At 56.0% G+C, this 140,514-nt stretch overlaps 1 protein-coding gene across 1 annotated transcript; it reads left to right on the top strand.

The window, feature by feature from the left end:
- The first annotated feature begins 10,890 nt into the window (after positions 1-10,890).
- On the top strand, positions 10,891-97,426 carry ZFAT (zinc finger and AT-hook domain containing). Its single transcript, XM_090283332.1, has 15 exons — positions 10,891-11,110; positions 19,259-19,510; positions 22,610-22,798; positions 24,401-24,551; positions 28,817-30,234; positions 30,997-31,229; positions 41,614-41,701; positions 43,004-43,153; positions 44,831-45,004; positions 55,243-55,331; positions 67,551-67,689; positions 76,750-76,868; positions 79,716-79,842; positions 82,548-82,678; positions 96,563-97,426. The coding sequence occupies exons 1-15, from the start codon at positions 10,951-10,953 to the stop codon at positions 96,785-96,787; spliced, it is 3,645 nt and encodes a 1,214-aa protein (XP_090139458.1). The 5' UTR covers positions 10,891-10,950; the 3' UTR covers positions 96,788-97,426.
- The last annotated feature ends 43,088 nt before the right edge of the window (positions 97,427-140,514 follow it).

Genomic DNA, 140,514 nt, shown 5'->3' on the forward strand with positions numbered 1-140,514 from the left:
AGTTCTTTCTCCTAGAATTAATTTTTAAAAAGATTTTATTTTTCCTTTGGAGATGTGAAAGGCAGCGAGAAAGAGAGGTAGGGAAACAATGATCGGTTGCTTCTTGCATGCGCCATGACTGGGGACCGAACCCGCAACCCAGGCATGTGCCCTGACTGGGAATTGAACCAGTGACCCCTTGCTTTGTGGGATGACGCCCAACCAACTGAGCCACATCAGCCAGGGCTCTCCTAGAATTAATTGTCAAGTTCAGAACACATAACTGAGACTGGTCTCAGCCTTTTATAATACATAAAGTAGACATTTAAAATTTGAAGATGAGTTTGCATGTTTCTGACATCTGCCTTCAGTTCCACCCAGGCTGCTATTTTATGCCCTTCGAGTGTGACCGCAGGAGCCCGGAACAAGCAGCCGGCTTCCAAGCCAGCAGCAGTGGTGAATGAAAAGTGTCTCTCCTCTCCTCTGCACTGGCAGTGTGGACAGGGGCTCTGGCTGGCAGGTTCTGCGTCTCCTAATTCTTCACCTTCAGGAGTAAGAAAGATGCATCAGCCACACAAAGGAACCAAAAGAAACCAAAACAACAGAACTGGAAACTCGGAGCCTGGTGCCAGGGGTTGCTGTGGGCATTACTGTCCCCTCAAATCCACGGTAAAATGAGAGAGGACTCCGCACATTTTTTTTTATAATCCTCACCAGAGGACATGTTTATTGATTTTAGAGGGATGGGGAGGGAAAGAGAGATGTCGATGTGAGAGAGAAACATTGATCGGTTGCCTCCCAAATGCGCCCTGACCAGGGATCAAAACTGCTGCATGTGCCCTGACCGGGAAGCGAACCCGCGACCTTTCGGGTGTATGGACGACGCTCCAGCCCACTGGGCCGCTGGCCAGGGCTGCGCATTTTGTTTGCATCCTGGACGTGATCCCAGACACGGGGCCATGGTAGAGGTGCAGCGCAGGTTCTGGGTGATTGCACAGGACAGCCGTGGTGTCAGAGGGCTCCCCGGGGCTGGTGGGGGGCTCCCTACATCCTCAGAGCTCCCCGTGCTTCTGCCTGGGGGCCCACTGGCCCTCAGAGAACTTACATAGGGTGGTTTGGGGTGCTTTCCCAGGGCAAGGCCCGACCTTCAGCGGTGACAGTATTAAAAGTGAGCCTGCCCCATTGCCCGGGGCTCTCACTTTGAGAGCGCTTACAAATAACTTTAAAAATAACTACGCCGAGTTTCAACATGGAGGAAATGTGGATGCCTAACATTAAAATGCCACTGTGGGCCCAGCCTTAATCATAGCTGAGGCCCGGCATTTCTCGTGTTATTTTGTTAATCCAGTTTCAGCCAAGGAACCCTCGGGGGATTTCTCCCTTGCGTTTAGTGAAAATGTTAACTTTGTGAGCTGTAGAAGTTGGTGTGTTCATCAGCACTTTATGAGATGTGTGATAATAAAACCTCAAATTAGGGTGAGCATTTATTGGAATTGCTGCCCCTGAACCTCAGAGCTGGGAGATTATTTGTGGGTGGGGATCAGGCGGGAGGACAGGTACATAAGGGGCCCTTCCAGGCTGTAGGGGAGGCGGGTGCTGGGTGGGGCTGTCCCCATGTCCTAGTGTTGGTCCAGGTGGTTCTGTCCGTCTGTGTACACATCAGCCGCTGGATGAGACCTGAGGACCAGGTTCCGCTTTAAAACACTTGAAGGCCATTCCTGATGAGGGCCCCTCATCCGTCAGAGGAGGAAGCTGGGGCCTAAGGAGGCTCAGAGACTCACACAGTGTACGCCCCACTGGAGGTGAGCCGGTCAGGGGTGGGAGACCCAGGCCCTGGCTCAGGAGGGTGCCTGGCCTACTGCTTCTGCCTTGGATGTGTGGGCCCCGGAGCTGGCACCGTGCAGTCATGGTGCCCTGCGACCCCCCCACAGCCCCGCGCAGACGAGCAAATGGAAGCTCGGAAGGCCAGGGACACGTGCCGGGGGCGTACAGCTATGGGGCGAGGTGGGCTCAGGTCTGGGCTTCGGTGCTGCCCTTCCCTCTCACCCCACTATGTCGGCGTAAATTAGAGATTCACTTGTGAATCAGAATCTACTGGTCCCCCCAATTTCTTCTTTAGAATTTGTCGCTTAAAAGTTAAAAAAATTGACACATAACTTACATGTATAAAAATGCATATAAAATAGAGGAACAGCCCCATGCATGTTCCCAAACTGAATTCACCATGCCACCAACCAGAGCCCCACTACCCCGCAGTCCCCGGCCCCAGTCCCCCACCCAAAGGTAACCCTGTCAAGACTCAAACAGGTCAGAGAACGCGTGCCACTTTTTCCTTACTGTGACGGGAAGCACGCCCTGGCCTCTGAGTCGGGCCTCTTCGCTCAGCGCTGTTTCTGTCGCACGGAAGGTGGGTGCCCGTGGGGAAGCGCCGGGGATCTGAAAATCCCTTCTGTGTGGGTGGAGCCTTGGCCAAGCAATTGGTGTCTGATGGTGCAGGGGACAGAGCCTCCGTCGCTGGAGGTGAGCCACTTGCGGTGTGGCCAGCCCAGGACCGGCATTTCCAGGGCGACCCCTGCTGTAGGACCACGCCCGGCCCGGGCTGCGTCCCTCTGTGGCCGCCCCGCCGTGTGACTGCAGGCCCCTCCCCGGGCCCCGATGACGCATCCTCCCACGGGGAGAGCAGCCCCCTCACTGGGCTGGTGCGGCGGTTACTTGGGTGCCTGCAGATCAGGGCTCCTGGCAGACGGGTGCGCGGCCGTGGGCCGTGGTGCCGGGCGCCCCGCTGTGCCCCGGCCGGCCACCAGAGGGAGCCGCTGGCACGCGCGTGAGCCCGCCCAGGACGCCCTGAAGGCCCGTGCGCCTCTGTTGGTGACAACCGCTGTCTGTGCTTTTTGGCTGGAGCCGCAGCTGTCTGCTCTGGGCGCGGTGGTCCTCTGTCCCCTGGTCCCGGACGCGTTGCCGGGCTGCTCAGAGGGCGCGCTCGGTGCGTGTGTGGCCTGGGCAAGCGGCCAGCACCCATGGGTTCCGGCCTCCTGCTGCCTGGCAGCGCGCGGCTGCGGTGAATGACAACAGGCGCGCGGAGCAGAGCGGCCCTTCTGGTGCGGCGACTGCTTCGTCGTGACTCATTGTTTGAAATGTCTCTGGGCCTGTGGTGCCGCTCTGGGCTGGGGACCGCGGCTGGCGTTCCTCACAGGGACCCGCTGCCCTGTCACAGGCAGCAGCGCTTTATCTCCTGGCGCAGTGCTGGCCGCCGGGGTCGGGGCTGGGCAGAGACGGGCCAGCTCGGAGGGTCAGCTGGGTCACGTGCGGACTTCTCACTGACCCGGCCGGGCGCCTCGGCAGCTCACTCACGTTCTGTGCCCAGCTCTCTGCTCCATCCGATGGGGGTGACGATGGTGGTGGGGGTGGGGTGGCCCTCCCCATGCAGGCACAGGGGCGGCGGGCTGCAGCTGGGGTGGGCGGGGAGGTTGGGGGGTGCCGCTTCGCGCCTTGAGCACCTGACGCTTTTCCTTCCTGTGGCCGACACGTGGGAACATCCAGCTCTGGGAGCTCCGTGCCTTTCCCCGCCCGGCCTCCCCTGGTCACAGCCCTCTGGGGCCTGGGCGCATGGCACGCCCACCAGGCAGCTCATTGCATTGTGTGTCTCCTGTGTCCAGAATGCCTTTTCCCCGCTGATCCTAAATCTGCCTGGCTCTGTCTTTCTTTCCTTCTCTTAATCTTTCTCTCTTTCTCTCTCTCTCTTCCTCCCTCCCGACCCCTCCCCTCCCCACTCTCTGTTCCTCTCCTGTTTTTAATCTGAATATTATGTGCTGTTATTGATCAGCGTAACAGATCAGTACGAGAAGAGGACAAGTGGCGCATAATCATACATACTGTCCCTTCCCACCCTCACCAGCCCAGTCAGGTGTCCAATCAGCCTCAGAGAGAAACACCAAGAACACCACAGACACATCAGCCATGAGGAAGGCTCTTTAGTTGCCAGTGTTTGCGAGTCAGGAGACTGCAGACCCAGATGCAGCTTTTCCTCCCCGCTGCCTGGACCTGGGAGGCCGCTGCTCTTCCTCCAGGGCAGGTTTCCTGGGTGCCTTGCCCTGACCTCTCACAGACGGGCCTCCTGCTGGGGAGGCGGGGTGTCCCTTGCCACCCCGCGTTGGCTCTCCGAGGACCCGGAGCTGCTGTGACTCTCCTTGGCTGCTGCGTGCTCCGGAGGCACCTGGCGGGCCTGCTGTACCTCGAATTTGTCCTCCCCATCTCTACACGCAAGGCCCACCTCCGTCCTGCCCCAGTGGCTGGCCCGCGTGTGCTCCCTGCCTGCAGTTCCCTTCTCTTTACCGCTTTGCCTCCAGCTGCCTGGCCAGCTCCTGGACCATTTCAACTTTCCCATCCCCTGAAGCCTACCCAGGCGCCTCAGCCCCGGGGGTGGCTGCGTCCTCCACGTGCTCTCCCGTGGCAGGTGTGTGGTTGGGGTGCTCTTGTACAGGCATCTGCACACCCGCGCATGCGCGTGCACCCTGCTTTCCTGCCTAGTGTTCAAGCTGCTTGGGGGCTGACTGCTTTGGGACCATCCAGGCCGAGGCTGATCTCATTAGGCAAGTTCTAGCTTCCTCATCGGTCATGTGGGGTGACACCTTCCTGGCTGACCTACTGGCGGGGCCACGGTACAGCCGCGCAGGTTGCACGTGATGCGAGGGCGCCGCGTGGGTGGGGACTCGTTTCACAGGATGGGTTTGTACGTTCGTCGTGACAGTTTCCAGCAAACGGCAGTCAGGCGTCCTGTTCCTGCATAGTCAGTACGTGTGGCCGCGCTGTGACGGGGGGCCGGCGTCCTAAGGAAGGGAACGTTTCTCCAGGAGGAAGGTGATCGGAAGTGGAAGAGTGCCCAGCGCTCAGACAATGCTTGCCTCCTCGCCGATTCCTCTCTGGAAATCAGGGTGTGACGTACTGGCATGGGGGTGAACCCCACCCCCTACCCCCCGAGGTGGGACTCCCAGCGGGAGTGTGTGTGGGGAAATGGGGCCTGAAGGGGAAGGGTCCGGCATTGGGAGTAGGGATTTCCCAGCTCGCGGCCAGCCTCCTGGCACTTAGACCGGGCGGCACCTCACTTGGAATCTGGGAAGCTTCCTGAATTTCATTGAGCCGAAGACTCCCATTTTATCATCTCTAAAATCAAGAGGGGTCTTTCGATCGGTGTGGTAAGAAACCAGTGCCCCTTAGCTTACTGGGTGGCGTTTTCTTACTAAGTGGTCCGTCTGTCAGTGTATGTGGTATGTGTATCCGCGCCTCTTACGATAGCCGTCTTAGATTTGAGGAACTACAATAATAAAACCTATTTCTTGGAACCGTTGGGAAGATTAAAGACCCTGAGCGTGAGCCTTGCTCCGTGTGCCGCTCGCGGGGGCCTTACGTCTTCCTCTCTGAACCCCGTCATTTGGTTGCAGCAAGTCCTCAGTAAGCGTGGTGATGGCAGCGGTGATGATGTTGTTTATGGTCTGTAAAAGCAACTATGTCTAAACGGAAGGAAAACGTCTCGTCCTAACCCAAGCCTCTTGCCCTGAAGATAAAGGAAAACGGTATTTTAAGTGGCACTAAGCTGTGCAGCGTGAGACTGTCCGTTACGAGGGACGTGGCTGCGGTCTGACTCTATGCTGTTAAAATACTTCCGTTCCTTTTGGGAAGCTGCCAGCGCTCACGAATTTAATAACTTTGGGGCAAGTGAAAAACACGAAAACACAAGTGCAATTTGGAGAGAATTCACCACCCCACTTCTCCTAAGCTAGATAATTTAATAGGAGCTGTTGAGCTGTCCTTAAAATCAATCAATCCCTGTAAAAAATTACACGGCGGAGAGGAGGATTTATACTGATCAAGGAGAAGGAGGGAGAGAACTTTTTAAAGCTATAGCTTTTAAGTAATGTAGGAGTCCAGGAATGTAGCATTTTATCTTCCTGTGGTTCCGGGTGGCTGGTTAGCATGGCTGTAATCATCAGTTGAGCTAACGCTTATTCCGTGCCTACTGTGTCCCTAGCAGCGTCATAGTTAAGGGGAAGATGGCTTTGGGCTGGGTGGGGCTCCGGCTGCAGGTAACACACGTGGCGATGTGGAAGGTGCCCCACAAAGGTGTGGGGTACACACACAAGTCTCTCAGAGCTCGCATCTCCCCTCCATCCTGAGATTTGGGGAGGCCAGCTCCAGCTGACATGTGTGCTGCTTCCGGTGCCCAAAGGAAGGCGGGGGACCTGCCAGTGACCAGTGACCCTGCCCAGCCAACCTCCTGGGACCTCCCAACCCATTCTGGTTCACGACCTTCTCCAGGGAGGAGTGGGGTCAGGGGCCCTCATTTATTCCTGGGTCCCCAGGCAGGGTGATGTGATGGTCAGCAGGTAGGACGTCAGAGGTCACAGACAGGACCGGGCTAATTGTGGGTCAGAGTTTGGAAATGAGGACTTGTTTTTGCAGTTACTTTAAGATTTCCCTTTTTAATAGTACATATAAAAACTGGCAAATAATTCACACAGAGAGTGCTCAGACCCTAAACTTCTGTGATTTTCCTTGTGCTGAACACGTCATTTTCTTTCTGACCCTTTTGTTGGGACGAGGACATAGTAATTGAGCCTGAAAATGCATCCACATTATAGCGTCTTCATCATGATTAGCTGATAACATAATTATGACATTTCAGGGTATAAGATACATGTTTTTCATATGAGTCTGTTGTAATAATGAAAATAGCTCCTTGGCTATTATTTTGGTGAATTAATGCCTGGGGAATGCAGCCCGATGCGACGCTTTCTTTGCTTGTGTGGCTTTCTGCTGCCTCTGCATGGCTGCGCGACTCACTCGTCCTGGCGGCGGTGGGAGGGGCAGTCACAGGTCCTGTGCAAGAGGGAACACTGTACCCTCTGCCCGGGCTCCCGAAATGGGCTGCTCCTGAATAAAGTTGCATCATTGGTAGCAAAACAGAGCTGGCCCTGGGAGGGTCACGTGGCACTGCAGAGGTGCAAAGCGGGGTTCCACCTTGACCCTGCGCCTGGCCGGCTGGCTGTGTGGCTGAGGGAGGTCAGCCTCTCTCAATGTCAGCCCTGCCTGCACCGGTAGAATGGGGGTAATAAGCCCAGGCTGGCTGGAAGGTGGGGACTGCCCGTGTTCATGCCTGGAGGGTGGCTCTGAACCCACGTCAGGGACACTCTTGAGCTGAAGTGTTCTTCCCTAGGTCGCGTGGCCAGCTCCTGGCTACTTTTCACCTGAATGGTCAGGCGCCTCCTGGAAGCCTTCCAAGCATGCCAGCCAAGGGTTTCCGCCTTCCCTCGGTCACACCGTGTGTTATTTGCATGTGGCTGTTGGCTCACACCGTGGTGGAACCGTCGGCATGGCCTGGAACACCGCTGTCCTTGCCTGAGCAGCTCTGAGCTCATCCTTTAGAACGATGCCCTAACCACTAGGTCAATCTCTTACCTTGCTCTTTAGACGGTCTTTCCAATTTTTATAACTTATATAGGCTCACTGTAGAAAACACCTAAGTGGTAAGGAGTTGAACAGTCGGGATTTGGTGTATTTTCTCTCAGCCCGGCTGGCCGTGCCTCGTCCATCCACCCCTAAGCAGCGTCTCCCCATCAGTGACACAGGTACATCCTTACGGGACGGCTGGGCGTCCCGCCCCTTCGCACTTACCGTTCATTAGGAGCACTTTCCCATGCCATTCGAGATTCTCTGAAAACACGGTGTTGAGCGGCTGTACCAAATGTCTTGGTGGGGACGTGTCAGGACTTGCCCTAGCAGCGCACAGAGGTGCTTTCTGGAGCCGGCTGCCCGCAGTCCCTCTGTGTGCTGTCTCTGTGCGCAGCCCTGTTTGCGTTTGGGTGATGATGAAGGCAAGGTCTTGGGAAGGAGAGCCACTGCAGCGGCTGTGAGCAAGCATCCTTGGGGCCCTCGGCCCCTCTGCTGGCGACGGCCAGGCCCCGGGCCCCTCTCTGCGTGCCCGCGTCGATGGCCTGACAGGCCCAGCGCTGCAGAGGCTCAGGAAGCCCTTGTCCGTCTCCCCGGTGGCCTTGATGCCCTCCCAGAGCCAATGCCGCCCTGCCGACGAGGCCCCTCATTGTGCTGTGATTTCCGTACAGAGGCTGGCCTGTCTCCCGGTCCGCCTCGCACGGCTCGGCCCTGAGTTGGGCGGCAGTCATCCTAGGTCATGTGTGCTTGTCCCCCCTTGCACCTGGGGAACTCCAGGTCCGCCCCGCACCTTACAGAGCTGGACACGCCGAGGCCTGCGGCCACCTGCGGCTGTTGAGCCCTCCCGCTTGCCGGGTAGGGGTTCACTTGCCACCGCCTCTGACACCTCGCCGGCCTCCGGGCAGTGCTTGTGGGAACTGGTCTCGGTAAGGACGCTAAGGTGCAGTTGTGTCTCTCCTCGGTGGCGGGGCCTCATGCCGGCGTCACCTCGTCATCTCTGTGTCCCCAGTGCCTGCGGTGGGGCCCACCCCACGGCTGCTGCTCAGCAGGTGCTGAAATGAACAGGGAAGATACCGACGAGTGATTTGGGGATTATGCGCGCCTCGGTGAAGATTTCCATTTCAGATATGATTGCGATAGCGGGGAGCACTTGAGCTTGAACTCGGAGAAACTCAGCCTGTGGTCTGTAGCCAGACAGCGCACGTGGAGAGCAGGTAGCAGAGAGTCCGGTCTCTGCCTCCTGCCAGCTGTGGCTCGGGGGCTGCTTATCTTCCCCAGCCTCAGTTTCCTCACCTGTGGGATGGGGGTTGCAGACCCCCTTTCCCTAAGTGACAGGCTCTGTGTAGGACCAGCAGGAAGCACATGGAAACAACATGGTCTCACGGGAAGAACGAGCTATTCCTGTAGTCTCTTCTGACTTAGGAAGCATTTTGGGTTCCTTAGGAATAAAGCATTTCTTGGAAAAAAATAAAATATCGATTGACAGCATTCACGAGAGATTTCCATTGATGAAGCAATGTTCTGCTTTGTTAAATTTCTATTTCATGTGTTGCTTGGTAGGGACGGCTCTCTTAGGCTGTTACTTTGCTTGCCTGTTCACGGAGAAGCCCTTTCTTTGCGTCTGGAGGGGACTCATTTCTGTGACCGGCAGGCTCTGTCCACACTGCGGCCATGTCGTGTTGGCCTCTGCCTTTCTCAGCGCTGTCTGAGCGGGAGACACACGAGGTGGAGACAGCGGGGGAGTGGAGAGCAGGAGCTTTGTGTTGTGTTGTGTTTTGTTTTAAGATGGGAGAAATCATGGCGTGCAGGGAGCCCAGGGAGGAAAGGATGGCCGATCTGGAGAAGGAAGCAGAAGCTTACCCAACTTCGTTGTTGATGGGCACACGTGGGCCACCGCGATCCATCCGGGGCGTGAGCCGCGGGAGCAGTGCCCCCGGGGCGGGCTCTGAGGGCGCATTGTCTCCAGAGAGGCCGAAAGCTTTACGTGCACTGCAGCGTTGCCTGCTCTCCATCCCCATGAGCCACCGGCTCTAAGCAGCGCCAGTGCTACAGACACTGCCTGCCCCGGGGTGCCCTCTCCCCGGTCCCCGACCCACCCCCACACACACCGCATGCCGGCGGGAGGGAGGCCGGGTGGACGGTGGAGGTGTGGGCTTGCAGGTGTGGTGGGCGCGGCTGCTGTGGGGGCGCGGGAGGCGTGGGGAGTGGCTGGCAGTGCGGCCGGCGTGAGGAGAGGAGGAGGGATGACGGATCGCTCACCAGCGGCGGAGAGCCCATGGCCTGGACACTTGGGGTGGCTGACTGCTAGGTGGCCTTCAGAGGCCAGTGACGGTGAGTGCCTGCGGGGCCGGCATGGGCCTCCACTGTGCCCGCAGCTGGGTGGGCGAGGACACGTGAGTGGAGGCAGAGGTGGGTTGGCTCAGGTTGTGGTTGACCGGGTGCCTGCCACGTTCCCATTGCAGAGTAGACGTGCTGCGTGTAGTTCCTGCGGAGTTCTGCAAGCGAGACGTTATCACTGCTTCTCCACGATCACCCAGCATCGCGGCATTTAGGGACCGGGGCTGGGCATTGAACCTGGGTGTTTGGCTTCAAGGCCATTGTCCTACCCATCTAGCTCTTAATTGTTATTGCATTCTAAATTTAATATATGTATTTTTTAATTTATTGACTTTTTTCACAGAGAGAGAGAGAGAGAGAGAGAGAGAGAGAGACATCAATTCATTGTTCCATTGATTCATGCATCATTGATTGCTTCTTGCATGTGCCCTGACTGGGGATCGAAACTCACAACCTTGGTCTATTGGAATGATGTTCTAACCAACTGAGCTGTCCAGCCAGGGTCCTAAATTTAATATCCTTATATGTGCCTACAATTATTTTATTAGACTCAGAAATCAGTTTTTTTCTCTCCTGTCTCCCTGCCTAGTGCAATGGAGGAACATAATGGCCTGTCAGTAAATATTTGTGAACAATGATAATGCTTTAAATAGGAATTAAGTGGCTTAGGAAAGTGACAGATTCCTCTTCTTGGTCTTAGTTTCTGTGCCAGCCGGTGAAAAGGTGTCTTGGCTCTTGAGAAATGTGATTTTGATCGTTTTTTCTTACAGCTAATTTGGGAGAGCAGAGCTAGAACGCTTGATTGCCGGCAGTGCAGTTACTCATTTGAAGGTTGGATGTAATTTTTTAAGTTCCATATCCATTTTCTGTGTTGCCTTGCCGTTACTGGGATCTAGGCTGTGGAGCAGGTTTGGGTAGCAGGGCGGTCCACAGTAGACTTGATCCAGAGGACTGAGGTTCGGAAAAACTGAAGAAAGACTCTCCTGGCAACAGGAGCCGCCGGAGGTTAGGAGTGAGCGTCCTGGCTGGGCAGGCGTCCACGGGAGAGACTTAATCAGTGGGAGGCTAGCCATTGCTCACACGGGCAACCTCCAGTATTCTTCCTAGGTGGTTGGAAGTGACCACTGTTTCTTTGAAAAAGAGAAAACATAATAACATTTTCTTTTTCTTGCAGAAAACCCAGCTATCTTCATGTGTAAATGCTGCAACCTTTTCTCACCGAGTCAGTCGGAACTGCTCTCCCACGTGTCTGAGAAGCACACAGAAGAAGGGGTTAACGTTGACGAGATCATCATCCCCCTGAGGCCCCTGAGCACGCCTGAACCCCCCAACCCCAGCAAAGCGGGAGATGGTAAGGGGCCGGGGTGCCGGGTGGGAGCTGCCGCCACGGACCAGCATCCCTGATTGCTGATGACGCTGGCTGGCTCTCAATACACTGATTCTAGGTTTCTGCCTAGTGTCTTGGGTGTTTGTGGGGTGGGCACAGGTATCTGGAAAGTCCAGAGAGCCACCCCAGAAGCCATGACAGCCGCCTAGCTGCAGGCCTGCTCAGATGAGGTGGTCGGCCTTGCCTGTCCCTGCCGGCGCTTCTCCGTGGCCTGGCTGGGGGCTGGCGAAGGCCTGAGGGGCTGAGCGGCTGAGTGAGTGCAGGGGGCCGGCTTCACCCAGCGGGTGCAGAAGCACGAGCTTGTTGTCAGAGCAGCGGGGCTTTAACCCAGCTCCGCACCCGCTGTGCAGTGCCTGAAGCCAGTGATGTTACTCCCCTAAGCCTCGCGTTGCTTAGCTAAGTAAAGACAGATATTCCTGTCGCCGGGCGGGCCGTGCGGATTAAGTCAAAGGAAATCGCTGCAGCGCCTGGCACCGAGAAGGCAGTAAAGGGAAGTTGTTCTTATAAAATACATGACCAGTAAGTGTGTGTGTATATATATATTCTTAAAAATAGCATTTCTGAACTGAGTACTTACACTTGGAGCAAGGATTCCTATTGCAAAAAGCTTCGACTTGCACAGTGTCCTTCACGGTCACAATCAGCGTGCGGAGTGAGGCACATCTGTGCGTGTGCAGTGCCCAGACGTCTCACCTGAAGGGCATCAGATGCAGCAGGTGAACGGACTGGAGGACGCGGCCAGGCAGTGTCACTGGGTCCCCACGGACGAAGAGCATATCCGGTACAGGAGGAGCAGCCGCCGATGCAGACGGGAGCTAGCAGGGAGACCCTGCGCACCGACTTGTACGCGGTGAGAGACAACAGCCGGTCTCCTGTGCGGAAGCCCTGTCTGTGGCAGAGGCTGCCCCCTTGCGGGGTTCATGAGCCACACCAATACTCCAGCTGCTCTTTCCTGGGAATATCCAGATGCATTTCTAATAAACAGGATGGCTTATTGCTCATCTGTCTGACACAGTGAACAAGGACAGACTCCCGACAGAAAACGTGTTGGTTAACGAGTCTCTGGCCATTCCCAGCATGCTCAGACAAATACGTCTGATGGAGCATGAAGATGGTCAGATGTTAGCAGTTGCTCGGCTTGCTCTTAGCCGCATAAGCTGAAAAATGAAGAGTCCACGCCTGCGGTTAGTCGCGGCAAACGAGGAGGACAGTAGTCTTTGTACCCTCTCACCATCGACTGATATCAGTGGGGGGCCTGTTCCCTCCTGAGCCCGCCCTGGGCCTGCGGGCAGATCTGTCCTCTCTGCACTGAGAAAGCAGGGGCGACCTGGGCAGTGGCTCATAATTACGTCTTATCTGAGAGCTCCCGTTTGATTCTTGCTGCTTTGGGGGCAGTGGGGAGCAAAGGTCTATGTCAGGCACCAAGAATCCACCAAATGACTCGATTAGAAAACAGGCAGAGACCTGAATAGACGTTTCCCAGAGATGATGTCCCAGTGGCCGACAGGTATGTGAACAGGTGCTCAGTAGGACTGCTGCTCGTTAGGGAGACGAAGATCAGTACTGCATGGGAGGGCCACTTTGCAGCTGTTCGAATGGCTGTCAGCGAAGCGACAGGACCTGCCGTGATGGAGAGGGTGTGGGGAAGAGGGGACCCTTGGCCACTGTTGAGGGAGTGTAAATTGGTGTAACCACTATGGAATTTAATTTCTTAATTCCTTAAATTAAAAACAGAGCTCTCATATGACCCAGCAATTCCTCTCCTGGGCATATATATCCAAAGGAAGTGAAATCAGTCTCTAAAAATACCTGCCCTCCCTTGTTCATTGCACTGTCATCCACCACAGACAAGATATGGAAACACCAGAGTGTCAATGGGCAGATGAATGGAGCTGGAAAACGTCACACACACACACGACAATTATTCAGCCACAGGAAACTGGGCCCCCCTGCCATCTGCAGCAGGGATGGATCTGGAGGATGTTACGTTACGTGAAGTAAGCCAGACACAGGAAGACAGACCCTGCGTGGTCTCCCTTACATATGGAATCTAAAATAGCAAATTTCACAGAACCAGAGGAAAGAACATTGGTTGCCAGGCAGTAGGGGAATGGGGAGGTGTTGGTCAAGGTGTACAGATGTTCACATTAGATCTGGGGGGTCAGATGGACAAGCACAGTGATTGTAGGGAATAGCACTGCGTCTTTTTGTGCCTGAGGTTTGCTGAGAGAGTAGATCTTGAGTGTTTTCAGCACACACCAAGGAAATGGTTACGATGTGAGGTGATGGACGTGCTGATGAACTTGATTGCGGGAAGTATTTCATAGTATGTACGTATATGAAATCATCTGGGACATCTTGAAAATCACATTATACGAGCTAAATATATACCATTTTTATTTGTCAATAAATAGATTTCTTAAAGAATCCCCTAGGGCCAGGGGCCTCGGAGCTCGCCAGCTTATTCTCTGGGGTAAGTTAGGCGCACCCTTCCTGACCTCATAGAGGAGCTTTGGTGGCCCTGCAGCCACTGCCTACTGATCCTCTGACGTCTTGGCTTTCCAGAGAGTGTAGCCAAGCCGATGGAGGCATCAAAGCTTTAGTCAAGAACGTCAGGTGTTTGTGTATCTGCCTCCGGAGTTGAATTTGTAAACTCGGGAAAGTGGATAATCTCTTCTGTAAAATTCATACGGCAAACAGAAGTCGGAAGGATTAACATGAAAGGAACTCTGGGAAAGCTTGTTACAGAGCTTTTAATTCTCTTTTTATTCAGCTCTGCTTATTAAGATTTTCTTTCTACTAAAATGAAATATGAATAAAAGATAAGATAATATGAATTTTTCACTGCGTTTATAAATAATAAATGGCAATAGGCAGATAGACTTCCACATGGAGTTGCGCGTGTTGGTGTTTTATAAGGTCCACCTGTCTGACTTCCACCGTCGCTCCTTACTGCTGTTCGTGACAGGGGGCACACAGGACTTTGATCTGAGCCTGGCCTTCCTCCTGGGACACGCCCTCTCTGTGGCTCTCCCAAGACCAGCCTCGCGTGCTCATCCCCGCCTCCCCCCCTGGCATCAGTCCACAGCCAGTGGCCGTCGCTCTGCCCAGGAAGCCCCTCGGAGGTGTCTTAGCCTGGCTCACCGTGCCTGTTCCGGACTCATTCGCTTGAGGTGGCCGCTAGGAGCTTGGCCCTCGGCCTGGGTGGGGCAGGAGCACCTGTCTGGGCTCCTGCAGTCCCGCCAACGCATCTCAGTCCCATCCTTCCTGGGGCCACTCTCATTGCCCCAGTGCCTCTCTGTCGCTTGTCAGGAACAGCCGAGGAAGGCGTTCGGGCTGCTGCGCTCTCTGGTCCCAGGTGCCACGTGGAGCCCGACCCAGGGTCTGTCCCTAGGCTGATTGAACCACCCCTGTGGTGTTGTTTGTTTTCTTTCCTGTGGCTTTGCTGCCCCTCTGCCTCCCAGAGGACGCATTCCGTGCGGCCTTTCACCCATCACTCAGGAAGCTTCAGTGGCTCCCCCTCACCCAGGCCAGAGCACCCCAAACTTTTGAGACCTGGGAACCCTTCTGAGGAGCAGAAACGCTCTTCCTGTCTCTGCAGTGCCTTTGGAGGTGTGGATTCACAGGGGACCCCGTTCCTTCTCCTGGTCTGGCACTGTGGGCCCCGTTAATAGCTGAATGGGACCTGGGGACCCCAGGGCTTGCCCTCAGGTGGACCCCCAGGTGTCTAGCTCCCTTCACTGCCCAGGGCACTTGGCACTTCTCCTGCACCAGGCTCCGCAAGTAAACACGTCAGAGCAGGCTCATCACTCCTTTGCACTTCCTTTTTTCCGACTGCAGAAGTGGTAGCACCTTGCTGGGAAGGGTGAAGCGCTGTAAAGCGAGGAAAGCCCGTCTCTGTCCCCCCACGTTCCTCTCTGGGTCGTCTTTACATCCTTGTCAAAAACCATTGCCCTTAGAGGTGTGGGTGTAAGTCTGGCTTCTTCGTTCTCGTCCACTAGTCTGTGTGTCTGTCCTCATGCCAGTAGTAAATTCTGAAATGGGGACCTGCGTCCTAACTCTGATCTTCTCTGTCCTCCGACTCTGATCTTTTTCAAGATTGTTTTCACTGTTCAGCATCTCTTCTCTTTTATATGATTTTTAGGATCTGTGTGTGTCTTCAGCTAGAACGGTTCGAATTTGATAAAGACTGTGTTGAACCTGTAGGTCAGTTTGGGGGCCATGCTGTCTTAGTTCTGAGCCTTCCAGTCCAGGAACATGGCATGTCTTTCTTCATGCAGCTCTTGAATTTCCTTTACAACATTTTGTACTTTTCTGTGTACAAGTCTTATACCTCCTCAGTTATTTTATTTCTAAGTATTTTATTTGCCTTGATGCTACTGTAAAAGGAAATAAGTTGGTTGTTTTTATTTTAGATTGTTCACTGCTAGTTAATACATACAACTGTTATTCATATATAGATCATGTATCCTGCAGCCTTGCCGAACTTGTTTCTTAGAACTAATGGTTTTTAGTAGATTCTTTAGGAATCTGTAAGATCTTGTCGTCTGCAACTAGAGGTAGTCTTACTTTTTCCTTCCCAACCTGGATGCCTTTTATTTGATTTTCTTGCCGAGTTGCCATGGCTAGAAACTCTAGTATGGTATTTAATAGAAGTGATATGAGCAGACGTCCTGGTTTGTTCCTGATCATGGGGAGAAAACATCCAGCCTTTCACTGTTAGGGGTGATGTTATCTGTGGCATCTGTTTTAAATACACTTTATCAGATTAAGAAAGTGCCCTTCTTAGTTTGCTGACTGTTTTTTATCATGAAAAGGGTGTTAGGTGTTGTCAAATGTCTTTTCTGTGTCTGGAGATGATCATGTGGGTTTTTTCCCTTCATTTGATTAATATGGTGTATTACATGGATGGAATTTCATATGTTGAATTACCCTTGCATTCCTGTGATCAGTCCTACGTGGTCATACTGTGCAATCCTTTTAATATGCTGCTGGATTTGGTTTGCTGGTGTTTTGGTGAAGACAGTTACATTCACAGACATTGGTCTGGGGTCTTCTCTCTGGAGTCTTTGTCCCATTTTAGAATCGGTTAGAGTTGGGCAGTGTTCCCTCCTCTTCCATTTTTGCAAGAATTTTGAAGTGGTGGTGTTAATTCTTCTTATATGTTTGATAGAATTTACCAGCGAAGCCATTTAGTCAGGCTTTTTATTTTTGGTGGGAAGGTTTTTGACTTCTAATTCAATCTATTTGCTTGTCATAAGGATATCCATATTTTCTCTATTTCTTCTTGAGTTAGGTTCAGTAGTTTGTGTTTTTCCAGGAAATCCTTTATTTCATCAAATTTACCTAATTCGTTGACATACAATTGTTCATCGTATTAACTTAGATTTTTTTTTTTTTTTTGGACTTTTGTAAGGTCAATAGTAATATCCTGTCTTTCATTCTTAATTTTAGCAATTGAATCTTAATCTCTTTTTCTTGCTGAGTTTAGCTAAAGGTTTGCCACCATTGTTGATTTTCTCGTTTGTTTTCTCTCTATTTCATCTTTTCCACTCTAATCTTTATTATCTTTGCCCTTCTGCTTGCTTTGTGTTTAGTTTACTTCTGTTTTTCCAGTTTATTAAGTCGGAAGGGTAGGCTGTTGGTTTGAGACCTTCTTTGTTTAACGGAGCCACTTGTGGCTATAAGTTGTCCTCCAAGCGCTGCTTTCGCTGCGCCCTGTGGGCTTTGGTGTGTTGCGCTTCTGTTTCGTTCATCGCAGTCACGTGTTCTGTCATTTCCCTTGCGACTTCTTCTTTGACCGTTTATTATTTAGGAGGGGACATTTATGAATTTTCATTCCGTTGTAGATTTTTCAGATTTCTTTCTGTAATTTTTAATTTTAGTCCACATACTTTGAATGCTCTCAGTCCTTCTAAATTTATTGCGATGTGATTTATGGCCTAATACATATATAGGCTCTCCGGAGGACTGTTCTGTGTCTACTTGGGAAGACTCTGTGTTCCGCTGCTGTTGGGTGGCACGTTCTCTGTCTGTTAGGTTTTGTTGGTTAATACTGTTGTTCGGGTCCTCTAATTCCACTCTGATGTCCAGATTTTATAATTGAGGAGTATGTGACTCAGAGACCAGAGGAGTTAAAGCAACACACAGGCACACCTGGAAGATATTGCTGGTTTGGTTCTAGATGATCACCGTTAAGTCACTTGCAAATAAAGCGAGCTTTTTGCTGGCGAAGAGTCTTGCCTTCAGACTATAAAACGCGCAGCGTCTGTGGGGCGCAGTGCAGCGTAGCACGATGAAATGAGGAGGGCCTGCGCCCGCGGTCACCTGGCTCGTGGGCGAGAGGGTGGGACTGGGGTCCCTTTGGCCTCTACTACCTGCGTGTCCTTTTGGACCTCTGGGTAAAATCAAGTTCTTACCATTGAGCTACTTTTATAACTTATTTTCCTTATTAGCTAATTTCCTTTTGACTTGCATTCTTGAATACATTTCCTTTTGTTGACTTGTATGTACAAAGATTAGTTGCCTATGTCATTCATTTAACTTAAAAAAAGCATTTCTTAAGTCTTTAATAAATCAGACTATTACCATGAGAAAATGTCTTCAAACATCTTTTATTAAGAATTCCAAGTTCTTTTTTTTTCTTCCTTTGTGCAAGTCCATAAAATTTGAGTCTTGAAAAGACTTAGTTTGTCTCTAATGATTCCTGTTCAGGTTTAACCTTCACAATTCATTTTAGGTTGAGAGATACTCGAAATGGTTTAATTAAACCTTTAACTGAATAGTAATTGATTTCTTATTTTGGTCTTCCTGTATAACACGAAGGTTCCTAAATCCTCTGGTTCATTTTATAGCCTTTAATCTGCTCTCCCTTCCCCCTCTCTAAAATTAAATAAATAAAATCTTAAAGAAGGAAGACGGAAGTACAGAGGCCAGAGCTGGCTTGGCGTTCGGAGACGGCGCAGCCCCCCTGAGTTCTTGGGGTCCCGTGCCCGGGGCTGCGCCCGCAGCCAGAGCCCAGACTGTCCTGCTGCTCCCGCCCTGCGGACTCCGCTCCAGAGCCGTCCTGGGGCCGCCCCGGCTGACTTGGGAGCAAGAGCGACCGCGTGGGGGTTTTCACAGAGGTACAGGGGGCGGTGTGGCTGACGCTGTGCTGTGCAGAGCCGCAGCCGTGGAGAGAGCAGGGGGGTCCTGGACGGCACCCGACTCCTGCAGGTGACCGTTCGTTCCCCCAAGGCGGTGCGAGACCTGCGGCCCTGCCCTCTGCCCTGACGCCCACGCACACGAGGACCGCTGCAGTGCCGCGCCCAGGCCGGTGCCCGCTCCCCGCTCAGCCTCGCTCCCGTCACCCAGCCTAGGACCCCGCCACTCTACCGCCCCACGCCAGCACGGGGCTCCCGGCCCCCGCTCCCCCCTCTTCATTCCCACCCTCATGCTGGAGACGGGCGCCTCAGGAACAAATGCTCAGGAAGAAGCAATAGAAGTGGTCAGATGACCTGAAACTTGCTCTGAAGCAGCCCTGATCAGGACATTGAAACCATTCGGTCGCCAAGAGAGTTGAAAACCATTGTTATTGTCTTTAGTCCTATAATTTGCGGTTTTAGATTAGAATGATTTTTTCTTTTTTTTTATCAGAACCACTTGGCTGTGATAATTATGATGCCTTGAGATCATTTGACTGGTTGTGTAATGCAGCCTCCGGGAACCCTCTGCAGAGAAGTCCTGAGTGGTGTCTGAGACCTGGGCACCCACTTTGCTGAAGCAGCATGTGCCTGGGTCCCGCCAAAGTGATTTAAGTCACAACGTTACAGAACCGATGATGCGGGGCTGCAGTTGTGCCTCCACAAAGCAGAGTTTATTCTTATGCTGTTATTTATTAATCATTATTTCCCATACGAACAACTGTAAACCTTGGTTGGCCCCACCCTGCATGTCAGCACAGATGCAAATACACCAGCATGAAAGGTATTGCTTGCGGCTGTTAACTTCTGGAGCGGCCTCTAACTCGTTCTAATAAAACGTGACGCCAAACCTACTCCCACGCGTGGGAGTGGCGTGCGTGCCGGTGCTGTCGCGCGTGTGACCCCATCGTGCGCTCTCTTTCCTTTGCAGAGCTCTCGGTCCTGAAGAGGAAGAGGGGCCGGCCCAAGGGGTCCACCAAGAAGCCGGGCGCCGAGGAGGAGCCGGCAGGAAGTGCCGTGGGGCCGAGCGAGGCCTGCCCGCCCGCCCCGGAGGAGGCCCGCAGCCCGGCCCCCAGCCGCCTGGAGTGCGCCAAGTGCGCCCGGAAGTTCTCCAACATGCGCCAGCTGCGGAAGCACATCTGCATCATCGTGCTGAACCTGGGCGAGGACGAGGGGGACGCAGGTACCCACTCCCCGGCGCGGCCGGGCCGCCGTCCTGTAAGCCGGCCTTGGAGCAGCTTGTCCTGGCTCCGGGGCTGCTTGGAAAGAGCACGTGTTCATACACAGCTCACCTCTCGGGGTAAAGCGCCTGTTTCAGAATGCTCGCTCGTGGCCTGTGGCCCGGTGTAGCCTTTGAATTGAACGTGTCATCTGGTGGTTGATGGCCACAGAGTCCAGGTCACAGGGGATCTTAGTAGGTGATGTGGGCCTGCAGAGGGGCTAGAGTCTCTGCCTTAATGAGCTAAAACGGATATACATTTGATCAATACATATGGGCAAAGGATTTATCTTCATACATGCCGTTAGGTAGATAAAATATTTCAAATCGTAGGGCCCACAGAGAAAATAATAACAGCCCGGTTCAAACCCTAAGAAACCCCTTAAAAAGTAAAACAGTGATGGGTTCTCGGGACGCTGCGAAGTCCATAGAGCGAGGCCTCGTGCCCACGGTCCCCCACTTCCCCAGTGGTTGCATCTCACAGAGCTAGAGCACAGGGCCAACCCCAGGGCGTCGCCGGAGAGGCCGTGTGGGTTCATGCAGCCACCACTGCCGTCAGGGCCAGGAGGGCCCCATCACCAGAGGTCTCCCTGGCGCTCCTGCTTCACAGCGCCCCCACCCCGCCCCTGCCCCCGTCCCTGGCAACCACCAGTCTTCTCTCAGTTCTGAAAGTTTGCCTTTTCAAAAATATTAACTGAATCCCACAATATGTGAGCCTTTAAGATGGGCATAGAAAACCCCCTTTGCAGACCCAGTTTCATAAGTTTAGAACTGAGGGAGTCAGGGTGCCCCGTGCTGATCATTTGCGGTAGGGTTGGGGCTCCGTCCCACAGCCCCCCAGTTTCTCCCTAGGGGCAGCGCCACTCCACCCTGTTGGCGTCATATAGCCAGGCGGGTTCCCGCATCGTGGATGTAGATTACGTGACTGCTGGGGCACCCCTCAGCTTCTTCTCTAACCTTGTAAGCCGCGGAAGGTGCCCTCTGTGCGGTCCCGATGTTTGTTCTCTACTCTGTGATTAGTAAGGCAGTGTCTTCAGCCATGGCAGCAGGCACAGTCCTTGCAATAAGATTATCAGCTTCCTCTAGTAACAAGCGGTAGAAAATGGCCTTGTGTTCCATTGATCTGAGTGACTAAATGGATTTGAACAAACACCAGACGGAAAGAGGGACGCTCTGGCCTCTCCCGTGTGTGGAAAGGGCCTTCTGCCCCGCAGCCTTGAGGTCGGCGTCCGTGCCATCGCTCCAGGTTTCTCGGGGTGCCCCGCACAGCATTGCGCTTCGGGAAATCCTTGCGTGATTGTTTTAATGCGGCTCCCCAAAGAGCAGCGTAGTGACATTTCAAACAATTAACCTTGACTCTTCAGCTTGTTAAAACAACTAGAGGAAAACAAAACAGACTTCTTCTCTGCACCGAACCATGGCGGGGTAAAATAACACTTCTGATATGTAGTCAGCGTTTATTTTATTCTGCATTCAAATAGGAAAAGAGACCAGGAAAGCAGCTTTGTTTATGCCATTCCGTGCCCCGGCTGGTGTTTTGCAGCCTACAGAAATCGGAGTGTCGGGGTTATAAAAGCGACTTCTGAACCTTTCCAAGCTCGTTATTTCTGGGGTCATTTATGCAGAGAAAGTTGCAAAAGGTGCTCTCACTCTTGTGAAATCCTTCTTGAAGAACACAAGGTGTTTACGTTAAGGTTTTATCTCGCGTGTCCTCTGCTGTCTCTGTGTCAGCAAGGCAGCTGACGAGATGATGGCTGCACCCATGGGAATGTCCCGAGGGAGTGGTGTTTGAAAACGCGCCGTCGGGACGGTAGTGCAGCACCTCGCTCGTCTCCGTGGGCCTGTTGTGATGCTCACAGCGCTTCCCTGTGCTGCCCGTCCGCCCTCCTGTTACCTCTGCGCCACGCAGGTGATCGGAACCCCGGGGCTTTCCGGGCAGTGGTCTAAGCCGACCCCGTCTTCCGCCCGCTAGCGGTGTGGGATCCATGGTTTCTGCCCATGTAGCTCGCTGGCTAGAACTGATCACGGGGCCCCGCCCGACTTCCTGGTTTTATTTCTGCCTCCTTGCTTCTCTGTGAAGGGAGCCGTATGGGGAGCTTGGCTGATGGTTTCTCCTTGTCCCTGCTGCCTTTCCTTTGAATGCAATGCCGCCATCTTTACCACAGCTTGTCTTTTGTCCTGTACACCTTTGGTATTGCCTGTTGCTACAAACACTTGTTATATATGTATATATTTCTTTTTATAAGTGAGCACTCTGTTCTTTTTGGTTTTAAGATTGTATTTATTTATTTTTAGAGGGAGGGGAAGGGAAGGAGAAAGAAAGGAAGAGAAACATCAGTGTGTGGTTGCCTCTTACACGCCCCAACTGGGGACCCGGCCCACAACCCAGGCCTGTGCCCTGACTGGGAATTAAACCAGCGACCCTTTGGTTCACAGGCCGACACTCAGTCCACTGAGCCACACCAACCAGGGCTTGTTTTTTATATTTAATGGAAGGGTTGCCTCCTTAGAAAGTCTTCTCTGACCTCTCTCCTAGACTGTACCATGCCTCCTGGAGTTGTCCCGAACCCTTTCTCACGTCGGTGTGCGGAGGCCCGTCCCTGCCTGTACCTGTTTGCCTGTCTGTCTCTCCCACCGGAGCACAGGGCTCCGGGGCTGGGTCTGAGACTGGGCCTTACAAGTCTGTGTCCGCCACGCCTGGCACACGGAAGGCTCCCGCTGACTGCAGGATGAGTAACGGGTCCCTTCTCAGGCTGTAGAGCTTGGCAATCGTGACTTTTCCCCAGTGTTCTTTGTCAGTGACTCTGAAGCCTGGTGGGGTTCGTGCAAACAAGATGAGGGGCATCCCCAGCCTAGACAGTGGCCTGCAGTGGGGGTGCAGTGAGTATTTATTGACTTGCTGGCAGGCTGAGGAACCAAGGGTGACATCTGAAGGGATGTCATGGCTTGCTCATACAGAGGACCAATGTGCACGTCACACACACACATCCCCTCACATCCCCTAGAAGGGTTCTGTCCCTGCTAGGAAAGGGTGTTTTATCCATCTTGGTGTTTCCTCTTCAGGTAACGAATCTGACCTTGAACTGGAAAAGAAGTTTAAGGAAGAAGATCGAGAAAAGGCCCCGAGGAGACCGCGGACGCAGAGAACAGAGAAAGTCCAGAAGCTCTCCTCGGGAAAGGAGGCCGGGCAGGTTTCTGGAGTGAAGAAGCCCATCGTCAGCGTGGTCTTAACTGCACACGAGGCCATCCCAGGTGAACAGCAAGTGGGAAGTGACTGAGCGGGTACCTCTGGGCAAGGCTGTACCGAGGGCAGCCAGACAGCTAGGACCCTGGGGCCCCAGGCAGCGCGCTCACTGACGGGCTTCCCATTTCACTCCCCGTTAATCTGTGAGGACAGCAGGCTGTGGGTACCGTGCGGGAAGTGGGAGGGGACTCCTGCGGCGGCCACCAACTGCGGCCACCAGCCGCCCTCCCCTCCAGCAGCTGCTCAGGAGCCTGCCCCCGCCTGGACGCCCTCCTCCCTGCCCTGTGCTCGGCCGGGACCCAGGCTGGTCATTCAGTCCCCTCCGCCTCTCTCCTGTCGTGCGTCCTGCGTGGGCTCGTCAGATACTTTATAATCCTGGAGATGTCTGACTCCCTTTCCACGCACATAAAATCGCAAGGGCGTGGGCACCACGGCTTGTTTTTGAAAGTCTCTCCCAGAAAGGGTTACTTTGGAGTAAGAGCAGTTCATGATCACAGGTTCCAAAGTAAAAGAATGGTTTTTTTTCTTATCCATGTGGGGTGATAGCTGTCAGATAAAATTTTAAAAATTAAGTTTAGGATTTTGAAAACACCTACTGCTTTTTTAAGTATTTTTTGTCAGTGCTAATAGTAACTCATTATTTAAAATGAAAATGCTGAATAAATGCCTCTTAATACTTCAGCACTGAGTAAGTTGATAAGTGGAGAAAAAGCCACATAAAATTTGGGACTAGAAGCACTTTCTGGGAAGTCACGTCACCTGCCCCGCTGTATTCAGAGCAGTATTATTCCGTTCTGGGGAATGAAGATCACAGCAGAGAGGCTCCTGTTCTCAGCCATCTCTAGGGGAACTTGCTACAATAACTTCTTAATGATTAATGGTAGTATTTTGATATTTCTGTTCGGTGGGAGTGAAAAGTAGAATTAATTTCCTTTGCTATTTCAGAAATGAGAGGTAGAGCAGAGCCTTTCCTTTAACGCACTTGCTACGTCCCTGAGTGTGTGTGCACACGCATGCGCGTTTGTATGAAGTGTCCACGGCTGTGAAAGGCTTTGGTCATTTCACATCACAGGGCTGCACAAGCGAGGGCCACCTTGGAGTGCTTTCACTCTCGGCCCTTCCTTTCGCGTGTGGAGGCAGAGGCCCCGAGACAGGACCGGAATGCCACGCGTGGGCTGGACCCCAGCAGCCCACCTGCCTGTTCACCCGGACCAGCTGCTCCCACTGCTTTTGGTCTGTGGGCCCGTGTCCAACCCACTGAGCCACGTTAGTCAGGGCCACCACTCCCTGCCGTGGATGCCAGTTTACACTCACGTAAAGTTCAACACGCGCGATGTCACGTAACGCCTTGCAGATAAATATGTGTGTTTTTAGTAAATAGATCAAATGAAAACAGACCTCAGGACACTTGGATAGGTTTTTAGAAAACGCACCCACTTCCGCCAGCACGTGCGCACACATTAAACGTGTGACCTGAAGGTAAACGGGTACCGCGCGCTGTGCCATCCAGTGGAGAAACGCCCTTCCCAGGCTCTGCTCACTGCCCTGGCTGCGGTCAGGGCCCCTTGCGGCGCCTCTTTCATACGCTGTGCACTGTGCCTCCGTCCCAGGGGCTACCAAGATCGTTCCTGTGGAGGCCGGGCCCCCCGAAGCAGGAGCCACAAACCCCGAGGCCACCTCGGCCGAGCTGGCGCCGCGGAGAGGCTACCAGGAGTATGCGATCCAGCAGACCCCGTACGAGCAGCCCATGAGGTCGAGCAGGTAAAGCGCGTGCCCTGCATGGCTGCGGCCAGAGGCTGGCCCAGTGCCCACCACTGAGGGTGACGGGACAGCCTGCCGGGTGGTCGGGACTCCGCTTTGTCAAGGACACGGGGGTCCTGAGTTAACCGGAGTATCAGCCCCCCTCCACGGCCAGTCTGCCGCCCCCGGCGAATGAGTGTGTCTCCCCCACGCACGCCCCCCAGGCCCCGTCCCAGCCTGAGCTGCGCTGCACACCCATCTGAGCCCTGCAGCCATTTTTCCAGCTGAGGGAAAAACCGAGAACGCTGGATGCCAGTGGGCTCCCGCTGCTTCTGGAAGAGGGGGGACGAGGTGTTCTCAAGGAGAGAATAAGCTTTAGTGCCACACTGACCTGGGTTGGCTCTAGACCCTTCTGCTGGAGATTAGCTCAGCAGGTTAAACCCCTACTGTGTGGGGGCTGGGCTCGGGACGGGGACAGGGCAGACACGGCTGCTGCCAGGGAGGAGCCTTCACGCTGATGTGGCCTGACACGGGCTGTCGCCTCCCTGCCCCTGTGACACCAGCTGCAGGCTTGTCCGGTGCGGTGGGGAGAAGCAGTGATAGACCAGGTGGGATGTGCCCGGCACCCCGCTGCTCCCATTACACTGGAACATGAGGTCACGCGGGGACGCTTCATTAGTTTGCAGCTTCAGTCCGCCCTTCTTGCAAATGTGAGCAGCTGCATTTATTGATGAAGCTGTAAAAATACTCATTTCTTTGGCAAACCTGTAATGGGATTAAATTTGAAGATCATTCGGGTCTCAGCTCAGGTTGATTTGTAGACCTTGGCTAATTATCTTCATCGTATTTCAAGGTCCGTTGGCAAGGGCTTCCACCGAGTGCCAGTCCAGTTATAGGCAGATATACTCAGTATTTAATTAACAGATCGAGGCTGTATTTCTAATGTTACACATTCTATTAATATTTTATAGTATTCATTATGAAAGGGACTTTTTTCTATGACGATTTGCTTCGTAAAATACAGATACAGACTTTTAGGTGATAACAATACGTCAGGTAGGTCATATCAGGTTCTCATGCAGATACGGTTCAGATTTATTATATAGATGCTTTCCGAAGGCCGGAAAAGTATTAGTAAAACCATTTGTAATTTCACGCCCCTAAGATAACCACTGTGAATACGTCTAGTGTATTCTCTGTCAGCCTTTTCACAGCCCACGTGTTGTATAAAATTGAGTTTATGTTTTAGGAGCGACTTTGTGCCTTGCTTTTAGCATTAGGCACATCGTACTTTCTTCCCTTAGTTGCTCAGATTCCTCACAAGCTCTGTTTTGGGGCAACGTGCTGTGACACAGTGGGGACACGCTATACCCTTCTCAGCTCTGGGCGTGGCCGCCAAGGGGGTCTGTAAAATGCCCACCTGACTGGGCCCTCTAAGGCCCCCCCTTGCTGTGGGGAGAGCTGGGCCTAGGGCCTTCCAGACCTGACCCTCTCCCGCCTGCCCGGGCCCCTCTGGTGCGCCCGCTGGTTCTCTGGCTCCAGCCGTCTGGGCCCCTTTTACTTCCTTCATCTCTCCTTGCAGGTGCCCCCTCCTCTCCCTGGATGCCCCTCCGACCCCCAGCCCCGCCCCATCACCCTTCAACTCCGCTCAGCTGTGCAGTCGTCTGGGCCAGCGGCCCTGCCCCTTAGGGAGCTCGGTCCACCTTGACCCGGACTCTTCCGGGTCCTGCCTTCTCCCATCACAGAAGGGAGCGCACGGTCTTCCCCTGCCCAGTTTTATGGCTGGAGGGCTGGCCCATGGCTCCTCTAGAAGGTTCGTTCCATGAGAGCATGGATTACGTTTGCTTTTTGTCCCCGTTGTATCCCCAGTGCCTGGAATACTTTTCTGAAATAATGAATGGATGAAAAGATGTGCAAAATTGTTTCTTGTGTTGGGAGCCTCACACAGTTTCCTGCTCTTAGCTCTTGTGAGAAACAGCTGGTGAGCACCTTCATTTGAATTTTGGAGCCCTTAGCTTGGCTCTAGAGGCCTGGCCTTTTGAACAGGGTGCCCGATTGCTTCCCCCGCAGCGGGTGGGCGGGGGCCGTCGGGCAGGAGGAGCCGGGCAGACCCGGCCGCCCTGGGCGTCCGTTCAGTCACAGGCGGTGGCTGACACTCGAGAGTCGGACGGAGGCTGCTCAGCGTCGTCATCAGACTCACTCACCTTCGCGGGAAGCAAGGCGCTGAGGACTTGACCAGGCATTTGCCCGATAACACACCAAAAATTACAGCAGAAGATTCTCCTAAGACCACTCAGATCTTGCATTAGAGAGGGAAGTGCCATGACGTGTTTGTTTAATTAATATTACAAATCCCAGTTCTCTTCCTTTGGGGTTCTTTGCACCAATAAAATGCGTCGCCTTCTGGATCTCTTTGTCACTGGAGAAGGTCCAAATGACTTTCCTTAAGTTAGCCTTGGGTTTAGCGTGCAGGCCTCCCGTAACTCCCACATTTGAATACTTTAATTACCCGCTGGAGTTTATGGACTGCGATCCATTTACATATTTTTGATTGAAGGACAAAGCAGCCTGTGCAGATCAGACATGGCTGTGTGGACGGACAGTCCCGTAACTACAGACTTGGCCGTTCCGGCGGGCGGTGCTCAGCGGTGTCTGGTTAGCCGCGCTGTGTGGCTGCAGTGTCTTGAGGGCTTCCCCGGGGAACCTGGACACATGTCCAGAGGGAGCAGTCATGGGAGAGGAGGCCTCACCTGCCCTTTGGCTCATGGCCAGTCCTGTCCCCGAGCATTTTGAAGTGCTTTGGTGACTGTCACTTGTTGGTTTTAGAAACGAGGCATGGCTGTCCCAATAGCAATAGACGCCCTACATGGGGCCTCTCCGTGTGCAGGGTCCCCCTGGGCAGGGGGCTGGTCTGCGCGCTGTTTTCAGACAGTTCCGCGGAGGAGGAGGGGTGTTCTGCGCAGGTTCAAAGCCTGGCCTCACCGCCCACTGACTGTGTGTGACCGTGGGCACCGACTCAGTCTTCATGTCTGTGAAGTGCGTATAATAACAGGGCTGGGGTTAGACACTTAGCGCAGGGGTGGCGTATGCTGAGCCCTCAGTAACCGTTCGCTCCCGTTATTCCCGTCTCATTCCGCACGCGCATGACCCTATTGAAAGAAAGGGCTCCTGAGGGACCCTGTACTTTTCTTCCGCCACGTACACGGGGTCTAACAGTGCCTGAAGCACGTTGGCATGTGTCCATAAGTGACAGTCCATTTATCGGTAAGTGACAAATGAGGTTAATAACTGACAGCTGAACTCAGAGAACCTTCCGAGTTCAAAACCAGCCCTGACCGAGGAGGAGGAAGATGGGGTTCTCCGTTCCTGGGAGGAAATGATGTGGCACAAGCCGGCACTGGGCCCTTGTGCCTGTGCTGCAGAGCGAGACAGCCTGAGCCCCGCCCCGCCCCCTGCGCTGGCCAGGCCCGCGGCTGCCCCCTCACTGAGAGCTCAGTGCCACGTGGTCCATGGGCAGACACACCTCAGCAGAAAGGGAGAGGGAGGAAGCTCTGTTCTCAAGGCTCGGGCCCGTTCCACACTCCTGATCAGACACCTCGGTCCACTTTTCCTGGAGAGAAGTGAGCACCTGGAGGAAGGCCAGGGGTCTTTTGCTAATGGGTGGCCCTCCCATGGAAACTGGCAGTGGAGAGGAAGGCTGTTACCCCGATGGCTGGTCTGCTTATGGGAGCTATTGAGCAAGCCCAAGCAGATGGTACGGAGTCTCACGGAGCAGACTGCGTGCGTTCCATTAAGGGTGCCCTGTTGAAATACCCAGGATCCACGCAGGTCGGCTTTGGCACACAGCTGGTTCTTGCGTACGTTGTGAACGACACAGTCCTCTCCCTCCTCCAGCCTCCCTCCTCCGTGCTCTGTGCCTGAACTCAGGCATCTCTGCTTCTGCACGTTTCCCAGCCACCTTCATCCAGGTCGGGGGCGGCTTTCTCTTTTTACCCTGTGCGCACTCCTGTCACCGCGTACACATGGCGGCGGCACAGCCGCGTGCCGACCTGTCCCCTCTCCCCGCAGCCCGGGAGCTCCTGAGGACCCAGGCCCCACGCTCCCGTCCTTGGGTGGGCCTTCCTCACCAGGTGCTCTCACTGGATGCATGCACGCACGCACCCCTCTGTCCTCGGCCCCCCCTTAGCTCACCCGTGAGCCTTTGCTGTTCGGGTCATGAGGCGGGGTTAGAGGTCATTGGGATGTGCAGGGTCTCCGCGGCTAACGGTGCTGTCGTCTGTTTCCAGGCTGGGGCCCACGCAGCTCAAGATCTTCACCTGCGAGTACTGCAACAAGGTCTTCAAGTTCAAGCACTCGCTGCAGGCGCACCTGCGCACGCACACCAACGAGAAGCCGTACCGCTGCGCGCACTGCAGCTACGCCAGCGCCATCAAGGCCAACCTCAACGTGCACATGCGCAAGCACACGGGCGAGCGCTTCTCCTGCGACGGCTGCCCCTTCACCTGCCTGAGCAAGGGCCACCTCAAGGTGCACGTGGAGCGGGTGCACCAGAAGATCAAGCAGCACTGCCGCTTCTGCCGGAAGAAGTACTCCGACGTCAAGAACCTCATCAAGCACGTCCGGCTCGCGCACGACCCGCAGGACCGTCAGGTCCAGGAGGCCCTGGACGGGCTCCGCCTGCTGACCCGGGAGGGCAAGCGGCAGCTGCTCTACGACTGCCACGTCTGCGAGCGCAAGTTCAAGAACGAGCTGGACCGCGACCGCCACATGCTGGTCCACGGCGACAAGTGGCCCTTCGCCTGCGAGCTCTGCGGCCACGGGGCCACCAAGTACCAGGCGCTGGAGCTGCACGTGCGGAAGCACCCCTTCGTGTACGTCTGCGCCGTGTGCCTGCGGAAGTTCGTCAGCTCCATCCGCCTGCGCGCCCACATCCGGGAGGCGCACGGGGCCCCCCAGGAGGCCGCGGTCTTCACCAGCTCCATCAACCAGAGCTTCTGCCTCCTGGAGCCCGGCGGCGACATCCAGCAGGAGGCCCTGGGCAGCCAGCTGCAGCTGGCCGAGCAGGACTTTGTCTTTCCGGGGGACGGTGTGTCCAAGGAGGCGGCCGGCCCCGGGGACCCGGAGCCCGAGGCGGGACGGGAGGCCCCGGAGTCCCTGCTGCAGGGGCCGGCCCCGGCCGTGCACTTAACCGACACCGCCGAGGCCGGGGGCTCTGCCCTGCCGCCCTGCGAGCTGGGGGCCCCCGCCGTGGTCCCCTCGGACCTGCACGCCCACGGGGTCGTCGCGGACGAGTTGTTGAGAAATGACACCTTCACTGCCTTGGCTCCCGCTGCCGCTCCTGAGAAGACCCAGGACACCCAGCCTGGAGGCTCCCCCCGGACTCAGGGCGAAGAAGTCCCACTGCTACTGCCCAAGATCGGAAGCCCCCCGGCCAACCAGGAGGCGCTGGCCTCTGAGAGCCCCCCGGGGGAAGGGCAGAAGGCTGCTGCCCTCCCGCCCGAGGGGCCGGACCCCAGCCTCAGGCCAAACGCAGCCGCGGCCGCGGCCCTGGGCCAGCCCGCCGTGGGCAGCCCCGCGCCCGAGCAGCGGGCTAACATGAACGCGTTCATGCGCGTCCTGGACAGCCTGCAGAAGAGGCGCATGGACCCCGGGCTGTGCGAGCGCCTCCGGAAGGTGTACGGAGACCTGGAGTGTGAATACTGTGGTAAGAGGCGCCGGGCGCCGCTGGGGGGCCTCTGTCCCGCCCACCGCACCTCGTGCTTGGTTTGAGCTCCTGCCTGCAGCGAGCGGCTTCCCCACGAGCTGTCCTCCGTGTGTAGGGAGCGGTGGGTGGCCGCCCCGTGGGGTCTCGGCAGAGGCAGCCGGGGTGACGGGCCAGCGAGCCGTGCGGCTCAGTCGGGTGGCACGCAGAGGGTTGGTGCCCGGCCTCTGCCGCAGCTTCCGTCAGGAAGGCCTTTCTTCTGGCCCGTGACCTGGGTGACGTCGACCTTGAAGGTGTGGCTGAGGCCTGGGTGAGCAGAGCGAGGTTAGGGAAGTGGCTGCAGCCCTGGGCGGGAGGCCCTGGCTAGAACCTTCCAGGCACAGCGCGGGCATGGCCTCTGCGAACCTGGAGAGCGGGCAGCGCAGAGCGCCGGAGGCCCAGCCCCGCACCCGGTGGCCCCGCTCTCACCAGAGCCCGCGCGTGTGCGCGATAGCATCGGGTCCCCCAGCTGGTCCTCAGGGAGCGGCATGGCCTGCTCCCCAGTCCTGCCGGCAGGCAGAAAGGGCAGCGCCCTGAAGGGTGGCGGCCGCCCCCCGTGGAGAGGTCCCTCGCAGGCAGGAGCGAGGCAGTGAGGGTGAGGGCGGCCCGCACGGGCAGCAGGCGTGGAGGACAGCAGTGGCAGTCGCAGGAACCCAAAAAAGAAAAAGAAAATCAAGTTCAGTCTAAAAGAAACTTCCTTGTTCTCACGTGAACATATTTTTTTAGGCAAACTTTTTTGGTACCAAGTGCACTTTGACATGCATGTGCGCACCCACACCCGGGAACACCTGTATTATTGCTCCCAGTGTCATTACTCTTCCATCACCAAAAACTGCCTTAAACGCCATGTCACTCAGAAACACAGCAACATCTTGCTGACGTGCCCCACTGCCGGCTGTGACTACTCGACTCCAGATAAATATAAGCTGCAGGCCCACCTTAAAGTGCACACAGAGCTGGTAAGTAGGAGCCCCGCGTCCCCTGCGTGCTCATGGCTTGCTCACCTTCATGCCTTTGGCGGTGTCCCCGCTGCGTGTCAGTCCGGCGTGCCAGCGTCCCCCCCGAAACCAGGGAGGGGCCTCCCACGACACGGGCTCCGCCCCTTCCCGGAGCTGTCACCCCAGGGTTCCTGGGACAGGGTCTCCCGCGGGACAGCAGGAAGATCAGGTGGAAGACGTTTGTTCTCTGCCGCGTTTCAGCGCGGGCGAGGGTCTGCAGGAGAAAGGTCTGCAGAACAGAGGGCGCGCGAGGGTCTCTCCAGGGAGAGGCTGAAGAGTCCGCAGTGATAGGGGTGGTGAGCGTGACGGTGTTGAGTGTGGCGTTTGGTTCATAGTGAGAGCAGGCTAAGGGCGTTACCTAGCCATCATGTTGTTTGTGGGGGGCCCAGAGGCTTCTGTGAAGCACTTTTGTTTGTTTTAAAAAAGGGGTGTGTTTATTCAGGGTGCTGCTAATGCTCATGACGGTACGTGTGTTTAATGCTTTGGTTGGGAGGTCACGGAACCCAGCGAGTGAATGTTTCCTTCGCAAATCTCATCTAACTGAAGAGGCTGACCCCTGAGAGTGCTCGGGGACAGGTTTCAGGGGCGCAGCGGGGCCAGCGCGGGGCCGTCCCCACGGCGCTCCCTTCTGTGCTGGAGGCGACGCAGACCGTGGCTTTGACCCCGGTGTCCGTGCCACTGTTTTCTGGCATCAGCGTCACTGACGCTGTAGCACTTGTCACTCAGGGGGAAGCCGGGGTCCTTCAGGCTGTCTGGGCAGGTAAGGACACGCCCGCTGGGGTCAGAGCCCTGGCTTCAAACCCTGTCCCCAGCACAGCACATGCACAGGCTGCGTGACATCAGGCAAGTGTTTCCTGAGACTTGGTAGCCTTCTGTATGAAATGTATATTAAAAAGTATCCATTATATGCACACATACACACACATATATACACGTACTCACAGACATACACACCAATGTACACACATGTATTTTTTTAAAACTCCTCACTCAAGGATACGTTTATTGATTTACAGAGAGAGAGGAAAGGGGAAAGAGACAGACAGACAGACAGACATAGACATCAATAGGTTGCCTCTCATATGTGCCCTGACCTGGGATCCAACCTGCAACCTAGGTGTGTGCCCTCACCAGGGATTGAACCTGCAGCCTTTTGGTACGTAGGATGATGCTCCCACCAACTGAACCACCCAGCCAGGGCCTCGTGTGTTTTTTTAATGACTTTTTTCAGTTATAGTTGACATTCAATATTAGCATCAAATATATAGCACAGTGGTTAGACATTTATATAGTTTATAGAGTGATCCCCCCAGTAAGTCTAATACACACATGTACATACATTATACACAACTATAAATACAGTACACGTATGCACACATGTGTAAGTGTTGGATACAGATCTGCCGGAGTTACTGGGAAGTTAAAATGGAACGCTCTAGATAAAGAACTAGGCCCGGTGCTGGTGTGGCTGGCTGACTGCAGCAGCTGTTGGATGTCACCTGGTCCTACTGAGTGCATGTTCCTGTTTCCTTACGGCACTGCTGCCAGGCTGCTGCTGCTTCTAGTCTCGTTAGGCAGGGACAGCCGAGGTGGCACAAATCATTGCTGTGACTTTGCCAGGAATTCATATGAAGTCGGGAGGGAGGGAGGCCAACACGCGAACAGGGTGGGTCCTCAGGGGCAGCCTCGGAGGGTAGCTGTTAAGTCCAGGAACCAGACTGCTCCCCCATTTAGCCTCAAGATAGAGCTGTTCTTGGAACAGTGTACTTGCTGCTCTGGATTTAGAGATTTTTAAAACGCAGACTGTGGACCGATGGGGCTGAGGAAGCTGGATAAGAGGTCTAGGCCTGCCTGCTTCTTCCACACCCACGTCCCCTGCCCAGCTGCGTTCTTGCCCCCGGACGTGGTGCTCAGCCTGCCGGCCCCACCCCTGGGGCTCCTCGTCAGCAGGGGCACATCAGGGACATGCCCCTACATCTTCAGCCCCAATTTCATGTGCTTCATTTTTCTCGGTCAGCTGGCGTTTAAAGAAGCTGGCGTGTGTGCTGGGGGAGCGGCCCTCATGGGACCTTACTTAGTTGTCATGCCACCTCCCGGAGGCGGAGATTATTTCCACCACTAGGGACCTCCTATTGTAGCGTCGTCATAGGGTAAGCTGCCCCTGGTCACACTGCTGGGAAGGAACAGAGGCAGAACTCAAGCCCACGTGTTTCCCCATAACCCACGCTCTTGTGAGTTCCCCCCACTGTGGTTGTGAATTTCTGCCATGCCGTCCTTGGCAGGTCTCTTGGTTTCTTGTACATTGTTGGAAGGAATGTGGTGGCAGTAGACTTTGTCCCCGGAGAGTGGGCCCGTGTGATATGCCTGTGCTGTGCTCTGTGCGGCAGTAATTAAGTGTCTGAGAGTTACTGCAGGAGAGGAGCAGGAATGGGGGGGAAGGGAGTGTGACCCCATTGACCTCATGGAACAGGAGGGTATCCCGTGTTCCCAGGGGTGGGAAAGCTTGATTTCAGTCTTTCCCCACGCTGGCACGGGCCGTCCTTCCGTCTGAGACACTCTGAAAGGCGAATGTGCTACAGGTGCCTCCAAAGCTCGCTGACACCGGCTGGAGGAGTCGTCCTCTGCCCGCCGAGCATCGGGATTGCACACGCGTGAGAGCCGGTCCTGCCGTCAGGGTGCTCTGGGTTGTGCAGGCGACGAGTAGGTGGGCAGTAGGGCCGCGAGGGAGGTAAGCAAGGCTGACACAAACCCGCCTGGAGAGGGCCAGGTCAGGGTAAAGGAGGGCTTCCTGGAGGAGGTGTTCTGAGCTTGATGGGGATGACTTGGCCTGTGGAGAGGCCAGGAGGAAACTCCCAGCAGAGTGGGCAGCACACACCGAGGAGAAGCCTTCCATATTTACACGAGGACATGGAATGACTAAGCATCTTCCTGGAAACGGGTGGCCTGTATTGCTTGTGTAGTAAGATGGCATCTTTTGTGAAAACGGGTTCCAGTGTTTTGAGTTTGGACAGCATTTGTCTTTTGAGCCTGTAAATTATGTTTGCAATGAAGCCAGAAGCACCAAGACAGGCAGACATGGTAGGAAGACCTCCTGTTGGTTACTGTTGCTCACGTTCCCCGCCCCGGGCCCTCGGCGGCCACCCATCGTCGTCTTCTCTGCGGAGTGGCCTGTCCCGGACACTTGCTGTGCAGTGGCGGAGCGAATGCTGTGCCCTCCTTTCTCGGGGCGGACGCGGGGCTCTCCCCCAGGTGGCGTGAGTGAGCTTCACGATGCAAAGGGGCTGTACAGATACCCGTGCCCAGCTGAGACTGCTCAGGCGACGGTCTGGCTGGGTCAGGAGAGCGGGCCTGTGTGGACCTGGGCTGAGCCCTGCGTCAGCGAGGGGCTTGGATCCCTTACCTGTGACCCAGGTGGGTGGACGCAGGTGTGTTGCAAGTCTGGTTGGGCCCTCCCCTTTGATCCAGGGCTTATCCGTTTTCATCGCAGATACCCATGCAGTGCAAAAGTAAGGAAATTTAAAAGAAGCCCCCTCCTCCCTCCCCCCAGATGGCCCTGTATCCAGGTCCATTCTCCTTGTGGTCAGACTCCAGGATGATTTGGCCAAGTGCCTGTGTGACTCTTGAAAACTGTCCCTCAGCCAAGGACCCAGCTAATGATTGGAAGGTGTGCGCACACTTAATACAGTCTCTTCCCAGCACCTCCTCCCTCCCATCAGAACCTGGGTGGTGAGACTTCCCGTCAAAGATGCATGGGAGTCAAGGAAATGTGGGGACCTCATCAAGGGCGTGCGTCCAGGCCATTTCCGGAGCCAACCCCCTTTTCACAGCACGGGCGAGCCTGGCGAAGGGGGTCCTGGGAGCACACGGTGTCTGGACAGCGAGGCGGGCTTTGGGCTCTGACCCACACCCACATCTGTGACCGAGGGGGAGTCACTCGGCCTCCCTGACCGTCACTTTTCTCAGCCAGTGGAGCTAAGGCACTGGGTCCTGCCCGCAGGGGTGTAAGGGTTAAATCAGAAGGCGTGAGGAACGCCCCCAGTGGGAGGGCTTTCAGTCCCTGTCAGGAGTCCTTCCAGGGTCCTTAACCAGACGTAGTGGGCCACAGCCCCTTTACCTTAAAAAGGAAATGGAACAGAATAGAATAGAAACCACCAGCGCTGTTCACCCATGCCCAAGGTAAGTATTCCTTTTTTGAGACCCTCGTTTCCGTGTTCCAGTTTGCGCGTGTGTCAGTATGTATACATGCATGTGCAGGGCGGTGCTGTGAAACGGGCGATCGCCTGTGAGTCCCGCCCGTGAAGTAAGTTTGTAAGTCACTGACACAGGGGACATAACCCATGATGTCCCGAATCAGAATCCCAAGGGGGCGAGTGTTACGAAGGACAGTCCTGGGCTCACACCTCTGTCGTGAGGCGAGGGGGGACCCGGGCGCTGGTTAATAAGGAAGTCTCTCCTGACACAGACTTTTGAACTATCAGGAAGCGGAGCGTGTGCTGGACGTGCCCAGTGTGTCAGTGCGCTCCCCTTACCTCCGGCTTGTGATCCTGCTCAGCAGGCCTCGCAGGTAACCGGCACGGGGGCGGGGGGCGGGAGTGGGCACATTTCTGGTGTTGCGTCCGACTCTGCCACTGGTGAGTGGTGTGGCTTCCCCAGCCAAGCTCCCTGGGCCCTGGTGTGTAGAGTGGGGGTAGGGGCCCCCCCTCCAGTGAGGTGACCTCTGTAAGGGACACAGCACAGTCCTTGCTCTCAGAGGCAGGGACAGGGGAGGGGAGGATAGTCACAGTGGTGATGGTGGAGGTGTCTCCACCCAGGGGTGATGCTCTCTCGAATGTTTAAAATTGCTGCTGGCCCTTGCCTGTGAGAAGTGCACAGTGTTTTTGGCTAAAAAGGTACACATGGTTTTTACAAAGTCTCACCTGTACTTGCTGGAAGCCAGAATCGTGTGTTGCCCACAAAGCACAGCGCTAGGACGAGGGGCTACCGCCAGAGTCCTTCTGGAAGCAAGCGGGTCAGCCTGCAGCTTTGTTTTGGGTGGAGGAAGCTGTTACTGACCTTAAATGACTGGATCTAGGCGTCTCCTCTGCCAGAGCTACGGAGCACGGTCTCTTCTGACTTGCGCACAGGCCCGTCTGTGCCTGGTCGCCCCGCTGGGCGCACATCCACAGAGCGGAGACTGCGGGCCACTGAGCGTCCCGTGCACAAAGCTGCCTCCTGTCCGCAGCCCGAGGTCCCGCCCCGCTGGGCTCGGCCTGGCAGAGCCACTGCTCTCCGCGGAAGGAGCGTCCTCGAGCTGAAATGCCCGCTGGACCCCTTTTCTGGCTGTTTTCTAGCTGCTCACATCAGTCACAAGCTAAGCGTCACCTTTCGTGCCCTCTCCATACCGCTGCACACCCCGCAGTGACAGTCGGGCTCTGTGTGCTGGCCTTTCTCTCCCTATCCTAGCTCGTGAGCCCCTCAAGGGCAGGCTAAGGGTCTCACCTCTTGTCCTCAGCGTGAACCCCGGCCCTTCACGGGGACCCTGGAAGGTCTGAGAAATGGAGAGGTGAGTCAGCAGGTGAGGACAGCAGGTGCCATAACTGACCTTTCAATCCTGAGAAATGGCTCAGAGTGGAATCTCCTTACTTTTAAGCTGCTATGAAATATTTTATAGGTGTACTTTTTTACGTGACAGTTAATGCACCTGGTGGCACGGAGGTGTAGCCCAGGCCAGGCTTGCCCAGAGCAGAGAGTGGCTGGCAGCCTCAGCTGCGGGGCTGCACCTGCTCTGGGCGGCCTCCTGCGGACCCCTCCCTTCTTTCAGTCCCCTGTTGCTTTGAAGGTCACTTCCCTGGGAACAAACAAACTCTCTGGGCTGGGCTCTCCTACCGTCCTCGCTGCATGGCCTTCCTTCTCCGCCTCTGCCAGGAACGCTGTTAACCACCGCCCTTGTTAAGTTTGCTTTGTCAGTCTGGGTTTTCATCTCCGGTACGGAACTGAGGTTTTGAAAAAGAAATAGGTGAGTCCTAAGAGTGCACCCTTCTCCCAGCACCTTTCCCACTGCCTGTGTCCTTCTGACAGTCTTCAAAGGCATCAAGAGATGAGGGGCCCTGATAAGCTCTAAGATAAATTGCTTTCAGACTCTCAGAGATTAAAAGAAAAAGAAAATCAAATGGCAAGGACTCAGGGAAGACCGCTGTGACCACCTTCAAAGCCTTTCTGAAAGTCTCCGTCCACTCCGAGGACGAGGGCACTGGGGACAGCGGGATGTGTGCCCGGCCACGGCATCTTTCAGAATGTCACGGTGAACCCAAGTCCCTGTGCGCCGGTCTGGGAGTGCCGAGGTCACCTGAAAGGGTCCAGGGGGGAGGAGGACAGTGACAGGAGTACACCGAGAAGCCCCGAGCTCATGATGGAGTCGGGGCAGCAGTCTGTGGCATTTACTGGACAGAAAGCTCAGGACAGCGTCCCAGAGCTGCCTGGACCGCGTGGACCTTGGACCTTGGCAGGCGTTGCCTGGAACCCAGATGTTTGCTGGGAAGTGTCTCCCCCCCACACTATTTGGTTGTTCAGAGGGACTTGGTTTTTGTTTTTAAGTATCAAGTATGCTTTCCTTGAGCATCCTCTGGGGAACATCAGCCTCAGGAGACGTTCCGCCACAGCAGCTAATCCGCAGAGGAATCTGGAGGTTCCCGGGGTGCAGGAGCCCGCAGAGCTCAGGTGTCTCGGCAGAGGTGCAGAATGCAGCCTGACCTTGGTTCTCGACCGAGTTGTTCACGGAAAAAGTGCCTCGGTGGTCGAATAAAACTTCGGTTCTCGACCTGACAAGCCTTTCATGCTGATAACTGTATTTCATGGGAAAAAATAACTTGCTTTTCGAACAAATTTATTCTCCATTCTCGAACGGCCTTCCAGGATGAAGTTCTATGGTAACTCTGAAAGCCACAGCAGCAAAGCCTTTCAGAGTTATTGAGTACCCGCTCTGTTCTGAGCACTTCGTGCGTGTCTTTTAGTAAACGCCAGTCTTTAGGGCAGTTGTGGGGTCACTGCACAGTTACGTAGAAAGAACAGAGATGTCCCCTCTGCCCCTCCCACACAGGCCTGCACACCTGGGATGCGCTGCCCTGGCTGTGGGTGCGTAGTTCTTCCTGTACAGTGTTGGGTTTGATGTGCTGATGTTTTGTTGAGGATTCCCGCATCTATGTTCCTGAGAGATATGGGCCTGTAATGTTCTTCTCTTGTCGTGTCTTTCTTTGCTTGTTTGGTATTAGGGACGATGCCGGCCTCCTAGCTGAGTTAGGAGGTAGTCCCTCTGCTTCTACTTTCTGCAAGAGATTGTAGAGAATTAGTATAATTTCTTAATTCATTGGTAAAATTCACTGGTGAACCCATCTGGGCACTGGTGCTGTTTGTTTTGGAAGGTTATTAACTATCAATTCTATTTCTTTAGTGGATAGAAGCCTGTTCACGTTGCCTCTTCCTTTTTGTGTGAGTTTTGGCAGGCTGTGTCTTTTAAGGAATCGGGCTACTTCCTGCAGGTCGTCAGATTTGTGGGTCCCGAGTTTTCATAGTGTTCCTTTGCTCTCCTTTTCGTGCCCACGGGCCCTAGAGTGCGGCCCCTGGCTCGACGTTGGTGTTATTATTTGTGTCATCTCTTTTTCTTGGTCTGGCTAAAGGCTTAGTCACTTACGGATCTTTGCAAAAAAGCAGCATTTGGTTCCATTGATTTGTTTTCATTATTAATTTTCTATTTTCAAGTTCATTGATTTTTGTTCTGATTTTTATTTCTTCTGCTTAGTTTGAATTTACTTTTTTTTACTTTCCTAGAGTGGAAGCTTAGATGATTGATTTTGGGTTTCCCTCTTTTCTAACATCTACATCAGTGCCATCAGTTTCCCCTCAGCAGAGCTTTCTCTTCTTTCTACAGAGTTCTGTACGTTGTTTTTATTTTTATTTAGTTCAAAATACTAAAAATTTTTCTTCAGACCTTTCCCCGGACTCGTGTTATTTAAAAGTGTGTTTTTACCTGTGTGTTTCTGGGGCTCTTACACCCTTCTTTCTGCGGGGGGCTTCTGGTGTACTCCCTGCGGTCTGTGCAGACGGGGCCCGCGCTGCTCGTCCCGTCCGGCTGCTGCTCTGCTGTCCCCCCGCGGGCGGGCCTCGCTCAGAGCCACGGAAGGTTCTGGTGTATTTCAGAGCAGGGCCTTTCCCCCTCTCCCTGTGGGACTCGTGAGGCCGCTCGTCTCCTCCGGGCACTGGGAGAACAGGCGGGCTCCCGGAGGTCCGGCTCCCAGGCGTGTGGGGCGCTCAGTTCCAGGGTCCCCAGGACGTCTCGCCGCTGTGCTGGTTCTCGGCACGGCTTCTGCATGGGGGTCTTCACTCCAGTGAGCCGTGGTTCTGCTTCCACCTGGCGGGGGGCGGTGACGTGCCCCCCGACCTCCTGTGGGCCTCGGGAGTGTTGTTGCCTTTTCAGGGTGCTCAGAGCCTCATCTGCCGTTAGTCTCTCCCGTGCTGGACCTGCAGCGGCACGCCCTCCCAGCAGCCCCGTGAAGGAGGCTGTCCTGACATTCCGATAAACTGAGGCACTGCCCTGTGAGGCCACTTACCCGAAGCTGCCCCGGCTCATTAGTGGTGAAAACAGGATGTGAACCCGGGGACCCTGCGGCCCCTCCGGAGTCCGGAGGCCGGGTTGGACTACCCGCTCTGCGGGGGCGTGGGCGTGGGCGGGTTCCTAAGCGCCTCCCAGGGGGGACCCCGCCCCGCCCTGTGCACGTGGTCAGTCCTTAAGACAACGCCGTGGTCGCTGTTGGGGGGGCTGTGAGGGTGGCTGTCACGTATGACTCACTCGCAGCCACGCCAGGCTCCCAGAAGGTGCTCCTCGCGTGGCGGGAGTTAGGGGTCCTGTGACCCGCGGAGCAGGGGCCGTGCTCACACGTGCTGCCGGCGCGCACGGCCCAGCACGCTTCCTGGCAGTCACGGCCCCTGCAGGCCTTGCGTGGGTCGTGTGCTCCCCTGGACTCGCGGAGTCTCCACCACCAGGACTTGGCACACTGCCACGTGTGGACGCGTGAAGCTTGTTTCTGCTGCTCACGCCTCGAGGCTCGCTGTGTGCGGGTCTGCCGCTGTCTCTGCCTGCCCAGCGTGCACGGAGGCCGCCTCCCCTGGGCGCGCGGGGGGTGAGAGCGGGAGTGGAACCTGACGCCGGGGGCTACCTGCCATCTGCAGCACCTGCCCCGTGGTCCCGGGCAGCATCAGCCGCTGCTCCGGTTCCTTGCTCGGCTCACCCACTGTCTTGGCCTCTCGGGCGACTGTAACACAGCTCCCCACGCCGAGTGGCTGAAGCCGCAGCGGTGTGTGGTCCCGCGGCCGGTCTGGGGCGAGGAGTCCGAGACCGAGGTGTCGGCCGGATGCTGCTGCCAGACTGTCCTTGCTGGCAGTCCTCTGGGTTCCTGGGCTGGGGGACCTGTGGCCCGCGCTGCCTGCATGTGCACAGGGCATGTCCCAGGGTGCATGTCTGTGTCCACCTGTCCCTCTTTCAGGACACCGGTTATATTGGATCACAGCCTGCCCTGATGACCTCATCTTCCATAATTACGTTTATAATGACCCTATTTCCAAACAAGGTCTGAGGCATTAAGGGTTAGGACTTCCTCATATGAATTGGAGCGGGGGGCGGGGCACAGTTTAACCCGTAACGCACGCCCTCTGGGGTGACTGTCCTGTGAAACAGCCCCTGAGTGAGCTCTGAGTGAAAAGGCAGAGGAGCAAAGGCCACGGCGTGGTCATTCCCAGAATGTGGCCCCTCGGTCAGCAGGGTCGGTGAGGCTGGCGGCTGTGCCGGATGAGCGCCTAACTGGCAGCCTCGGTGGGGCAGGGCCTCGGTGGCTGCGGGAGCCCCAGTGGGCATCCGTACTCCATGCACCGGGTTCCAGCACTGGTTCTTCCTCAAAGGCCTTGGCCTCAGTTTCGTAATCTGTCACCTGAGCATAATAAGGCCTGTCCATGGAGAGTGTCAATAAAAGACCCGTGAGCCCCCATGCATGCCACGCATTGAGCGCCGGAGGACATGACACGTGTTCGGTCATGGGGCAGTGCTGGTCTGTGTGTGGACTCGCGGCCGAGCCCTGCCTTCTCCTGGCCTGGTCGCCTCAGCAGGATTCCCACTCAGCCCCGTCCCCCCCCTACTACTGTGGAGGTCGCAAGGCTGTGCGGGGCCAGGTGCTGGCTGCAGGTCACGTTCTTGGAAAGGTGCACTGCGCGTCTGGCTGCGATGGTGGCGGCGGCGGTCACGGTGGCGGTGGTGGTGGCCTTCCCACAGAGCCCTAGATGAAACAGGACAGTCAATTGATTATGCTCTCTTTCTGTTAAGGACAAAAGGAGTTATTCTTGTCCTGTGTGTGAAAAGTCTTTCTCAGAAGATCGATTGATAAAGTCGCACATCAAGACGAACCATCCCGGTAAGACTGTGCAGCTCGGAGTAGAGATCAGTTTTAAGATGCTTATGTTGACTTCTGAACAGCTTTGCACACAGTGGGAGTAAAGGGGGTGAAGCTGGGTGCAACCTCAAGGGAAACCGTCATCTTTATTTAGAGCCGGGGAGTTACATGACCGTTTACCTCCATTATCTCTTTACCTGGTTTGCGGCCACGTCTTCCCACAGTGACATCAGTCCCTTCCCTCTCTTTACCGTGCACTTGGAAAGCCTTTCTGTGGGTCACTTCCAGTGCAGGTCTGACAGAGCCCACCCCCCGGGAGCCCGTGCCAGCCCCTCCATGAATAAGTTTGCGCTGCCCAACATCGGGGTTTGTGAGGGGTGTGGGCCTCCTCCCCGACCCAGGAGTCTCTGCGAGTTGGGGACCGTCACCTTTGGTCAGCTCCACACCACTAGGATGCGGGGAGGTGAGGCTCAGGTTGGCCGGACGTGCGTAGCTGGTCACTTCCGTTCTCACCGCCTGGGACACCTCCCCGACTCTGCCCGGTGAATTCCTGTTGATGTTGTATGTCCCCTCTCAGAGCCCCGACCTCGGGGAGGCTTTGGTGGCCCCAGTCCGGGGAGGGTCCCCCCTGCGCCCGTCAGTGCACAAACCACCTGTGGTCTGGTCATGTGTCCTGTCCCCGCGGCCCCAGGGGCGTCCTCGGGGCAGGGCCTCGAGCTTCCACAGCTGAGCTCCCTCCATGATCTGCATGTTGCCAAACTTGTTTCCTGTGCCCGCGCCCCAAACTTTTGTTTTCTGGAATGTTTGAAAGTATATCCCAGACATCATGTAATTCCCCTTAAGCAAAACCTCAGAGTGCGTCTTTAACAAGGATTTTGTCAGCATAACCGCTGGGTCCCCAGCCCCAGAAAGAACTCCCGGGAGTCCCTTCTCTCCACCTCGTGTCAGTCCGTTCCAAGTGGCCCCAGTTGACGCAGGGCTCATCTTCTCAGGTGGCCCGTTTGGATCCAGGCCCACGCGTCTTGCCGTCGGTGGGTACGCCACTTGGGCTTCTTGCACTTCTGCAGGACACCCCTGCCCCTGGTTTTCCCCCGCGATGTAGCCTTGTTGGGAAAACGGGGCCGTTTTCCTGTACGTGGTTTCACATCCTGCATCTCTCCCTTTCCAAGTGAATGCACATTTAGATTTGAGTCCTGGGTGAGCTTTGAGGCAGAACTCCTCGCTCACCCTCTGCGGCTGGGGCTGACCAGCGGGTTCCGGGACTGTCGCCTGAACCGAGGGTCCCTGGCTGCCTCTGTGACCCACCGCCCGCGTTTCTTCCAGAGGTCTCCATGAGCACCATCTCCGAGGTGCTGGGGAGGAGGGTCCAGCTGAAAGGGCTGATTGGAAAGAGGGCGATGAAGTGCCCATACTGCGATTTCTACTTCATGAAGAACGGCTCCGACCTGCAGCGGCACATCTGGGCTCACGAAGGTGAGTGTCCGCCTCTCCGAGGGGAGCCCCCTTGGAGCTCTGTGCTTGCACACCTCGTTTGAGTGAGTTAGGGGGAAGCCATGTCTTTGGGGCTCCTGCAGGTAGACCCTTTAGCACGCGGAGAAGCGTGTGCACCAGGCTGCTGTGGCCGGGGACTGGAATGCAGGTGCAGTGAGGAGAGGCGAGCCGTTCCTCACCGCTCCCACGCCCGCTGCCAGGTCAGTAAGTCACCGAGTCCCCTGCTAGGAAGCCAGGATCCCGGCCTCAGGTGCAGCAGTAGCTCCGGTGCCCACAAGGGGGCGCGGTGCCCCGCTGGTGCTCAGAGTGGACCAAGGCAAGGAGGGCCGCACAATGCAGGGGGGCGGGGGGATGCATGTGTGCAGGTGGGGTCGTGGTAGGACGGACGTAGTCTGTGCTGTCGGGGTGCTTGCCCAGGAAGGGAAGTTTGGGGAGCACTCTCTGGGACTGTGGAAAGTTGGAGGTCGGGGTGCGGTTAGAGGCAGCCGGCTGCCAACCTGGTTTTCTCCCCCTGGGTAAGGACACGGCTCCTCGGGGAGGCGGCTCGGAGCCGTGGGGTCGGGGAGAGCCCTTCGGGACGTCTGCCCGGGCCCCTTCCCGTGAGTGAGGGGCCTGGGACCCTGCAGGGGGAAAGCAGGCAACAGGAGGAAGGATGGTTCTTTCCACAAATGGGATAAAAATGACCTGTTTTAGGCCGCAGGGAGGGGGCTGTCGGAAGGGAGAGAGGAACCGTGGAGTAAGGAGGATGGGGATGGGGATGAGGTGGCAGGAAGCGGACGTGGCAGGAGGAGCTGAGGTCAGAGCCCGGCTGGGAGACACCCCCTTGCCGAGCCCCCCGTGAGCACCTCTGCTCTGGGCCCCTGGGCGCGTGCCACGGCTGCGTCAAGCCTGGTCCCTCCCCGCGAGTCGCAGGTGTGCAGGTGAGGGGCGAGGGTTTGTGACACCTCCGTGCTCAGGAGCGGGCAAGCCTCCGCTCCACGCGGCACCGGGCCCTGGCGGCCCTCTGCGGGCCTACGGTTCCCGCCGGACAGAGCCGCTGGCTGGGCCCTCAGCTTCAGACCAGGCCTCAGCACGTGCTGCAGGCAGCTTCTGTCGGTGCTCGGTGACTGGCAGAGGGGCAGTGAGTCCTGGGTGCCCCCACGGTGCCCGTCGTCCCCCAGCGACCACCAGCGTGGTGAAGCTCCGCTGATCTCGGGAAGGCACGTGCTTTCTCGTCTGACCCTGGGCGCCCGCTGGTCTGGCAGAGGCCCTTGGTCACTTTAATTTTGTTCAGTTTAACTCAGTTCAGCTGGATTTGACGTACGGGGTGAGTAAACCACTCTGGCTCAGGGCCCTCCTGGAGACCCCCGGCCGTGGGGAGAGGCAGGTGTGGGCAGCTCCCCGCAGGCAGGCGCTGTGAGCAGGTCAGCGAGCTGAGAGCTGCCGATCTGGGCACGCTGATAGGGAAGCAAGGACTCGATTCGAGAAGGTCCGAGAAGGTTGCGGCGTGGAGGCCTTGGCGGACCCGGGAGGAGAGGCACCCCGTCCAGGAGAGCGCTCAGGGTGCTTAGGGCCGGGCGTGTGCACCGCATGGGTACGGACACACACACACACAGATGCTGATGCCCGGCACATGCACACACCTTATTGCACGCGTGTGTGCTTTCCCCCCTCTGCTAGGCGTGAAGCCCTTCAAGTGCTCACTGTGTGAGTACGCCACGCGCAGCAAGAGTAACCTCAAGGCCCACATGAACCGCCACAGCACCGAGAAGACCCACCTCTGCGACATGTGCGGCAAGAAATTCAAGTCCAAGGGGACGCTGAAGAGCCACAAGCTCCTTCACACCGCCGACGGTGAGTGAGTGACCGAGGAGGGAGCTGTTCCCTCTGAAGTGAGGCTTGAAGCCAACCCTCTGGGCGCAGCAGGCACGGTGGGCGTCCTGGAGGCGGGTGCTGCGGGCGCCTCCTGGCGCTGCCGCCCCAGACCCACAGCAGCACGGAGACCCCTCCTTGGGCCTGGGCTCAGCCAGGGCTCAGTCACGCCCGACGGCCACCGGGGCTCACTACACACTGGGGGTGTGCGCGCGCCTGTGTGCGATGGCGTGGGCTGCGTGGCTCAGGGAGGGGGCATCCTCAGGAGGCCGCGACCTTTGCTTCTGGGGGCCGGCCTTCAGCGGGACCCAGGCTTCCGCTTCTCAGCACCCTCACGCACGGGCTTTGTGCTGGCCACCGGCCCCCTCCCCGCTCCCGCGCCTGCCCGGGTGGCCCACGTCCGTCCTCACAGAGCGGCCGGTGTCCCTGCTGAAAGGAATGTCGGAGGGCCAGCCCGCGTCCTGCTGAGACCTGGCCGACCCTCCCACCCCCTCTGCCCGTCCGACTCCTCTGCTCCCCTTCCCCCCGACTCCCCTCTCCAGACGGGTCGGTCTCCTCCCTGTTCCTGAGACCCGCCCGGTCCAGGCCCGAGTCCAGCCCCAGCCTCTGCCTGGCACCTTCTAGCCGCCCATCCTCAGCGGAGGCTTTGCTCCTGGCCTCCGGCTCTGTGCGGGGCGGCCCCTCTCTCAGGACGGCCTTCCCTGGCCACGGTCGGCCACCCTCACCCGCCATGTCAGCAAGGCTCACCGCTCCCTCCTGAACTATGGAGTCCCCGCTTCATCGTCCTCTGTCTCCAGCCCTGGACTCCCCACCCATCATTCCCGCTCTCTTCCTGCCGTTTCTCTGCAGACCTTTCTCTGATGAGCTGTCTACGCATAAGGTCCTTACGTGCGGTTTTCTGGCCCCCGCTGGCAGGGATTTTTGACTTTACCTGTATTTGTGTTGTATCCCAGCACCTAAAGGTGCCTGACTGGTGGAAGGTTTTTGCTGGTTGAATGAGGGGGAGAAACAACGTGTAAGGCCCTGCACAGAACGGTTGGGGGAGAGCAGCTCTCAGAAACGGCCCGTTATTTCCCCCACCTCGTGTCTCAGTCAAGTGCAGTCACATGCCTGTGAGTGAGATGATTTTAAATCTGGCGGAGGAACTCACTACTGAATGGATCTTCTTGGGCACCTTTTAATGAAGTAGAAAGGAATTCAGTAAGTAGCGTCCTTTACCTACTTGTGAATCCAATCGTTCACATTTAGCGGCACCTTTAAAGCAGCCTATCCCTGTTTATTCAGTCCTGTTCCCAAAGGAGCTCATTAATGTGCCTTATAAAGGGTAGGTCAGTCTGGGTGAAGGTCTTGTGTGAAGAGCTGTGCCAGTCAGTATGGACAAAGAGAGACTGATCTGTAAAGGGCCCGATTAAACCTGCCCTACATACGCCAACAGGATGTAAGAGTGTAATGCAGAAGCAATGCAGAAATGCATTTCCCCTTCTTGAGTTCAGAGAGGGCCTAGATGTGGCATGTGGGCTGGAGGCCGGCACGTGACTGCTCACCTGTCGCGGGTGGCCGAGGTTAAATGGTCTAGTGCCTTTATGTTACTCAATCAAGCAAGACGTCCCTAATTGTGAAATGAAAAGCTCTTTGCAGCTCAGTGCTCATTCCTTTGGATGCCCCCTCCCTGCCATCCAGCCGGCCCTCATACGCTTGAGGGAAGAAGTATTCCAGCAAAATTTACAGAGAGGAGTTACCCAAGCTTCCAGCAGTCCTGTGCCGGCGCTGGGTAGACAGGTGGGTGGCGAGCCCAGCGTGGCAGCTGCGTCTGCGTGCAGAAAGTGCCTTCGTTTCTTCAATTTGTAGTGCGAGAGCTCGTGACTACGCCTTCTGGGAAAGTAAGTGTGGGGTCTGTCCTCCCTCTTTCCTCTGAAAAGCAGAATCTCTGTAGGATCAAGTGGCCCCCGCGCCCACGGTCTCCGCTTCTAAAGGCACGCGCGCTAAAGCAGGGTGTCGATAGAAGATGCCCCGAGCTGCCAGCTGGCTGGTCTCCCCACGTTCAGCTGCCAGGCATTGGGGACTGGCATCCACAGCATCCTCGTCCCTCTCACCCCTCCGGTGAGGGCAGGGACGGGTCAGAGCAGCACGAACAGGGCGGGCTCTGCAGCGTATCTTTGTGGACTGGGGTCTGGGCGGTGGGCAGGGAGGGGCTGACTTCAGGGCCCAGGGGTGCCGCTTCATATGTGCACCCCGTGTGGCTCCACCTGACGCTCTTGCTCTCAGGTTTTTATGAACGATAAGGTTCGTTGGGAATAACTGAGCCCACACTATAAAACGAACCATGGAGCTTACGCGAATAGAGCCGGGTGCCCTGCACTGCCCCCGGGGCGGAGGGGTCTCGGTGGCCCGTGCGTGTCCGGCACGTGTCCATCCCTGCAGTCTGGTGTTGGCGCCTGCCGTGCTCTGCGGTCCTTTCCTCTGTTTCTTCCCAAGGCTCATCCTGACCCAGTGGCCCTGGTGTCAGAGCTGAGGCACCGATTACAGAGAACCAGCACTCGCAAAGTCTGCGGTAGCTTTAAGTGCAGCCTTCCAAGCGTGGAGACTTCTTAACACGTTAAGCGCCATGTCAGTCACTTAACTGTCCGTTCGGACCGTGTCAGTCACCGGTGACTAACGATATACACCAGCATATCGGTGAAATCGGGTATCACGGGCTAACCGAAAAGAAGACAAGTCAGGCTTGGCGCGTAATGTGCTAAGCTGCGTTTTTGCTGCTGGAGCTATTTCTGTTCTGATTGGCTGTTGCAGGAGTCGCCGCAGATGCTGGAGCTATGGGGCCATGTGCTCCACGGAACACCTGCCTGCTGCAGAACGCGGTGTGCTTCCCGCAGGGCGCTGTCCTCACGCCAGGGCAGAACTCTGCCCAGGGAGGCAGGAAGGCAGGAGGGCAGAGCCCTGGGCCTGCACGGCCTCCAGCGGGCGCTTTGCCATCCCGTTTGTAACAGGGGTGCGCTGGTCTTCTGCTATAGCAACCCCCCACAAATGTAGTGGCTTAAAACAACACAGATTTATTGTGTGGCAGCTCTGGGGATCAGAAGCCTTAAATCAGGGTGCCAGTGGGCTGCACTCCTGGGGGCTCTGGGGGAGAAGCTGTCTCTTCAACCTGCCCAGCTTCTAGGGGCTGCCCATGTCCTCGGGCTTGGGAGCCCCCTTCTTCCTCTTCAAAGCCAGCAGCATAGCAGCTTCCCGTCCCTTTCTGTCCCTTTGCTGTGGTGTCATACCTCCTGTCTGACTCTGACCCTCCTGCCTCTGTCTTACAGACCCTTCTGATTCAATGGGGTCCGTCTGAATGATCCAGGAGAATCTCCCATCTTAAGATCCTGAACTTGATCACATCTGCAAAGTCCCTTTTGCCATCTAAGGGAACACTGCCAGGTTCTAGGGTTGGGACCTGGATGTCTTTGGGGGAAGACGTGACCAGCCTACTGCGGTGGGGCTGTGGGAGCCGGTGTCCAGAGTGAGTGTGTCGGGTCGTTCTGAGTGTCGGGTCGGTGTCCCTGTTCTTCATGACCAGTGTTCTTCTCGTAGTCCCCCACACTCAGGGACACGGTGTGAGAATGGTGCCTGTCCTGATCTCCATTGTCTGTGTCATTCAGGAAAGATCAGGTTCCTCTCCCCTCACACAGGAAGGCACAGGCAGTAGTTCACACTTAAAGAATATCCGTGTTGAAAGGGTCAAGTCGCTTTTCTGAAAAGTTGACTTATGCAAAATGCCACCTTCTGCAGTCAGCCTGGATAAACAGTCGTCAGAAGGCATTTCCGCTTTCCTGCCTCTAGATATTATCGCTAGGAGCAGATTGGATTTATGGACATTCCTTTTCCTAGGTATTTCAGTGCTCCCTCAGGTCTGAGGGGCACATGAAGCTCCATGTGGCAGAAGTGATTTAATTTAACAGGTATTTCAAACAGGTTGCCTTAAGTTGGGAGGAATTTTCCATCTCTGTCTTTCTGTGTGCTCTGAGGGAACCCAAATGCCGGAAGACCAAGGGGATGGTTTTATTTTCACGTGATGGTTTAAGGTTCTTCTGCCATCCCGTTCCTCCTCGGTTTTGTATGGAACACGATTTGAAGGAACTAAGCAGCTGGACCCATCCCCGGGGAAACTCATCGAGCAGACGAGGGCGGAGTAAGAGTCACAGGACAGGGCAGGTGCTGAGCCGTTCACCAGGCGGGGCCTCCTGTGTCCCAGAGTGAGCCCCACAGCTGCCCATGACGAGGGGGGGGCAGTGGTCCTTCCCACCCCCCACCCCGGGGTTGCTTCTGGCCTGAGCACGGGGCCTGAGCAAGCCGGTGCTCTGTGGCTCCCCTCCAACCCCTGCCCCCCGCCCCCCAGCTCGTTCACCTTCCCTCCACAGCAGAAGTGAATTCAATGGGAAGGGCTGCCCTGACCCTCCCAGGTTTGGGGATGCCTCTCTCTGTCTAACCTGCAGCAGAACAACAAGGATTTTCCTCCTTCCTTCTTCCTTCCTCCTTTGGAATCTCGTTCCCTCTGTCCTACCCGGACAAGCAGAATCCCTTTCTGCCTGAGGAAGAGCCAGGTAAACGGGAGCTGACCCCACCCTGTGCTCTCCTTTCCTGTCTGGTGGTACCTGAGCTCGGCCAGCATCCTGTCACCAGGTCCAGCTGGTGCTCCCCCGGTCCCAGGTCAGCGTCGTTCCAGCAGCCAGTGAGCCCTGAGATGCTGGCGAAGAGCCCGCATCAGGCAGAGAAGCAGGCTCCTTCCCGGGACAGAGAGAGCTCCTGCACAGGCGCTGGGACCCCCCGAGGGCAGGCACGGGCAACAGTGCTGGAGGGGACTCTCCTGCCCCAGCCCAGCCCTCACCTCCGAAGGGCTGTTGTCACAGGTCCCACTTCTGAGGGCCTGGGAGCTGGCGCTGAAACGCTGCGTTTCCAGGGCAGGCCGCAGAGCCCGCCGCGGACCCTCCAGCAAGCCTGGCGCCCAGGTGCCCAGCCGCACACCGCAGGGCAGGCGGTACTGGTCCTGGCTTCTGCCTTCCCGCCTGCAGCCGCGGGCCTGACCTTGGAGCTGCCCGATGTCCTCTCCCCGCTGCCCTCATTGGGCACCAGCCCCAGGCCCTTTCTGGGTAGGCAGCCTTGCTCTTTTGTTCTTGTGTTGCTCTTTTTCTTTTTAAAAATTAAAGTATCGCACCTACCAAAACATTGCATAACTGTACGTGTCCTGCTCAGTGGTTATCACCCCGGAAGCAGCTCCGTGTGACCACGTCCTAGGACAAGACCCAGAGCGTTGCCCGCCCCGCGGGGGTTCTCCTCCCCACCGCCCTTCCCCACGGTTCCCCTTCTTTCCTCCTCGGGGTCCCTGCTGCCCAGTCTTCTCACTCAGTCTTGCCTGTCTTTGAGTTTCATGTAAATTGATTCACAGAATACGTGCTCTTTTGTGTCTGGCTTCTTCCTTAAACGTTGTATTTGTGGGGCTCATCTAGGTGCCTGTGATTCCGGCCTTTCACATCTGGGCCTCTGGGTCAAAGAAGAATTTTATAAGCAACTGAGATGCTAAATCTGTAACTTGGAACCAGGAAGTGCTGCTTCTGCGCTGAGCCCTTTTCATGTGGCCATGTTTTGGCGGCACCCTGGGGTGCTCTTCTCCAGAAGTGCTTCTCCAGAAAGTGGGGTGTGACTCAGCTTTCTGCTGTCCTCCTCATGGCCAAGACATGGCTCAGAATGGCTTTGGACTGTTGACCAAAGTTAAATCCCGCCTTGGAAGACAGGAAGTGACCCGCGCTAAGATCGTTTGTGAAATTCGGCCACGATCTGTCTGTGTAGAAGGTCAAAGGTGCCCGGTCAGAAAGAGCACCGTAAATCAGCAGGTACTTAAGGCTGGGTGATGTCTGAAAAGATGGTGAACTCATCTGAACTTCAAGTTCAGGAACCATTGACACCATTCTATGATTCTGTGTTGGAAGACCTGTCTTCTGGACTGGGGGCTATAGCGGATGGGGTAAAACATCCGAGTCTTTCAGAGGCGGCTGCTAGTTTATCTGAGGTGCTTCTCTGTTGCACAGGAGACATTAAGAGTCACAGAAAGCTAACCCCTTTCCTACAGGTGTGTGCACAGTTCTGCCACTTATCCAATAAGTTGTTCTTTTTAAAATTGTTTTCGATCTTGATTCATGTTCATAGGGAGTGATTAGTTAATGATTGAAGTATATTATTCTTATAGCCTTAAAATTAGTATTATAATTATATTTTGTTGCTCTAGAGGCCATGGATGGTACATGTAAGAGTTGTATAATGTCCCATTGAGGGGGAAATCCATGAGTCACATAACCATTCCCTTATTTTTGGACACTGTATCATTTTCTTTTCTTCCCTCCAATTATTATATGTTGCAGGAGTCCTTTCTTGCAGATAAGTGTTTCCTTTTGAATTGCTACCAGAGGGCACAGTTCTAGGAGCGGGGTGGTACTCCGCTTCCGTGGTTTTAAGGATGCATTGCACTGCCAACTTCTCAAAAAAAAAAAAAAAAATTATAGCAGAAGTGTGGAAGTGTTTCAGCTTAATTCTTTCCTTTTTAGCACTTCATGTTATTAAAAACGTCCAGTTTCTTAATTTAACGGTTATCAAATCCTGCCGCGTTGTGATAATTTTTAGCTATTTGATAACTCATTAGCATCAGATAGTACTGCAAGGAGAAGATGGATGAAACCGAGTTAATGTACATAAAGCGCTTGCAACACTGGCTGGTTCCTGGTGCCCCCAGTAAGTGGCTGCTGTCATTGGACTTCAGTTGATTCATTAACTCCGATTTAATCCGCTCCCGAGGGATTGTTTGTTCATGTCCTTTTTTTTTTTTTTTTTTTTCCAATCATTTGCTTTCTGGGGTCTTGGAATTTTATATTTGCACAGTCTGATTCATTCGACCACTCCGTTGGTTGGGACGCCTCTCCTTGCAGCCGACACTCATTTGAGGTCGGTAGAGTGGGAAGGGGCATGTATATATCCTAAAGCTCCCAGAGCATCTTGTAGAGACTCGGGTCTTTGTGTTTTCGGTGACTGCTTCCCAGGCAAGTTTCTCAGATTCTGGACCCCGGAGCCCCATCCCTGGGCAGGGGGAAGGCCGCCTGCCTCCCAGGCTTTGGGGTGCACTCTTGAGAGCAGGTGCGCCACGTTTGGCGTAGCTGCCGATGGCCAAGTCGCTCAGTAGGTCCAGCCATCAGGGGTGTTGTGTGAAGTTTATAAAAACTCAGCCTCTTTTTTCTCTTTGTACTCCTTCTTTCCTTGTCCTGGGCTTGCTGCGTGACTCACATCCAGATACGGCCGTTGGGTGTTCATCTGCCAGGCCTTTGAAGTCACTCTACCCTTAAGGACATACCAGGTTTCCCAGGCCAGTTGCCCTGCAGTTCCCGGAGCATCCTGAGAACAAACAATCCGACCCTCTCCGAGCTCCTTTGTGAGCAGTCGTGAGTCAGCATTGCATTACTCTGATGAGGAACCGAGGTGGGGTTCTGTCAGGTGCTCTCCCGGGCCTGCTGGGTGGGGCCGTCAGAAGCTGCTGAGAGTGCTCGTGACACTTAGGGCCTGGCCCTGAGGCCTCAGGCTTCAGACAGAGCTTGCAGGGGCTGCCGCCTTCCTGGTGCCATGCAGACTCGGGAGGATACACAGAAGGCAGACTCCAGTCTCGAATGAGGAGGCCCCATGTCTTTATTTCTGGACACCTTTTTACCACGCACTTACTTAACTTTTCCTCTTTGATCCAAGGGCATTGGTATTGAGTGAAAATACATACCAACCCGGAGAACGGTCGGGGGACCCAGTCAGTCCCTGTTCGGCTCAGGTTCCTGGCACAGTCACGATGCATCCGCGGGAACCGTGATCCGGCGGGAAAGCATGGGTGGCCGACATTGCTTTGAAGATGCGTAGAGATGTGTGACAAGGGGGGTACCGTGTTTAGGAAGATGTGTTCATTCCTTTCTAATGGTGACTTGGCTGCCTTACACATGAAAACGTTTTCCCCACACTGGCAGAATCAGTAAAATCTAGCATTTGGGGTTCATTCTGCTGGAATGATGTGTGTAATTGTAGTACTAATGTGTTTATACTGTTGGTTCCTTTTGCTGCTCCTGCTGAAAGTGTTATTCATATAAGCTGTTCAGAATTTCTTTTTTTTTGTCAGTTCCATTTAATAAAATGCACAGAATACGGTCCGTATGTGCCACCGACTCAGGTCCTGGAGTGCCAAGCTGAGGGGGGTGTGGTACCTGCCGGGCCCAGGCTTGTGAGCAGGAGGTGACAGTGCAGGGACGGGTGTGGTGCGTGTGCGTGGCAGCAGGTGGAGCCAGGGCTGGCCCTTAGCCCGGTGACCCAAGATGTCCCACTCGCATTTTGTGAGTGAAGGATGCTCGATCCGAGAGACGGTGAGTCCTGGAGTGGGAGATGTGGGCCGAGGCTTGGGGGGGTCTGAGACTGCAAAGCAGAGCAGAATGTCCCGAAGACTCGGGGGTTTGTGTCCCTGAGCCTGACAGAGGAGGAGAAGGCACAACAGGAAGCCAGGCAGGGATGGGCTCCGGCTCTGGCAGCCCTTCCCGGCCCTTCTCTGGGCTTCGGTGTGCTCTGCTGTTGGAGTCATTGGTGGGCGTCCCAGGAGGGGCAGTGGGAGAAGTTGTGGTGGGCGGCCCTGGCAGAGGACGGGGCATCGGGGTACGTGTGTAAACGTGTGTGTGCATGTTGGATGGATGGCAGATGGATGGAGGGATGGAGGGTTAGTCAAAGGCAAGGAAACCAGTCAGCAGCTTTTGCCACCGTCCAGGGAAGAAGTCCAGGGCCTAGGACCAGGGTGGAGGTATTAGAAACAGACAGAGATACTTAGGGGAGGGAAGCAGGGAAGTGAGTGGAGTGGGGTCAGGGCTGCGGAAACGCTGAGGAAGGCTACCAGGTCTCGGACTCGCTCGGTCCGGTGAGCGATGAACTGGGAAGGCTGGACGTGGGGCCCATGTGGTGGGTACACAAGGAGTCCGCGTCGGGGCATTTAGGACAGCTAAGCAGGTTGTTTAGCAAAGACCGGTATTCAAGCCTCAAGCGCAGGGAAGGGATCGGAGAGGAAGTCGCGGATCTGGGCACCAAAGGCCTACAGAGGCCCACAGGGGACAGCGCTGGGCAAGGGTGCTTGCAGGACGGGGAGCACAGGAGAGCGGTTGGAGCGCCCTGGGACGCCAGTGTGTAGAGGTGGCGCGCGGGAGAGAGAGAATCCCTCCGGGACACGCAGGACGGCCAGTCAGGGCGGCGTTGGGGGCGGTCGAGGTGCGGACTCAGCGGTGCAGAGGATCTGCAGGCTCGGCCTCCTGCAGCGGAGCCCGTGAAACAAGGACCGAGGTGAGGTCGGCCGTTGGCCTGGCATCACGGCGTTCATTGGTTTCCTTGGTGAGAAGGTTTCGGGGTGAACTGGGGCCATCAGCCCATTCTTCGGGTTCCAGAGCGCGCAGGAAGGGGGAGCAGGGGCTGCCGAGGGAGACGGCTGTTCCACAGGCCGGGCTGAGAGCAGGGAGAGGTCCCCGCGGGAGCCGGGCTTCCTGTGGTCCCCGTGCCGGGCTGTGGGCATGGCCCCCGGCAGGCTCGCGCCCCGAGAGGGAAGCTGCCTGGGGCGCACTTATTGCTGTGAGAAGTAGGTCATATTTGCACTGGCCTGTCCATGTTTGGATTCTTGCACGTGGAGGTTTGACTCCTGCTCATCAGGGGGTAAGAAGTGTCTGTGCCCTGTGACACCCGTGGACGTGTGCCTGCGCCTCCCGCTAGCGGGTGTTTGCATAAACGCTGATCCTCTTGAAAGGGCCGGGGTTTGCGTTCTTCCAGTTTCCTTGCTGGCGTCCCCTTCCCGGACCTTGCTCGCCGGCCCCCGGGGCAGCGCCCACGCTTCTCGGGGGCTTCCGGCCGGCGGCTTCCCTGGGGCCGGCTCCTGCTCTCTCCAGACCGCCCCACTGCTCTAGCCTGACCCTCCACGTGTCTGTCCTCGTCGCCCGGACACATCTCTGCCCCGGTGGGGTTGCCCGCGGGCCTCCCCAGGCCGAGCCGGCTGCTCCCCGCTCCGCCCTCTGTCGGCGCCCCTACCTGCCAGGCCCCTGCCTGAGCCCCTGGACTGCTGGGTGAGAAGGGCTTCGTGCCTCGCACTGCCTTCGCGCAGGAGCTGGTAGCCCGGCAACGCTCACCTCGTCCCCCCTTCTTTCCAGGGAAGCAGTTCAAGTGCACGGTGTGCGACTACACGGCGGCCCAGAAGCCCCAGCTGCTGCGGCACATGGAGCAGCACGCTTCCTTCAAGGTGAGGGCGGGACGTGCGCACGCAGGGCTCTCAGCGGGAGGCGGGCGGAGCATCCTCTCGTGGGCGGAGCATCCTCTCGTGGGCGGAGCATCTTCTCGTGAGCGGAGCATCCTCGTGGGCAGAGCATCCTCTCGTGGGCGGAGCACCCTCTCGTGGGCGGAGCACCCTCTCGTGGGCGGAGCACCCTCTCGTGGGCGGAGCATCCTCGTGGGCGGAGCATCCTCATGGGCGGAGCATCTTCTCATGGGCGGAGCATCCTCTTGTGGGCGGAGCATCCTCTCGTGGGCGGAGCATCCTCTCGTGGGCGGAGCATCGTGGGCAGAGCATCCTCTCGTTTCTAGTCCTCCCTTCACTTTCGGGCCCCATGGCTAGTGCTCCTGGGATGCAGGAGCTGCGCCTCGGACTCCTTCAGGAGGGTGGCCTTTCTCTGTCCCTTGGAGAGCAAGGCCAGGGAGTGTGTGTAAGAGGGTGCGCTAGGGAAAGGCACGCTCTTGCCATCAAACCTGGAGTGATTTAGAGGAAGGAAAGGGCGCCTTCAGGACCAGTGTGTGCGCTTTCAGATCCTGGGTTCCTCAGGTAAATCCCGAGGCCCACCTGGCAGGCTGCGTAAGGCTGGGGGGGTGCCCAGGCCGCTCCCCCGCGCTGCCCCGCCCGTGCATAACGGGGCTCGGGGAGCGGTGGCTTCCCGTTCCTCCAGTCCCTCTGCTGGACATTTATGAAATGTAGATTGTAGTAGGCACGTGGCCGCTGCTTACGGTCCAGTTAGTGACAACAGTTCTGCTCCATTGGATTTGTTTCCTAAAGGATTCTGCCCAGCACGGGGCGACTTGAGCCCTCAAACGGATGCCAGTATGGCCGCTACTGCCACAGACACGTGGGCATGGCAGACGCGACGCTCTAATGCGCGTACTGGAACTGTGTCCACCGCCAGCCCCCTGGGCGTGGAAGACGGTGGGGGAACCCCTGGTCACACTCAGGCCACATTCATTGAGCATCTGCTCTGTGCCCGCGCTGTGCTGGGAGCTTCACACCCCTCCACTCGGGTGTCCCCACCGGGGGGGAGTCTCATCTCCCCGGCTGGACCGATGAAGAACCTGGGCCTCAGAGGAGTAAGTGACCACCTGTCGGTCTTTTCTGCTGTGCCCACGTCCACAGATTTCAGTCTATGCGGTCACACTGACCAGCCTGTGTTGTCACTGCTTACAGGGTGAGGAGGACCCTCCCCATCGACAAGCTCATCTGATGCTCAGAACAGCCTTGGGAGACACGAGTTCTCCCGCCCTGTCCTCTTGTAGTTAGGAGACCAGGGGGCTGGGTGTGGAGAAGGGCTTACATGCGTTCAATCTCCAGGAGGCGAGGCGTGGGAAACCGGTTCTTGGCTCCGAGTCCTCGGCCTGGACGTCCCCACGGTTACTCACATGGGCAGAAAGGGGAGCTGGGGAGACCGAGGTCACTGCCCGTGTTGCTCACGTTGCTGCTCAGTGTCTGCACTGGAGGGGACTTTCTTACGTCAGACCCTTGTCACCTGGGGGGCGTGTCACAGTGCCTCACCTGGGGAGGCTCCTCAGTGTTTGCGTAGCTTGTACATAATCTCAGTTAAGAGCTCTGTTTGGCATTTCACCACTGACAGATGGGGTTCTGTGGGGAGGGCTCTGGGTTTGCGTAGACGGGCCGTTACGGTGGCAGAGAGCTGAGAGCTAGGGTGGCTCCCCCTGTTTGATGATAAACTTAGACCCGTGTGGTTAATTATTGTCCTTGCTCCCCCAGAGGTGCAGCTGGACTTCTCGCTCATTGCTCGGTTCTCAGTGTGGGACGTTTTCCGCTGCACAGTGTGTCTGCCCTGGAACCGCATTGTTTCCCTCCCAAGAGCTGTGGAGTTTTTGGCGTATGTGCAGAAAGGTTGGATTTGGGGGGACGGTCTCACTCTCAGGGGGACTGTAGTTCTCAACTTCTCCCCGGCATCAGCAGTTCCCGTCCGCTGCTTCTAGAGGCCGCCCACATGCCTTGGCTCATGGCTTCTTCCTCCATCTTCAAAGCCAGCGATATAGCATCCCTCGCTCATCCTATCTGACTCTCTCCTGCCTCCCACTGCCACTTGCCATGACCTTTGTGTGACAGTGGCCCACTTTAATAACCCAGGACAATGTCCTTATCTTGAGGTCAGACAACTAATAACCTTAATTCTACCTGTGGTCTTGATTCCTTTTTGCCACGGAAGGTTCTGGGGCTTAGGACACGGGCCTTTGGGGCTCAGGGGGAATTATGCTGCTCTCCCTGCTACTTCTCCACGTCCACTCCATGGGAGAAAGTGTTCATCAAACTCAGAAAACGCATAGTATGTGCGCGCCTATGCTCGTTTTCTCACACCCATGACAGACATTATCAAGAAGCTCACCCGCCCCGTTGTACTGAAGCCTCAATGGGGCGTCACCGTCCTCAGGCTGGTGCCGCTAATCTATTGCAGTTGGCTTGCAAGATGAAACCAATTTGCGTTTCGAGATCTAGAGCTATAATTAACAGAGTATAATTTGTGTCAGGAAACACTGGAATAAGGGCAGATTCTTCTGCTGCCTTTTCCAATTACATGTTTTTATTTTTGTGTTTTAAAAATAAAGTCGATATGCATTCATTAAATAAGATTTGGAAAATGCTTTTTGGTCCCTTCGCTTGTAGCACTTTCGGATATATAATTTTTTTAGGCACGATGGCGGTCACACTGTAAATGAGTGTTTTCTTGATGGAGAGGAAAACGTCCCCATCACCGCTGGTAAAGCCGTGCTGGAGAAGGCGGCTTAGCTGAGCGGCCAGGTGGTTTGCTAAGAATGCTTCACTTCCGAGTCAGACGATGACCTCCGGCCAGAGGCAGCGGGGGGAGGCAGCGTGCGCCCCGCATTCCAGATCCGGCCTTGTTTATTCTTCGTCATCTAATAGGCCCTTCCACATTGGATGAAGATACATTTATGCGTTACTTTCAGCAGCTGCTTAAGGATGACCAGTTTAATTAACCCTTTCCTTTATAATCGGGCAGTTTGCTCATGCCCGGTTTCGGCTGTTCTAACCAACCCTCCCATGGCCACCTCCGTGCCGAAAGCGCTCCTGCCCTGAGGTCTTGAAGACACCCCGGCCGCCCACCCAGCCAGTGGGAACTCGCAGAGGGGAGGAGTCAGGTGTGCTCCCTGCGGTGGGCCTGGGCCACTGTGGGCCTTAAAAGGGGTCTCTACACAAACGGGGTGTGTTCTTCCAGCCTGGCTGTCCGGCCCTCTGCCTTCTTGCAAACAAACAAGCCCGCACCCCGTTCTGTAGGCAGTGTGGTCAGTAGGCGGGAGCACACCGTGGCACCGTCTCTCTGTCAGGCTCGTATGAACCTGTAACTCTGTTGGCAGAAAAGTTCTCCGATACAGGGCTGGTGGAGTCAGTGCCAGTCTCCTCGCACACGAATAAAAAGTGACTCTTTTTTTTTGGGAAATAATTTTAGACTCACAAAGTCGCAGAGAGTTTCTGTGTACCTGTCACTCACCTTCCCCCAGTGTCTTTTTTTCTTTTTAATTTTTTTTTTTATCCTCACCCGAGGACATTTTATTAAAATTGCTTTTAGAGGGAGATGAAGGAAGAGAGAGAAGCATCGATGCGAGAAAGAAGCATCAACTGGTTGCCTCTAGAATGTGTCCAGACCAGGAGTCACACGCCTGGGCCGGGGCTCAGCCTGCAACCTAGGCATGTGCCCTGACCAGGAATCGAACCTGCAATGTTTTGGTTTGGGGACGATGTTCCAACCAACTGAGCCACACCGGCCAGGGCAATAACATCTTGTTACTTACCATAGTATAGTATCAAAACAAAGAAGCTGACTCTGGTATATTGCTATTAACTAAACTGTAGGCCTTATCTGGATTTTACCAGTCTTACCTCTTTTTTTTAATTCATAAACTATTTCTAAGGTAGTTCTACGTTCACAGCAAAATTGAGAGGAAAGTACGGGGTTTGCATATGCCACCGGCCCCCCTTGGCCCCCCACATACAGCCTTCCCCATCTTCAGTATCCCCACCAAAGGGGTGTGTTTGGTACCGTTGATAAACCTGTGTGGACTCACCGAAACCCCCCAGAGCCTGTAGCTGGCATAGGGTTTACTGTTAGCGTTGTCCATTCTGTAGGATTTAACAAATGTATGATGACGTGTTTCCACCACTTATAGTTAAGAAGGCGACAAATCCCAATTGAGGGACATGCTATCAAATACCTTGTCAGTGCTCCTCAGAGCTGCCAACGTCATCGAAAATGGAAAATGTCTGAAAAACTGTCCCATGCAAAGGGAGCCTGAAAAGCCACGCTGACTGAATGCCGCATGGTACCCTGGATCAGGCCTGGCCACTACTGCCTGTGTGGCCTCTAGCTTTCCTGTAGCGTGGGGACAAGGCAGCATCTCCTGTCACTATAGACTGTGAGTAGGAAGTGATCACACAAGGGCTCGGCACAGGAGCCTCAAACGTCCGCTCCGTCCGCAGTCCATCCCAGTTTAGTCCCTTCTCCGTTCATCGGAAGGTGGCCCTGTCTGCACAAGGCTGTCCTCTTGATCCGGCCTCAGTTTAAGGTTCTAGGTGCCTCGGACATGTTCTGCTTGCTCAGGGGGTCCTAGTCATACCGTTCCCCTGACTGGGTATGCTCCTGCAGAACGTGCCTGACTGCATCACTGTCACCTAGCACAGAGGACCTTCCGTGGGTCCACTGCCCGTACGGAGCTCCCCAAGAACTCGCCTCTTTCTCCTGGCATGAACGTCTCTCCCGAGCGGTGCTGCCCGGCACTGCCGGACCCGCCTGCTTTCTCAGGGCTGATTTCCCTGGACGAGTGGCCTGGCCCGACCCCCCCGTCTTTCCCTCCTCGTCACAGCTTCGCACCCGTTTTTCTGCGCTGTGCTGAGACGCGTCCCCGGACCCCAGCGCTGGGGGCAGCGTGCACTTTGGGTCTTCGCTCTACGAGGCTGCGAGTGCCCTGGGAGCGTCCTGAGTTCTGGGAAGCAAGTCAAAAATTTGGCATGTGAGTGTGCAGGTCTGCAAAAAAAAATAAATTGAGACTGAAGTCAGCAGTTTTCTCAGTCTGTCCGCTTTGGAAACTGTTCGGTGCGACATACTGCTGACCTTGCCTCATCACTTCAGGTGTCTGCCTCTGAAACAGCAAAGCCTGGGCTTGTCTGACAAACAGCTCTGATCGTTCTTCTGCCCTGGCTCCCCATGGGGAGGGCTGCCCTCCTCTCCTGTGACCATGGCCTTGGAGGTGGAGGTGAACGTGCTCTTTCAAAAGGGAAACCAGCCAGAATGTCATCTTGAAGACACTGTTAAATTTAACTTATGTTTGATACCCTGTTTCCCCGAAAATAAGACATCCCCCCGAAAATAAGACCTAGTGCAATTTTTTTCAAGCTTAGAAATCTAAGGCCTCCCCTGAAAATAAGACCTAGCGGCAGTCATGGCTACAGCTCCCCCCGTATTCTTGATGGAATTCAGAGTCTGGCTGGTTATGCTGATGTCTGTGATGGCATGACTGGAGTGTATTAATAAATGTGGATGTTTTGTTCAACAATAAATGTGAATCATTGTTCATGGAGAAATAAGACATCCCCTGAAAATAGGACCTAGTGCGTCTTTAGGAGCAAAAATTAATATATGACACTGTCTTATTTTCGGGCAAACACGGTATGTATCTAGAATCCTCAAAAATTCATACCATGAAGCCTGAGGAGTGTATTGCCTGTTGTCACATTTAAATTTGCTCAGCTAAAGAATTTCCACAAAACTAGTGAGGCCCTGGCCCGTGTGGCTCGGTTGGGCATCATCCCACAAACCAAAAGGTCACGGGTTCAGCTCTGGGCTGTGGGTTCAGTCCCCAGTCAGGGAGCATACGAGAGGCAACTGATGGATGTTTCTCTTATCGCTGTTTCCCTCCCTGTCTTCCTCCCTTCCCCTCTCTGGAATCAATAAAAGGGGGGGAGGGGGGACTAGTGAGAACTAAGGAAAATTTTAATAGTTGATTTTGTTGTCATGGATGAACTTTTCCTAAGCATTTCAGAGGGAGGATATGACACCGCAATGTAACATTTAGAACTGAAAGAGATGACATAAATGTAAAGGACTGAGTTTTCATCTGCATTCCTGATGCAGCACATGTAGCGCCTGCGCCTTCCTTGACCACACCTGTTCTGTGCGCCCCCGTGGACCGGGGAGCGGGCCTGGGGCAGGGGACGCGGGATGAAGCCGGGCCTCTGTCCGCCAGGCTCCCCGAGGCGCAGAAATAACAGCGGGTGTGTTACGTGCTCTAAGAAGGCAGTGTGCCACCTGCCGTGGGGACCCAGACCACCTCATTATTTCAACTCTGTCATTTTTTAAAAGCCATGTTATAATTGGGTTATATATTATCCTATCATGTCAGACCTATTGCCTTTCCAACCTAACGCAACCAGAAAGTTCTCTTGTTGGCAGATACCCACAAATCGAGGGGAGCTGGCGTACTCCCTCCTTGCGTTCCTGACAATTAAATGGGTCCCCACGGCGTTCACATCCCATGTGTCCACGTGAAACTGAAGTGATTCTGCTCACAGAAGACACCAGGCAGCTGAGCTCACAGAATGCTTAAGGGACTTAGATGCTAAACTGATCAAAGATGGTGTTTGGAAGAAGGTCAGCCAGGGTGTGGCTGTGCAGATACTGTACTCCTCGCTGCAGTCCAGACTTAGTGAGCGACCTCAAATTAACAGAACTTTGAGAAGCACGCGTTGTAAACAGTTCAGGTTCATCCTCAGACTGAGATTCTCAGTGCCCGTCATAATGCTGAATTGTCTGGCATCGGTCAGTGCACTGTGGCTTCCTTTCTGCTCCCGTTCTCCTCTTACCCATGAGGTGGCTCCGTCTCCCATCAGAAAGCTCCCCCGCAGGGTGGAAGGTTTAAATATTTAGTGTCAGAATAAAGAAGACGGGTGGACGGTCCCCTTTATAGTAGCCACAGGTAAGGCATGACAGCAGTCGTACGTACATTACTGACTTCTCCCTAAAACGCCCTGCACTGTAGGGATTGGTTGTATTCCCATTTTACAGACAGGGAAGCTGAGGCCCGGAGTCCAGTTCAGTAACACACTCAAGTACGTAAGTGGGGGGGCTGGGGTTTTATCCGGGTAGACAGAGCTGCTCTCCATCCAGAACCGTCTCTGTCTCAGGCCAGGCAGAGGGACGACTTTGCCCGCTTCTCCAGTTTTCCTCGCACCGCTTAGATTACATAAGCCTGCAGTTATATGTTTAGTTACCAAACTCAAGCAAAACCTTTAAGCAAAATGCTGACAGCCGGCACATTCTCCAAGTTCAGTGGAAATTGCTGAAGCGCAGGCAGAGCGGGTGGAAGGGAAGGCGCAGGGTTTCAGCTGCCTCTGTTTGCTTTGCTTTTTGGTTCCTCACTCGGCTGGAAGTGAAGAATTTGAGATTTGCACGTTTTCGTTTTTCCCTGGAAGCACGTGTCCGCCTGTGGGGAGGAAGGAGCGCCGTGGTGGGGAGGGGCTGTCCAAGGGGACCGTTTCCTGAACTGTTAGAACTGAAATGTCTGCTGAAAGCCTCTCAGGCCATCTTCTGCTTCCTTGTGTGCGAGATTTTTAAAGCACTTCCGGAAAAAAGGAAAAGGAAATTGGATTGATTCATGTTAACTCAAAACCCTGTCTGTCTAATAATGCGTGGTATATTCTCTGGAAATATTGCATTTTTGACAGCACAAGTGATTACAAAAAGTCAATATCGGAGAACGCAGAAGAGTCTTCTAAACTCCAGCACAAAAACCAATTAGTGTGGATTGATTTACTGTTATTTATTGTGATGAGATAATTGCCTCGGTGCAAGCCGTTTTTGAACTTGTGGTACCCCATGGGTTTAAAACATTTATTCTTTTAAACTCTAATGCGTCTCGGGCCGTATTTTACGACAGAGGTGGCTTTGAGCTTGCTGAAGGACAGGGAGACCTGGCTCTTGCTTTCTGAATCCTTAGCCCCAAACCTGGAACGAGATCCCAACCTAGTGATCTCAGGCTTATACATTTTGAAGAATGAGGAACAAAAAAATAATAATAATAATCACAGGACTCTTCTCTCCTGCACAGTGGTGGGGTGGCTTTGCTGAAGGCTCAGGTTGCGGACTGCAGGGTGGATTGGGCGTGGCCAACGAGACAGGGAGTGGGGTGGTAGTGTCGTCCAGAACTTGGGTGCTGCCCGTCGGGAACACGCGTCCACGGCAGTCCATGTGCCCCTGACGCTCCTTGGCTCGCGGGGCTTTTCCTTTACTGTGCGCCTGCACGCGGCGCGTGTCTGCCAGTGTGCCCAGGATGGAGGAGGAGGCGGCGAAGGAGGCTCCCTTACAAGCTTTGCCCTGGGTCTTATCATTTACAATCTTGGTGCCTTTTTTTTTTTTTTTTTTCTGGCTAGCTCCCATCCCAGTCTAGGGGCACAGGTGCGGTCTTTGGTGATGGACCTGACCTGGGTTTCCCTTGTGGCAGGCTTGGCCCGCACGTGGCTTGGTGGGCATGACTCTCACAGCAGCCCATGGGGATCACTCTGTATATGTGTGAAACCTTTCCACCTGCCGGCTGTGTCCTCCTCCAGAACATTCCAGAAAGCCCACCAGCTCTGCTGGATGACCCTGTGTGGGTAATGGGACTTGGCAGTTCAGAAATTCGATGTGACAAAGTTTCTCTGAGTGGGGAGGAAGTTTCTCACGGGCGTGTTAATCCCTGAATAAGGAGGTTAAGCCCGCAGCCAACCGATGAGGGTTTTTGTTCCGCACGTCTGGTTCTGTGAGTCTCTAGGACCCAGTGCTCTGGCAGCTACAGTGGCCACACGATGCTTGTCTGCAGCGGGCCTTGTGGTCATCACACCTGCGCCCAGGAGAGCAGCTCGTGGGCTTTGGGGTCAGACAGACCCGAGCTCGCAGCCTGGTTTGGCTGGTGACCTTCAGCAGTCACAGCCTCACGGGGCTTCCACATTCCCAGCTGTAGAGTGGAATGGCTCTTTCCTCCCCGGTGGTTGTGAGGCGTATGGTCGAGACTCAGGGGCCATTGTCCCCATCATGGTGCATTTCAGGGGCCATTGTCCCCATCATAGTGCAGTCCAGTTCCCCTCCTCCACGGGTCCTCCTCTGCTGCTGCCAGTGTAAACGTGGCCGTTCTCAAATCCCGGATGCAAAAGCCTAGGCAGAGAGGGGCACCCCTCTCCCCTCTCCTGCGGGTTGGTTTGCCCTGCGTCTGCGGCTGCGCGGCCAGCAAGGTAACCGCCGAGCGTCTCTGTGTGGCTGCTCCGTCTACACCATCACTCCTCACGGTAGAAAGGGGACACGGGCCCCAAGTTGCAGAGCCATTGAGCAGTTCAACCCCGAATCAGCCCAGATCTCTCTGACCCCAGAAACCCATGGCACTCACCGGGTTTTAGAGGTGTCCTGAGCCACAGACCTCCCCACGGGAAACGGGGAGGCATGAGGTTCTCGTGACTTCTCCGTGTCGCTGCAGCGGCGGTGTCTCATCTCTTCTTACGGCCACGTCGTGTCCGTCCGGCCACCCATCAGGGGCAGTGCCATGGCTTCCATCTACGGGCCACTGTGAATAACGCTGCTCTGAACATCGGGGCCCATCGTTTCAAATAAGTATTATTAAACTATCTGGGTAAACACCTAAAGGAGGGGTTGCTAGGTCATGCGGTAACTTTATCCTTGATGCTCCGAGAGGCCCCCGTACTGCTTCCCCAGTGGCCGGAGCAGGTGTGTCCCCACATGCAGGGAACGGGGCCCCTCGCCCCCCGCAGCCTCAGCAGCGCCCCCCGCAGCTCGTCCTGTGGCTGTTCCGGCTGGTGTGAGGCGGCAGCTCACTGCAGCTTTGGTCTGCGCTTCCCCAGGAGCACGTGAACGTGAGGCTCTTCGATCAGCTGCTGGCCATTAGTGTGTCTTCTTGGGAGAGGCACCTGTGCCGGTCCGCTGGCCAGTTTTTAATTGGATTGTTTGTTTGGTTGGTTTTGAGTTGTTTGAGTTCTCTATATAGTTTGATTATTAACCCCGTTTGGAGGTGTTGTTTGCAATTATCTTCTCCCATTTGTTTGGTCGCCTTTTTGTTTGGTTGGTGGTTTCTGCTGTTACGGTTGTTGTGCAGAAGCTCTTTAGTTTGACATAGTCCCGTTGAGAGCATCACGCCAAGCAGGTGAGTCTGACAGAAACAGTTAAAACCATGTGATTTCCCTCATGTGGGGTATAAAACTGAAAACAACACACGAACAAATAAAAACAAACAAAAACTCGCAGACGAGCCCTGGCTGGTGTGGCTCAGTGGACTGAGCGCCGGCCTGCAAACCAAAGGGTCGCCGGTTTGATTCCCAGTCAGGGCACAGGCCTGGGTTGCGGCCAGGTCCCCAGCTGGGGGTGCGCGAGAGGCAGCTACACATGGATGTTTCTCTCCCTCTCTTTCTCCCTCCCTTCCCCTCGCTCTAAAAATAAATAGATAAAATCTTTAAAAAACAAACAAAAAATGCATGGACACAGATAACAGTATTGTGGTCACCGGAGGGAAGGGGGTGGGGGAAGTAAAGGGTAAAGGGGGTCAGATGAACGGTGAGGAAGATGATTGGACTCCGGGAGGTGAGCACGCATGCATTTACAGGTGATGGATCATAGACATGTACAGCTGAAGCGTATATAATCTTACTAACCAGTGTCCCCCACTTAGACTTAAAAATGATAGGGAAGCATGTGTTCCGATTGTTTTTTCCGGAGATAAAACCCAGGCGGTTTCTCCTGCTAAACCCAGGGCTGTGGAGCCGTGCAGGGGGCCGCAGGGGGCTTGACCTCTGTGCCCTCGACAGGGGCTGAGCTCACAGACTGTCTGAGGCCCCAGGAGAACGTCTCCTCATAGAGGAAAGGTTCATTGAAGTCTGTCTTTGAACGCGTCCCTTCCAAGTGTAGGAAGCGAAGGTTTTCATAGGAATCAGAAGCTCAGAAGCTGATCTCTTGTCTGGGCTCACCTGTCCGCCCGTGTCCTGGCGTCTGTCCTCCTCGTGAGCGGCTCTCCCAAGGGGAGGGCGTGAGGGCAGAGGGGCTGGCAGCTGGTGCGGTGGTGTCCCTGCCGTGCCACCAGAGGTGAGGCTGGCTCTCAAGCCTGCGGGTGGGCTTGTGGGACAGTTCCTCACTGACGTGTCCTGTAGCCTCTCTGCCCCGACCTCTTGGCGCCGGCCGTGCAGCGCTTCCGGCGCTTCTCTCTGGTTTTTGCGTAAATGCTAATGTTCCAAACATAATTGCATAATATTTGCTAATTGAGCGGCGGATGCGCTTGGAAACGTTTTAGCTTTTATTTTAACTTTGCAGATAATCATGTATTGGCATTTTCGATCTCATGCTCTCTGCTCAGTAGACAGATGGGGAGACGGACTAATTTCTGCCTTTGTTCCAGGTCTTTCTGTTCAGTGCGCCCTGGTGGGCCACACAGACCACAGGGCTCTCCTGCGTGAAAGACCCGCTGTAGCAGAGGCAGTGTGGCAGAAGGCGTTGCCACCGAAGTGGCCGTGACGTAGGGTGGAGTCCCTGGGGACGTTTCAGAGCCGGGTGGCTCATCGGGTGAACTCTTCCGTGTCTTTCTCTCTGAAAAAGTCCCTCCTGGGAGCCACAATACTTCCCTCTTAGCCTAGGACGGTCCCTCTCTCCATGTTGAGTGGCCCACAGGGGCGCGCAGGGGCTGGCTCTGGAGAGGTTCCCGAGGAAGCCTGCGTGAGACTCCGATGTCAGCAGAGCAGTAATCGAGGAGGAAAACTCTTGGGTGACGCTCAGGTCTCTCTGTCTTCGGGTGATTCACTGGCTTTGCAGAAAGATGGCGAACCCGATACTGTGTGTGTTTAGTTGGCGGTGTGTACAGGCCCTCCCTGTGCAGAACCTGGCAGGGTGGTTGAAAATCTGGTTCAGGAGAAGCCGTAGCTGGATGTATCGACCCAGCAATGGACGATGTGAAAACGCTTCCTGGAGCCACGGCAGGAGAACGCACCAGGCCCGCAGAAGGGTCGCGCTCTCCCTAGGGCGCACCCCAGCGGGGCGGGCCGCTCCGCAGGCTTTCGGGGTCTCCGTCGCACGCAGGTGGGGGGTAGTGGCAGCGGCCGGGCCTACGCCTTCTCCCCAGGGCTTGGTCGGGGCCGGGCTCAGCTGTCCCTAACGCGCCCTCCTTGTCCCTGCAGCCTTTCCGCTGCGCCCACTGCCATTACTCGTGCAACATTTCGGGCTCCCTGAAGAGGCACTACAACCGGAAGCACCCCAACGAGGAGTACACCAACGTGGGCGCCGGGGAGCTGGCGGCCGACACGCTCGTCCAGCAAGGTAGGCAGCGCGTGGGCCCGTGCCCTGCTCCCTCCCGGCCCCCGAGCGTGCTGCTCGTTCTTCATCGTCGACTGTCCTCCTCCTCCTCCTCGGGGTTACTGACCAGCATCCCTCAGGGGCAGGGCACATTCACGCCGCCATAACGGAACTCTGAAATGAAAAGGTGACAGTCACCCAAAGATCTCACCCCACCCCCCCACCCCGGCTCATGTCCCTGCATTGCCTCTGCCCTCTGTCCTGGATACTTTCTGCATAAATGGGGGTCATGGCTCCCTTTCTTCACCATTGATCGGCATGGGCCCGGGTCTTCCTAATTGTGATTGTCAAGGGCTCTTTGTAACGCAGCCCCAAGGGCAGCGCCTCACCTTATTTACCCATGCTCCCGTGGTTGGACATTTTAGGGTTTCCAGATTATTCTTGTATTGCAGTTATAAAGGACGTTATTGTAAATATATTTATTGATGAGCTTCTTTAGATTATCCAAAAATATTTACTGAGGCCTTAGATCACTGATCCTGAAAAGGAAAACCTATTCAGTACATTATACTAGAGAGAATGGATGAAACCTCCAGTATTATTGAAAAGGTTGGGTTTTTTTCACTTATTTTTTGAATAAATAATCACGTAGTCTCACTCGGGAGAGTTTAGCTCATACGCTGTCACCGTACAGAGAAACGCTGCTGTGTTCATATCTGTGCTTTGTCAATTCAACTAAAAAATGGCTGCAGCGCTCAGGATTCCAGGTGCCCCTCTTTCCCGAGTCCTGTGTGGGTGAAGCTGAAAATGATTTTAGAAATTTGCCCCTGGTACACGGGTGTGGGGAGGCAAACTCTGGGCGCTCCAGGTTTCCAAGGTGACGTGAGGCTCTGCTTGCTGGAATCGCCGTGAAGTGCATCTTAATGTAAAACAAACGAATTGGCTGTATCCTTCAGCACTTGGCGTGGCAGGACTGATGTATGGAAACGGATGAACAGCATAGAAACCTCGAGACAATTCTAAAGCCATCCATCTGGGGGAGTGCGGAGCGTGTCCCTGTGTTTTCTTGAATGGCAGTTTCGTGGAGCTGGATGCAGGGGGCGGGGCAGGTCTGGCTCCAACCTGCGTCCTGTCTTAGCTGTGTGCTTGGGCAGGTTACGGAACCCCCCACCCAGACCCCTCCCCTGAGAGTGGAGTCCCTTGCAGCTACCTTCCGTGATGGCGGGCAGTACGGAATGAGAGGACTCTCAGTACACCTTTATTCCTTTCTTTTGTAGTATTTTTTTTTACATTATCTAAGACCTCCAGAGCCATTGCATCATATTTGATGATGTCCAGGAATCACTGAGGAGAAAATGGATGCCTCAGAGTCCCAGCAGAAAACTTAGAGCAGCAGGCTAGAGATTCCTTTCACATCCTCCACACCCCTGGGTCGGATTGGCAGGAAACAGACGTTTGCTCTGGCTGCTGGGGCAGGCGTGGAGTCTGACTGATAATATGTCCGTTGCTGGCTTCTTCCAAATTTTCATCATTGCCTTGCAGAAAATGGGCTGAGGTCAAACTGTTTCCTGCCCTAAGTGTTCAGTGAACTGTCTTAAGGCTCCATGATGAGTTGGCATTCCCAGACAGGCCCAGGTTTTATTTTTAATCTCTGCAGGGGTATTTTGGTATTTTTTCCTGATATGTATATATGAGATACACTTCATATATACACGTGTGTGTGTGTGTGTGTGTGTGTGTTATCGTCCCTGCTTCATAGGGACACATTGAGGGAGGCATTGTACTCTCGTGGAAGAGCAGACTCTGAAGCCAGACAGCTGTCTGACCATGAACATAGCCGAGAACCGTTGGGAGTACGAAACTCACCCTGCCCTGGGTCTGGTGTGGGGGAAGGAGCTGGGGGGGAAGGAGAGAGTGGGACCGACAGTTCCCGTGCTTGGACGTGCAGAGTCGTTGGGGACCATGGGAACTTTTCCTTCTCTTTTGGTTAATTCCAGGTTATTCTCCCCAACCCCACCCGGTGTATGTTCCTCTTCTGCTCCTCAAAAATATCCTCACAAGGCTTTGTCAATTCTTGTTTAGATGTGGCGGGTTCTATTAAAAAGGAAACATAGTAAGGACCCACAAAGAGCAGGTGTTTTTCTCAAATGCTGTTAGTCTCCTTAAAGCAGGTGCGGGGATTCCTTGCCCGCTGTGTTTAAGTGGTGTCACGCGGTGACGTGGGCAAAGCCGCCAGCTGCTGGAGAAGACTCCCTGCCCGCTGTGCTCAGGGGTTTGGAGGGAGCCAGGGGGCTGGGGGAGGCCTCGGGGGCGGAGGAGTGCCCCTGTCAGACACCTCGGTCCCGTGTGGGTTTCCGCCGGAAGGGTCCGTGGTGTTTTCCCGAGTTGGGGGTACTTTCTGGGGTTCCATGAGCGTCCCCGGCATGTGTGCTGTTGGCTGCCCTGGGGGCACGGGTAGGAGAACCTGACTTCGCAGCATTTGCCGACTTCCGTGGTGTGACGAGCCCCACCTGGGCCGGTGTCACCCTGCCAGCATGTCACTGACCTGGGAAGGGATGTGCACGGCAGGCTTGTGAGCTGGTTCCAGCCGGGCCCGGCTCACCTCCCGCCCCGAGGGCGCAGGTGTGACATTGCCAGCAGCAGGCCGGCAGGGCTCCTGTGGGACACCCCGATTTCCTCACAACCCGGGTGCTTTTGGTAATAGGACCAGTGAAGGCCACGCAAACGCTCTCTTCCGGCTTATGCCTTACGCACGTCGGACGGTCTGAAGGCAGACGGGACAGTACCTGCTTGTCCCTCTCGGCCACCGCTTGCGCATCACCACGGACTCGGGCATCTTCCCACACCGGCGCGCGTTCTCACGTGGCACCTGCTAAAATCTTCCTGTTGTTGTGAACTTCATCAGAAGAATGTAAATATGCACATATCGATACCTTGGAGATATAGTCATGTCTTCATTTTTCACACCAGATTCAGGGAAAATCGTGTGGGAGAAAATCCTGAGGCTGTCAGCTAGCCCAGAAGTCACCCATCTATTCTATTTGGGGGCATTTTTATTTTAAAATCGTTGTTATTGGGGCCCAGACTCTGTACATCATTGGCAGGTGCTTCTGCTGATGGGATGCTAGGCGGAGTTGTTGGTTAGTTCCCTCCCGCAGACGCCCGGGAGGCCGGCCTCCTCGCTCCTGCTTACAAAGAGGAAACGCAGGGAGGGCAGGTGACCGGCCCAGGCCACAGAGTGCGCGGGTGGCTGAGCCAGGCCTGGTTCCACACCGTCCACGGCTGATGTCCCTGAAGTGTGTCTCCACTTCGTGCTTGTTAAAGAGGAGGAGACGGAGGAGGAAGAGTGGGCAGGGGAGGAGGAGGAGGAGAAGGAGGAGGAGGAGGAAGAGTGGGCAGGGGAGGAGGAGGAGGAGGAGAAGGAAGGTCCTGTTGTGAGGTGTCCTGGTTCTCATTTGCTGGAGGCCATGTGCTAATGTGTTGAAAGGTCACACACACGGGGTGCTGCTCACTGTCTGTTATGCCTTTGTTTCCAGGTCTAGTGGCTTATCTGACTAAGGCTGGTGCTAGGACCTGTCTCTCTTTCTGCTGCTTCCCCACGGTTGTGCAGAGGTTCTCAGGTCTCAGGATGTGGGGGAGACTGTGAGGGACCAGCAGGGTTGGGGGACACCTTGCTTAAGCTCCGTCTACCCAATCACCCTCAATGGGGTCCTGGACACCAGCCTGGCCAACGATAAAATGCGCTCTGCTTTTCTCTGCTGTGCGTTCCTCGTGGGTCTCGCAGGAAGTGGGGCTGGGGTCTAGGACAGGATTCGGACATCCCTGGGTCTCCAGGCCATGGTCTGACAGGGTGCCATGCCACCAGGAACCCTGCACCTCGGTGCCCACCTGGGATTCCCACCTGATCACTGCCCTGAGCGCATCTGCGGGTTCTGAGCTGGGGCCCTGGCTGTGCCCTTGGGCAGGCAGGCACTGAACTCAGGCCCCAGGAGGTGAGCATGTCCCCAAAGTCCGATGCACACTTCAGTTGTTAATACCACGGAATCACATGGCTCTCTGTCCACCCACTTTTGGTGATGGAGCTGCGTTGGTTCCGCTGACCCCGGAGTGCATGTCCCTGTATCCTGTCCCTGCGGTAATGACCACAGACTTGGTGGTGGTCTAGAATGACCTCAATTTACTTTTTCAGTTCGGAAGGTCAGAGTCAGATGGGTCTCACGGGTAAAGTCAAGTTTGCTAACGAGCCCGTACTCCTGGAGGCTCTGGGGGAGAACGTGTTTCCTTACCGTTTTCCGGCTTTTAGAGGCACACCTGGCTTCCCGCCTTCCGCCGCGTTCAGGGCCAGCAGCAGTGAGCGGCCCTGGGTCACATTCCTGTGACCTCCTGCCCTGCCTCCATCTTATTAGGACCTTTGTGTTTATATTGCTCACCCCCCAGACCATCCAGAATCATCTCCCCATCCTTAAATCCTTAACCGAATCACATCTTTAAAGTCCCTCTTGCCATGTAAGGTAACATATTTGCATGTTGCAGGAATTAGGACGTGAAAGCCTTTGGGGGCCCATTCTCCTACCCACTGCAGTGCCTTTTTAAGGATGTGAGCTTTGGCATTTTCACCTTAGAGGAAGCTCTCTGGGTTTAAGGGAGTGGTTCTGGGTCACATGACCAGTGCGACATTCAGCCCTTCCGGCTCCCCGCCCCCGCAGTCTGTGCCATCCCAGGAGATAGGTTATTGAAAATGAAATTGAATTTTCAATAATGTCAGCCACCACAAAGGAGCACACATTTTAATGCCTGAAACTCCTCCAGAATATATTGCGTTCCAAAACGAGCAAAAGATGCCAGCATTGATTTTTCAAATGGCTGCTGAAATTCTCTTCTGCCGCCTGGCTCCTTGTTCCTTACGAGGGACCTGGTGTGCGGAGGTGCAGTTCTTACGGTGGGCGCGTAATATCAGCACTGCAAGTCAATTCACCAGGTGTCCCCGTGGCCTTTTACTGTGCTCCGCCTACGAATGTAATGAAATGCAATAGAAATTAGTTTTTCTCAACGTTGATGTCAATTACCTGGCAGAGTTAGACATTTGGTCTAGATTTCAGATTTCCATTTGTTGTTCTTTAATTAACATCAAGGTGGCGAAGGTGGAAGTTGTAATTAATGCGGGGGCATTATCACATTCATTTTCATTTAAACATGATATAAGGATGCTTTCCTCCCTAAATTAGTTTCCATTAAAAAGTACCCCATATGGAATATTTAATTTCACATTAAAGCCTAAGTATAGCCTTAGGTAGTTTGCTTTGGTTCATTGCCTCATATTTGGTCTTTATAGAACCAGCATCAGGTAAAAAAAAAGAAAACGGGGGAGTCTCACACCTTGGGCATTTTAAAAGGTGATCATAGGAAAATACCCCATTTTAAATGATTACTAAAGGATAATAGAGAAGGCTGAAAGCTAAATTTCATTATCTTCTGGCCAAAGAAGGCCAGGCTTGTTAGATTCTGCCTAAGAAAACAGTGCAGGCTGCTTGAGTTTCAGAAAATAGCATCTATGCGAGCTGCCTCTGCTGTAGACTGTTCTCGGTGTTTAGAATTCAGCGTCTGTTGCTAGTCTCTTGCTGATTCTGTCCTCAGTCTGTGTCAGACCGCTGTGCCCTCCCAGCAGCAGGAGGGGTTGCTCGGTGATCATCGGGTTGGGTCCCATCTCTGCTAATGACTCCTTGGGGAGTCCCCTGCCACCTCAGCGGGGGGACCAGAAACCCCGATTACGGAGCCGTGCTGTGTAGGATTCTGCTGGTGTGGGATTGGGTCAGGCCCTCCAGCACATCCTGACGGAATCTGGGAGATGCATCCCCATGAGGTTTGTCTGGTCTTTATGTGCTCTGTCCGGTCAGCCTCGTCATCAGCACAGAAGTCCCCTCCTCCCTCCTTAGCGCCCCAGTGGGCAAGAAATGCATACGGCAGCCCGAGCGCACTCCAAGTTCAGCTCAGGTCTCCCCGTCCAGGCAGGGGCTCCTTTGTGATGTCGGAGAAAGGGATGCTTTTGGACATCGCTGGATGTGCACATCAGGGAAACAGAAGGGACTGAGCATTTGTGAGGCTTTGGGGCTCCAGACAGAGGACTGGACAGGAGAGTGAGTCAAAGGATGCTTGGTGGCAGAGCCAGGGGTGAGTGGTGTCACAGAAGCGAAGAGGAGGAGCGTTAGCCAGAACACAGCTTGCTGTGACGTAAGCATATGGGGCTTCTCGACCACAGCACTGCCTATATTTCGGGACAGGTTTTTTGTTTTTTTTTTTTTGTCGTGGGGCTGGCCTGTGCTTTGTAGGCTGCTTAGCCGTGTCCTTGGTCTCTACCCAGTGCCAGGAGCCCTCCCCACTGTGACAACAAAAGTTTCTCCAGACATTGCCAAATGCCCCCAGTCTGAGAGGCAAAGTGACCCTGGTGGAGAACCACCTGCCTAAGTAAGGAAGAGCGACATATCACTTTTCTGGTTTAGATTTATAATCTTAATGTCACGATTTTTTGAGGAGGCAGTTACACTCACATGGAATAAAATGTAAAAGATTCGGGAGGCTGTTTAGCAGAAACTGGCCTCTCGGCCGTGGTCTGTCTGGGAAGGAGCAGGGCTGCCAGAGCCCTGTGAGCGCTTGGCCTCGGGAGTCTCTTCCCAGGCAGGGCCGTGCCCCGGTGGGCTACGGGCTTTCTCCCCCTTGCGTAAGACTGGATGTATTTATGCGCCGAGTTGCCCTGGCTGGTTTAGCTCAGTGGATTGAGCGTCGGCCTGCGAGCTAAGTGTCGCTGGTTCGATCTTCCAGTCAGGGCACATCAGAGAAGGAAAACTCTGACTCCAAAAAACCTCCGCTGCCTTGCGGCATACCTCTTCAGGGGAAAGGCTAAGGGAGTAAACCCCGACAGAAAATCCGGAGCCGGAGTCCCTAAGACGGTTTGACGTTGTAGTCAACACCGGCAACTCCTGCGGCGCACCTGAAGCCAAGCTGTATCGACTCCGTCTTTCCCTTGGACCCTTCAGCTGCAAAGAGAGGGGGGGTCTGCTGCATGGGCAACAGCAGACCCTCCATATCACCCTGCCCAGGCTCTGTAGCTTCAGCGTCATCGCATGATGTCGATTCAACACGGGAGGAGACAGATACCATGTCACTCCCGAGTCGGACTGCACAGCCATTCTCGGCGGTGCAGATAGACTCTTAAGAAGCTACACCATCGTCTCTCGAGACGGACGGCTGCCGACGATTTATGCGCCGAGTGCAGAGGGAAGAGGCAGAGATGCAAAGGCGATGGGGGTGGCAGGAGAAAGACCTAAAGAAAGAAGGTATCCGAGACGCGGAGCCGTGAGTAAGGCGCAGGGGTGGAGGACCTGCTGGGTGCCAGCAGCCAGGCCCAGGGCGCGGGACAGCTGGGCCGAGTCCCTGCCCTCAGCGAAGTGCCCTTGGAGGGGAGGACAGGCAGCTGCCGTGCACGGGAATGACACGTCACGCAGTGGCGGATGCCTGTCACCACTGTGACAGATGCACAGTCAGGAAATCCGCGTTTGGGAGGTTCCATGTGTTTGGGGGGCAGCCTTAGCTGGGGGTGTCAGAGAAGCTTTCTGAAGAGGTGATGCTTGAGTTGAGACTGTAGTGAGGAGAACAGGGGCAAGAGAGACCACAGGGGAAGAACTTCCAGGTGGGACCCTGGGAGGGGGCAAGTCCAGTCAGTGCAGAGACCAAGAAAGGAGAGGATGGGGGTGGGGAAGAGAGAGGGTCCGAGGGAGGCAGGGCTGGGGACACAGGGGTCACATGGGCCGCAGGCCACAGTGCGGGGCTGGGGTCTCTTCTTGGGGAGGGAAAGCCGCGGGAGGGTCTCGTGGCTCTGGGAGATGTGGGGTCATTTATGGGTCCGCGACAGCTCTGTGCGCTGGGCACAGAGTAGACCGGTGGCTGCCGGGGGACCGGTTACGAGCTGGTTGCTCCCCGCTATGCAGATGACAGTGGCCTGGTCTGGGAGGGGCTGGGAGCCTGGTTGTTTGAGGGGGTGGACTCGGCACCTGCTGGACAGGGGTCTCGGGCTGGAGTGGAGGGCAGAGGTCTGAGCTGGGGTTACACATGGGACTGTCACCAGCTTGCAGATAAGTGTGCAAAGTGTGACGAGTCCCCTAGGACGTGGGGCAGGAGGAGGAGCCTGGGGCAGAATGTCTGAGCACCCAGCCGGGGGTCGTGGCTCAGGGGGTGAGCAGGAGGCAGCGGATGGAGAGAGGAACCTGGTGGGTGGCTGGTATGGGAGGCCTGAGGACCAGGGTGCTCAGTGCAGTGGCACCTGCCTGCACCCGGGCAGAGTGGGGAAACTTGGGGCCTTCTGAAAAACTTCTGTAACTGTACCTGAGCATTCACAGTTTAAAATATACGTCAGTTTATTATAAAGCACATTCCACTTACCCCACTAGCCAACGGAGCTGCGGGACTCCTTTCTCTCTGGCACCTTCATTATTAAGTACATACATTCACCTCTAGGTACCGGTGGGCTATTGGCTCCAGGACCCCTCGTGGGTACCACAGTCGGGTGACGCTGAAGTCCCTTGTGTGAAATGTTGTAGCGTTTGCATAGAACCTGTGCGCATCCTCTGGTATTCTTTAAGTCACCTCCAGATTACCGGTAACACCCACCGCAGTGGAAATGCCGTGGAAATAGCGGTGCTGTTGAGGGAAGAATTAAAAGAAGTCTGCACAGACACGGCCTGGGGAGGCCTGTTGAGTGACGAGGCTTGGTGGGCCACGGCGTGACTGTGTTCTGAATATTTCGATCCGCGGTTGATTGACTCACGGATGGGGAACCCATGGATGGTGCAGGGCCGACAGAGTCAAGCTCTCTGCAAGTGTTCATTCAATAAGTGGGGAAAAAAGACATTAAGTTTTAAAATCTCTGCCCTCAGAAACACAAACTGTTGCTGTTCTGTCCCGATGCTACGGTCAGCTGGGACTGCATGTAGGAATAAAGCTGTGCCTTCGGCTCGAGGCGCTGGGTGGAAGGAGGAGCCGCTGGGTGTTTGTGAGCTGTGGTCGCTCCTTTTCTCCTCTGTCTGCCTGCAGGTGGCCTCAAGTGCCCGGTCTGCAGCTTCGTCTACGGCACCAAGTGGGAGTTCAACAGGCACCTGAAGAACAAGCACGGCCTGAGGCTGGTGGAGAGCGACGGAGAGCCCAAGTGGGAGGTAACGCTCGGGGCGGGGGCGCTGACCGTGGGGTTTCTGAGCGCAGACGCGGCCCAGCGAGCCCGGGTCCCCGCATGGACAGTCCCTGAGAACGGTGGGGGTCCTGGTGGGGAGACTCAGGAATCTTCTCAAATGGTCTCGCATATCCGAGGGGTGTAACTGGTCTGGGCCATGCGTGACAGCTTTACTCTGGGCCGCACTTAGTCTGTTCTGTGAAGGTCTGTGGTGGTCGCGTTGACATTTTCATTTCTGTTACAAACCCAGAGTTTACCTACACCAGTGCTTCTGATGACCTGGATAATTCTTTTGTAGGGGCTGTCCTGTGCATTTTAGGATATTTAGTAGCATCATTGACCCTGGCTGTGAACCCCAAAACATCGCAGACATTGCCAGTGTTGCCCGGGGATCAGAATCCCCCCAACTGAGAAGCATTTGTCTAAGGAGTGAGCTGTCAGGACCTCCCGCGGTCAGGAGAAAGGCGGCTCCCGCCACACCTGAAACAAGCGGACCTCGTGGCAGGGCGGGGAGGACCCCGAGTGCAAGGGGAGGGCGGCTCAGTAGGAGGGAACGTGCCCACGTGACCCATCGCAGTGACAGAGCTGGGGAGGGAGGCGGAGTGACCATCCTCACAGACAGCGAAGCTCAGCACCCACTGATCACAAACAGTCAAAGCAGGAAAAACAGTGGACTCTGAAGAACACGTGTTTAAGATGGAAATCAAAGTACATGTGTCTCAGCCCCATCAGCCTCTTCCTTCGTGGGGGCCCAGTGGAGGGGTCTCCCCGAAGTCGGGGGAGGACGGGGTGGCCCAGGAGCGCTGCTCTTTGAACGTCCTGTGAGAGGCAGCCGCTTGCGTCTTAGATGAGGCAGAGTAGACAGACGCGAAGGAAGAGAAGAGACAGGGTATCTGTCTGCAGAGGGCAGGAGTACAGTTTTGGAAAATTCAATGAAAGCAATGAAAAGCTACTATAGATAATATATTAAGTCATCAATATACTGTCATCAATAGCTTATACATAGAGAAAGCCTTGAGCGAAAGGAGCAGAGATTTAAATGTAAAAACAGGGATATTTGACAAATACCAGAAGAAAACATAATTCATTTATAAATCAGCAGTGTGGAGACCTTTCCCAGCTAGAACTCAGAATCCAGATTCAATAAGGGGAAAGACTGAAAAAAAAGTGACTGCATAAAAAAATTTTAAAGTCTTCTAGAAAAGAACGCAGAGAGACAAATGACAAAAAAATAACTAAAAATAACTAATAATAAATTTTTTAAAAATTCAGTCATATCATAGAAAAAAGATGAATATCTGTACATTATAGAAGACTTCTAAAATAATGACGAGAAAGATAACAGCCCGATAAGAAAGTGAGCAAGAGATAAGAAAGGCTCCCAGAAAAAGAAACGCAAGTGACCTTGGCTGCCTGAAAGCGTGGTCAGCCTCACACGTAATAACCGTCAATTGAAACTAGAGGGAAAAAGAGTTTCTCAGCTCTCAGCTTGGCAAGAACCCAGAACAGGTGGCTCTCCTGGCTGCTGGGGGTGCTCAGGAGCAGTCGGCCCGTGTGTTGCCGGGGAGAACGCAGATGTCGCAGCCTCTGTCGGGGGGTCCCAGCCCCTCAGGCAGAGCTGCGAACCCGACAGCAATGGTCGGCATGAAGCCCCTCACTCAGCTCCGGAAGGAAGGGAGCAGGCCAGCCCGACGCTGGGCGCGGGCTCCCCGGTGGGTCAGCAGGCCCCCCGCTCCCGGGAACGCCTCCTGCAGACCCCATCCTTCCTGCCGATGGTTATCTGTACGCAGCGCTCCCCCGAGGAGAGGGAGAAGCCGTTCCATGTGCAGCGGATTCTTACAGACTCAGGTGATCCTTGATCCCATCAGCGGGGGCTGATCCACCGCCTAAGAGTGAGTAGTGGAAAGGAAACCCGCACCTTTCGCTTGTTTACGCATTCATCAGTACTCACTGGGTAGGTATAGTACGTGTCGGGCGGAAGCGCCTGAGTGAACTTGGCTGTCAGAGAACAGCCCCGTGCGGGCCTTCGTCTGCGTCTGTCGCCGGCGAGTGCTCACGGAGCAGAACTGACCGGCTCCCGCGTTCCGCGTCCAGGCCTGCTTTCTGCTCTCCATTACTGCCGACATGAACGCTCCCTGCCTTACAGTTTTACTCGGACGCCTCGTCCGCTCCAGAAGGAGGTCGTTATTGATATGTAGTTCTTGCGGGAACTTTGTTCTCTCTCCCTCGGGGCCGCGCTGCCTGTGAAGGCACCTGAGCTCCTCTTGGCTCAAAGTCCTCATTTTGCACAGACACTTTTTCTGTGTCTACTTGTGTATCATGCCCGTCACGCAGAACCGAGGAAGGCACAGAGAGCTGAGGTCTCCTGGGCTCGGACCCTGAGCCGGGACGTGTGCTGCACGCGCACGCGGGTTGTGATTACTGTGTCCTCCCTTCCGTCCGCCATCACCCCTGCTGGGTTGTTCTGCCTGCCGCGTGGCGCAAGCTCCTGGGCACGGGGACCATCAGTGGCAGTGCTGGTGGCAGTGGGAGGAGACAGGGGACCCACTGGAAGGGCACACATGAGAGCCTCTGAGCGCATCTAACCTCTAATTCTGAGCAGCCATCTGTCCCCTGAGGCAGGGATGTGCAGGAGGAAGCTTTCTACCGAGGCTAGGTTTAAAGTCTTGGGATTTGCAAAGAGAAGCTTTCTCTTTGAGCAGTAGGATTTCTCTCGGAGCAGCTGATTCCCTGGGCTTGCAAAGTCCTTTTGTTTGGTTTCCATCCTTTATCCTGGGACGCTGGGTAACACTGGTATTCCAAAAAGTCACTTGCGTATCATGTGTTTATTTAGCCAGCAACGGAAACTCCCGAGGAGCCCTCCACCCAGTATCTGCACATCACAGAAGCCGAGGAGGACATGCAGGGGACGCAGGCCGCCGTGGCCGCGCTGCAGGACCTGAGATACACCTCCGAGAGCGGTGAGGGGCCACACCTGTCTCCCCCAACACCCCAGAGCTGGTCTGTGCTAGACCCGTGGAATGAGTGAACTTGGGAGTTTGTGAATGAGTGAGGTCTGCCATCCATCTGTCAGTGGACTGGCTTCCCAGTCCCTGGCCCAGCGTTGGGACTGCAGAAGCCGTCCCATGGCCCAGCTGGGAGCCCTCTGCCTCCTGAAATAGAGCCACAGCACACAGGTGCCACCGCCCGGGCGTGGCTCAGCGTAGTGCCGCCAGACCCCCACCCACGGTCACATCAAATGCACGGGACAGCCCCTGGGAGCAGCAGGGCCCCCTGTCCCAGAGCACAGACGCAGAGGGCTCCTCCTTGTGGGTGCTCGCTGAGAGGCACCTGCGGTCGGGGCTGCAGCTGGCCCTGCAGTCAGTTCCCTGAATGCTCCCTGGGGTGCCAGCCCCATTCCACGCTTCGTGGCCATCGTTCCGGATGGCTTGTCCCAGGGCCTGCGGGGCCCAGCGGGCATTGCAGGGATGGCAGGGCACGGAGGGCCCAGCTGCTCCCCTGGGGCAGCCACCCCCACAGTTGCGGGCCCAGCACGGCCTGCTTCCACGTCCGAAAAGGCCCCGATCAGGGTTTTTATATCCAATGTCACCATCTTCAAATATGAGATCAGCTTTAAAAACCAAACCGCTGGGCCAGCCTAGTGCTGATGGGGAATTATGCTTAGAAAACATTTTTAATGCACTTTTCGGAATATGAACAGGACCCAAGTTCATACGATGGACCGCGGGGGACAGAGAGCAGGCCAGGGCTTGAAGAAGGACGCGCTCACCGTGACAGGAGATAGGAGTTAGGAAATCGCCGTTGCCGGCCCGTCCTCACATCCCCGAGCCCCACGGTCGTCGGCACGGGAACTCCGCGGGGCCGGTCGCTCCAGGGCCCTCGGGAGGCAGGGTCTCCGCTTTGCAGCCCATCGGAGAGGCGGGCTCTGCGGATGGGACGGTGAAGGCCCCGGCTGGGAAATGCAGGTCCCAGGGCCAAGGCCGTGTGTGACTGTTCCCTTCCGTCCCACTCAGTGACGTCTGCGATGGCGGCAGCCCTGCAGAGGCAGCCTGTCCCTCTCCACCCCACGGGCTTGCTCACCGCTTCTGGAGCCTCTCTGGTGTCCAGGGCCGCATCTTCGCTCTTGGCGTGCAGTTCAGACTTTGCCGGGTGCAGGCGCAGCCCCCCCGCCCCGGGTCCTGGCCCCCGGTGCTGCTGCCCCGCCACTGGGCTGTGCTGGCCGCGGCCAGAACCTGTAGCTCTCAGTGCAAGCTGCCGCCTTCCCGTGCCCACCCCTGCTCTCTGGGAGGGGTCTGTTTCCTCCCCTGCAGCGCTGCTCCTGCCAACTCCTGGTCATCGTCCGGATTCAGATTGTATGCCATCTGCCGGGAGCCCACTCGACTGCCACAGCGTTCCCCGAATTGTCTTCCCAGTGGGGAGCCGTCCGGAGCTCTAGTAATTTGCTTACAGATCTGTCCGGGGGCCTGGGAGCCCCGAAAGAGGGCAGGCGGTGTTAGATCTTTGTCTGTGTGCCGCTGGGAGCCACGTGCCTGGCTGACGGGCAGGCCTGATAAATGGTCATTGAGGGAATAAATGGATGAGGAGGTAACGCTTGTCTCAGGAAGTTCTCAAGGAAAATGTCTCATTTATTCTTTGGATTAATCCTTATCTCAGTGAGTTTTAAAGGTAAATGTTTTATTTGGTCTTTGGCGGTTTGGAGTGGTTAGCTGCAGGGCACAGTTGAGACATCTCCGGAGAGAGAGGGGGGGGGGTCGTGAGGGTGTGTGTGTAGGGAGAATTCGGGGTGCTGCGTTTTGAATGTTTTCAGGTCACTGACATCGTCACTGTGTCAGTCATGCCACATCCTGCCCTTTACATAGAGGACAGCTCCTGTCTCTTCCTGCGTCACTCACGGTGGCACGTGGCCCACAGAAAGCCCGGCCGGGAGGGTGCACACGGGGGCAGAGACTGCGTGCTCTTCTGCTAACTGGAGGCCGCGCAGTGACTTCCCTTCTGGTGAATGAGTCATCAGGGCCGGGGTGCCGTGCTCAGGAGGGTCCCGGGGGGCCCAGCGGCTGGTACAGGCGGGCAGGGTCTACTCGGGAGCCGCCTCACAGCGTGGATTCCAGTCTTCGGAGGTGATTCAAAGAGCCCCCAGCCTCAGTGGGCGTGACGCCCCGGAGCCTGTTGGCCCGATGAGTGAGGCGTCCTTGCGTGTGGGTCCCAGAGCCCGTGTGTCTGCCTCTTGCTGACCATCTGCCCTGCGTGCGCGCGGGGACCACCTCTGCCTTGGACGCGGTGGCCAGCGCTGCTCAGGCCTTCCGTCTCGTGTGGCCATGTCCCGCTTCAGGACACCTGGGCTTTTGGTGGGACTGACCAATGGCCAGAGGCAAGTCTCTCGGCTTTTATGTGTGGAAAGACCTAATGCGTAAAATGGGGATAACACCACGGTGTCACCTCCTCACGGGGCGGCAGAGGATTCCGAGATGTCCTTATAAAAAGTGCCTTGTAAGCCGCCAAGAACCGTACACGCCGTTTCTGCTCTCATGGTGAGCGATGGCCAAGCACCAGTTCACTCCCTGAGGACGCGCTGCCCCCGCGTGGCCGCTCCTATGGGCTGGCTCTGTGTTCCGTGACCTTCAGAACCCATGGCCTGAATGACCTCCCGTTTGCTTCTTCCTCGAAGGCGACCGACTCGACCCCACCGCCGTGAACATCCTGCAGCAGCTCATCGAGCTGGGTGCCGAGACGCACGACGCTGCGGCTGTGGCCTCCGTGGTCGCCATGGCTCCCGGGACGGTGGCCGTCGTGAAGCAGGTAACAGCCCTCCCTCCCTCTAAAGCGCTGTCCTCTCTCGCTGCCGCCACCTTCCTCTCCCGCCCTCAGTGTTTCGGGGCTTTCACTTTCTTCCCTAAGCAGAGTCTGGCGTGGGATCCGTCGCGTTGCGTGCTTTTCTTTTGCTGCCCGTGATCATCACGGAATTGTACTTTCCGTAGCTCCGTGTGTGGGGGCGTGCGGTAGGGGAGAGGTGTGATATACTTCTGAAAATCCTGGGAACTTTTCACTCATTGCCTTTGAGAGAATCCAGAGTGGCAGCGAGAATGATGTGGACGCCTTCGGACACATCTGTGGGAAAAGCACCCCCGAGTGGGGCGAGCAGGGCCTGTGGGGACAGCCAGAGGAGCCAGGAGGGGTTCCCAGTGCAGGGCCTGTTAGGTGCCAAACGTCACCCTGATCAGACCAGCATGGGTGGCTGAAGGGATAGGCGGGAAGGGGTCCGTTTGTGCATAAAGGTTCCTCGACTTTAATTGTATGGTTTGGCCCGTGCCCTCTCCTCTGGCCTCAGGGAGGTTCCCGTCTGTTAACATGCCGTGTGCCTGATGATGAGGTCGTCCTTGTTTTCTGTCTGCACTGCCGTCGCTTCGTCTCACAAAAGATTTAGTCTGGTTCACGCAAATACTTAAGAAAACAAAACAAAGGCACTAAGCACATCAGCACCGGGATAGATGAACATCCAAGTCCATGGAGAATGTTGACGTTGCTGACCATAGAGTTTCACATAGTTACCCATTGTTTTCGTCTTTTGGTCAGTAAGTGTTGAGTCAGTGCCAGCTGCTGTCCGGCACACTCTCGGGGGCTCCGGCGGGGAACCAGAGCCTGCCGTTGCGGGCGCTTATCTCTGTAGGAAGAGACAAAACACGAGTCAGTGAGACACAAAGGGTGCCGCCCGGAGAGCAGTGCAGTGGAGAAAAGTGAAAGGAGAACGGGGAGGGAGGGTGGGCTGGGGCGGGTCTGACGTCTGAGCAGAAACCTGGGGGCGGTGTGTGTTATTCGAGCCACCCAAGCGCAGCTGCGAATTTCGTTCTACCTTTTATACCAGAAAGCAAGAAGGAAACACGAAGTAGTTCATTTAGTGAAAAGGGTAAAGTGTTTTGGGGCGCTCACAAAGATGTTTCTCAAACTGCCTCTCACATTGGGACCCCTGAGTGATGTGTCCCCGGCGACCTGCCTTTGGGGAATGAAGGGTAGACATGGCAGAGCCGTCTCCGCACCGGTGCCCGGGTGCCCTGCGGAGCGTGTTCAGGCTGAGCAATTCCCCGGTTCAGCTGGATCTCTCGGTCCGCGGAGAAGCCTGAGCACGTCCCAGCGACCACCGGGCTGCGTGTCCTGAAGCACTCCGCCCCAGAATGCTTCCTCTCAGCAGACCCTGGGCTGCAGGGGGGCGGGGCAGCCCGGTGCTTCCGCCCGCCAGGGCCCGCTGCTCTGCTGGGTGGGAACAGATCCATGTTCTTCCGGGCTGAGCTCCCCCATGCCTTTCCTTCCCGTGTCCTGGCTTACCGCCTCCAGTTGTCTCATTGACCTTCCGAGGCGCCTCCTTTGTGTGGTGACACGTGGCGTCCTGCGCTTGCCTGGCACTCAGGAAGGGTCTGCTCGGGAGGGCGTCGGGAGGACGCTGGACGTTTCCCACGCGCCACGTCCTGCTGAGAGCTGTGGGAAGGTGCTGCCACCTGTGGTCTGCGTCCCCTTTCTAGGGACTGGGCTGGTGCTGCTGCCCGGGGCCATGGCACCGCACACCGCTGGCAGTGCCGCGGCGCAGAGGCTGTGGCGCTCCGGTGCGGCTCAGTGCGCGGCCAGGGGAGGGCAGATGGCACCCGTACGAGCGGCGTGACAGGGAGGGTGGGTCCGCGGTAGCGGGAGGCAGAGGCACCGACACAGAGACTCTCCCGGCCCACTGAATACATAGGGCTGGGCGCGCATCCCTGCCGGGCGCAGTCTTCAGTGGCTGCATCTGGGGACGTTCCCCGAGAACCATGTCCTGGTCATTCTCCTGTCGGTCTGGCCCGCCCCTCGCTCCCCAGGGCTCTGGGTCAGTGACAGGACAGAGGGCGGGTGGGTGGACGGACATTCACACCTACGCCCACGGCCCAGGGATGGCAGCGCAGTGGGCTCTCCTGAAAGAACGCCCTCTGACGTCAACTGTCCTGTTATTTAAATTTAAATGCAGCAGTTTTTTGTTAGAGAGATAAATTAATTAAACTCTGGTTCAGGATTTTGCCGTGGAGAAAGTTTATCTGTTTAATGAGTGCACTGAAGCCACGTCAACGTACTCAGGTCACTGGCTGGTGCTCACCCTTCTCCACGGGGGGCGCCTAGATGTTGGGAGCTTCGTCTCGAGCGCAACACATCACACGTAGTATCGTATCGTATCGGCAGCCGTCCGTCTCGAGAGACGATGGTGTAGCTTCTTAAGAGTCTATCTGCACCGCCGAGAATGGTTGTGCAGTCCGACTCGGGAGTGACACGGTATCTGTCTCCTCCCGTGTTGAATCGACATCTTGCGATGACGCTGGAGTGTCCTCTCCAGTGAAGCTGAAGCTACAGAGCCTGGACAGGGTGATATGGAGGGTCTGCTGTTGCCCATGCAGCAGACCCCCCCTCTCTTCGCAGCTGAAGGGTCCAAGGGAAAGACGGAGTCAATACAGCTTGGCTTCAGGTGTGCCGCAGGAGTTGCCGGTGTTGACTACAATGTTAAACCGCCTTAGGGACTCCGGCTCCGGATTTTCTGTCGGGGTTTACTCCCTTAGCCTTTCCCCTGAAGAGGTATGCCGCAAGGCAGCGGAGGTTTTTTGGAGTCAGAGTTTTCCTTCTCTGATCACACGTAGTAGCAGCTCAATAAATGCTTATTAGGTAGGGTTGAGTACACTGGGTTTCATGTTTTGATTTTCCAACTATGCCCTGTAAATTATATCCTGTAGAGAAGAAAAGCAAGAACACCTTGTCACAGAGTACACGCTGTTCATTGCAGAAAAAAAATTTAAATGACTGTTGGATAGCATATTTTGAGATCTTTTTAAAGTTTCCTGGTAAACACACACATGTGCGCACACACACACATATTTTCCACAGGGCCAAACACAAATTTCTTTTTCCATATTAAAAAAAAACAATTGTATGCTGTTTACAATTTTATCCTGTCGTGATGCATTAGTATAAATTAAAAAGAATCTTCTGTATCAGCTTTTTTATGGGTGATAATGGGAAGGGATTAATCTGCAGTCTTTTGGGGTTTGGGGCTGAACGTGATGGCCGAGGGAGGCTGGAAAGCCGAAGGCTGACCTCTGGTTCTGGCGTCCCATGGCCGTCCCCGAGCCCGACCCTCCTGCCTCCGGTGGCTTGCACTGGGCTCCCCTGGCTAATCCAGGGTAACCTCCTCATTTCAGGACCCCCAGTTTACCCTCCTTGGCAGAATCCCCTTGGTCATGCAGGGTAGCATTCTCAGGCTTCGAGGATTAGGATGCTCCATCCTTGGGGGCTGGGGAGCACTCTTCTGCCTACCACACTGGGTTCCAGGGTTCAGACAGGTCCTGAGCTCAAGAGGCAAGTAGCCTCTCGAGGGAAGTGACTTCTCCATCCACTCGGCGAGCACCCCTGTGCTGGCCCTCCCCACCAACTGCCATCTGGGTACTCAGGATGGTGCAGGGAACAAATCAGACGTGTGGTGCACTTGAGGACCTTACGTTCTATTGAGAGAGAGAGCTATGCTCGTACGGTCATAAGTAAGTAAATGATACAGTGCGTGGGAGGAAAATGGAAAAAATCAATCAACAAGCAGAACTGGGCAGGAGATCTGAAAAACACAGATCTCAAGCCAGCAGTTTCAACCAAGAGTAATGACTGCTTCAGGGAGGTGGGCCAGTGCCCCAAGTACCGTGGGAGCACCAGGGGGCACCCACCTTGAACCTGGGTCTGGGGTGGGGACAGGTGGTGGGCAGGAAGGGCTTCGTGGACGCCCTGGTGCCCGGATAGAGTCTCGGAGGGCTGCTGGCGTTGGGGAGGGCGGGGCCCCCGGCAGAGGTGGGAGTCGTTCTTGTACCACCAGCCTCGAGTGACTGGTTAGCAGTACCTTTGGTTGACAGGCCTGTATCTCTGTCCCCGACCCTGGTTCTCCGCAGTGACCCTTAGGATTGCCACTGTTCTGTTCGTTCTTCCCTGCACGTGCTGGATGCTTCGAAGCTGTCAGCCAGTGCCCAGTGGCAGGGTGACCCGGGAAGGACCAAGTGCCCGCTTCCCCACGCAGACCCCAGCCTGGCATGGCACAGAATTATGCTGCCAGGATCTTGATCAGAATCCCAGGTGCTCTTCCCACATGTGTAGCTGCTGATGAAAAGAAAGAAAAAGACAGAAATCCCAGCTTTTCCAAACACAGCCCATCCCTCCCAGCGACTTCCCACGCCTTTGACCTCTCGGGCAGGTGCCCTGTGGCGGTTGGAGCTGGACGGGGAAGCTGAGTCCTGTCGGGAGGAGAGGAGCCGGCACAGCTCCTGCCCGGGCCCGGCGTGCAGCGCTCAGTCTGCGCCGTCCCTTCAGTAGCAGGCCTCCCTGGAAGACGTGTTGGTTACTCGCCGACACCAGAATTGCCGTGTAGTTCTGGAGTTCCTTATTTTTGCAAGGAAATGCAGGCCACCTCTGTGGCTGACCCCTGCGTGCAGGGAAGCTCGGATCCAGCCCTTCCCGTCTAACTCCAGGCCCTGCGCCTTCTGGTCGCGGCACGGCTCTCGCCCTGCCCGTCTGGACAAGGGCCTCTGGTGGGAGCAGCTGACTGGCTTGGCTTGAGGCGCCTCGCCCTCTGTGATCACAGGACGGGGAGCCCTGAATCAGTCCCCCCCTCCCTCAGGGGCAGATGTTGACCATTTCCTAAGACTTGTGGCAAAATAATGGGGCGCGGGGTCTGGAGAGTGACTTGTGTGAGGCTTTGAAATCCTTTTGTTTTCTAAAAACAGTTATTCCATTCTGTTCACTTGATCGTTGAGCTGCACAAGAGGCTAAGAGAAGTCACATCAACGCAAGAGACTCGTAACCCTCTTCCACTCGGGCATGGAAGACCCCAGCCCCCTGCACTGTTGCAGAGTGGGTCTGAGCTGAGATCTCCCCCTTATCCTACCCACAAAAGGGGTGCAGTGAGGTGCTTCCTGCGTTGTTACCCTTTAAGCTCAAATACCTGGTGAGTCCCTGGGATTGTCCTTTCAGTGTCCCCACAGAGGCACCTTGGGACTCAGAGTGCAGGCAGACCCTCCCTGACCCAGCGCTGTCCAGCCACGTGGCAGAGGTAATGGGAGGGTCCGTCCTGCCCTTCTCGGTGCACCTGTCCCCTCCAGAACCTCCTTTGTGTTCAGGTCACCACCTGGGAGCGTGTGGGACCGCGTGATGGCAGCAGATTTGCGTTCTCTGACGCCGTAGTGAAAGCCTAGCTCTTTCGTCCTGTTATTTATCCCACATCCCCGTCCCGGTTGTTCTGCCATTGTTGTGGTTCGGCGAAGGAGTCTTTCCTGCAGGATGGAGGACGTCTGCGTCGCGTGAGAATTGACAGTGACCGCAGTTCCTACCCGCTGTACCTGCGTGTGTGTTCTGTTACCCCTCAGGTGTGTGGGGGTCGTCACACCCATCCACGCCGGCTGACAGTGCGCCGTAATGACCCTCATGATGGATTCAAATGCCTTTGGAAAGCCCGTGCGGGGGCCGTGTGCGTCTTCCGTAGGCGATCGGGTCGTTGGGTACGCAGGGACCGAGCGCGTACGCGTCTCCCGGCCTCCTGACCTCAGGTGGCGCCGCACGTTTTTCTGTTGCTCACAGACACCTCGTGCCTTTTCATGCCCCGTCTTCCGATCTGTATATAAATACTGACGTCTCAGTGACGACTTTCCTCTCTTTCCCGTCCCATGGCCCTTACTGCTGGGGTAACCAGTTTTCAGCCACACATGGAGGCTAGTTAGGGTTGGCTCCTGGCTGAAGAATGCTGTGCCGTTCCCTGGACCCTGGGGCCGTGCCCACATTAACTACCTCGAGCTCCTGCTGCTACGCTCAGGCCGCTCCCTGAGATGTTTTCACACCTCACGGCCCTCCCAGCACATTGGTTCTGCTGTCATGGAGTGGGGACCTGCAGCACAGACACCCAGGGACGAGAAACTCGCTGAGGTTCCTGGCACCGGGTTCCTCTCCTCTGTCACTTGCCAGCCTTTCTTCCTTGAGTCTTTTCTTCTTTGTCTTGAAGAACCCTTGGCTCAGAGGTTTCTGTGTCTGGTGTGATTCCTGATGGCTGCCATCCAGCACTGCCTTCTCTTTCGTCACTTTTATTACTTGCTGAGCTCTCATTGCAAAGTAGTGACTGCAAACCCCATTTCTGTGTGAAATTGTAAAAGTAAAAATAAGGCCCGGGATGTATCTGTGGCCCTCTGGGAAACTCCGGTCCAGCCCTCCGTGTCATCTAAAACATCTTCCGCGAACCCGAAGACATCCGTCTATTGAACTTGGCTTCTCTTGCCTCTTTCTAAGCCCCGATTTTCCCTTCATGCTCCACGCCGCTGCTGCCTGGCTGCTGTAATTTGCAGAATCCCACTTTATTTGAGTTTTAATGGTGTTGGTTTGTTCCCGTTCGCTTGGGTGCCCGTTTCCTGGTGCATGTCCATGGCCAAGGCAGCTCGGTCGTCACTGATCCCCCCTTCTCTGCAGGGTCACCTTGTTGGCTGAGGGCACTCTGTCTCTCTCAGGTTTGGGGCCCATTTTTGGCTCGTTCCAGACAGGCAAGCGCATAGTCGCATTACGTCAAAGTTGCATTACGCTTGTGTCTGGGAATAATTTAACCCCATAGCCTCTTGTGGTGGAGCCATTCTGAGTCATCCTCGCAGAGAAGACCCTGCCAGGGAGGCTGGACCCTGCAGTGTCTCAGAGCAGGATGCGCACGCAGGACGGGCATGGCTGTGTTTAGCCGGAAATCTTTACAGCTTGGGCTTTGGACTGTCTGTGGGGTCAGTACTTTCAGAAAAGAACAAGTATCCGCTGTCTCCTTACAACCTAGAGAAGAACAGGGGGGAGGGGAGGCCTCCTGCGGTCTTCCCACGGTAGATGAATCTGCCCACACACCCCCCCTTTTCGAAAGGCTTTAAATCTTCCCTGACTGGTGAATGGTTTCTCCCCGCCTGTGAATATCTTTTGACACTTCCACCAGTTCCTCCCCCTCTTTTTGGTCCTGTCTATACATATATATTTCTGCAGTTGGGGATTTATGATAGTTTTTTTTCTGTGAACCATAGTTATTTATACCTTTTCTTCCCTCTAGAAACTCAGGATACTATTTATGGTCTCCCTTTGTTTCCAGTGCGCACCATGGAGTCAGCGTGCTTGCTTTTAACCTTGGAAAGGGGGTCTGCCGTTCTGAGAGTGCCGGAGGAGGCCTGGGTCCATTATCCCTTAAGGGAGTGAAACCTACCTGCTGGGGAGAAACTCCTGCCCCGGGGCGCAGGCACACCCTGGCCGAGGTCACCTGAGGGGGTCGGCGGCGGTGCCCCTCAGGCTCGGGCGGGGTCTGGCTGCAGCCCACTCGGTCCCGCCCTGGCATGGAGTCAGAGCTGCTGCAGGGGAAGGGACCGCAGAAGATACTCCTGCCGTCTGGCTCCTGGGACTCCCCGTGTTCAAGACCAGGGTCGTCTCCTTCAGGAGACCGTCCCTGACCACCACCCACTCCCCAGCCCTCGGCCCGCCCCGGGTGTCCAGGGGAACGGCCCGGGCCCTGCCCGTTGGGCTGCAGGCTCTCAGAACGGGAGCGTGTGTGGGGTTCACAGTTGTGTCTGACGTCCACCAGCGTGTCTGGCATGTGTGCCGCTCTCGGTGGCCCCGCGGACAGCTGAGAAGTAACCTGGAGTATCTGGGGACCCTGCGTGTGAGCGCGTGAGTGCTGTGCTGTCAGTGGGGCGCCCAAACACAGGGGCCGCTCTCTGTCTCGCAGAGCAGGTGCTGATGTTATGTTCCCGCACCTCCCTGACACCCCCGCACGTGCACACATGCACACACACCGAGCCCACATACCCGCACACAGGCATGTACACACGCACACAGACATGCATACACAAATGCACACACACATACACGCACTCATGACCACTCCCTAGCGTACACCCGCTCCCCACACTCACACGCACACACGCACGGGCACACAGCCAGCCCATCTCCTCATGGGAGCTCCCGTCTTAGACCCTCTGCCTCTCCCAGGCCGAGTCTCGTTACGCCCTGCCCGTCGCGGGAGCTCGCTGCAGCCTGGGAGTTGATGGCGAAGGCTGTGTCCCCCCTGGGGGCATCCTGAATGCTGCGCGCTTCCCCACCACGAGGGCCGACTGGGCCGGCCACAGGTCCCGGGAGCCGCCCCTGGGAACCAAGGGGATCGGCAGGCTTCTCTGTTTGTTTCCTGCCTGCAGCCCCGGGTGCTGTTCCTTCCAAGGACGTTAATGACACTTGAGAGATTGGCTGTTCCCCAAGGCACGATTTAATAAATAGGAACCTGGTTCAACTTACTTAAAAATGGGTTTGAGACGTGAAAGTGCCGGAAGGGAAGCCGTCTGCCTGCCGTCACTGAGCTGACAGTGGGCTTTTTTCCCCCCTGAGACATGAAGGGCGATCCCTGTCCTGGAGTCCCTCAAACTAGAATGTCCCAAGTGAAGGCGGTCAGCACCTTCGCAGCCCAGTGAGGATGACAGGCTCAAGGGGGGTGCTAGGGATGTGGGCAACCCCTGAATGCAGGCGGTTTGGTGGCAGTTTTCATTCCACAAGGGGACAAACCGAATAGACATTAAACCGATGCCGTCCCAATAGGCATCACTCTGGTTTCCTTTCATTTCCGGGCCAGCAGAGGTTTTGTCTGTCCTTTATTATTTGTCATTGATTTATGAGCCACGTTAAAACAGTGCACCAGGTCCCACGGCGCCTGGCCGTGCGTGGGAACCCCGGTGGCCATCAGACGGGATCGCAGAGTCGGTGGGTGCCTGAGCCTGGGAGCAGCAGGACCTCAGTGGCCCACAGCTTCTCTGGCTCCCGCAGGGGGGTCCCAGGCTCCAGAAGGGGACGGGTAGTGCTGCGGAAGCTCTGGGTGAGGGCGTGATGCAAAGCGTGTTGTTTATTGTCGTCCCCCAGCCGCTCTTTAAAAGTCCCCTTAAAAGTCCCAGCTAAGGGCCTTTGCTCTTTCCTCACTGTGGGGTCCCGCCACGACACAGCTCTTTCTCCCTCAGTCTTCCTTTGTCATACGCGGGTGGCCTTGGGTGTCCTGGGGAGAGATCACGGCTGGTGCGGTCTGTGACACAGAAGAACGGGTGTTAGGCTGTGGAAGAGCCATTCCAGGCTGGCTTCCCCACGGGCCCCGCTTTCCAGGCGGCTTTGCTGTTGGGCAAGACAGCCCCCTTCACACACTTGGGGCCAGTGCCGGGGCTTCCTGGGGACTTGGTGACCGGGGAGGCCGCGCTCCTTGCCGCCGCCTCTCGCAGGCATTCTGTGGCATCTTGTCCAAGGCAGAGCAGTCCATCAGTGTGTTCTTCTAAGTTGGTTTTAGAGAGAAAGAGGAAGAGGTGGCGGGGACAGGGAGGAACATGGGTTTGTTGTTCCCCTTCTGTATGCGTTCCTTGGTTGGATCTTATATGTGCCCTGTCCGGGGATCCAGCCTGCAGTCCCCACACACCGAGAGCTCCTCCTCCTTCTCTCCTCTTCCTCTTCCTCCTTCTCCTGCTCCTGCTCCTCTTCCACTCCTTCCTCCTCCTCCTCCTCCTCCTCTCCTCCTTTCAGACCGTTTGGACAGCTCTTAGCTGTGACAAGACCGTGTGATCTCAGAGCCTCCAGTATGTCCTCAACACCATGACGTGTCTGTGGGACGACCTGTTACTGTGACCGTGTGATGTTACTGTTACTGTCACTGTTTACCCAGGCGCCAGAACACATGTTCTACCCGTGTTCCTCCAGGAAGGACACCCACCCTGTGGCTTGGTCTGAGGTCGCCTCCTGCAGGGCGGTGGGGGGCAGGGGAGGTTTTAAGACCAAAAGTCAGAAAATCGGGCTCTGGTTCCAGACGCGTGGTCCTGGGCACTGTATTTCCTGAGTCCCAGCTCTTCTGTGCAACGAGGGGATGGGCCGTTGGGACTTTGGAGCCAAAGGGGTCCCTCCACGGACAGCGCGCCACCTGCCAACCTCCACGCCGTCCGGGTGGGTCCCTGCCCGACAGAAGCAGGGCTGCCTGCTGCTCCAGCCTGTTCTATGTATCATCACTTCCAGGTTCCACCGCAGAAGTTCCTGGAGGTGCCCCCAGCCCCTCCCCTGTGCCTGCCCAGACTGTGGCACTGGGTGGGGACAGAGAAGCCTGTCCCTGTTCTCAAGAAGCTGCAGGGGTAGCAGGGATGGGTGCAGAGACGATGGACTGTAACTGAGCCGTGGGAAAGGCCCAGTGGGGGCCACACAGGGACAGGCGTGCACGGAGCCCCTCTTCATTAGGGAGCTCCCCAGCTAGGGCACTTCTAGGGCGTTTCTGGGATGTGGGGAGGGAGAAAGCATAGCCTGCTTGGAATGGTGTTTACAGAGGAAGTGAAGCGGGAGCGGGGGGCCAGCAGGACAGGCAGGGGGCAAGGGAAAGGGAGACGAGTGAGGTACCTGCATTGGGAGGGTGGGGGGCAGAGCCCGCAGCCCTGACAGAGCCAGGCGTGGGGGCGGGGGGCGCCCCTCCCAGCAGCGCAGCCCAGCGGGTGCCTGGTCTGCCGGGGTCTGGCCGCGGTTCTGGAAGAGCACTGGACGTGGGCAGACATGCGGGGCTCGGGGCCGACTCGCGGATAACTGGTGCAGTCCCGAGGGTTAAGGGGTTCTGTTAAGCTGTTCGTGCTGCGCATGATTTACCTGCAGGTGTGCTAGGTCCAGCGCTGGGGGCAGAGCGGAGGACCCGCCTCGGGGGACAGCCGAGCTGTGAAGCTGTATTGTTCCCGGAGTGGTCCTCCTGAACAAAGAATGGCTGAGAGCTAGACGGCCAGCCCCCAGCGGATGGGGATGGGTCAGAGTGGGAATTTAACCCTGTGACAGGGAGGCCCCTCAGCCTGCACCCTCTAAGGCAGGTCTCTGGACTTGGGGTCACGCAGACCCCAAGGTCCAGCCCTCGCTTTTTCCAGCCGCTTGACGTGCGATGAGTCCCTGGACCACTGGAAGCTTCCGTGTCCCCGCGTGCGGATGGGGTCAGGAACGCCCGCGCCGTGAGACGCTGCACGGAAATGCTCGGGGGTGCCACGCGGGAGTGTTCAGTGAACTGCAGAGGGCTGGGTGGGAGAGGGTTCCGCAGGGACGGAAGGAAGTCCCTGGTTTGCAGGAACATAAAACAGACACAGAGGGTAAATCATGTGAGAGTGGGGCGCATGGAGGAGGGCGAGGGGCGCGCTCCGCAGAAGCCCCGTGAAACCCTCTGCAAAGCAGCCTCGCACCCGTGACCCTCCACCGCGCTCTCTCCCGTACCGCCTGCTCCGGAGGGGGGCGTCTGCGGGGGCGGACCCTGAGGGCCTGGCTGAGCCGCTCAGGAGAGGCGCCCACGGGCAGGCAGCAGGGCCTCGGGGACCCTGGGTGTTGTCAGTGTTAGGTGCCCGGGCACATGGCCACCGTGGCCCCTGTGCGCACCGAGAAAGACGCGCCTTGCGGGGCTTCTGTGAAATGCACGTCTGCCTCTGTCCCCGTCGCTCCCCTGGTCCCAAAAGCACCTGTTTGTTTTCTCGTAATTAGCATGGATGCGTTTCATGGAGGTTCTAGCAGACAAAATGCCGGAGAAATGGAGGAAGGATTCTCTTTAAATAGACTTGTTACACTTAGAAAAGGAATATGGACCCGTAAGTGTCAGTGTTCAGAGGGACGGCGGGAGACGTGCCAGGCGAGGTCCAGCCGCAGGGGCCCACGGGGCGGGGGAGGCCAGCTCCCCTCCGAGAACCCACGTCTTCCTCCGGGAAGTCATGCCTCAGTCTTCCGGCCGGTGACCCGGGCTCAGGCCCTGGCTGTGGCCTTCCTTCCAGGCCTCCCCGGGCCCTGCTTCCCCACCCCTCGCTCCCCTCGGACGCAGACACGTTAGGCAGGCGTCCCTGAGCAGCCCCGTGTGTGGCTGGGGGTCTCCAGCTCAGGAGCGGGGCTGGCGGCCTCCATGCTGACGAGGAGCCCAGAGCAGACACCGGGGCCGCGACCAGCCATGCTCCTGGCTGCGTGGGCGGGCGGGCGGGCGGGCAGCAGGGAGGCCTGGGCTCTGGGAGAGCGCCCGGCACACACCCCCACAGAGGGTCGTGGAAGTAGCGAGCAGGCTGCTCCCAGTGTCCGATGGCACGGAGCCTTCCAGAAAGGTGAAGGCAGAGCTCGGCCCAGTGCGCCGGCCACGGAGGGGCGGCTGTGAGCCCCTGCCCGCCCTCTTCCCGGTGTCTTCTCTCCACCTCTGTCGTCTGTTCACCTGAATCGCCGCGGGTGTGCTCGGCACCCGCGGGGACTTCGGCGTCAGTCATGCGTGTCCCCGTCTCCTTCCTTTGGTGGGAATGACTGACAGTTACGGGGAGAGAAGCATGTGCTGTGTATTCCCTCCCCTGTCCCCAACCTCCTGTCAGGTACTCGCTCCGGAGTGAAAGAAATCAATATTTACCTCTGAAGTCCTAGTTCACAGCACATTCTCCCATTTAAATGCAATTGAAACAAGCAGTAAAAGAAGAAAAAAGGGGCTCAGTTCACTCCCCGAAAACAAATCAGGCTAAAGGTATTAATCATTTCCACTCAGAATGGCTCTCTAGCTTCTGGTGCATTCTGCCAGCCAAATTCAAACTTCCCCCCAACCCACGCCTGCGGGGGCCACCCCAGAGGTGCCTTTTCCGTGCTTCTCTCTGGATGAAACACGACCCCTCCCCGCTGTCACAGCGCCTCCTGCTCACAGGGCAGGGCACAGTCATGGGGCCAAGGGAGACCCCCTCCAAGCCTGGAGTCATGCCGTGTCACCGAGGGTCGGGCCGCGGAGCAAGGCCCCGATGTCAGCAGGGACGGGAGGCGGAAGTGTCGTGAATGGGAGCTCGGGAAGCTGCCTGAGCAGGCCCACCTCTCCCGTGTGTCTCGGGAGTCCCTGCTCCCTGCTGCCCTTGGGAAGTCTGTCTCTCTGACGCCCTCCAGGCATGAGTCCTCCCACTCTGCAGGTAAACGGTCCCAGACCCCTTCACTGTCCTCCAAGTCCTGCTTGGGGCTCCAGAGAAAGGCCTGGCCCTTGAATCCAGCAGGTCCCCTCCCCTGACGGGCGCACTCGCCTGCCCACCCCTGTGACGGTGAGTTTCCCTGGGGCGGTACCTCCCCACGGGGCTAAGGAATTAGGTGGGTAGAAGATGCTGGGGAAACCAGCCCCTCGGGGCCTCCACTCCTTCCTAGAGTGAGACTGATCTTCAGACAGAGAGGGAGCTCCCAGAATGTGTGGGAAGAGCGCAGGGTACACCTAGTCCCTTTCTCGCCGCCAAACGGGCCAGCCGTGAAGTCCCAGCCGCACGCCGCCCCCCGCCCCCCAGCCCGCCCCGCCAGCGCATGCAGTGAACAACCGCTGCGAGGCCGCTAACCTCATGCCCTTGGCAACCCGCGCACCTCTGGGGGGCAGCGGGGCGCCCAGGAAAGGGCTGGGCTTCCCCCGGTAGCCGGAGCTGGGCCCCGGCCCGGCGCCATGGGCACTGAGCGCCGCTCTGCATCCACCGGGGGGGGGGGGGGGGGGGGGGGGGGGGGGGGGCACAGGGCATCGTGGGGAGGAGCGCAGGCAGCAGGGCCGAGCTCTGGCAGGGGCCGGGTGCTCCGTGAGCGGCCGCGGTGGTGCCACGGTCGCAGCTGGGCCCGGACACAGGACGCCTGTGACCTTCTCTCGCCCCGCAGGTCACGGACGAGGAGCCCAGCGCCAACCACACGGTCATGATCCAGGAGACCCTGCAGCAGGCGGAGCAGCACCACCTGGTGGTGTCCTCCGGCGACGTGGAGGGCATCGAGACGGTGACCGTCTACACGCAGGGCGGGGAGGCCTCGGAGTTCATCGTCTACGTGCAGGAAGCCGTACAGCCCCTGGGGGAGCAGCCCGCGGGGCCCCCGGCGCAGGAGCTCTAGGGCCCCCCGCGGCCTGGGGCGGGGCGGCTGCTGACCGGCGCCCCCTCCGCGACGCTCTCCTCGGTGCGCCCTGCCCATCAGTCGGCCGCCGGGCGGGGTGGGGGGGCTCTCCCTGTCCTGCTTTGGGCGGGCAAGGCGACTGGCATCACCAGCAATCCAGGACCCCGCCCCCAGCACACACACAGCCCCTTACCTGTACGGTCTGCTTCTGACCACTTGTGCATCCGTCCTCCTAACACGGCTCACGCCGCATGGCCCTCTCCCTCAAGCTTCAGAGACCCCGCACTCCCCATCAGCATCTCCTGCCGCGCCCCCGACTCCTTGACCCCACTGAGGTGCCGCGTCTTCACCTGGGGCTGCTGTGCAGCCGGGTGCACGGGAGACGGCCATCGCAGAGGTCACCTCATGGGGGGAAACGAGGAGGGGCCCAGGCTCATGAGTTATGCCCTCCTCCCCTGTCGGGGTGCTGCTCGTCCCAGGAGGTGACCGCCATTGGCAGGCTCTTCCGCTGCCATCCCAGCTGGGGTCCCGGCGTCCAGTCTCGGCACTCCTTTGCATTTAAAAAGAATTGCACTTTTTACTATTCGCCTCCTATTCTAAGGAGGCGAGATGGATAGAATAAAATTGATCTCTGCCTGAGTTTGGTTCTCTGTTAGGTTGGACAGTTTACATTTCCCACCCCTGAATCGAGATCTTCGATTTGGGCCCCACACAGCACACACCCACCCCAGACCCAGGGCCCTCAGAGTGTGGACCAAGATGTCCTGTCTCCCTCTAAAGCTTTTAGATTTGCTCTGGGGCCCAGAGGTGGAGGTCGGCGGTCTTACCTTTATGTCCCGTGCCAGCGTTTGGTTTGCCGCCAGCCCCCACGTGGCAGCGCCCCTTGGTGCACACTTGGAACTGGCAGTTGGGCCTGCATGACACGCCCTTGTTTGACTAAGGTTTCTGTCCGGGGCTCAGGTGAGTCCCACACCTGTTTGAGCCCCTGCTCTGGGCACAGCATTGGAGACACCTGGGTGGGTCCTATTGTGCCCTGCCCAGCCCTGGGGGTGACAGCTCGCCCTAAGGCAGGAGGATAGAAGCGCATCAGTTCTTCAGGGTAAGGAGGGACACTCCCCACGTGGGATGAGCTTCCTGGTGGAGGCGGCCGGTGATCAGGGCTTTGCAGACTAGAGGCTTCGCACTTGCAGGGATTGGGGTGAGCGATGGGGGAGGGAATTCCAAAGGAGAGTGACAGTGAAGCTGCCCCCTGGGAGCGGGACAGCGTGGGGACACCAGTGAGCCATATCACTCCATTGGCTGGTGGGCAGAGCTGAGGGAAAGGCACAAAGACCAGTCAGAAGCCGGAACCTAGAAGACCAGAACTGAGAGAACGGATATAGATTTTATTCAATAAACTGTGGGGAGCTGGTGGCCATTTGATAGACCCGGGGTGTGAAGGGCCGAGCAACATTGTCGGGGGAGCTATGCTGGGATGGTTGGGCATCCAGATTGGAGGCAGAGAACCTGGACTCGAACCCGCTGTCAGTCCTTAACCTGAGTCATCGGCATATTCCTGTGCCCATCTGAGTCTTAGTTTACTCCTCTCTGAAATGGGTCTGATGATACACGTAAAAGCCAAAAGCCCTGAAGCCATTAGCAGAGTGCCTGGCCCACACTCTGTTAATGTCAGTCATTATTTGTATTCCTAGGCACGGAGGACACAAATGTGAGTATCCCTCCAACTCCACCCTCAGAGGGTCACCGTCGAGTAGGAGAGACAGAGGTGAACACAGAACAGGGAAAGACTCGTTGAATGTGCTCAGGGTTCCGTGTGAGGCTGAAGGGGAGGAGCCTGCCCTTCCCAGATCCCCGGACGCAGGGCCTTGGGCCAGAACTGGCGGGGGGGGGGGGGGGGTGCATGACACCGAGGAGTAGATGCCCAGCCACACAGCAGGGGCTCCCGGCTGCACACCTGTCCACAGAGCTCCGAGTCCGGGCTTGGTCACTTCTGCAGGCTGATCGCCACAAAAGCTGGACGCAATGATTTCCGAGATTGCGTAGCCAACATGTGCCGCTTCTCTACATCATCGGTGACCCTGAAGTCATTAAAGATCTTATTTTATTTGTAACCCCACATGAAGAATGATATCGGCACTGGGCTGGTGTTCAGTGAGGACACGCTGGGACCTGCAGAGTCCCCTGAAGTCCTTGTGTACTTCACAAGCTGAACATAGATATGAAGGAGAAGTGGCTTTAAATGTCGAAGCTGAGGTCCCAAGGGCCTTGTGCCCGGGAGGTGGGCGGGCTTCGGTGTGAATGCTGATTCCACATTTGTGATTGGTGCTGCTGTTGGTTAACCTTCATCAATATCAGGTCCATCATCTGTAAAGCGGGGTCAGTCATTTCCCCCCCATTTGCCTCGTCTGTTTTAAACATTAACTGATACATTGTCAGAGCACCCAGCACGTGGCACTGCACACAGCAGGAACACGGTATTTGTTCATGGCGGGCTCCTAGGAGAGTCCCGTGGCCAATGGCAGCTCGAGCAGGTCCGTATCCTGCGCTCACCTGTGAGCAGTGTGGTCACGTCCGATGTTGTCTAACCCTGCGTGGCGCTGTCCCCAGCAGGGCCTGTCACGGTGCGTTCTGTGCGTTCCCTCACTCACCGATTCAGCCAAGACTGACGACCTCCAGCGGCCAGGCTCCGGGCTACGAACCAGGAACGCACCTTACCGCCGATGCGTAGCCCTGGGCCGCAAATACCGCCGCTGAGTGGGCAGGCGCGTCTGCAGGGGCAGAGCAGGCACTCCCGCGTGTGTCAGGGTGCCGACCGCGACCTTGGGTCCAGGCAGAGCAGGGGCCGCGCGATCGAGGCTTGAACATGAGCTGCCCGGGAGATGGCCAGCGTTGACCCCTAGAACGAATATTCCTGCCAAAAAGGACTCCTGCGGGTAACAGCGCAAACCCATAATCAGGAGGCCAGAGGGAAAAGCCCTGGGAACCTCATGGAGTTTCTGGCGTCTTCTTTTGACTAATAGGCTCATTTGCATCTTGACCAACCAATCAGAGTGGCTTCCTAATGACTGGGACGCCTGCTTCTGACCAATCAGAACAGCGCTAGTTGGACCAGGCCTTTTATAAGGGGGCCTTCCCCTTGCTGCGGGGAGCGCCCCTTCGGTTTCCCCGGGGGGCTGTTTCCCGTTTGCAAATTGTTTACCCGAGTGAAGCTTCTCCTTTCACGGCCACCCCAGATTGGGGTCGCCTGTTGGCATCAGGCTGGTGGCAGTGACCTGCTGACGCGAGTGATGAAGCCCGGGGACAAACAGGGACCGGCCCAGCCCTGCTAAGCACCCCGGGACGCACGTCACTGCCACGCGTGCGGAGCCAGGGAAGCTCTCCGCCCCCCGAGAGGGACGCAGGTGAGTCTGGAGGCGGAGACACTAACCAAAGCCTGCGGGAGGCCGAGGCCACACGGGGGGCGGGGTGGGCTGCCCGGCCTCGGGCCCGACTCCCGCCCGTGCCTCTGTTGCTGCTGGAACCCCGGGGCCTGGGCGTCTGGCTGCCGGAGCGAAGGCCCCCGAGGGCGGAGGCAGAGCACGTGACGGGTGAGGAGCCCTAACGGGGCGCTGGGCGTGGAACGAGGAAAGAGTGGGATGGCCGTTTATGCCATTCGGTGTTCCAGCCACGGACTGCGTGTCACGAAGTCGCCAAGCCCTCACCCTGCAGGGCGGTGCCCGGGGAGCGTCTGCCCACAGCAGGGCGCGCAGCAGGCTGGTTAGTTTTGTATTCCGCGCCCCAGCCGACCCCGAATCCCTGGAAACGTGGAAAGTTCAGCTGTGGGAGGTACAGGCCCCCTGCGGTTGTTTGGGTGGGTGGCGTGGGGCAGGGGTTCTGCTTCTCCAGGGTTCTTTCCTGGCGGAGGGGGCTGGCTTTTCTGGGCCACGTGGCACAATCAGAGCAATTGATGTCCCCTGGGCCGTTTTACTCAGGGACTTTTTGACCCACCTGTTTGCTCAGGATTTTGTGCAGAAGACGTGAAGGTCGGTGCCGAAAGCCTGACTGGGCTGCTCCTCCCCGTTTTATAATGCGTCCCCTGTGCCTACGGCGTGGCAGGTCCCGTCCTGGGGTCCTTAATCGTCACATCCACATGTGTCTTATGACTGAGCTGTGGGTGCTCCTACGGTGCTTCCACGGCGCTTTCTCTGTGCCAGGATGGGTGTTCTCATTTCACCCTCACAGCAGCCCAGCAAGTTAGGTGCTGTCAGTGGCGTTTTATCGATGCAGAATATTGGCACAGAGAGGTTAGGAAACTAGCTCAGGTCACACAGGAAGTAGCAGAGCTAGAATCTGAGCCCAGGAGAGATTGGCGCTCATAACCAAGGTGCCCCCTGCCCCATCTTCTGCTCCATTTACACCCGAGAAAACAGGCGCCCTGAGTAACCTGCAGTGGGTGACCTCTGAGGCCAGAGTGCTGTGTCTGGGGCTTGAATCCAGGACGACGGTCCCTGTGTCAGGCTGCCTCCCTGTAATCTTCCAGCCCTGTCGCCAGCAAAGCAGAGCAAGGGCAGGGTGTGGGGGGCCAGGTCAGTTTCCGGGGAGGGTTAGGAGCAGTATGCCAATTTCCACTACGTGGAGTGGAAGCCTAGGAATCGTGTGGCCACGAGGCAAGAGCAGGTGTGACCAGGAGCCAGTGGAGGCCCAGGGCCAGCCCACAGTCAGAGGCAGTCCATCCGGGTCCTGGTGGGAGATGGGCACCAGCCTGTGGGGCTGGGGAGGAAGCCCAGGGCCCCAGGCTCTGTCCCCAGGTGCCTCTTTGGCCAGTGTTATGTGTCAGCTACCCTAACACCAACCCTGCTGCACTGTGGACTCACCCACCGCCCCGGCTCCCATGTGGTCCTGGAGGGGAGACATTCAGGACAGACAACCCGAGCCTGACTCCAGTGCTGGCCCCTGCGTCACTGGGAAAGTTGTCACCTCACCATTGCGCTTATGGGCACAGTGGGGGAATGTTCCTGCCAGGTGCTGACAGCTCACTGAGCCGGGGCCTCTGCATGCACGTAGGACCGCACCGGGCGGGAGGGACGGAGGGGGGCGGTGTTCTCCCCTGTTGTGTCATGACGATACTGCAGGCGTTCCGAAAACACCCCAGAGGTAGCAAGATGCACTGAAATGACATCTGTCATGGGCTCAGCACAGTGTCAGGGGTGGAGGGTCGGCTCTGGTCCCTGGGGACAGTGCTCAGTGAGGAGGTGGCAACCGCACATGGCCATGCAGAGGAGTCCCTGTGCCTTCCGCGCTCCTGAGTTTTGCATTTTTGAGGAGACAGTGACTCATTTTTATAACCTGTATCTACAGGGCCAATTCAGCAAATTAATTTTTCTTGTAATAAGTACTCAAAATTTATTAGCTGTTGCCACTGGTGATTCTTCCCTTGTCCTTTGGCTCCATCTTTCAAGGCTGGAGAGGAAAGACTGTGTGACTTCAAATCCCTCTCCCCCACCCACCCCTTTCAAGTTTCAAAGTGAAGGAACTGTCCACCGTGACCTTGGAGGGAATCCAGGCCCGCCTCAGGGTCCTCCCCGTCGTGATGGTGTGAGGTGCAGCAGGGAGTACTTAGGACTCAGTTCAGTGGCCTAATACTCTGCTGGGAGAAAAAAAAGTTTGCTGAAGGGAGGGGGACTTAATTTATCACAGATCACAAAATTTTCTACGTAAATTACTTCCAAGTCAACTCAGCCCTTCTCTTAGCCGTGATGGGGACACGTTTGGTTTGATTTTAAAAATCCTAATCTATCACGGTCACCTTTCCTGCTGCCGTTGAAGGCTCCAGCGGTTTGTGGTAGGTGACAGTGGTTACATTTCTTACAGGCGAAGGAACTATCACAGAACAGGCAGAAAGGAAAAGGCAGGTCTGTGCAGACAGGGGAGGCTGTCAGGTGCCCTGGGCATTTGCTGCCTCTCCTGCGCTCAGCTTCGGTCCTTCTGTTCTCTTGTCTTTTTGGACCACTCCAGACCCAGACTTGAGGGTGATGGAGAGGTGTCCCAGGCAGCAGCCCCACCCCAGGGAGCTGGTGACGACAGGAGAAACTAACAGGGGAAAGATGGGTGGCAGAACGACCTGAAGTGGTTACTTAAGGTCACCCACGTCCTACCCAAGCATCTGGATGGAAATGAGCCTTGAAAACCAGATCCTGCAGGCCCTGGAGGGAGGGGTGCTTGGCTGGTGTCTGTGCCTTGTGGGTCACAGCGTGTTGGCAGCGTCCATACGGCTGCCCAGCCTGGGGGTCGCTGTAACTGTGCCCGCGGGCACTCCGGGAAGCCACGGGGGTGTGCTGGGAGCTGCGGGACCTTTGCGGTGTCCGAGGGTGGCGTCCTGGCTCCACACCTTCCTGGTTGGTCCATCCCGTACTCTCCCCGAACTTCAGTTTGCTCATGACGCACCGCGCTCGTCAAGTTGTCGTGAGGGTTATGTAGCTCTCAGGGTTATCATCGTTTTTGTTTTAGAGTCACCGTGTTGAACGCCGGAGGGGCATGACGGGCAGAGGAGGCCCGGAGTCTGCAGGAGGGGGAGGGGGCTCCGGCACAGTGATCCGGAGGGACGGTGACACCTGGCTGTGACCCTCTGGGCGCTTCCCTCTCATGATGTGTCCACACTGCAGGCGGCCCGTCTCCTTAGGGAACACGTGCTTCCAGCGTCTGGCGCGCCGTGTACCCGCTGGGACTGATTACAGACGGCTGACGGGGTCGCATCAGCCCTGCGCGCGGTGCTCTGCACACCTGCCTGCCCCCCAGCCCTCGCAGGGGGCCCGTGGCTGCCCGTCCGCCCCCCGGATGGGGCAGCGTGGCTTCCAGAGGAGCCCGTGCGCTTGCTGGAGGTCAGAGCCGGCCCGTGGGAGGCAGGGGCATGAATTCAGCGCGCTGGGCTCCCGGCCCCCGCCCCTCCGCGTGCTTTGCTGCACTGGGTGCGCTGATGCGTGGACTCTCTGCAGCCTGTAACGTGGGGCCCCAGTGGGAACGACGGCAGGTCCGGGTAGGCTTGTAACTAGAGAAACTGAGAAATGGCGCTGTGGCGACTGTCCACCAGCAGGGGGAGCCAGGAGCCTCCTGGTGACCCACGCCGCTGCCCTGGGGGGTGCAGGCAGGCCGGCTGCCCTAGGAGCAGGAAGGGGGTGCGGGGTGGGCGTGGGGGTCGGGCGGGCTTCGCTGCCTCTCTGACAGGCCCGGTGCCCTGCGCGCCCTGGGGTGGTGGCAGATAGCAGACTTGTGCTCCTGCCTTGGCTCTGTTGGCGGGGTGCCCTGGGATGCACCCCTTCTATTTCTTGCCTCACTCAGGTGTCTCTCTGATAAGGGGCGGGGGGGTGATGAGACTCAGGTCCCTGGCCGTGGTGTAGACAGAGAGAAGGTCTGTTACCTGCCGAGTGCATGCGGCTGGGAGCGTTGCTGGGGAGCTGGTGCCTTGGGCCCTTCCCCCACCTCTGTCCCAGGCTGGGTGGCCGCGGAGGTCATTTCCTGCGCTGTGGTGCACAGCTTGGGCCCGGGGGACCTGTGGCGGGCACCTGGGGGAGGGAGGCAGCAGCGGGGTGTGGAGGAGCCTGGCATCAGGGCTGCGGGCTGCGGTGGGGCTCTGGCCTTGGGCGGGTGCTTAGCCTCTCTGAGCTTCCGCCAGCGCCTCTGGAAGTGGGGCTGTCACCCCCTTCTGCAGGGGTCAGCTGTGGCTGAGCGCTGTCCCCCAGTGTGTCCTCGGGGCCCGACAGCCGGCCTTTAGCCTCTCTTTGCTGCAGGACCGCGTTTCGGTTTGCCGGCCCTTGGAGGCTTCCTGGTGGACTCGCAGGCTTCTGCAGCCCTGCAGGGCCGGCCAATGTTCCTTGTGAAGAGCAGACAGATCTTCGCGGCCTTGTGGACTCCAGGCCTGTTGCCGCTCCGCTGTCACCTGAAAGCTCCTCGTGAGCAAGCGTGTCTGTCCCTTCACAACTCCATTTGCAAAGACGGTGGCAGCCCGCGCAGCTCCCAGGCGGCAGGTTACTGGGTCCCCAGCTAGATGGCGGGTCCACAGGGCCAGGCGCGGGAGTGCTCAGGTGTTTGTGTTTTACTTTGATTTCCAGAGACCGAGGACCTTTGCACTCACATCACATTAAATTTTCACACATACCCTGCCATTCTAGAGACGATTACAGCCCCTGATGGCGGGGACGGAGGGGAAGGAGGGGGCTGGGTCTGCCACTCTGATCCTGCCACGCTTCTCTCCTGGGACGCAGAGCGCGTCCCTCACCCTGTGCCTGGATTTCGTGCTGGGCAGTGGGTGGAGTGGGGGCGGGGGTGCTGTCACCCTGTTGGCCCCTTTCTGTTCTGAGAGGGGAAACACCCGCAGTCAGAGCAGCTGAGTGGCTCCCGATTCCTCTAATGCTGCTCGGAGGGAGATGAGATGTGATTGTGCAGGGACAGGGCCTTTAATTAAATTGCCGGGAACTGCAAGGACCGAGTGATTGAGAGCAGGGGGTGATCCAGAGGCCAGGGCGCGCACAGTGGATTAATTAGACGCCGCTGGGCTCCCTGCTCCCCACGGCGCGACCTTGGCACTGGAGGCCTGACCCCCGGGAACAGTTAGCAGAGCCCCCATCAGTGGGGGTTCTTGCTTCCCCGGGGCCTGCTTCCTCTCCTTCACTGAGAGCGGCCCTCCCGCTGTGGTCCTGCCGCAGCTGATGGGTTCACAGGAAGGGCCAACCTTAATTAAGTTGGATGATCTTTCTGGAGCTTGCAAAAGCAATTAATGTTTTCTGTCTCAGCCAGGGGTGGGGGTTCAGTTGGTTTAGCTGCCCATCCTGGGGAGGCTGGCAAATGTTTTAAAATATAAGCTCTATGTTGCTTGGCCTGAGCTCCAACAGTGTGAACCCCCACCCCCACCAGCCCCTCATAGACCCACCCCAGCTCCCAGCAGCATGAAATGTGAATTTAGACAAGGCTTTGGGAATCCATTAAAAACAGGAGTGTGCTCCCCATGGCCCTGTTTCTTCCCCTTCCTCCAAGACCTGCCTCCTCCTGGAAGCCTTCCTGGCTTGGTCCCACAGGAGATGCTGCCACATCTGTGCTAGCACAGCCTCCCATGGAACACTGGGCTGTTGTCATCTCCGGGATGTGCAGGGACCGCTCCCTCCAGGGAGACACCACAGCTCCCCCAGCGTGTGGGTGACACGGCCCACTTATCCTTTCCCCATGGAGTCTAGCCCATTCAGTCCAACTTGAAAAACATGTACCCAGTATTTACTGAGGACTCATTCTGTCCTGAGACCTGCCCACCCCCAGTCCCAGTCCAGTAAGGCAAGAGGTCACTAGCAGTGACAACACCAAGTGATAAGTACAGGGGCTCCCAAGGGCTGCGGGAGCGCCATGGAGGGAGCCCCCAACCCAGCTTCGAGCCTTAGGCTCCGTGGGTGCCAGGTTCTCCCCATTGTCCAGGCTGTGACCGGATGAAGGACATGGCATGTCCCAGGGCCTAGAGGCCAGTGAGAGCCTAGCCCAGGGGACCCAGACCATGCTGAAGACACAGGAAGAAGTTGGAGGGGGCTGAGGGACAGGTAGAGAAGGACGAAGGGGAGGACGTGGGGGCGGGGACACGAGCTCCAGGCTAACGATGCAGTCGGCTTGCGTTCCGGCCCAGAGCAAGCGCTCCCTCTCAGCACATGGTGACCAGGGGTTTGTGAACAATGGGGACAGTCCTCGGGCACCCCCTGGGGTAGCCGGCCCTGTGGCTCCTGCAGGGCCCACTTTGGTCGTGGCTGAGGAGAGGGAGTGGCGTGTGGGTGGGTGTCTGGGAAGCTGAGAGAGGGGTCCGGCAGACACCAGGGTGGTGCTTGGCTCAGACCACCCAGGTGCTCCTCAGCGTCACCCGTTCTCACACAGACACCTCCGTGTAGCAGGTGACAGCACAGTGGCTCTGAGAGGCAGTCCCAATGTCCTGGCGAGGGGGCGTGCTCAGGTCTGTCCCTCTCACAGCGCACACAGCACACACACCAACACGCTACACATCATAACTACCACACACACACACCAACACGCTACACATCATAACTACCACACAGACACCAACATGCTACACATCATAACTACCACACACATACCCCAACATGCTACACATCATAACTACCACACACACACACCAACACGCTACACATCATAACTACCACACACACCAACATGCTACATATAACTACCACACACACAACATGCTACACATCATAACTACCACACACATACCCCAACATGCTACACATCATAACTACCACACACACACACCAACACGCTACACATCATAACTACCACACACACCAACATGCTACATATAACTACCACACACACAACATGCTACACATCATAACTACCACACACACACTAACACGCTACACATCATAACTAGCACACACACACCAACACGCTACACATAACTACCACACACACACCAACATGCTACACATCATACCCACCACATGCACACACACACACACACGCAACACCGCACACAGGCACGCACCGCACATGCGCGCGGGCGTGAGGGAGAGCCCCGCTCACGCGGAGGAGCAGCCCTCCCACGCGGTGGCTTGTTAATTGACTCTGGCTGCGGCCTGTTTATCATGGTGCCTCTGTGCCCAGGCGCCAAATGAAGACAGATTCCAGGAGACGTTAAATGTTCTCAGCACAAGCCTCCGACTCCCGTGCTTTGAAGACGAGAGCACGTTTGCCTTCTCCTGCCCCCACTCTGGCTTTTGAATTATTGTAAAAATATGCCTCTGAGGATGCTCTGCGCCCCGTGATGCTGAGAGAGGCAGGCTCCTTGTGAGCGCCGTCCCTCATTCCACTGTCACCTTGTGCCGGAGTGTAATCAGCAAGTCACCTGCACGACCCGCTGGGTCCTGATAATGCCGGCGGCGGGAGGGAGAGGGGCGTTAGAACCCCGTTTTATAGGAGAGAGGGGAGCGGCCCCAGGAGGCCGGGAGTGGCCTCGGGTTGGAGCAGATGGGGGTGCCGCCCGGTCCCAGGGCCCAAGCTATACACCCCGTGCACTCACTCCTACAATGGAAGGCAATTTGGAAAATGTGGGACAGAGCAAAGAAGAAAATGCAAACTTTTAATGAATGAGACTGTTTACATTTTGGTGGGCATATTGTCCGTGTGTTCAGGTAAGTGTTTTGCTCTATGGAACGGGTCGCCTGTGTGACTTGTGTGCGGCCTCCCCCGCCCCGGCAGAGGGTCTGCAGTTTGCAGTGAGTGGCAGGGCAGCCTCGCCCCTCCAGGAGCAAGACAGGGAAGATGGGCCTTTTCGATGGCGCAAGGGCGTCGTTTGCAATCAGAGGACCCCTGTGTCAGTGGCCGCACCCTGCCTGCCAGTTCCTGGGGTGGAGACTCTGCGGGGCGGTCCCCCCACACCCTGGGCGTCTCCCATGCCAGGGCATCTGCTCCGTGAGCGGGGTGGGGACCGGCTGAGGGTGTGTGACCACCCAGCAGGCCCTCAGCACAGGCAGGTTGCGTTTCCTCATCTTCTTGTGGGGACAGAACAAGTGATAATCTCAGCCACGCCTGAGCTAGTCTGGTCCCCAAGAATTCGGTGGGGGTGGGATGGAGGAAAGAATTGCCCCATTTGAATCCTGCCCAGCGGCTCTTAGAAGCATCTGGGACATCTCTGAAGGCTGGTCACGGGGCTGGACACTGAGGCTCCCACCTGATAGGCTGCTGCAGGGGGCTGGGGCAGGTGGGGCTGAGGCCTGTGTCCCAGAGGACAAGGGGCAGAGGTAAGGCTGGGGACAGTGGGAGGGAGGGTGGGTCACCCACACTGCGGCCCGTTTGACTTTGGGTGGGTGATGGAGAATGTCAGCATTTGTCACGGGCTTGTCAGGTGCTTCTGGTCCCAGGCAGAGAGAGGGACAGGCAGTTCCCCGTGACGGAGCAGGTGCTGGCGGCTGGGGCGGGTGCTGATGCTGGCTTCGGCTCGGTCATCACTCAGCTGCAGCGTGAATTATTGATGGTGGCTGTCACACACGCGCGCGCACGCACAGGGCTGAGCAGCCCTGGCCATCGTTCAGCTCCCGCTCCTTCTGTGCCGTGGTGATAGCAGTGCCATTAGATCAGGGAGAGAGGAGCCCCTGAGGGGACTGTCACGTCGCCTCGGTATTTACGCAAGTGATGCAGGCGCAGGCTGCCTTCCCCGGAGCTCTGATGTCTCCGGTCGGCCCTCTCCCCATCCCTCACCTCTTTTCCAGTTTCCCTCTTTTTCCAGCCATTCTTCCATCCAAAGCAAGGGTCTCGCCACCTCGCTGTCCAGTGTGCCTGGCCCCCGTGTCCCCAGCTGCTTCTCAGCGGACGCCTTCCAAAGCCTTGGACCAGCACCTGCACCCGCTGTTCTGTGCCAGGAACTGGATTTACAGAGAGCATCTCTCCTGACACATAGTCGGGGAAATAGAAATACAGAAAGGCAGGCACAGCCACCAGATAAATAAGTAAATAAAAATAAAGGTGGGGGTGCAGACTGCTCTGGAGGCAAACATTTCAGAAAGTTCTCAAGCGTTTACAGCTGGCCCTACTGGAAGGCGGATTGCCACGTGCAGACTCAGCCTCCTCAAACACCTTGATTCGCTCTTTAATGTGCTGACCCCCTCCAGAGAGGAGTTCATGTATTTTGTTTTCTGGATTCCAAGTGAAATCACATGGTGTTTTTCTGTTTGACTTATTCCACTTAGTGAACCACCCTCTAGGTCCATCCGTAGTGTGGCAGATGGTAAGATTCCCTTCTTTTTTTGGCCGAGAAGCATTCCGCTGTGCACGGGGACCTCGTTGTCTTTACCCGCTCACCTGTCGGGCCCCCGGGCTGCTTCCCTTTCTTGGCTGTTATAAATACCACCGCAGAGAATATAGGGACGTGTGTGTCTTCTGGGATCAGTGTTTCAGATTTCTTCAGGTAAATACCCAGAAGTGGACTCGCTGGGTCATAGGTAGTTAGTTTTAATTTTTCGAGGCGCCTCCACACTGGTTTCCAGAGGCTGCGCCAGGCTGCATTCCCACCAGCAGGGCACGAGGGCTCCCCTTCTCCAGTCCTCGCCAGCACCTGTTTGTGGATGCGTTGATGAGGCCCATTTACGTTTCATAGATACTGCGTCCCGGGTCCTCCAGGCAGTGCCCCAGCCTTAGCGTCCCTGCCCCATTTCCCAGCTGAGAAGCAGCTGCTTGAAGAGGCTGATGAGTAGCACAGCCCAGGGTGTCGGGCTCCTGAGACACCATCGCAAGGACCCGGACCAGGGCAGACTTAGCTGTGCAGGAAATCAGCCTCTGCATCTCCTAGGCTTCCCTGGGGCCCGCTTCCTGCCGGCGGGACGGCGTTGGGGTCCTCAGATTGTCAGTCCGTGGCACATCTTTGCTTGATTTTCTTCCGTTTAAAGGCATATCGGGTATTTGTTCTGCCTCTTCCAGTGAATTGTCTCATGTCTGGATTTCTCCTCCACCTGCTTCTTCCCAGGCCGGCCAGTCATGTTTGAGGTCTTCACAACCTTGTGACAGGGCAGGTGGGGCCTGCATGTGGTGACGAAGACACCGAGTCCAGTCCCAGCCTCCTCCGGAGGCACGTGGGAACCTCCCTGGGTTTGGCCAGTGGTCTCCACGTCCTCGGGGTCACCCGTACCTTCTGGACGTGGGTGTCCCCAGTGGCCCCTTGCAGGCATCCTGGGCCATGGCCACGCACCGGCCCAGTGCTGCACTGGGACATTATGGGGGCTCCCCGAAGCCCCTCCCACTGAGAGCCCTCAGCACATTAGGGCTCTTAGTTAAAAATGAATAAATGAAAGAAAAGATACTGATGGGCCAGGCCACTTATCACTGTAGCGCCTGGAAATAAATCTCCTAATTTACGGTGAGCTGACACCCTCCAAGAGCCAAAATCAATGTGTGTCCCCATAAATCCAAGCTGGGCCTCGGTGTCGACACACCGGCCGCCTGGCCGCCTTTGCTTTTGCGCCGGCCCGACGGGTGTCTGGGAGGGGCAGGTGCTGGCGGAAGGGCTCCTTTCTCCCTCGGGGATGACGTGCGGTGGGTGGGAAGGTGGCAGTTTTGTGTCTTCCCCATTCTGTTGTCATCCATGAGGACAAGTCCCTCCGTTAGGACCCACCTGGGTGACAGCTCTGACGGGCATAATCGGCAGGCCCTGCCCAGGCGGTTCCTTCCTCTGGGAAGACCAGCAGGGCCTCCCCCGAGAGCAGTGGGGTCGGGGCTGAATTGGGAGGGGTAAATAAGGTGGCAGCAGGTCAGAAGGGGCGTGGGGAACTTCCTAAGTGGGGGGACAGCAGGGGCGAAAGGCAGAGGCCTGCAGGGGCGGGGTCTCCCTGCCGTGTGTGAGAAGCACCCACTGTGCAGAGCTGAGCCACCCAGAGGGGCTGAGCGACAGCCTCTGCAGCCAGAGGGGGCCCCGTGGGTCATGGGGACGCTGTGACTCATCTGTCAGCATTGCCCCTTAAGGAGGAAGATTAGACTACATGTGACTTCTCCCTAACGGAAGAAGTAGTGAGGATACAACTTTGTAGAGCAGGGCTGAGCCGTGGAAGGCCACAGACGACTGTGAAAGCTGAGCGGTTTCACTTTCTAAGAGCTGAGGACCCACGCTGGGGGGGTGGGGGTGGGGGTCTGCAGAGAGGACCTGCTGCCGGCTGCCCGTCAGAATTCCCTGGGGTGGTCTTCTTTGCGCCCCTCACGTAGCTCTGTGTCCCCCACTTCTTAACCTTAAACCCAGTGCAAGGAATCCCTGCTGCCAGCTGGCTCCCCAACCACGACTGCATTTTACCCGAGGGCTGTCTCTGCTGCACCCCAGTCCGTGCCCTCACGCCGGGAAGTGTTTCGGTGGCTGTCCCTGAGACCTGCGGCTGGGGTGCCCTGCCCTGCCCGCCGCGCGTCCCTGCCAGCCTTTGCAGCCCCGCCACCACCCTGGATGCTGGCGTTTGGGCTGAGCCTCGTTTTAGGGTGAGAACACTCACAGGATGAACGTGTCTGACAGCACCCTGTCTGCCTGCACCTCTTCCTGCTAGTCTGGTCCGACCTTACACGCCTCCCCTGCCGTCACATCCTCGGCAGCGGGCGCCCTGGACTTCGGCACCCTCCCCCGCCCGCCACAGGGCCAGGCGCAGGCTGCCCCTCGGCCTGCAGGGCTCCCGCCCATGCGCTCGCTCACGGTCACTCCTGCTGGGCTCGGTCCTCTTCCTCCACAGATGCCCTCCCTGGCCTCACGTATCCGTCAGGTGCTCCAACGACACCCCCGTGGGGCTCCCCCCTGCGCTGTGCCTACCAGGGCTGCAGCGTTGCTGCCTCGTGGGCCCCCCGCTGGGGTGCAGGTGAGCGGCTCACTGAGCCGTCTCAGTTCCTTGAGTAAGTGCTCAATAACTTTGTCGGAAGGAAGAAAAGGTGAAAGCAAGGAGGAGAGGGGAAGGCAGGAAGGCAGGCTGGCCAAGTGGCTTACACAGCAAGGCGTGCGTGGCCCCGGAGTGTACACCCTGGCCTTCGCCTGCAGACGTCTCCTCTCCTGTCGGTCACAGCTGCCGCCTCCGCCCCAGCCCGGGGCTCCCTGCCAGGCCTGTCCAGCTCCTTTCAGGTGGCATGCGGGAGCCCCACTGGTCCCCTTTACACTCTGCACGTTACTGTGTTTTTACTGCAGGTGATACCTGATTTAATAATTTTCATCTAGAAATTAATTGCATGGATTCCCCCAGGCTGTTTGGATGAAAAGGAGGCAATTTTCTGAACATCAAATAAGTGAAGGAAGGCTACAGTGGGCCTTGTGCCTGGGGAGGGACCCCCATCCGGGCTTGCGGGGGTGATGTGCTGGTCACTCCTCCTGTGGAAGGCGATGAGGGTCACCCTGCTTTGGCGGGACCACTCACGTATGGAACGTTAGCTCCTTGTGGCCCCACTCAGCAGAGTTCGCGTCCGTGATCAGCCCCTCACTTCGGCGGCTGCAGGGACTCCCTCCGCCTTGCGTAAGAAGCTGTTTGGTTATTTCTGAGAGTTCCCAGGGGTGTCTTGCAGGCTCTCAGGGCCAGCTTTTCCGCGGCACATCCTCTGCTTTAGCCCTAGCAGGTAGGAGCCCTTGGTTCGCACGGCAGAGTCTGCCGTGAACGTGCTGAAGCCCTGCTACACGCGGTGACATGGCGCCACACGTCTCCCGGAGCCACGCGGGAACTGGGCTGGGCTGGCGCACGCCAGGATCAGCAGTTAGCTGGTGGGACAGCGGGTGAGGCCAGTGCTTTACATGTATTGTCCTATTTAATTCTCACGCTTCACCACAGCGCTAGGAAGGGGCTGACCGTTATCATTCCTGTTTGCAGATAAGGAAAGGAAGGCCTGGAGAGGCTGAGTAATGTGCCATCATCCCTCCCTTGGGATTCCAGCTCAGCCCCTGCGACTCCAGGCTCCCGGCTTCTATTGTACCACACGCATTGGTTCAGTCAGATACAGCCAGCCCCCGCCTCGGGCACTGGGGTGGTCTCAGTGCCAAGTGCACGTATTTGCACAGTGCGGTCTGGAGTGACTGCCCAGCCTCAGGGTGTGGGCTCCTGTGGCCAGGTCTGCGTTGTCACCCCCACCCCCGTGTGCACCTCTGGACGCTGGCTGGATGGCCGGCCCGTTAGCTCATCCCCGTTGGAAGACACGAAGATGAGATCTTGCGTGATTCCACTTTTGTTAAAATGCTGATCCCCGGCCAGGCCCCGGCAGGCACAGCTGCGCTCTGAGCTTGGGCAGCAGAACTCTCAGGTGGCTCTGATTCTGCACCAGCCGCGTGGGACAGACCGGCACCTGGGCCCTTCTGTCAACAGTGCCGTTGGCTTCTCCCGTCCCGCTTCTCCGGGGAAAGGGCAGCTGGCCCAGGTGTGAGCTCCTCAGCCCACTCTCTCAACAGGACCAGGGGACCACTGAAATCTCGACTCGAAAGGTTACCTCCAGGCTGGGAGGAGTCCATTTTTGGTTGTGCATTAATTAATTGGCTCATTAACTCATTTCACAAGTAGATGTGGGGCCCTGAACTTGCTACAATGGGGGGAGGGGGGACAAAGAGGGATTAAGCATTGTTATTGTCCTTTGATTATATTTCTGGGTCATTTTGTTTTAAAAGTGGTCTTTGTCTAGCTATGTCTGCTTCTGAGATCAGAGGATGCCCCAGAGAGCAAGTGGCAAGTTGGATCTGAATGCTGATCTCTTCTGTCACCGTTCCGAGATGCCACTCCCTGACATCCGTGCGTTTTGCTACTTTTCATTTGTAGAGTGACAGAGGGAACTGGTGATTCCATGCTGGAGAGCAGTAGCAGCTGTTAGCACGGATCCCTTCCCCACCCACCCATTCAGCGTCGGCTGACTTACTGGGCGTGTGTGATGGCCAGGCGGGTGCTGGGTGCCCTGACGCAGGGACAGACGGGAGCAAATCTGCCCTGGAGGAGCTCGCGCTGTCCTGGAGGGCAAAGGTGGGGCAGCGCGTCATTGTAGAAGCTGGGCAGGGGCACGCACAGCATTGTGGGAGCACAGGAGGGGGCGCGGTGGAGGGCAGGGGGGTCGGGGTGCCTGGGAGGGGCTGAGGTGAGGCAGCAGCAGGTACAAGGACGGGGACGTGTGGGAGAAGGAGCTGGACGCAGGGACCAACTGCAGTCACTTGTGTGTGTGGGGTTGGGGGGTGCGGGATGGGGACTGTGAAAGGCCTCGTTTGCCTTCAGGAAAAGAAGGAAACAGAAAGGGCTTTCATCGGAGGAGGGTCACGATCGGCTGTTTTAGGGGACTCCCCAGTGCTAGTATGGGGAAGGGGTCACGGGCGGTGGGAGGTGAGCAAGGAGGGGGAGGAGGAAAGAGTCAGGAGGTTCCAAGGCGAGTAGAAACTTCTGCGTGTCAAGGACCGTCCAAGGCCCTCAGTTTTGTCCCCACCCTCCTCTGACAAGTGGCCCTTGGAGAGCACCACCCTAGGGCCCTGGCGGGGCTTCAGTTCTATGAGGGAGACAGTCTCCTTACTTGCTCGGGGGCACGGGGAAGGCAGGGGGCAGGTGAGCTTTAAAAGGTGACGGACTGCGTGCAGAGGCCGGGGTGGGGGTGCAGTTGGGGGAACTTTGCCGGCAGGGCGATCACCATGGGTGCAACGTAAGGGAAATTAACACACAGCTCATGTTCAATTTATATTTTTCCTTTTCTTTCAAGCGGGTCCTCCTTGATTAATCCTTGCTTGATTAATTGAAGTCACTAGTGATCGATACTGGTTCATGTTTATCAAGTGTTCAACTGTGTGGAAATGCCAAAAAGTCATGTTTACCCAAGGCTTTCCCTTGGCGCGTTGGTTCTGTAGGATGTTAATGTATTCACGGGTCTTCGTCGAGTTCGTTAGGGGGAGTGTTGGGACTCAGATATGTGACCAGTAACGGTGAAGCCCGTGCTCAGAGCCAGGGCACCAAAAAGGTCTCACGGTTCGGGAGCGGGCCTTTGTGAGGTGCGAGGCCCTGCTCTCCAGCCGGTCCTCCCTCACCCCCGCCTCATGCAGAGGTCACTGCTCTGCGCTCTGTGTTTCTGCTGGGCGTGCAGAGACGGGCAGCGGGACCATCGCAGAACGTGCATTTGCTCTCTCCAGGACTGGACTGGCAGCTCCTTGAGCGTTTGCAAGGCCCAAAGTGTCCCTGGACATGGCATGGTCCTGTCATACCAACTTCCCACTCACGGAGGCCCCTCAAACACTCCGTGGCCCTTGTCAATGGCCATGCCAGCCTGGGACCGTCCCCACAGCTGCACCCCTTCTCCTATCTCCTAGCTCTCCAGGGACGCAGGCTCTGAGGTCACCCTGTCACAGGCTCCAGGCCACCTTGGTTATGCAGGTTGTGACAGAGCTAAGGTCAGACGGATGTTTGCAGGATGCAGAGGGGGAGGGAACCCAGTCCTCTGACCCCTGGCCAGAGCCCTCTTGGGCAGCACAAAGCAGGAACACGTGGGCAAGAATCTGGCTTGGCCATGTATCCCTGAAGCAGCTGCTGTAATAGCATGGTGCTGTGGTTATTGAAAGCTTGAGTTAGCGATCGATTCCAGGCTGGGAAATCAATGTGCAACAAGACTGCAGTGCAGGATTACGAAGAAGCCGTCCGTGAGCCCCACACTCATGCCGCAGCCTCGTCACCGTGTCATAATCGTGTGTCTGCTAGTCTGTCGGTGCCACTGAGCCTCTCGGGGCTAGAGGCTGGCTTGTCTTCGGCAGCAGCTGGTGCAGGGTGGGTGCGTGGTTATGGGGCTCACAGCATGCCCTGCTTTCTAATGAAGAAACAGAGGCACGGAACCTTTTATTACTGGGCCCAAAATGAATCAAGTGGTCTGGCCCCCCGCCAAGTCTAAGTCTGGAAGAGTTCAAGAGAGTCCGTCTCTGCCTGGTGGGGCTATTGCCGTAAGGACATATGTTCTCTGAGCTCTCTGCAAAGGATAGCAGCCACGTGTTTACCTGAGCGCTTACGCTCCCGGAAAATGGGAATGCCCGGGCTTCGGGGTTTACTCTACGTTAGCTGTGTGGTTCATCAGTCAGAGTAGGGGTGTGTTGTGGCAGGATTTGAGGGGGGAGCTCACATCCGACTCCATTTCTTAGACCCACCTTGTGCTGTTGTCCCCAGGTTTCCAGTGATGTTAGTGTAGCGTTTAATGTCACCATCAAGGTCTGGGAAGGTGCGCCGGTGCTGGCGCCCGTCACTGTCCCATGGAACTCACTGGTTTGGCCAGTGCCAACCAGATGGGGTCAGAGAGTGACCGCACTGTCATGGTCTTAGCCAGGCTGGGCTCTGATGGCAGTGGTGGCCCCACCTGTGGTATTTACACTGGAGCGAACCAGTGTGCCCCCTGCACCAGGCGTGTCGCTGTGGGCCTGACCGGTGGCCTGTGTCTCTGTGCCCATTCACAGGGCCCCCCAGGGCCCACAGCGCCCAGCTCTCCTCTTGCTCTCTGTCCTGCTGTAGCACACAGAGCGCTTGATACCTTGAAATTTCACAGAACAGTACTGATTTGGCACATTGATGACATGCTGGCTGGATCTGGATAGCTAGAAGTAGCACGTGATGCTGATGCTTTAGAAAGATTTAAGGGAATTAAGGAGCAGAAAGTGAAACCTACCAAAATGTAGAGCCCTCCACCTCCGAGAAGTTTCTGGGTGTTTATGGGCTTGGGAATGTTGCGATAGCCCCTCCACGGTGAAAGGCACGTTGGTGACTCTCACGCTTCCTGTCGTGGAAGGAGCAGCACAGTGAACGACAGGCCTTTTTGGGTTTGCATAACACAGTTGAGTGTGCTGCTCTGACTCACGTGCATACCGTCATGGGGACACTGCCAGTTTCATCAGGGGACCAGAGAAGAAGGCTCTGCACCCAGCTCAGGCGGGAGCACGCATGCCCCCTGCACTTGGACCCTCACCGTCCGGCAGACCCAGTGACGCTGATGGCGTCTGTGCAGGGGAGACTGCCCGAAGACTGCGCTGTGGCGGTAGAAGAAGCACAGTACAGGCCTCTGAGACTCTGGAGCAGATCTAATGCCTGTTCTGCAAGTAGTGATTACCTTCATGAAAAACAGGTCCTGCCTTGCCCCTGGGCCTTGGCAGAGGCTCGGTGCCTCCCCATGAACCACCAGAGACTACGCGGGCTGAGCTTCCTGTCATAAACCGAGCATTTCCAGCCCCCAGAGCCACGGCTTGGGAGCGCACAGCAGCCATCCATCCGCTGGTGGAACCGATCACGAGGGACCCAGCTTGGGCAGGTTTGGAAGGGACAAATAATCTGCATGAGCAGATGGCTCAGAATCCTTTAACCCCAGCTCCCTGTAGGCTCAGCACCATGGACCCAGTGTTGCCAAGACTGACTGAGCTAACGTTACCACTAAGGGACCAACCTTCCAGATATGAGAGCAGCAATAAGCCCCTGGTATTGCACTCTTCCCCGGAGGACCAGCCAGCCTCCAAGTGGTGCGATTATACTGGACCTCTTCCATCACAAAGGGACAGAGATCCGTGCTCTCTGTGGCAGACACGTATTCCGGGTCTAGGGTTGCCTGTCCACCATCGTGCCATTCTGCACAGCATCGTCTCTGGCCAAAGAACGCACTTCAAGTGCAACAGTGGGCTCGTGCCCATGGAATGATGAGGTGTTACTCCCTCCGTCGTCAGTGATGGGGCGTGTCTGATCTGACTGAAACGTCGAATGGCTTCCCAAAGCTGTCATCACCGCTAGGAGACCGCACCTCGGAAAGCCGTGGTTCTGTCCTATTGGGTGCCGGACATAACTATTTTTTTTTTCAAGTCAGGGCCAGTTACATGGTTCAGTCTTTTCCCATAGCCTGACCACATGAATCCAGGTGTCAAGGGACGAACCTGAAAGTGGTACCTCTGTGTTGAATAATCACCTGCAGAGTTTCTGCTTTTTTTGTAGGTGCAAATCGGCAAGTCTTTAAGACAGAGGGTGACAGGTATGAAAGCAGCAGAAGAGGGCGACGCTATAGAAGGGACGGGGAGCGGGTCAGGCTGCTTTAGACCAGGCGACAGGGTGGGCTTTTCAAAGAGATGCTGTCGGAGATGGAACTTCACTGTTTGACAGTGAAGGCTGAGGGGGGAAACCGTGCAATGGCCTGAAGGCAGGCACGGGCTTGGCCAGGTGGAATGGAGGGAAAGGGGATGCTTCTGAGCACAAGTGAAGGGAAAATGCATGGGACGAGGTGCGAGCGATGCCTGCGGGCCGGATCGTGGCAGAACGTGGGCTTTTATTCTGGAGGCCGTGGAAAGCTGCGGAAGGCTTTTAAGCTAAATAGTGTTGTGATTTGATTTGCATTTTCCAGAAAGATCACTGTGTCTGCCTTGTGGAGATTGAGCTGTAATGGGGCAAATGAAGATGCAGGCAGACAAGGGAGGGGCCGTTTACCCAGCAGCAAAGACCGTATTTCCAGCTAATCTCTGAAATTCTTCACAGTCCCATTATCCCACAATGGTGTTAAATTTATCCAAATAAACTCACTTTGTGTCTTCTGATTTTGTCAGTCTTTTCCCCATGGCACCAGGGGAGACTGATAAATTAGCAGAATACTCTGTGCCCAGGAGCAGGGGGACACCCACAGTCTGGTGGCAGCCTGGCATTCTGGAAGAGCCAGGTAGACTGGCATGGGACTTGAGTGGGAGACATCAGACCCACGTCTGAGCCTTGAAAATGCTTTTGAGCTGCGTTTTGCGTGATGAACACCAATGACCAGCCCGAGAAGGAAAGGGGGGATTATGCAGAAGGAGCAGCACTTGCCGTGGCAGGTGGATAACAGACCACAGGGTTGGTTCAGATAATTGCCAATCATGCAGTTTGGCTGGAGCAGCGCTGAGGGTGTGCAAGGACAGGATCAGGGAAGGGCATGGAAGCAGTTACAGCTTATGGCAGGGTGGAGCCCAGCTTTTCTTCTCACAGACCTCTTTGAATCCAGGCTTACAAACTAAGTGTCCTTGGATGGTGCATTAGCTAGGACCCTTGTTTACAAGAAATGAGAATTTAACAGTTTAACCAAGTAGGAATATTTGTCACTAAGTTTCAGGGACATGTAATGGATTGCAGAGGTTGGGATAACTGAGCCTCTGGTATGAGCCCAAAGCAGTGTTCATAGGAGCGTAAAAACCTGAAAGGTTTTCCAGCCTTCATCCCTGCCCCGCTCTGTGTTTATTGAATGATTCTCGCTGCAGACTGATTCACCTGTTTCTCAGTCTTCAAGGCCACAAACAGCCTCCTAGTTATTAATCTCCTCTGTTCATGAGATCAGCAGAATAAAGCAAAAATAGCAGTGAGAGCCAAATTCCCAGGAAAAGCATTATCATTAGCCCATTTTGGGTACAGTCTTCACTCCAATAACCTGTTTCTAGGAAGGTCAGGTGAGGAGGTAAAACATGGCTCTGGGAGCCACCCTTGTGGCTCATGAGCTAATACATAAAAAGTTTTGAGTGCTATTCCTGGCATGTGGTGATTGTTCCAAAAACCTAATTTCAGTGAGGCAAGAGAGGTGGGCAGGAAGGATCATGGTAAAGACTATCCTGTTTGATGGTGTCAGCGAAGGAAATGATGCCTAGAACACCGCCTGGCACAGAAAAGAGGTTCCGTAAGTGGTTATGCTGTTGTTATTGCGTCAGAATCCTCTGCTGATGCTTTTGTCCTCCTGGTGAGCTTGTTAGCTTCTTGGCTACTAAGATGGGTCAAGTCAAGCCTGTGTTTCAGCACCGCGGACAGCTCTCAACCCCGCAGGTTCAAGACAAGCCCATGTTTCAGCACCGCGGACAACCCCCAACTCCCCCTTGCGACTGATCACCCGCTAGGGTCTCCTACCCAAAGGAACTGCTTCTTGTCTCCCACCAGCTGCCCTCACAAGCTTGGACTCTCTTGAACTTGAGCCCTGAGTCCACGCTGCCCCTGAACACTACCTTTTGGACCACTGCACGCTGTCTTTATCCTCTTGCCACAGACTCATGTCAATAAGATCCCAGCATGCCTTGCAGCCCACAGTGCCTGACTTATCTCCCTGAAGAGACACATTTGCTAGCTAGCACATTTGCTGCTTTAATTAGACTAGCTTTGACAAGCTCCAAAACTTTGTTTTTGATTTTTATCTCTGGGATGATTTAAAGCGCCGTAAAGCTGTGAATTGTCGTGGGCAGGGTCACATATCCGCCAACATCCATCTGCTCCCTCAGAAAACTAACTACCCCAAGCTTGGAATAGACTATACAAGGGGGACAATAAAAAGAGTTTGCCATAGGTTAATGCTCTTCCTCATGGCAAACAGTTTCTTTTTTTTTTAAACAAGTCCTTGTGTTCTTGGCAGTATACTTAAGTCACTGTTTTGACCTTCCTTTCATTTTCAACCAATAAAAAAAGTAGTGTGCTATATTTTTAGGTTATTGCATTCAGAGAAGGTGAATGTGTTTGCATGGTGCCTGAGATTTTACAAAGAAAATCCCACGTGAATTACCGCATTTAACAGAAGCCTACGGAGCTGTGCACAGCGGCTTTTATTGGTCCCATTTTACAGACAATCCTGAAGCGTAAGGTAAAACTCACACAGCAATATAAATTAAGGTTAATGAAATAAGCATTTACTTAACATCCACTTTAATGCCATGGCAGTGAGAAAATACCAAGTATATAAGAAAAGTCACTTAGAACGTCCCTAGGGTATACTTTTTCTTATAAACACGTTGCTCTCGTGTGTACTGAGTTTTGATCAGAGTAGTTTGCCTCCATAGAGCGTCTCATTATACTTCTTAAGGCCACTTGGAGGGATTGTGGAAGGCCACATGGCAGGCTCAGCCATGCGTAAGGCGAAGCCATCAAAGCTTTTGATTGGTTTTCCTCTAATTCTTCTGCTAGGCTTGTTCCTGGGTTGGTCTCGGATGATCCTGATGATTCCAGTCAGTGGTTGCAGCGTGATGGGTGCTATTCAGGGGCAGCAAAAGCCCCAGGACTGACTTCACTCAATAAACCTAGATGACCTTGAAAGAGGTCATCAAGAGGTGACTCAAAAGCGGGACTTGGCAGTCAGAGGCTCCTCACCCCTCCTCTGTCCTTGGTATTTGTGTTCTGCTCATCATGCCCGCAGTGGGAGTGGTTTTCAGGGACGCAAAGAGTAAGGGGGTGTCGAGACCATCAGGACTGTGGACGTGACCGAACCCTGTTAAGGCCTCTACGTAAGCTTTGGAGACTCTGGCTGAGCTCTGCAGAGGTCTCCTCCTCTTTTGACCCGAGACAAGCCCCAGATTTCGTTTTCCTTGCCTGTTAAACCTGCCACCTAGCAATCTGGGGTGGTCTGCTCTTCTGCCTCTCCTTACCTCTGTGTACAGGATCTGTTTTGGAACCAACAGGTCTGCACCATGTGACCAAGCTGAAGCAGACACTGTTGCTAGGCGGATGGGGTTTTCCCTGTGGTCTGGCTAGGGGACCTGCCGCCCGCCCATGACACCTGTGTAGGTCAGCCCCAGGTGAGTCCCATGCGCTGAGAAGAGCAGAGGGAAAGAAAGGCGTCTTTCATCCGAGAGGCAGATCAGCCAGTTCATTTCACTGGGTTTTTGTGTTTCTGTCCCATAGCTACATCAAGCTCACACACGGCAGACGACAGGGCCGGAGTTCATTGCCACTGGCAAGCTCGCGACAGCACTGATTTGACAAGTCCTACTTAATGCCGGGCTTACAAAGGTCTGCATTTTCGTCTGACGGTTTTTATGATGAAGCCAAGCTCCCTGGTTTATAATTGACAGAATTTTTGTTCTTCCTGGAGAGGTTAGAGCATCCAGCGGCCTGCAGTTTGCATCGCATACAGACGTTTCTGCTAACCTCACAAAGCTCGAGAGCTTAGCTCCGGCATTTCATCGGTGGTGTTCTCAGGTTTTAGACAGGCGACTTTACCCCAATCTCTTCGGGCTGTTTCTCTCCTTAAATTCAGGAGTTATTTTCCGTGGGCGTGGCCAGAGCCAGAAACAGGACTATCATTGTTTGCTGACTTGTGTCCCTGTCGGGAAAGTCATCTTCTTGCTGTGATGTGAAATCGACTTTTCATCCCTGGTGACCAACCAGGGCAGCCCACGTTTTCTGTGTTTGGAGGCCCACGAGTCCATGGAGAGGGGAGATGTGAGCACTGAAAATCAGGTTGCTAACGTGCAGAGGACTGCACAGCGGTGACTGATCTCTGAGACGGCTCTGAGATAATTATTCTAGAAGCTATCCTTAATACCGTGCCACTTAAAAATAATAGCTACGATGTAAAGACTCTGGGGCTTTTAGTCGCTGTGTTGGGGGGGACCTCCTTCTGTTCCTAAGTGTCTCCGTATGTTTCTCTGTGGTAACACCCCGCCCACCATTCTGGGAACATTCACGTGTGGTTCTTTCTTGCCCACCCGTCTGGATTATAAACTCGAGAGCGCTGCTCCATTCGGCTATGAATTTAATGAGCGTTTTGATTTAAGCTCGGCTAAAAGTCCTTTGGGTGTTGGAACGGCCAGGTGATTTGTTGGGTTCGGAGTAAGGTGGGGGCCGGGAGGCAGACTGAGGGCACTTAGCGCACGTTCCTTGGGGGTCAGTATGGGACCCTTGTTAGGAACAGACGCCCTCTGCTCTCTGATTCCGTCCACGTGTTTCCTTGAGCAAGCATCCGCGGCCTCGTCCCGTGGTGAAGGCGTTGTTCTAGGAACTTAGAACCCAGTCCCTGCCCTCCCGGAGCTCACGTTCGACTTGGGAAGCCAACGTCAGGCCGGCACCTGGGCGAGCAGACAGGGGGCAGAGGTGATGGGTGCAGGTGGGGATGGGGCAGGGCGAGTGGGAGGTCGGGCTGATCGCTCTGCGCCCCAGGGGAGATTTCTCTGCTAGGGAGGAGGGACCCGGGACCATTTGGGGAAAGGGCATCCTGTTGCAGGCAGCGAGGAGGCCAGGCTGTGGCTGGCGTGCAGGAGGCTGAGATGGGGGATGGTGTCTGTCAGGGCTGTGGCTTTTACTCTGGGGCAGCCAGGAGGCCACCGGAAGGCTGAGGAGAGGGAGGAACTAAGCAGGCTGGCCATGAGAGCATCGGTCCCAGTTCCCTGTTGCTGGGGGCTGAGAACGTCGGTGGTTTACTATTTCTCCCTTCTCCCAGTCCTGTGGGCTGACGGGGCCGCCCCTTGGCTGGCTTCACCTGCGTTCACTCTGCCGGGGGTTGGGGCTCAGCTACACGTCTAGCCTCTCTTTCTGGGTGGTCTTTCCTCCTCAAGGAGGCTGTACCTGTGGGGCACCCTTCTGCGTCGGTGGCAACCCTCTGGGGGGACACACACCTGCTGAGCTTCTGTGCTGAGTCACATTGCTGCGCCCATGGGATTGGACGCGGGTGTGCGTCTCAGAAGACCTGGCTTATTGGGATAAGTAATGTCACAAGCTGCCACCCTGGCTGCTCGGGTGAGAAGAGGGATCCAAGGCCGAGGCGGGAGGCCCATTAGGAGGAGACCCCGTAATCCGGGTAGAGGTCGAGTTCGCTGGGGCGGGGTGGTGGCTGTGCGCCTGTGGGAAGCGGCCTGGGTGTGGTTATGCTTTGTGGGCAGAGCCCAAGCGGTTTGCTGGTGGTGGCACCTGAGGTGTTGGGCGGGTGGTCAGGATGCCCCCGAGATGTTGGCCACCAGCAGCCCCACGGATGGCGTCACCGTGTCCTTGGACGGGGAGAGATGTTGCCAGCTGCCGGATAGGAGCTGTTCTGCACCCGCTAAGTCTGTGTTAAGTTTATGTATATTCAACGTCAGTTGGACATATTATTAAGGGTTTGGGGAGGTGGGTCAGGACGGACGAACAAATTTGGGAAATGCCAGCTGCGATGGTGTTTAAAACGCGGGGCCTGGTGAGAGTCCCCGGGGGAGTGAGCAGCCGAGCAGAGAGGAGGTGTGAGGGCTGCGAGCCAGGTTCCCGGGCGTTCCAAGGCTGGGGCGGCGAGGGGGACCCGCTGAGGACGCAGAGCAGGGCGGGCTCGTGGCCAGGAGGGCGATCGGAGGGGCAGGAGGCCCCAGAGGAGGCCCGTTAGGGAGGGGGCAGTGAGCGGGGGTCCCAGAAGCTGCCCCTGTGACCCAGTGAGTGCGCTGGCCCCGGGGCTCAGGGGGGTGGGGACGAGGGGGCGGGCAAGCCCTGCCTGTCCTGCAGGGCACTTTTCCAGCTTCCAAAACGGAGGCTGCACACCACGGGGCCCAGGCTGACATCTCACGCTGTGCGCAGACCTCCCGCAGCTCAGAGTCAGGAAACGTGCTCTGCTCTCGCCTTGGTCCAACCTGTTTCCCGTCTCCCTAGAAACCTTCAATCTTTATACCTTTTAGCCCCGTGGTGATACATTTGACACTAAGAAGGACATTTATTTGCAAGAGCGCCTCTGGTTTGCTGACTCTGCACCACAGCCGGAACGGGACATTGTTCCCTGTTTCCATCTGCCAGGCCGCGTTCTTCGTTTTCAAACCTGAATATTGACCCCGCCTGCCTTTCATCTTTCTCCCCCTCATTCTCCTGCTCTCCCCACTCTTTCTCCTCCAGACCTCACAGGGCTCCCCAGGCCACGCATGAAATGTATTGTACACCCTCTCAGTCCGCTCAGGCCTTTCCCGGAGCCTCTCACAGTGGGTCCCGATGGTAAATGGGCTGTGGGAGCCTTCTGGCCCTCCCGCCGGTGCCGTGGCTGACGGATGGGCCCTCTTTTGCGTGGGCTGGCTCCACGTGTGCGGACTTGCACGGCTCCGTGCCACGCCTAATGGATTGGAAAGGGAGCGCTGGGGGCCCCGCTGTGAAGACCATCAGCCGCTCCCTCTTCGCACGCGGCATTCAGAAGAGGCAGGGGGTGGGCCCAGGCTGTGAGGGGCTGGGGGGCTGACTCAGGTCTCGGCTCACCCCCAAAGCCTGGTGGGTCGCAAAGCCCTCAGGTCCAGAATACTGTGGGGGTCGCAGGGTTAAGGGCATGGTCGGGGGGCACACTGACATATGTGGAACTCCAGCTGCACCATTCAGTGGAGTTAGTGTCCCCATCTGAGGGGACAGAGAGGACCTCCTCCGTGGGGGCTTTTGTGACTGCGGCAGGGCTGCCTGCCTCTGCACTGAGTCCACTGGGGGGAGAAATCTTGGAAGAATAGAGGAGGGTGGGACCCAGTGCGCTTTGTTGTCGAATTCATGAGCTAGGATTAGGGGTGGAAATGGAGAAAGTTCTTCCTTTTGTTAAAGCCTGACAAGGTCAAGGTCAAAGTCAGGTGAGTTGGAGGAATGTGAAACTCCTATGGTGACCTGGTACAAGTTTCATCAGGAAATTCGTCAGCATTTTTTAGTCTATTTTAGATAACTGACACAGGAGAGAACAAACGCAAACCCTGGCGGATTAAGAACAAAGGGAACTTCCTGGCTCCCGTAATAGAGAAAACTCCAGGTGGACTGAGATTCAAGTGCGGTTTGATTCGGAGACCTGAACTATCACTGTCTCAGCAGGACCCCGTTTTTCCCTCATTGTCTCTCGGCTCCTTTTCCTCTCTGGGCTTGGGCAGGTTCTCTCCTCGTGGGTACAATGTGGCTGCAACAGCTCCGGCTTCCTATTCCTGTAACCCCAAATCCCACCGAGTGCACTTCCTTCCCAGACATGTATCGTATCTCGGCACCGGCTGGGTTATGGCAGAGCCGGGGCCGGGCTCCGACTGGCTTGGCTGAGGCGTACGCTTCGTTTCTGGAGCCAGGAGTTGAGTCCGGGCTTCCACAAGCATGTGTATTAAGGGTGGGGTGACCTGCCAGAAGGAAATCAGGGTGCCATGAACAGAAACAGGACAAGTGAATTCTGGGTGCTCAAAACGTACCTGCTGCTGGTCACTGTGCCTCAAGAGAAACCTCACAAATCAGTGGGAGAGACCCTCCCCAGAATGTCCTTGCCCCCCCTCTCCTAGCGGGGGGCAGAGGTGCAGTGATGAAGGGGCGGCACCCACCAGGTGCTCACTGAGGACTTGTTGATGGAACGAATGCATTCACTTGTCCCAAAGGCCGTGCCACTTACGTCACAGTGTGGGTTTAGGATTCCTAAGGGATGGACAGTGTACCCGTCGGCTGGGAGGAGTGGGTTCGAGGAGAGGGCCTCTGTGCTGAGGGAGGAGGGCAGTTCTGGGAAGGGGCGTGATGGCCTAGCGGTGGGGGTGGAACCAGGGTCTGGAGAGGGACATCGGAGAGGAGGTGGAGGAGGCGCACCTTTTACAGGGAGGCCAGGGGCGGCCTGGGCTGGTGCCTGCCTGTTTGGCTGCGGTTACTACTCAGAGGACCGAGCTGCATGTCACTGTGAGTCCTCCTGCTAATTACCTGGCCTCTGGAATTCACGGCACGCACCCCACTCCCCGGTCTCGGTTTCTCCACCTGTAAAGTGGAAGCGCTGCCTCCCGCCTCGCGGGCTGTCGTGACGACCAGGTGCGGTGATGAACCATCCGGGGCTCTGTGAGTGACAGGTGACGGCAGGGTTTTATCTATCACCTACCACGTGGCTGTCTCTCAGCCACTGTGGAGTGTCTCTTTGGCATTTCACATACGTTTTGTTTAACTTCCTCTGGGTCTTCTCCACGTGTCGCTCAGAAGACGCTGGCCAGACTCGGCCGTGATCACGAGAGCTGTGACATGCGTGGCTTCGTGCTATTTCTGTCACATCAGTGGCCTTGCTCACGGCTCTGTCACGTTCAGAAAATGAGATGAAAACACCGAGCGGTCCTATCCACCTGGATCTGGGCGCCTCTCCAAGGGTGGGAACGACACTCCCTGGGGGCGATCTGTGCAGGGCCGAGCAGCTCGATGGGGGACTTGCCTTTTGTAGGGGAATACTCCTGCCCCCTACAGCCGTTCCCTCTCTTTGGTCCCTCATTAGATGGAGCCATGAATAGCACCGGCCCGAATTCTGCCTCCTGAGCTCAGCAACGGTGCGTGTTTCAGGCCTGGCCCGGCCCCCTGGGGTGTGTGATGGCCCCACACATGATGGGGAAGCGTGTGCTTCAGTGTGCACATTGGGAGTCCCCCCTCCTCTGTCTGTCCTGTGGCTGCCGGACACAGAGTCTTAGCACCCAGGGGACCTGGGAGAACCTGGGCTGATGGGGGGGCGCTGGGCCCGGGTGCTGGAGAGTCAGGATTGTGCTAGCTCCGCTGAGGACGCTCTTTGGCAGTCAGAGCACCTCTCAGCCAGGCGGCGAGGGCAGCACAGGGAAAACAGGAGGCTGAAAACCCAGGCTCTGTTTACCCACCGGAGGCTCTTTGCTGCCAGGTCACAGGCTGTCCGCCCTCTCTGAGGCCCTTCCCGCCCTCCTCTGCTGTCGTGCGATGTGCAGCCTCTTACCCCAGCCCCCCAACATCCATCTGGGTTCCTGACTTCTTTGATAGTCCGAGCTCTCTGAATGAAATACTCCCAGATGGCCTCTCTCAGGGACTGCTTAGCAGAGGTAAAGGCAGCTGCTTACACAGGGAACTTGGTGAATCCCTCTCCCTCCGCCTTCCTGACCCCCTTCCTCACCGCCCACTTACCTGCCTTTTTGACTTTCTTTTTCCTGACCAGCTTAGCAAACTGCCCTCTGCTCGGGTAAGGAAAAAGCACCGTGTGTAATGTGCCCTGAGAACTGCTCTATTAGAAGGCCTGGAGATAGCTGAGGCCTGCAACTAGGGCTTTTTGCCAAAGCTCAGGAAAACAAACAGAAGCCTGCTATTGTTTCCGAATTCAAGATCTCCAATTATTTCACTTACTTGTTAGCCCCTTGGATGGGGAGAACAGTTCAAAGTTGCAGGAGGGGAAAGATCTCAAGAGGCTGTGCGTGGTTATCCAAAAAAAAAAAAAAGAAGCCTTTAGGAGACATCAATATAGAAAATGTTCTTCATATTCCTTCAGGGTTGTTTGAACAAAGATTCAAAATTGTAAGCAAAATGAAAATGAATCAAGGGAAACTTTAAAAATAGACTTTGACATTTAAAACAATATTCTAGGTAGAGCCAGCAGCTTCGGCAAAGGGAGCCCCGTCTTCCTTCCGTCAACAGCCTCAGACACGACTTGGGGGGGAAATCGGGTACAGTTAACCCAGACTGGCCATTAATTCTCAACTCCAAGCGCAGCGCCACGCGGCTGCCCCCCTTGCCCTGCTGTGGGTGGAGGGGTCAGCCGAGCGTGGTCGTCAAGGTGACACAGAGGGTTTCAGGATCTGGAAGAGCGTAGGGGCGGCGGGTGCCCAGGGGGACAGACGCTGGGGGCGGGGGGGCTGAGGCTGGAGCGCAACGGGGCAGGTTTGCTGGACTGTGCTCAGTGACCCGCTTGTCTGCTCCTACACCTCTGCGGGGCTCCTGTACGGGGAAGCGGGGTCTCAGGCATCCCAACCCTGGCTCCGTCTGCTGGCTCTAGATGGCTGGGGGCAGGCGGGGGCGGGGGCGGAGAGAAGAAGTGGGGAGGAGGGAAGGACACATCGCTAAACCAAACCAGGCTTGGTGCAAACGAATTGAAAAGTGGAATCCACGTTGGGAAGATTGAAATGTCAGTCTAAGCCCAAGATGACCTAGAACAAGGAAGATAAAATGAAACGGGTTAAGCTGCATCTTTCCAGGACAATTTGTCTGAGGGGGTAGGAAGAGGTGGGGACACCTGGTCAGCTTGCTGAAAACGTGTCAGTGGGTGCGTCTTCCTTCTGCGGGGCCTTCTGTCCCCTCTTCGCGCTGCAGGTGGCTCCCGGTCACAGGAGCCTCAGCCGCTGGGCGGGGTTGTTTGGCACCGACAGCTCCTCTGAATAGTGTGTCACAAGCCACCTGCCCCCGATTCCTCACTTCAGAGCATGTCCTGGCCGTGCTCTGCCCTTGAACGCGTTCACCCAGCTTTCACGGAGAGTGGGCGCCCCGTGCTTGTGTCAGAAGGGGACTTGATAAGTGCCAGAGTGGGCGCCGCTGGCCTTTCCGCTAGAGGCCGCACCCTCCCTCTGTGCTGGGGCGCTTTGCAGGGCCGGACCGTGACTGTCCGTGGGTCCTGTGTGCAGAGCGGGCCTTTGGGCCCAGCTGCTGCCGGGTGGGGCTGTCCCCTTAGACAGGGTAGTGGAATCCGCGTGTGAAATTTAGGGATGGGTCTTCCGTGACGAGGGCAAAATTGAAAAGCTGTTGCGCACAGATCTTGAAAAGTGCAGTTATTTTCACCCGCTCCTAGGGAGACCCTGTCACAGGGGCGAACAGCGGGAGCGGTGCAGCCGGGCTGCCTGGCGGGATGATGGATCCCTCTAAGACTCACTTCCCGCTCCTGTAAAGCGGGGTGACCCTTGGGTCCGCCCGCAGTGCTGTGCTGCGACCCCGAGGAGCCAGCCCACGCGGGTCCCTACGGTTACTGCGGTGGCTGCTCCCTGGCCCGCTCTGCCTCAGGACGGGCGCGGAGCTCCGCTGCAGGGTGCTGACCGTGGAGCTCCGTGCGGTCAGGGCATGTGGCACTGGGGGTCGTGTGAGAGGTCGCTGGTCCGGCCCCCGCCCCTGCTTCGCCCTCCGCGGTGCGCCGTCCTCGGGAACTGTGCTCCTGAGGGCATCGGTGCGGTCTCTGGAACTGGGGCCGAAGCCACAAAGGAAACACGTGACCCGGGAGAACCCAGCAAACGCGAAGGAAAGCTTTCTCTGATTCCGCGGCAGGAAGGACATTCACGGGACACTCACACCCAGCCGGCTGCGCCCTCCTGTTGGAGCCTGACTAAGTAGACAGCACCTTTCAGTTTTCCGCGTGGGAGTGCAACCCTGGTCTCAGGAGACGCTTTCTTCCCAGGACCTACGTAAGCCCAAGGCCCGCAGTCGAAGCTGCCTGATTGGTCGCCTCTGACGCACCACAGGGGACGGTGCTGAGGACAGGGCTGGCCAGACGGCACATGTCCATCAGTTCCCCAGGCAGCCAGCACCCCTCCTGGGATCCTGTCAGACCAGCAGAAGTGGGGGTGCGGGGGATCACAGGATGCTGGATTCCCCACAGAATTGGCCTCCTCTGCACTGTGCTTTGGTTTGATGCCGCCAGCACCTCAGGTTTGGGAAGTGAGGACCAGCCACAGTCGCCCCTGGGGTCCACTGTAAGCCTGCGATAAGGATGCAGGTCCCCTCCCCCCCAACTCTGGCTCATCTTGCTGAGGGTCTTGGTCTTCGTGCCAAGGGCGACTGGACCCCAGGTTTGGTCTGCTTTTCCATTATGATGTGCTTATTGGGGACCTTCTGTGGACCTGGAGTTAGGCTAAGTCACATGGGTACAGCCGTACGTGGAAGACAGTCTTTGTCCTCCCTGACACTTCCTGTCCATGGTGAATACAGACACCGAGTACTTAATTACAGATGAAGCACATCACATGTTGATTCATCTTCCAGGGAGCTCCGAGCTACAGTTCTGGCACATGTGTAAGTCATTAGTGACTGCATATGTCACGATTGTCATGGCTCCATTTCATAGTCCTACCCTGCGTTTACTTTCTTCTTTGATGTTCATAAACCAGGCTGTCGCGTAAGCTGGAGCAAAGCCAGCTATGGGTTTAAGTACATAGGAACTCCGGGAAGGCCCTTCAGTGAGACCAGCTCCGGCTTTGCCAGGCTTTGGCCCATCGGAGGAGTGAGGATGGGAAGCAGTATTTCCCCTGCTGAAAGACAGATGGTGTGATTCTGATGCTCCGGCCAGCACTGCGGGGTCATGGCTGAATACTAATCCAGGGGAGAGGGAGCATGCCCGTCCTCTTTATTAGCGATCACTGAGAACCCAGTGCATGCTTGGGGTTTAATCGCTGCCCCATCGATCTTTGTTGCATATTTAATGCAGCAAGAATGTCATTCAGGACACTGGGATTTATTAGACACTTCCTCAGCCCCCTCTCCTGTGACCACAACAGTCACCCCGTGAGGCCCGTGTCAGGGTAACCCTAGCTGCTGTGACATGTAGACCCACAGACGTCCAGTGGCTCAGACTCAGTAGAAGCTTCCTTCTGGGGTGTGCAAATAACAGTGCTGTGTGGGTGCTCCTGGGTGGCTTTACTTCATGGGGTGACTCGGGGCCCACGTTCTCCCTTCCCCTGGGGTCTCATGGTCACCTGCATCAAACTGGGGGCAAGGGGAATGGCGATGGCATGGCCACTTCAAAGCCTTGGCTGGAGCATGAACACATTGCTTCTGCTCCCACTCTTGGGGAGAATCAGTCTCAGGGTGACACGTACATGTACGTCAGAGGTGAGGACCAGCAGGGCTCTGCCACCAAACACAACAAAGCAGGGCCAGGTGACACAGAATCGTCTTGTTTCCTGTCAGAGGGATACTGTGCCCTGCCTAGTGCTTAAGCAAAAGCTAAGGAAAATGTCACTGTGGCCTAAAACCACACATTCAAGCCATTCCCCTGTTTTAGGCAAAATGCCTAATGGTTCCAATCGCTCTACCCTGACGTCAGGCTGGAGTGTCTGATGCAGCGTTTAAGGCTCTAGATGCTCCGGCCCCCAGATGTCGTTCCAGCTTTAATGCCTGTCATCCTCATTCGTGCCTCTGAACACGCCGCGCACTCTCCTGCTGTTCTGCCCATGGGTCTCCCCCCACCCCCCCACCCCCGCCTCAAATCGCATCTGCCTCCCTCTACCTGCGAAGTCCTGCTCATTCTCACCGTCTGTGGATGATGCCACACCCTCCAGGAGGCTGCTCCGACTGCCCAGGTCAGAGCAAAGCACCTCCATGTCGTGTTACTCAGCCAGAATCTGACTCAGGGGTCCGCTCCTCTGGTGCCCCTGAAAGGCTGGAAACTTCAGGGGGGCCAGGGCCTGGCTGGCTGAAAATATTTTTGGATGGCCCTTCAGTGCACCAGCTGCTTCCCATCCAGGCTGATTGCATTTGGCGTCGCTCCACGGAGCCGGTCAGCTATGTTGTTCCTTTGCTGGGGCATCAGTTGATCAGGTGTGACAGCGGGTCAGCCGCGTGGCTGCCTGGTGCTGCCTTCCGTCCTCAGCGGCTGTGCTGTGGCTGTGGACCAGTGCGGACTCTCTGTCCCCGCCCAGGGCGCCAGCAACTGTGCTGTGGTTGCAGCCTGCCCGGGGACTTTGTTCGAAGGCAGGCTGCTGTAGCAGAGCCCAGGGCGGGGCCTGGGACCGCCCATTTCTGACGAGCTCCAGGGTGACGCGCAGCACTCTGCATCGCCAGGACCTTCGTTTTTGTGAAGAATAGGCTTCGAAATGATCCAGAAGGTGTTCTTTGAGCGCAGCCCAGTCTTCCACTTTCCTGATGGCTTCGGATGCCCGCTGCTTTGATTAGAGACGTACAGGTTGGGTTAACAAGAGGAAGTGCATCTGTTTTTTGTTTTGTTTTCCTTCCGCAGGGCTCCCGCGGCAGACAGGCAGTGAGAACAGTGGCTGCGGCAATGGACCGGCACCACTGTGGTTTATGTTCTGCATCCGGCATGTCCCGTGCAGTCACGCACACGGGCCTCACAGTGGCTCTTCGCCTTGCTGGTCTCACTTCCACACGAGGAAGCCCACGCCCAGGAAGTGTGACAGCGGTTCTGAGAAATAGTCCATGTCAGAGCAGGGATTTCTGCGCCCCGGGCCTCAGTCCAGAGAACTGAGCGCTGACAGCCCTCTCCTGCCTCGGCCATCCCGTCTCTTCTGCGGATGCTTGATTTACTCCGTTTCACATGCCCACTCTTACACAACACACACACACGCGCACACACACACACACACACACACCCTGCCCCCACGAGGCCCCCAGCCTCAGACAGATGCTCCGATGCTCACTCCAGATGCCTGGTGTTGAGGCAGAATAAGTATCTGGGTGAATAATTCTTGCCTGCCAGATGCCCCGCGCCTCTCTCCCCTCTCTGGATATTTTGATCGCAGACGGTGATCCTTTGGACAGCTCCCTGCAGGCTCCGTGGGCCTTGCTCAGCCACCTCATCAAGGCTCAGAAGCTCATCGGTCATGTTGCTCCGCGTTAATTGCCTCGCGCGGCGATTTTTTCCTTCCTGGACGTCCCCAGGCATTAAATCTCTCCCGGAGTTCCTGTTTCATCAGGGAGATCGCCTACCTGGGCTGCTGTCATCCAGCATTAAATCATTCCCCTCGGGAGGAAGGGCCAGTTTTCTCATCCCCTTGATTTATAGTTCCGGGGGGGAAAGGAGAAAGTGCCGTGAGGGGTTTCATTCCTGGCCTTGCTGGTTGTTCGTCAGGCTGTTAGGGCTTATGCTGGGGGGTGCTGACGACGGTGAACAGTGCTCAGGCGAGGGGGTGTTCCTAGGAACGGCCCGGAAAAGCCCCTGTATTCTGTTGTGTGATCACTGCCAGTGCACTTCCGCATGACGTTTTTTTTTTTTAAAGATTTTATTTATTTTTAGAGGGGAAAGGAGAAAGAGAGGAAGAGAAACGTCACTGTGTGGTTGCCTCTCACGTGTCGTCAACTGGGGACCTGGCCCGCATCCCAGGCCTGTGCCCTGACTGGGAATTGAACCAGCGACCCTTTGGTTCGCAGGCCGGCACTCCATCCACTGAGCCCCACCAGCCAGGGCTGTTTTTGTTGTTTTTATCATTACCTTGCAATAACCCAGAGAAGTTACCTGGGCAGATCTTAATCAAACGGCCACTCAGATGCGAGTCCTGGAGTGTCTCAGACATCGGGTCAGCTGCTCAGGCCCCACGTCAGACCCGAGGAAGCTCCATGTTTGGCGGTGCGAGGAGGAACCTGGGTCTGAAATCCAGCGCCGCCGCTCGCTGTAGGGAGAGCCTGGGCGCCACATCAAGGCTGCACCCAGCTTCCTCTCCACTCAAAAGGGGAAGCCGCACCAGGCTCTTTGCCTGGATGGACTAGACACAAGAAGTATATGTGGGCTGGAAGGACTCCAGTGGCCATGCAAATGGCAGCCAGGAGGCTAGCCGGCTCCCCGTCCACGGAACGTGGACACCCACATGCGGGAGGGACTTGTGCCCCTCTGCAGCATCCGCCTGTGGGCTCCGTCCTGAGGACCACCTTGGTTTTGATATCAGAACAAATATCTGTTCTTCCAAACCACAGCCTTTTAGGTGATTAGTTTTCCCAAATTGTTGTTGGTTACCCGTCCAGGATCGGGGTGAGGTGAGCACCTCAGGGGCCTTTGTGCACATCCAGAGCCTCGTCCTCTCTGTGTCCTCTCACGCCCTCTGCTTCTGCTAAGTCGTCCTTGCTGTTCGCTCAGTGTGCCTGGGTGTCTGGTCCCCTGCGCAGTGGCTCACACGGGACGCGCCCTCCTCTCCCCGACCCTCTCCGCCTTCTGAAAATCTCACCTGTCAACACTCATATCAAGTATCTTCTCTGTGAGGCCTTCCTTGGACCCTCCTTAGAAGTGGCCCCGTTGTCCCTTCCTTCTCCTTTGCTCGTGGGGGAAATAGCTCAGTCGTCGTCATCAGCAGCCGTCCGTCTCGAGAGACAATGGTGTAGCTTCTTAAGAGTCTATCTGCACCGCCGAGAATGGCTGTGCAGTCCGACTCGGGAGTGACACGGTATCTCAGTGACCGCAGACATTACAGGACCCGGGTGCTGTGTGTGAGCTGGAACCAGAGCAGCACACACGGGTGTCCCGCTGGAGGACACAGAGTATACAGCTGGCCCGGAGGAAGTTTACTGGCCTGGGGGCGCTCTCCTCTGGTTCAGGATTTAATGTCCCGGCAAGGACACCTGGGAGCCAGTCCTCCCCTGCTGGGTTGTCACCCTGTGGCCTGGCAATGATGGTGGCTCAGTGAGCTGCAGAGGCCGGGACAAGCTCCGCAGAGGAGGAGGAGGAGGTCAGACTCGGGGAGAGGGGAGTACCCGACGGGCTCGCTCTGGGAGCAGAGCACGTGTGACTGGGCTCCTCGGGCGGGTGCCCAGGCCCTCTTCCCTTAGCCAAGAAGGAGTGCACTGCTGGGCAGGGGCGCAGGGCCTCGCACGTGCTCGGCGTGGTTTGCGATGGATTCTAGAGGAGCAGGAGCCAGGCGCCAGCGCTTGACCACCGGCATCAGGAGGACGCGATGACTCTATGGGGACACAAGGCCTGAGGACGGCCAGGGTGGCTGGGGTTAGAGGATCTGCAGTGGTGGCTACTAGACCACAGCGAGCTGAGGGTGCTGCAGATGAGGGTGTCGCCCGACTTGGGTAACTGGGAGAAATCCAGAGCTGGTGAAGAGAGGGCGGGAGCCAGCCCACACATGGACGAGTTGTGACCTGTCCCCGGTTTCTAGATCCGAGGCAGTTCTCAGACCCAGAGTCCCCTCGTGAAGAGAACACCAATGGCAGCAGGCGAGTATAGTAACAATCCCTCAGTGGTCCCCCAAGGAACTGGTCACCAGTGACCGCAGGAACCATGTGCTGTGGGAAGGAACTCTGCCATCGGCTGACAGAGGAGGAGGAGCCCTTGGGCCTGGGTCCGCATGAAATAAGAGGGCGTGAGCCCCACGAACCCTGCCATCGTGCACCCCACTCCCGGCGGCCCCTGCGTGATGATGAAGGGCATCCCAGTGGCACAGTCACGCCGTGCACACGGTCATGGGTGCTGCGTGGTGGTGGGAGAGCGCCGAGGTCTGAAGGGTTCTCGGAGTCAGGGCCAGCGTCAAGGGCTGGATGGAAGCCTGGGAGGAGGCTCATGGAGAGCCTTCTGTGAGTGTCCGAGACGGGGGGATCTGCGTAGCTCATTGAATGCCCACCTGGGGGCATCTGCACAGAGAAGGGGCCCCACAACCACAGAAGGCTCCCCAGGATGGCCAGTGTCCCTGTCAGCTGCCCCAGTGCCCATGTCAGCATCTCCCGTGACACGCTTTGTTTATTGTCTCTCTGGGGTACGTGCTGCACAGTGGCAGAGACCTCCGCCCTTTGTTCCCCACTGTGACCTTTATTGCCCGCAACACAGATGTTCAGCAGATACTTGTCTAATGAATAAATGCGACACGCGTGTATCACCTCCTCGATGGATCGTAATGTTTTTCTTAGGATAGCTCCCTAGAAGTACACTTACCAGGTAATGAACTGCTTGTCATTTAATAAATTTGTTTCAAATAGTGGTACATGTTTCCCTGGCTATTAACGTTTTTAAGAACGTCCACACTGCATAGCTCCTTCTCTGCTGATTTATACCCACCCCAGAGTTTCTAACTCCTCTCTGCCTTCCTCAGCTGCCCAAATGTGGGTTTTCCACTGGAGTAGGTGGGAAAAGAGCCCCATGTTTCGTTACGTATAAAACTGGACATTCAGTCGCTATGTGCTTTTCTTTTGTTAGTGTTTATTCCTTTCCTGTTACGGATGCATCCAGTTTGCATGAAGTCCTTAAATAAAGATACTCAGCACTGGGTCACCCATTGTGTTTGGTTCAGTGTCACTGGTGACCTTTACATTGTGTTTGTGTACATCGTACGTGGCACACTCTTCGGCGTCTAATGTGTGGCTTCTTCTGTGGCTTTATGCTGAGTCCGTCCGCCTCTAGAGCAATAAATGCTCTTACGTTTGCACCTAGTTGCTTTATACACACAAACCATTAAACAGGGTGTATCTCGCTGTGAGAAACTAAAGTTGATGTATTTTTTAAAGCAAGAGCCGTTTTTTACAGTGTCCTGAATACTCTGTTCCTCCCCTTCTGTGTGCTCTTTCTCCATCACCTAGTAATTCTTGTTTATGCGGGCTCCTGATCCGTGTGCTCCATCCCACTGACGGTGGTATCTGACCCAGAGTTAGTTATATGCTCATCGACTTAAAAACAATGGCTTCACCGAAGTACAATTCACGCACCACGAAATTTACCCTTTAAAACGTACGGCGCCAGGTTTCTGTCGTGCGGCCATCACACTGTCTCAGTCTTCGCACATTTCATTGTCCCTAAAAGACACCCGTCACAGCCCCCTTTTCCTCGCCCACCAGCCTGTGGAACCACTAATCCACGTTTCCGTCCCCAGGGACTCGCCTCTTCTGGACGTTTTCTATAAATTGAGCCATGTAACACGTGGCTTTTGTGTCGGCGTCATGGCGCACCCACAGTGCGGCTTGTATCAACCCTTCATTCCCTTTACTGCCAAGTGGTAACCCATGGTGTGCGTGGGCTGTAGTCCGCTGACCCAGTCGCCAGCGAAGGGACCTTGGCTGTTGCCACTTCTCACCTGTTTTGAATGAGGCTGCTGTGACATTAATGTACAGGCTTCTGTGTGGGCAGGTTTTCATTTCCCTTTAGTCCCACCTAGGAGTGGGATTGCTGGATGACGGAGAAACTAACTTTCTGAGGAAGCGCGAAGCCTCTTTCCTGGCTAATGGAACCATTTTACATTCCTGTCAGCCATGTTGGAGGGCTTGTTCTTACTTAAAAATCTTCTGTCCATCTATTTAGCACCTTTGAAAATTTTTAATTTTTTCTAAAATGAATTTTAAACTTTTATCTTCTAACTCAATAATAATTTTAATACACTATTGTGCTCTTGCTATTTTTTCAGTAGGAATATTTTTCTAGCTTATTAAAAGTAAAGGATTCAAAACTATGATTTTATTTGTGTATATAATCTTGGACGCATGTATTTTTCCACTTTTACTCTTTAAAACATTTGTAATTATCTGCATTTTCTGTTTGAGCAAATAATTTCTAGGGGAGTGTTCTTCAAGGGGTGAAGCACTAGTTATGCAGGCATCAAACAGATACTTATTGAATGGCTGCTGCCTACCCTTTTTATTCTTAGAGTGTTTCGGGCATATTACATAATTAATGTTATTGTGTGTTGAATCAGCAGACTGGCCTGGTAGAAAGGGCAGGTTCTCAAGAGCTGCCACCAGATTCTGGTTTGGCAAGAGGGACCGAGGCCGAGGATGTGTTATGACAACTGCCGTGGTGGGCTGGTGTGCGTGGGCCTCGTCAGAGCACAGCGTGAGAGGGGCTGGGCTGGGGGAAAGGCCCAGCTGACTGGGGACGCACGGCTGACTTCTAAGCTGGGCTCTGTCACTTCCCAGGTGTGTAACCCATTATATAATCAACCTCGGACGAGCTCAAGAAATACTTGTGGACTCAAGAGCTTCTTTTTCCTTATCTCTAATGTCAGGGTTACAAAGAGCCACCTGCTGTAAATGTCATGCATATTAAATGACATAGGGGAGAAAATACACCTTCATATATGAATATACAGGGTGTCGCAAAAAATGTATGCACTTGCTGAATTTTTGTCTTTTGTCTTAGATTTAACCGTTGAGAAATAATGGCTGAAACCAGATTATGTTTTGAATAAAGAAAGTTTATTTTGATTCCCAACAAGATGGAGCGCCTCCACATTACCATCATGATGTAGGGGCCCATCTTAACGAGAACCTGACAGACAGATGGATCAGGGGAAGGGGGCCTGCAGATCGCCCGGCGCCTTCACCAGACCTCACACCCCTAGACTTTTTCCTTTGGGGATTTCTCAGGAATAACGTTTATGCTAAAAAACCTAAAACCATTGATGAATTACGAGTAGCCGTTGAAAGAGAATGTGCCCCAATACCAAATGAAATGATTCTTGATGTTTGTGATTCCGTTGCTTCACGTTGCCAGCAATGTCTAGACCAGAATGGTCATCGGTTTGAAAACAGGCACTAAGCATAAAAAAGTGCATTGATGTAGTTTATTGTGAACGTTGAAAGGGGACGGTATGCTGATAAGTACATACAGTGTTCCCTCACTCATTGCGGGTATTACATTCTAGACCCCCCGCGACAGGTGAAAATCCACCAAGTAGGAACCTTGCATTTATTTTAGTATTTATATATATTTTAAGGCTTTATAAACCCTCCCCACAAACTTATAAACAGTTCCCAGTCCCTTATTAACCTTTCCCACTCCCTTATTAACCTTTTCCACACTTTTATGAACACTACTTATGTTCTTAAACATATTCTACACTCTTAAACCTATGTGACTTTAACAACATACATATACGGTACCGCAAAATCCCGCGATAGAGCGAAAAATCCGCGGTAAATAATTAAATATAATATTTTTTAAAATCCCGTGATACAGTGAGGCCGCGATAAGTGAACCGTGATATAAAGAGGGACACCTTGTACTTCATAATCATTAAAGTTGTGGATTCATTTTTTTGCAACACCCTGTATGTGTGTCTCACAGAAAGTAATTCCTGCTTGCTGCAGGTCGCTCTCATAGGTATGCTGTTGTTCAGAGCATAAATAATAGAGGATTTCCGGCCTTAATGAGAGCCATGGAAGCTGAGCTCTCACCTTTGCCCTGTGAGATGGTCAAAGATGACTTTTGTTACGCAGACACAGAAACAATGTTTATTTTAGCGGCGATCCAAACAATGTTTATTTTAGCCTCGATCCAAAGCGAGCCATTACAGTTAAACCGTGGAAACCCCCCTTCCGACAGTGACACCAGCCGTTGCGGGTGAGGTTACTCTTGGTGGCGTTGGGTGTGGGAATTACATCCTTGTGCCCCCTGGAGGCTCTGTTTGGTGCTTTTAGGCCCAGGTTTCCTTTCTCGGTAAAAATGCCATATATCCAACAGATTAGGATTTGTAGAGTAACTGACCAGGCAGTAAAACTACTTCCACTCTGAGCAGGAACACATGATCTGGAAACAGGAGCAGAGACCGGTTGGCTAGAGTTTAAGATAAAATGTTTACACCTGGCACTTGGAAAATATCCAAAAGCATAAGCAAAGTATATTACCTTGAGCTTCTCAGAGTGAGGATGGATATTCTGAAAACGCGAAGTATAAATATTTGAAAATGTTGTTACGATACAAAAAACGTCTGGCGGAGGCTCTCGGGTGTCGTGGAAAGCAGACTAATATGTGTAAGCGCTGCTCTGTCCAGGACTCCCCGTTCTCTCTCTCTGCATGATCCAGGCATTTCTGTTCAGACTCGACCATCTGATATGTGATTGGGAAGGAAATGTATCAAACTTCTCACCTCGTGATGACCGATCTGAGGCCTCTGTTCCCTGGTCTCTGTCTCTTCAGTCCTGGTCTGTGTTGTTCAGAAGCTGTTCATTCAGCCCTCAGTGGTCTCCTGGAAGTAACTGTTGCCTGTATACATGTATGCTCCCGTCTTCTCAGGGGAGGGGGCGTGTGCCCCCAGCCACTGCCCTCTTGGACCTGCTCCCCATTCTCAGCTCCGGGAAGACGATTCTAATGAAACGCCTGTGTGGTTCCAGTTGAGTCTCCCTGACCGTGGAATCCTTCAGGACAGGACTTCTTCTGGAATCGTTAAATTGGCACGTAAATGAAAACGATTGGCCATTCCTGGAAGGTAATAGGTCACA

The sequence above is a fragment of the Furipterus horrens genome, unplaced genomic scaffold (assembly GCF_987537825.1).
Source record: "Furipterus horrens unplaced genomic scaffold, mFurHor1.1.pri manual_scaffold_7, whole genome shotgun sequence".
Classification (NCBI taxonomy): Eukaryota; Metazoa; Chordata; class Mammalia; order Chiroptera; family Furipteridae; genus Furipterus; species Furipterus horrens.

Coding starts and splice junctions, on each gene's coding strand:
- ZFAT (XM_090283332.1), top strand. CDS start 10,951: ATGTGTAAATGCTGCAACCTTTTCTCACCGAGTCAGTCGGAACTGCTC. Junction 19,511..22,609: donor CGAGGACGAGGGGGACGCAG/GTACCCACTCCC, acceptor TTTCCTCTTCAG/GTAACGAATCTGACCTTGAA. Junction 41,702..43,003: donor CATCAAGACGAACCATCCCG/GTAAGACTGTGC, acceptor CGTTTCTTCCAG/AGGTCTCCATGAGCACCATC.